Source organism: Pollicipes pollicipes, unplaced genomic scaffold, assembly GCF_011947565.3.
Source record: "Pollicipes pollicipes isolate AB1234 unplaced genomic scaffold, Ppol_2.1 Scaffold_6686;HRSCAF=7923_pilon_pilon_pilon, whole genome shotgun sequence".
NCBI classification, from domain to species: Eukaryota; Metazoa; Arthropoda; class Thecostraca; order Pollicipedomorpha; family Pollicipedidae; genus Pollicipes; species Pollicipes pollicipes.
The window spans coordinates 25807321-25949700 of record NW_023596921.1 but is presented as its reverse complement, the minus strand read 5'-3'; the positions used below and the strand labels follow the sequence as shown (position 1 = coordinate 25949700).

Here is a 142380-nt window from a genome sequence, read left to right as displayed (position 1 = left end):
CGAAGGGCTTTCCACCCATTTCGCACGTGTTCCACACTTATTGGTGGTCACATGATGGTTACAGGCTACACTTGGGTTGCGCCAATGACGTCTGCTTGATAAAAAGTGATGTATTGGCGAGCGTCAAAATGCTAAACGTGTCTTCTAAGAAGCTGTCCATAAAGTTGATTAAGCATAGAGGGGATGAGGAAGTTTTGATAGAGCACAATTAAAGAGTAACTGGGGAATGTGGGAACGGGGGGAGGGGGGGAAACAGGGAAAATGGGAGCAGGTACAGCGTAAAGTTGGGCTCGGGTGCGGTTGCAAATCATGAAAGGTTTTTCTAACATTTAACAATATTAACATGTGTTCGGGTGGGGATCAGTTCCCTCCCCGCCCCCTCCCCCCAAAGATTTTTGAGAAAAAAAAAACATTTTCGACTGTGTCAAACTTTGCACAGCTGCAGGAAATTGAAAAGTGTTGTTTTCAGTATAAAGAACGGCTGTTCCTTGTAAGATCACTGAAATATGGAGGGTCAGAGTCAGGCCATGGCTGTCAGGGAAGCCAATTTCGAGGAAATTGTCCAATCAGATGCGACATTATGACTCGGATCAGAATATTGTTTTAGAAATATATTTCCTAGCGTAGTCTTTGCTGCTTATCTAAATGCAACAATAAAACATCTCCTAGGATTCAAAAGGTCAAAAAAGGCCACTGAACATGAACGAATACTAGGAGTGACCTTTTGCTTAGGACAGGTATCTAGGTTCAAGGCGTTTACATGAGGAAGTTTGAGGATTTTGAACACAAATCTGGAGTTTGGCCTTGTTTGACCTTATTTGACAAGAAAGTCATGACCTTGAAACCTCAAATTTTGGCACAAGTGAGTTCACATACAGGCCAACGAACTCTATGATGGTTGAATTGGTGGTTCAAGCTCTCCTAGTCTTTTAGACCTAAAGGCGGCCAAATTGATCCTCTCCCACCCCAGCAAGGGGTGCTTAACACGCGCTCGGGTGGGTGTCAATTTGACCCACCTGAAGTCTGGAATGGTTTCCGAACGAATTTACGCAGCCGCACCAAATTTTTATTAACTGTAGACAATTGAAAAGTGCATCTTTTGGTTTCAAATATTAAGATGCAACTTTTGAGATCACTGACCTACGTTAACATCTCGGAGGTAGTTTCTTAGACAACACAGCAATGGAATTAACAAACAATACTGACCTGGGGTCACGCAGAAGGTCAGACCAAGATCAAAACCAACCTGACGTTTTACTTTAGTGTTTGCTGCGTGGGGCAGTGTCTGGTGTTCGTTTTGAATTTATTGATGATAGGATCCGCATGATACACCCTCTGTGGACGGTCTGAAGGTCAGAATCGGTTACCGACATAAAATGACGCAGGTCAACATTTGTTTTTGGAGCATCCGTCTATCCCAGTTTAGTGCATTTCAGATTGGTCACCGAATTTGGTCCCTATCTAGCAATGAAAACGGCTACTATGAGGCCCTTGTGTTGCACATGTGGCATTGAACAATATTTTTCAATCAAAGTGCGGTTAACGTCTATTGCAATCTTAGCAGCAACAGCATAATTGAAAAAACAGCATTGGAACTTGCGTGAAAATGTTGTTTTTGGTCAGTAACAGGCCCATGAAGCAATGTCCATGCGGAAACTGTTATCAAGGCACTGACCGCAAACGCCTCAGAGCTCGCGTACCGCGATCGCCGCGAGAAAAGCGGTCAATTGGCTCGCGATTTGGATCATTGCCACCCTCCGGGCGATTGGATGTGCTGCCAACTTCGGCGACGGCACTGGCAGCAACGACCTCGTGAAGGTCCTCTCGCGATGATGACTGGGAACTATGCCAACCATTGGGACAACGGTCATTATCTTTCACAGGAGGTTGTTCGAGTAAAGCGCGCCGTGTTCTGAAGCAAAATTGATTGGACTACGTGATTAAGTCCATGAGTGTAGCCTCGTTCCTGATATTGTGGAGGGGAGGGACGTATCAGGACCACGTGGTTGTTTCCATGAGTGTAACCTCGTCCCTGAGATTGTGGAGGGAAGGGACGTATCAGGATTCTAGTGGGCAAACTGGAACCTGCGAGTTGGGTTGATGGACGATCGTATCTTAACATAACACTTTCACTGGGAAAACGTAACAATGTGCACTATTGTCGGCGGGATGTACACCCCTCCCCTAACATGTGCAGTGGTTACACCCATGCCCGTATCAGCGGTAAGGGGTCGATAGGCTAAATGTAGGGACAGGACAAATGATCTGGTCGCGGTTTTAGGAATAAGTGCAATACTCATGTTGACGATGTCGAAGAGAAGCATGTCAACTTGCATATCTTAATGCTCGTTAGTGAATTCATCACTGATGTTCAGAAACACCAATGATCCACTGTATGCGAACTATGGCTATATGTACGTAACGTTCGTATCCGCATGCTTACGTGCTTGCATGGGTGCGCGCGTGCGTGCGACCGCACATGGTTGCGTGCGTGCGTGCGTGCCAGCGTGCGCAAGTACGCCCGTTGGTCTGCTGTATTGTATGCCCCTTCGTCTATTCGCCCATCCATCCGCCGGTCCGTCTACCTGTTCGTCCGTCCATCCATTCACCGGTCCGTCTGCCTGTTCGTCCGTCCATCCATCCGACGGTCCGCCTACCTGTTCGTCCTTCCATCCATTCGCCGGTTCGTCTGCCTGTTCGTCCGTCCTTCCATCCGACGGTCCGCCTACCTGTTCGTTCGTCCATCCATCCGTTTGATTACCTGTTCGCCCGTGCAGAGCTGTCCGAGGGTGTGCGGCTTAAGCGCTATGTAAGTGTAAGTGCGTGGTCACGGCAACCCGGGCGACAAGGAGTCTATGCCGTGGACTTCATTTATGAAACCACGCACCATAGATTTGGCACCATTTGGTGCTCGCAGCGGCGCGGTCGACAGAGATACTCGCGACCTCATGCGGAATCTTTGCCGGATTTGTTTTTCTCTACTTGATCGAAGTGAGACAGCCGATAACCCCTTCCCACGGGGTTATCGGCTCACTCGTAGCTGACACATGCAGCCTGCCCCGAACAAGCGGGGTGTCGCGAGGATGCAGGGTGAAGTAAGATAGGGGTTAAGAGGGTCGGATGACAGACAAAGCGCTGTTGAGTTGCATGGTAGTGGTCCTAACCTTGGCATCGCCTATTTTACAAGTTATACTAATATATCAAATATCCACCAAAGTGGCAAGAAATGACAGCACCGTCAAATGTAAGCCCAGTACACCTAAGCTCGGTATAGCAATATGTTCCATATTTTACAGCTTTCAAGGTAACCTTCCAACGTTTTTGACCATTTTTAAATGCGAGGTATTGGGCGTCGCGCTCAACCCAACGACCTTAACAAGACCCCAAAGTGGCAGATATTCGGATCTCCATTGATTTCACCATAAAACGGGTACGCAACACTGGGCGGACCTTTTCCAAATGAGGCTCGTGGAATCAGACTGGGCATTGACTAGTTTTAGGTACAGACGTTAAGCACTGTGCGATGAATGTCATACATTACAACTATCCACGGCCCAATGAGTCATAAAAAAGAAGGAAGACAACTCAGTATGAGCACCGGTGGCAAAGTAACGTCACGATGAATCGAATAAGGGTACTTTTGTGATGGGAAGTGACGTTGTTGTGTTATATATTGTAGACAAAATGCATTGCTCCCTAGTATCTCACAACGTCGTTCCCTCCGTATTGAAGCTTGTTTGGTGGATATTCGGATCTCCATCGATTCCACTAAAAGATGTTCACAGCTACATGCCGATCTTCCTCAAATTTAACTCACGAGATTACGAGGAGCATTAGCTAGTTTGATCTCCAGAGGACATGGAAGGCGGAACTGTTATCGACCGTGACAACTGTCTATGGTCGCATGAGCCGTCAAGGGGCACGAAGTTTAATCAAGTAAGTTAACGTCCCAGCGATAGCGTCAAGTTCATATGTCATCAAAGTTATAAAACTCCAAAGTTCATGCGGCAAAATAGAGCGTCTAAGGATAGAGGAAGCCGAGGGCTCACTCCGATCACGACTGTGCAAGATGACCATTCATAAAAAGCTGACTTCACGATGAATGGGACGGCGTCAGTGTTTTCTTTTTATGACTTAGATTGAACATCATCTACGGTCGAACATTTAAGAAATGCAAAACCCACCCAAGAAAGCCTGTACCACATGTCGGCAAGCTGTTTAATGCCCAAACCGGCTACTTGGGTGCATAGGCCGAACAAGCTCGCAGGAACCCATACTAGAATAACCCATACTAACCTTAAAATACACGGATTGGATGCATTTTTCGGAAAACGGGTACGAGCTTGGGCATCGGTAAAAGTGACAACAAACATGGCTATGAGCAGGGCAACCAGCGATAAAAATGCTCTGAATGTCTTGAATGCAGAATGCGTCGCAGTCTGACCATATAGAGCAAGTTGTATTCACAAGTGCTTATTGTAGTGCTTCAACCAGCAGGGTGTAGAACAGAAGAAGACCAAGTTCACACAACCATGTCACTTTCTATATCTATTAAGACAATACGCAGTGCGAATGTCTAGTTATATAGACGACATTAAAAATAGCGGTCATCAAAATAGAAATGAAACCACCGATACGGCAACGCGCATTACAAGAGGGATCAGACATTCATCGTCAGCATTGTCATGTTGGTCAAATGCTGGCATGCTATAAATTAAGGTTAAGCAATGTGCATCAACCTCCAAAGCTGCTACGGCACGTAGATCAGGGAACCAAATGTTAAATACGAGTGGTTAAATTTTGTCATTTGGCCTCTAATTACTCAGCAATCGTTGATTGCAGAAAACAGAAAACTTACCTTTTCTGAATTAGCGTGGATAGAGGAACGTTTGTACCACATTTCGATCTAGATCGGCATCACCCTGCGTGGTGCGGCGCAAGCAAACCTGCCCCAAGGGATAAGCATCGATGACGGTCGGCTCTGTGCCATTTGAAGCGTGCCAGAGCAGCAAAGAAAATGGGCTGCCGCCAGCCAATCGATTGCATTCCCCAGTTACGAGGGCGCGGATAGAGTGTAGAGTAAAACATCCAGTAGAAACCACAAGCACAGCTTGAGTGGTGGCCCCAAAAGAGATTCCTTGGGGACTATTTGTTCTTGGCATCACATAAATGGCTGCGCGATGGGTAGTAGGGGACGAACAGGCTTTAGCAAGCGTCTCACCACCACCGTGTGTGTTGTACTTAAACGGCTAGAAAGCACCACAGCCTGTCAAACAACCCCTACAAGTATGCAATGGCCAGATCCAAGAGCAAGATAGCCAAGTCAAGTACACCCCGGCGAAAACGTGGCATTTGTCGGCGGCCTGTTGAGCAAGGTCTTCTGGACCTGGAAGTGCGGAACCAAGACACAGTCTGGCTCCGCCAGCAAGCCATCCTGGTGCCGACAAACTCGGCTCTTGATGGTATGAACTCAAAGCTTCTGGACAACCAGCGTGGGCACACAAGGACTTGCAAGCTGGTGGACAGCGCCCCAAACCCAAGGAGGGCTCGGAACTGCCGATTGACGCTTCTCAGTAGCCTGGAGGCTTCAGGACTGCCATCACGCAATGTGGTGTTTATGAAAGACGCGCCATCGTGCTCTTACGATACCAACCCGCATGCTCTGCAATGGTGGCCATCATGGCAGGCATCGCCGGGGGGCGAACGTCCTCAGTCCAACAATCACGCCCATTCTATTTGGCATGCTCTTCGAGCTCAAGCGGATACAGTTTCCTAGCAAGCAAAGCTATACTGTGACTACGGACAAGAGCTAAGGCAAGTCTCTGAAGGCGGTGGGTCTTGACGTATTTGAGCCAGTGATCTCCCACGGTCCATTTGAATTTGGCTGCTCCAGGGTTAGAAGTCTACCTGGTCATCCTGTCACAGGAAGGCAAGACCAAGCATGTGCTGTACAGGAAAACACTGCGATCGGAAGATGCGTTGACACGGGAATACAGCTGTGGCAGGATCGCATCGCACACCAGTGTTCGGCCTACTATTGCCCAGCTTCGTACTGTCATGTGTACCCTCGGTTACTCAGCGTTAGCTCCGCCCGCTGCCGGAGTGCCCGGGCCGGGCGGCTGACCGCAATGCTGCACCTCAGAGTGCTATGCCCCCCCCCCCCCTTAATGGTAGGCAGGTCCGACAACGACTCAGTGGGCCGTTAAGTGTCCGCGGGACGTAAAAGGGAAATAATGTTTGAGAGGCACGACAAGAAAGAAAGCAGCAAAGGATTCAAACAAAATTGCTGTTCTTACAAGTGTTTGGATCAGTGATTGAAGAATGACATTATACATAAATCATAAGCGCGAAATGATAAAAGTTTAATATAAATTGTGTGGAAATGACTTGAAGTAGTCTTGTTCGCGGCCAAAAATCCTATAATGCTTTAAAATAATGGGTTTGGGTCTGCCTCTGGTTTAAAAGAAATCGAAAGATAACATCAAGCGGCAGTGTATTTTTGACGTGATTGTGTCGCATTTGATACAAAACGTGTGTATCAGACATTATCATACGTCTGTGTGTGCGAAGCGTAAGGGAATGGCGCAGTATGAGTGCGGATTAAGCTTCTGCCTGGAATAAGTGCTTGTACAGATATGTCCTGTCATAAGGGCTGTGAAATAAAAGCGATATAAGCAGGCAAAGGTGGGAGGGGGCCTTTGTGCGTTAAAGTTGCAGGTTTCCTTATGCTGGCGCTGCATGTAAAAAAGTTTTTGGGATTGCGATGTCAAACGGGTGGTTAACGGGTCAATTGGGATTGCGATGTCAAACGGGTGGTTAACGGGCTAGTAAGGCTTTGATCCCACGGAAAGTGGTTGGGTATGAGCCTGACCATGCGGTTACAGGATGGATGTGTGCATGAAAATCTTATCCGTGAAGGTCTTTGCTGGCTGCCATGCAAGACATCCCCTCTGATAGATCTGGCGATATTCCATGTATAACGATGGAGATATTTCACACAACGAAGCAATCACCTTCGGCAGTCATTAATGACTATTCCTGACGGATTGGATAAAAGCGTGACGACCAGCCGATTCCTATTCATACACGTCAGCAGAAATGCTTCGACCACATTCCGGAGCAGACGCGCCTGGCACAATTGGCAGTGACTCGGCCCCGCCGCCGTTGCGTCAGCATCTGGGGCGCAGTGAGTGTGAAGTTTTCAAGTCGGCCGTGTTCGTGTGCCTCCTCGTGACCATCCGAAGTCGCAAGGCCACCCGGACAGCCAGCACCAGAGGGGGGGGGGGGGGCTCCTCTCGGACGAGCGGTCACGGCGTCCCCTCCCCTCCCCCTCCGCCGGTAGAAGACACCAGCGTTTCTCCGACGTTGAAGCAGACGGCATACTACCCATTCAGATGTTGTTTACAAATCGCGGCTATGTGGAACGTGCGCACCTCGGCTGGGCATTCATAAGCACATCTGTGCAGACTGTGGGACTGGGAGTGTACAATCGTTTGACGAGTTGGTGTGACAGTGCCGTAGCTGTTGGTGGCTTCGAGGGGATAGAGCTCTCCCCATCTGTAGGATCGTTGGGTGAGCCTAGCCCATCTTTACATGATCTGTTCGTTAAGGCTCGTTTATCCCTGGATATTTGGTGACTATGTCATGCCCATGGATTGTTTACGTCAATTGTTTATGGCAGGTAGCTGATCGCTCTCTACTGGGACCTTGTTTGTTATTAAATCACAGCGACGGGCGCTAATGCAGCAGCGGTGGTGGCGGTTGTCCACGTTTGTCACCTCTTCCAGGCTTCTGGTATTTACTAGACTGACAATCCCCAGTTGAAAAAGGGCAAGGTCTTTTCAAGACTTGATCATTTTTATTCCATCGACTGGGATACCCTTTAGTTATCAGCGTGGTGATCCGAGACTTTTTTCAATTTTGCACTTAAAAAGTGTGGTCTGGTGCTGCAACGAATACACGTGGTTAAGCCAGAAGATTGCATTGGCCTGTATCTAGAAAAAGTTTCAAAACGGCTTAGTGCGAATGTCAGACAAAGGAAACATTGCTCTAACATCACCAACACCCCAGTTAGTTAGTTTCTCAGGTCCCAACACCTAACACGCGGTGTTGTATAAAAGTCGTATAACAGGTGTGGGGCCTCCGCGCGATTTTAGCGTCTCATTCGCCCAAGTTTAGCATGACGTCACTGGAGCCCTCACTCCGCCAGCACTGCGTGTATACGCGCGCGGTGAGAAACATTCCGAACGGGACACTCGCCTTTCTGTCGGTTACAGTCATCTTGTATGACAAATTAGGCGCGCGAAGGTATTCTTTCTTCTATTTACCTCAACAAAATGTGTTGTGGCATCAAAAATAGGCTTGTTGTGGATTAGTGAAACTGGACCAAATCTGCATCGTCCGCACCAACCGGGATCGGTTAGCGTTGGTATCAATGTAGCATGTCAGGCTCATGCAGCCAGGCTTCCTTTTCTTACACTGGCCGTCAGAGGTTTCTGTGTCGCCCCTACACACATGCGAACAGGCCGTGAGCCGGGCCAGCTTGGATGTCAGGCGGTCGATATGAAGGTCCCGGCTGAGTTTGGTCGGACAGCTTGTGATGCACCAGCTGCGACCCGTGGCGGTTGGCATGCTACTTCCCGAGCAGGTCTCATGTGAACGGTGACTGCCGCCTTGACCTCAGCAGGCTCCACACGGAGCCCTGACCACACGTCCCAAGGCGGACGCAGTGGCCTCATCAGGATCCACACAGAGCCCTGACCACAAGTCCCAAGGCGGACGCAGAGACCTTAGCAGGCTCCACACAGAGCTCCGACGCGTCCTAAGGCGGACGCAGTGACCCCAGCAGGCCCCACATACAGTTCGGTTCATTCATTCCAAGGCGGTCTCATTTCCCGAGAACGGCAAACACACTGTCTAGTTCACGCTTTTGCAGGTAGTCGCTGGGACCCCAGCGTGTCACACTCACGTAGATCGGTGCATGCGTCCTAAAAAAAGTCGCCGGGCGCCCCTCTGCTTCTGGCCAAGAGCAGCGAGAACAGACGCTGCTGCGTCGCGCTCCTCCCCAGTTCCATCCCGATGTAATGCTCAAACAGCTTCATTAACATCTTTGACATGCAGCTTCTTCAGCGTCTTTGAAAGGCGAACGCCCACAGTATTCAATATCTAGAGTCCGGGGTTAACAATTTCGATTAACCCACAAAGAATGTGCCACCTAAACTTAAAGCGTATGAAAACTGTGTTTACACGTGCTACTTAAGCAGGTTATCAGAGCGACATAGACGTTAACGTCGTCAATGTCTTAAACCGAGGAGCTCTCATTCTTTAGATTGTTGTTAGGGTATGAGCCGTAGCAATTTAGGTTATGGCTAGCTTTTCCGCAAAACAGGGTCTGTTGGATACATTGTAGTAACAGCAAATTCACGGGTTTTGGGGCCATATCTGTGCGATATGCCCACAACGGGAAGATATTCAGTTGTCAGCATTTCAATTGGAGGTTGTACCTGACGGTCAAGCGTCTCAAAATGTTCTGCTGCTTATCATCTTCTGCATCTAAAATAAAAAAATATATTGGCTCTGCCTGCGGAAAGTTCAGTGGTTTATTTGTCCAGGCTGCTGTTCGGAACTGCAGATTTTGCAGCCAATTTATATCACAAAATGAATTTGACAAGATCTTATATGGTTTACTTATTCTGTGCCCAATGGTTACGCATGTGAGCTATCTGGCAGATGATAGTTAAAAACTAAGAAAGATAGTGGGAGGTAGGAAGATGACCTCCATAGATGCAGGCATATTAATTTAGTTTAGTAACATTACATTTGCTTCGCAAGGCAAGCTAAAAATCAGGCACACTTGTACTGCTAAAACTGGCCCTGCCGTACTTCTGTTTGTAAGGAACTTAATGGTCTTATTCACCAACGATGAATTTAGCAAATGGACAACTTGAAACGCTAGAAGCAGAGTTTAAAAAGTTTCATTTTCTTATTGTACAAACAAGTCATAAAATTATGGAAGACAGCAGATGATTAGCTGTTATCCGGTGTGATTAAGTGTATTTCGACTGTATTTCTAACGTCATCGTTGTTGAACACTCGGCTTTTGAAATGCGTTGTCTACGCTATCTACCAAATGCGCGCGTGCAGCCTGCCCGAACTCCCACAACCTCGTGGTTGGCAGAGACATGCGCTTTAAATAGAAAGAGAATGCTGAATCATGAGACTGAAGAAATCAAACAACTGGAAAGTACCGTGCGTATGATGCTTTTATGTGTCAGCATTTCTCTTGAGCTGAGCATTTTATCGTCTAGTTTCTTTCATTTCGTGAAAGTCGGTTCATGATTTTCCGTGATGTGAGTAAAGAGGTTTAGCCTTTTAACGGGGATTTTGCGCTGATTTCAGGACGTGTTACGTCCTTGGTCGCCGATGCCATGTAGGACAACTGAATGTGCCAGATTACCTCGAGACAGTCGGGGGCTCCAGGGGCAGAATTGACGGGCTTCGAGAAAACCCCGCAATCCTCCAGATGGTCAAGGGAATGACACAGTCGGATCGGTCCATGGCTGTTAAGAGATCCCAAAATGGTTAGGGACAAGGCACGATGCACACACGAGTCACGCACGGAGATCTCTATACCTGTAACTAAAAAAAGACTTGCGGCTCTTCTTGTCTTTTCGCTAGGTGACCTCCGATCAGGATTTCCTGGAGTTGTGGTGCTAAAATTACGGTCAAATGCACCCAGTTATTGCACCCACCAATTATTCTTATGCACCCACCACCCACCACCACCAAATGCACCAGCCAACTATATCGCATTCCCTAGTTAGGATTTTCACCCACAAGTCCCTTATGGCTTATGAATAATGTTAACTTTCATCATTGGCTTAGCACAAGAGGCTGGTGTGTCTGTGCCGAACCAATTTTTTAGTTCGTATGACAACTCTCGTACTTGCCATACCACATTCTCCAACCACGGGTGGAACTCGAGGTCTGAGCGCATCAAACCCTATCAAACTCCTCAAATCGCTGTCATGCTTCACGCCGCACTGGTGTCAACACTGAATTACGGCGCGTGGGCAAGGTCAGACATTCCTGGACACGGATGGCGGCATGTGTCGCGTTCGACGCTGACACGGTGAGACCACATAGCAGCCCGACGTTTGGTCAGAACTCGGGTGGGCCACTCCTCGGCTTTTACTTTCTCCTGACGCGTCGCCGCCCTCGGTCAACCCCTTGGAAGAGCCAGACGCGTCGCTGGTACGGGCCCAGCTCAAAGTGGTCCTCTCAGGTCCCCGACTGGCTGCTGGGTGATGGCGGTAGGCCGGGGTGGTCCTCTCAGGTCCTCGACTGGCTGCGGGGGGCTGGCGGCAGGCCGGGCAAGGGCTCAACGGCTCCCATTGGACGAGACGGTTGGAGTGGGTTTTAGAGAGGTGGCGAGGTGAGGTGAGATAAATGGGGCACGAGGCCCAAGGCACGTTGCACGAGACATCTCTCGCGCAACTGCTGATTCCGGCTTGCACGGCGCAAAGGTCAAGGCTGACGTCAGTAGACGTGGACACAGTAAATGGCCTCCCACGAGAATTTGACAAACATTACACATCATGAAAAATGCAGTGGAAGGCGTTGTATGACCAGCAGTCTGTACCACCCGCAGGTATTTCGACACTTCGACGCCAATGGAGGACTATCAGCTCCAGCGAGAGACGCCGGCTAGCCAGCCGGCGGCTCCCACCACGCCGAAGTAGTGACGTGCCCCCGCAGGGGCCTCCTCCTGGCAGCGGGCACGGTCAACACCAGCGTCCTGTCCTGGAGCGGACCGCCAGACGGACCCGTCTATTTGCCCCGCTCATCCGCCTTGCTCTTCGGTGCATGCTAACCGGACGGCGACGGTTGCGCAACGCTGACCGCCAGCCGCCAGCCCGACGCTGCCCAGGGCCTGACCACGCCGGTAACTCCTGGGCCCGTCGGCAGCCACCGGCGGCGGAGCGCTGCCCAGGGCCTGACCACCCAGCAGCCAGTCGGGTAACTCCAGGGTCCGTCGGCAGCCACCGGCGGCGGAGCGCTGCCCAGGGCCTGACCGCGCCGGTAACTCCAGGGTCCGTCGGCAGCCACCGGCGGCGGAGCGCTGCCCAGGGCCTGACCACGCCGGCAGCCACCGGCGGCGGAGCGCTGCCCAGGGCCTGACCGCGCCGGCAACTCCAGGGCCCGCCGGCCGGAGGCACGTCCGACCTTGACGGTCAGCCGAGTGCCGCCTAACCAGAGCGGAATGGCCCTGGAGTGCGTGATTAGAGTGAATTTTGGACTGGATAGCATTGACTGATCTAAGGCCACTAGCAGAGCATAAGATGACTTCATGGTTCTGAATGTTGTGGCCGCTCTGACGACCTATCGGAACGGAGCGTGTCTGTCAATGCGATTCCGTGTGTGGGAATAGCCATTTTACCCCGAGGGCTGTACAGTGCGAAAAGAAGGCCACGCTGTCCGAGCCGTGAACATCGCGCTTCACAATTCCAATGATCGTCTGAGAGCATGCCGTCGACATTTTGCCACTGAATTCTGGGGGCTACCTTTGAGCCTGAAACGAGTTGTAGAACTTAGTGCGAGCGTGCCAGTAGCGTTGCGTTCGTGTTATTACACGCGTGTAATGGATGCCAAATTCAATCTGTATTGTTTATTTTCGTGCCCGACGCAGTGAAATATTTTTGAGATAACTGCATATGATTTTCAAGATGAAAGCAGTAAGTGTGGGTAGATTGTAGGCTCTGCTCACATTTCAGTCCAACACGGCTGATTGATATGTGTCACGGCTCGTGAGCCTGAGCAGCCCCTTTACCGGTGAAGCTGCGTAGAGCGTCGGGCCTCATCACCACAGTTTCAATGTTATCATCACTCGGTCGCGTACCGGGCAGTGCACATTACAAAACGGTGAATCTTTTTACAGAACTATGGCTAGCCGTAGGCTCCCAAAACGGAGGAAACCACGGCTCTGCTTCGGTAAAAACAGTGGCATAGTGGCAAAGTCTACTGGAAGCTGCGGAACGGTTGAGGCCGTTGTCACACTGTCCTGGCGTGTTGTTCTGTCTGCTGAGGCCCAACGGATGCATGAGTAGCTGTACTACACCAGTATTGCTTAGTCCTACCTGCTGGACCCGTTCCTATAACGGCAGTAGCTAGGCCAGAGTGCGCGTCGGGCATGGTTTCGTAGCCGAGGATCGCAGGACGGGCCGCAGCCTTCACGCCCCAGTGGACCGACCGCAGCTGCTAATTACCCGTGAACTGGGCTGTCATAATAGTCAAACGCAACGAGACCCACCGCTTCACGGCCGCTGTAGAGTTGAAATAACGCCGGCCTCGGTACACCACCCGGCACGGCCTCAGACAGCCCCAGCGCACGCGCTAGACACCTCTGCCGACGGCCGCAGTACACACACCAGGCACGGCCTCATACGGCCCCAGTGCACCACATGACACGTCTACATACGGCCGCAGTGCACCACCTGACACGGCCCCATATGGCCCCAGCACACCACCTGACACGTCTACATACGGCCGCAGTGCACCGCCTGACACGGCCTCATACGACACCAGTACGCCACCTGACACGTCGGCAGACGACCTCAGTGAACCACCTGACACGGCCTCATACGGCCCCAGCACACCACCCGACACGTCTACATACGGCCAAAGTGCACCACCTGACACGGCCTCATACGGCACCAGTATGCCACCTGACATGTCGGCAGACGACCCCAGTATACCACCAGACACGTCTGCAAACGGCCCCAGCGCACACACCTGTCACGCTCTCAGACGGCCCCAGTACACGTGCCTGACCTCTATAGCGGCGTCATTGGAGCCCAGATTAGATGTACACCAGCGCACAGGGATGCAGTTCTTGTTAGGATATAACGGAGGTCAGGATCACGCCCTGAAAGGCCAGCCATTGACAGGAACTGTCTATGGCTGGCCTTTCCCCATAGACCCTTTGGTCTATGGGTCGTACTAGACATTTCCTAGGCCCTCAGATGAGTTGCCAGAACGACAGTGGTCAAAGAGGCAGTATGAGGGATCGATAACTGGAGCGGATATATTACATCCCAGATGCTTGCAAGTATCAGTATTGAGCTTCTCACATTGCAGGGTAAGAACTGTGTGGCCTGAACCACCAGAAATCCTGTTGATGACGGTAAGTCCATGATGCGCTGGAATGAAATATAATGTGTGACGATGTGAGCCTGTATTACAGTAGATTTCTTGAGCACATCTACTAGAAAAGGTTGCCAGATCTCTTCCACATTGGAATCACACAAGAGAGAAAACGAGGGCACAAGGATGCGTTTATTAAGGACAATCTAGACAGAAATGCGCTGTACGTTGGCACGTGATTGTAACGCACCTCACAGTATAAGTCTCGTTAACCCAATCTGTGCCAGTGTAGCAGATTGCCCTCGCACGGAAATGTAGCGCGGTAGATTTAAAGCGCGAAATGAAGAACTTGTCCATGGCGAGTCCAGTTCCTAGTGTTTTGGTAAATTCCGCGGCAGCGGGAAGGGAAAAGCTGTCAACCTCAAATGGTGCTCCTGACGCTGCGCTGACTCATCACTCGTGCTCACACCGGCCTCGATGGTGTAAATCGCCGTCGCAAACCAGCGGATCAGTAATCTGGGATAGGTAACCTGGGATAGGTAACCTGCGTTGGCGAACCAGCGGGATAGGTAACCTGGGATAGGTATCCTGGGATAGGTAACCTGGGATAGGTAACTTGCGTTGGCGAACCAGTGGGATAGGTAACCTGGGATAGGTAACTTGCGTTGGCGAACCGGCGGGACAGGTAACCTGCGTTGGCGCAAAGCAATACGTCATGACGTGTATTTCAAACATCACCACTGTAAAACACACCGGCCGCGCGCCGTCTAAGGCGCCAGACCACGCGCACAGCGTCCGTCGATCGATCGTTCGACACATCGCTTCTACAAAGTATGGCAACACAGAGATGAATATGATCGTCGGTACGCGCATATGACGTCACAATCCTGTCCAGAGGCCACATCCGTCACATACTAACGGCTCCGGTAGCGTCGCCGCGAGCCCGCGCGGCGCGCCGCCAGTCGCAGCACACCCGTAACATTCACCGGCGAGTCGGACCACCCCCCCCCCCCCCCCCCTCCGGTGGCAGAGTCTTTCAAGCCGTCACATAGCGGCATTCGAGTGAACTTCAGCTTCCCCGGAAGGTCCAGTGATGAGGCCGATCAGGTCAATCGCTGGCATGATGATGCACATTTGAAGACCTGTCTTCCTGAGGTTGGACAGGCATACATATCTCATGACAAACCATGCAAGTAAACGAGCTCCTCGAGTCTAGCAATCGCACCAGACGTGGACATCTGTGCCGTTGTAGTTGCATCCACCATGTAAAGAGGGCAGCACCTGCCCGAGATTAGCGGTTGCGTCATTGTCGTAACAACCATAGTATAACAGGGTACAAATAGGGAGTAAATCTCACAAAGGCTCGTCATCGCAGGCGACAGTCCACACTTACGTCAACCCACACTAAATACGGCTTTGTTCTGCAAAAACAATGTCACTCAGGCACCCCACGGCGGTCGTTTCGACGGGGCAGGCCATCTACAATTAAAGCACCAGAATCAGACTCAAAGTAACAATAATGCCAACAAATCCGAGCGCAACCTGACAGCTCGGTGGTTTACACTTCCACATGCACGAGGCAACACATCGGGTCGTTCCCACGACACTACAAATCACAACGTCAAACACTGAGGCCAAGTGCCAGCTGCACCACAGGCCGGCCAGAGCACCACCGCACGCACCGCCACGGTAGTCCAGCGGACGTCTGTCACACTCCTGCGCGCGCGAACGCAGCCTGCGGCGGCCGTCACCCGAGCAGGCGCCGCCGCCGCCGCCCGGCCAGCGTCCTCCCCGTTCGCCGCCGCGCCGTCCCTCAGTCGGGCATGTCGATGACCATGGCCGGCGCCACTGGCTTCTCCTTCTTCTTGGCGGCCGGCGCGGCCGGCGCGGCAGGCGTCCGCTCGGCGGCTGGCGACGAGGTGCGCCGCTCGGGCGCGTGGTACGAGATGTTGCAGTACTCGCGCAGGCACGGACAGACGTCGAACAGAAACGTGCAGAAGTCGCGCCGCAGTCCGAACCACCCTGCGGGCCGGCGGGACGCTGTCAGCGGCGCAGCACGCGCACGGGGCAGGCGGGAGGGCCGCTGGGAGGATTTTGTCCGGTGATGAAGCAGCCCTGGATGTCCTGGGTACATCATATCAAACTGGACGAGGTAGTGCGCCAAAGTATCATGTTGACTGTGCTTCAGCTTGGCCATGGGATGAGCAGCGATTTAAACTGCTCCGACGTTGCCAGAACGCGGCTCGCGATCCACGTTGCATTAATGTGGAGGCTGTTCATTTAATAGCAATTACAAATTGGTAGCAGCTCATGAATGAAAGCTCTGAGGGAAGAAAGAACAACTGTATGGTGATACTCACAATGATTGTTTGGCTTAGAACTGAAGGACATCAACATCAGCGTGAAGAACGTGATGAAAAGTGGTGAGACAGTGGCAAAGTAGCTTAAGTTACTTAGATCATCCAGCTTGTTTGCCAACAGCACCTGGAATATATACATAATTAAATAAAACACATCCTGAAAAAACCAATTGCGGTGCAACCAGGCTGAAAGTATCCCGAATACCATCAAAACATCCACAACTTTGAGTAGTTTGGTGCGGAATGGCGGTCTAGGGCTACTTCAGCATGTATACTCTCTGTCAAAACTCAGCAATGGTAGCTACCTGTACGAATGTTGAAAACGGAACCGCCAGCAAATCAAAGAACTGCTAAAAAGTCTACAATATTTATAAATAGTCTACAACATTTAACTCTGTGAAGAGACCACGACGGAGATGAAAATAAGTTTTGCACGATTTGCATGACGACTTGCACGCACGCTTCCATGGACGCGAGATGACCTCCGACACCGGAGCGTCCTAAGTCTCTAACCACCACCATCATCCCGGCCGCTCACCAGGAAGCCGAGTATGGGCAGGATGAGGAAGCTGTAGCCGAGCGCCGTGTGCGCCGACGTCCGCCGCTGCTCGGCGCTGGCGTTCGGCGTGCGCAGCAGGATGCCGGCGAAGATGATGGCGTACAGCAGGCCGACCACCGAGAGGCAGAGCACGATCCAGAGCGGCACGAATACCACCTCCCAGGACCAGTGCACGAAGCCGTCCAGTCGCAGCGCCAGGAAAATGAACTGCAGTATGTTGACTGAGCACACTAGCTCCAGCTGGCGGGCGCGAGGTGGCGGGTCAGGACGGGCGGCTCTCGGGGCGCACGCAGGGCTCGTCTCTCTCTAACACTGTGGGAGACACGGTGAGCCGAACACGGCCCACAGCGGTGACCTCGTGTCGGTCGCTGGTAGGGTCATGTTAATGGCTGCCAAACGGCTGGCAATCTGACATAAAACAAAGGTTATTAGAAGACTGCTAGAATGATGATCAGTATGCACGTTTGTACGTACTTAGACAACTACTGTAAAATATATATATATATATATATATATATATATATATATATTGCCCAGTACAACGTAGCCACGACGAGCAGCATCCTAAGTCAACGTGAGCCAACAACCAAGTCGACAGGTGCTCTGACCGGAAGGTGTTCTGCAGCTCTCAACCAGCGGCGGTCGTCCCTCACCTCGCACGAACGGTCGTGTTTCACCGCCCACACGCAGACGACGATGCTCAGGATGGAGATGAAGATGAGCGGCACGAACACCAGGATCCACATGTGACGGCCCGACTCCAGCCGGTCGCAGACGAGCAGCTCGAACATGAGGAGCACCAGGTGCACCGCCAGACTGATCAACATGGCTTTGAAGTGCACGTACGCGTCGCCCTCCATCCTGTCGGTAGTCGCAGCTGGTCAGCGCTCCAGGGACAGCGCCCATCCACCGGCGGCACGGCACGCCCCGGGCTTCCCATTTCTCGCCGGTTTTCAGTTAGCGGTAGACGTGATGTCATATCGGAAGAGCAGCTGACCAGATTGCTTCTACAACTGCATGCACAAAATCCGCCAAGGACAAACGCGCTCAGAAGGCGACATAAATCTTAGGCGAGACCAAATTCAGAACCATATACACACAACTTTCCATATGACAAATGACATTCTACAGTATATTGGATGCACATTAGGTTAAATGACATTCCAATCAACATTTCGCTGTAAAAAACAATGCATGCACAAGTATTATCTGAAATGTCAGGAAAACGCCGCTAACACCGACTAAAATAACATGAATCATATATTTACAATCACATCTAATTAGGTGTTAGATGACCGGCAGGCCCTGCCGCCATCTGCCGCGCCCGACTGGCTGCATGGGCCGAGAGATCAGGGTTGAGACCAGCGGACGGACCTGAAGTGGGGGTAGCGCAGCCAGACGGCGATGCCCACAGCCGCGCCCAGCACCACCAGGCCCTTCCAGACCCAGATGGGACTGAACACGGCCCAATAGTTCCACGTCAGCTCGCCGTCCAGGCGCAGCGTCAGCAGCGCCGTGAACGTCAGCAGGCAGCAGTGCACGACGAACTTGCTGTCAGGGTGTGGAAACATCATCCGGTGTTGTGAAAGTTGATGGCAGTTGGATGGGATGGCTAACTCACTTTCCAGGCAATGCAGTGCAGCATTCTGCTTGATATGAATCAAGATGCATTGTACAAATTGTATTCTACAGTGCTTGAATTGTCATAGTTGGGAAATCTACACACTTGACCAGCAACCCAAAACCCTTTTCCACAAATTAATCAACAAAACTAATTTCATAGGAGTTAAAGAATTATACAGTGGGTCATTCAAAATGAAGGGAAGTGGAATCAAAATAAATAGAGTGCAACATATTTTTTAGCTGTATTGTGTATTATTTAGATGATAAAGTGCATAAAGAGATAAAGATTAATTTGCAGTTCTTCCACCCATACTGATGATGCACAGATGTGAACACGATGGCATGCACTGATTGCATTACACCAGTTACAACAGCATTGCTGACCTTGTTGCAGAAGGAATTTACCTCCAAAATGGGCGCAGTCAGCTCCCTGATTCTGATGACGAGCTTACAATGCCACCAGCATTATGGGGGCCCCCAGCGTCCAGTACGATCAACATTTGGGCACCTATGGCTGCATGATAGCTGTATCATAGTCATAATTTAAGTCAAAATTTTCCAGCACGACCCTAAAAAGTTAGTTACAGGATACTTATACAAGCTGCAACATATCTAATAGTTATCAATTGTTTATCAGAATCTGGATGAAATAATACAAAACACACACTTACCATGGATTGAAATCCTGGAAAAACCTGTGGACATCCATTTCTATGCCTGAAAACAAGATTGGGACACATAACCATTAAGTTTCATTGGGAAAAACTGTGGTAATATGCTTCACTCTTTTCAATGTGACATGTGCAATATTAGCTTGTTAACCATAGGTTAACACTGCAGTTCCCTTTTGGGAACATGTTTTTTTGTGCATCACCTAGCAACTAGCATACCTACCAACTGTTTGCTTTGGTGGATATTTTACAGCAAGTAGAATTCCAGATAGCTTCATAGCATTGCTTCCATCTGTTCTTGTAGTTAATAAACAGACCACAGGTCCATGTAAGGCTGTGGTATGCCCACCATAACTGCACTGGTTTATTATTTTATATCCTGATGCATTTACTAGTAAATTCCCTTCATTTAAGAGGAATTAGTAGCAAAGACATCACCATCAAATACATGATTAAGTGCATCAGTGCCCATACCATATTATGGTCTGGAGCCAGGCAGATTGAAAACCAAGGTCTTCTTGTATCATGCAAGTTGCTTGTTACAACTTCCTAGTAAACAACTTGATAAAAAAAACAATTTAATAAAAGAAAACCTGGAAATGCTGCCATCACCATCAACTGTACCAAAATTATTAAGTTACGCCTAAAGACTCCTGAAAGGAAGACATCTGTGGCACCATAAAGCCTGATAAGCCAAACACCATATGATTGTTATCTTCATATTGCTTTGAGAAATTAATGAACAAGAATTCTGGTTGTATTTCTAGCAGTCATGTCATTTCAATAGTTGCTTCAATTGCTCCAACTGGGCCTTACCTCATACTTTATTGGTTAACCACCAATTGACATTTGACTACCAGGTCATGGTAGACATTGGTACATAATGATAAAAAAGAGCACTATATATTAACTGCCATTATTAAGGCAGAACATATCATAAATAATTGTAAAACAGGCCATCGTAACTCTTACCTTGGAACTTAAATAACTATGATAGTGAACATCTGAGTGCTGCAAACACACAGCAACCGCAGCCCCGGCGCCATTCCTAAGCAGTCACAAAATTACGCACATCAAGAAACATAAAAATGTACCCAGCCAAGGTCACAAGATTCCAATGAAATATGCTTCTTGTGTATCCAAGCAGTCTTCTGTATTGGTTGCAGATTGGTCACAATGAGGGGCAAATATGACATATTTGGGTGAGGAATGAAAAGCAAAGAGAATGTGGCATTTTAACAAAACCTTTTGATATGGTGCATATATATGGCCTGGAACGTGGATGCCAATGGGACACTGGGTTGATGGGGGGGGGTCAGTTAGGTTAGGTTAGGTTTGGTTATGTTTGGTTAGGTTAGATTAGGTTAGGTTAGGTTAGGTTAGGTTAGGTTAGGTTAGGTTAGGTTTGGTTAGGCTAGCTTAGGCTAGGTTAGGTTAGGCTAAGTTAGTTTAGGCTGGGCTGGGGGAGTTGAGGTTGTCACGTGTGTGCGGTGCTCGGGAGCTCGATATCATAATTATTAAAATTTGGAGGTAGGAGCATGAATCTACCTGATTTATGATTATTTCTGATACATCCCACCTTAAACATGATGAGTGATGTACAATGCATATACAATAAATATATATATATATATATATATATATATATATATATATATATATATATATATATATATATATGTATACAATGCAAATACAACGCATTTGGCATACAAGACCCAGGAGCCTAGAGCTCCTTACGGCAAGGCTCATGATTTCTTACCTTGTTTAAACAGTTCATGTACTATTTTTCATATGCATGCATTTGCGCTCGGCATACCAACGGTTAAAGCACCCGCAACCCCCGAAAACCAGAGCACATTTCCATGTCGTGGCTAATGACACATCAGCGTAAATACGCTCGCTGACCACACAGCAAAAGTGCATTGGGGTTTACTGTCTCTTATGCGCTTGAACTGTAGGCATGTTGTCGATTTGGTAGGATTGGGAAAGTTTTTTCGTGATCTAATAAAACACTTCACGGTATGGAATGAGCCGTCGATAACAGTGCGCGGCTGAACGCGGATTTGTTGAGATCCGGAGTCGGAATCAGGGCTGTAGTGGCACAGGGGGTACGTTTCCCTTTAGATCCCGAGATCAATGGCCCAAAGCGCTCGAATGGCTGGATGTAGGCGATATTAAGAACCTGGGGGCCCATATCTGGTCGTGTAGGCCAGGCCCCAAAATATCAGTCCGCGGTCTGCATCTAAATTGCCGCTTTATTGGTCTTTTGGGTCATCGGTTGCGTTTTAATTGACGTTTATGTGGCGCATCGGTGATTTCTCATTTCTGTCGCAGAGTCCCAGATTTGGGCAACGAGGCCGCCAACAGGAGTGTCACGGTTCTGCACTGCGCGAATTGTAGAGAGTCTGCCGAATGCATTACACAAATGTATGGAGGTAAAAGCTGTGAAACGTGCGACAGCATTTGAAAAACGTTTTTAATCACGCGTAGAGATGGCGACCGTCTGTTTTCAAAACACTGTTATAGGGCTACGTGGTGGCACCGTGACATGTCTGTCGGCAGGAGGCAGCCATTCTGCAGCGTTGACCCTTAGAGCGCACATGCATGGTGGCGGGACGGCTAATCAATCATCTGCAAAGAAGGCGCATTCATTTGCAAAAAGCTTACTGTCGTGCATAATATGGGGACTTCTGTACATGCTGTAGAGCCGAAATTGGTTGGGTTTTCCTCTGCCTCCGTAAATTTGCTGCGGAACGATGGAGCAGTGCCTATGAGTCCTTGGCAGCGCATTACTTAATGCGGCCGGCCGTCCGGCAACGTGGTGGGAACCAACATCAGCTTTTCAAAAGCACTTATAACCGCAGGCGGAGTGTGGCAAGTGGTTCATTAAAGACACTGATGTAGGGCTACCTGCTGCCACCGACAACAGTTAATGTCATCTGCCATATGTCATCATTTTATATGTCATCATGGCATTTCATCTCTCAATGCAGCCGGCTGGCCGCCGGCAACCGTGTAGCGAGCATACAGCAGACTTTCAGAAATACTTATAATCAAATGCAGTGTGTGCAAACGTGAGCATTTGATAGTGCTTGTATATAGCTCTCAACTAGGATCGTAGCATGCTTGCCCTCTGAAAGAATTTATTTATTTGAGTTGGCGTCATTACAGCCCGTAACTCAACGCTGGCGGGCCGACCGGATCGCGTAGCTGCAGAGTTACGGCAGTCGATTACAAATAGTTGTCGTGCGCGGCTAGGTCTATCTGGTTTGTCATCATATGACCGTCCGATAGGGAATTTCTGAATGTGGCTGGCCGGCTGAGAGCCTGATGGCGAGCATATGGGACATCACCAGTGCGTGTGGGCAAGGTTTAGGGTGGATTTTATGAGTAACGGCAGTCAGTTGCAAACGCTTCTTTTTCAATGCGGTGGGTGTTCCTGCATGCATAAAGGGTCTGTTTTCGATGTTCCTCAAAAAGTTGGGATTGGGGAGGTCAGAGGAACCGCTGAATCTGCACAAAACCTGCTGCCACCGGATCCTTTTTTGGCGTTATCAGCTATCTGCGCGCAACTTAAACGGGTTTTCCGCACTTGCGGTGGATAACAATAAGCGTTGGGGTCACTGGGAGAGATATGTTAAGAATTGCAGAAAAACATAAAACAAAATATTCCCATAATAAATAAATGGAAATGAAAATAGACGACTGATTATGATAACCCATATAATGGATATCAACATGTTAGCATGCAAAATTAAATGACTGGACAAAAATATTTAGAAACGAATTAAATCAAATTTACCAGCAGCAGTTTACACACTTGTACATTGCTTCTGTTATGCAACAACAAACTGGGCCTAAAATATACTTGAACAAACTACGCTACTAATGTCTACCACAGCCTCCCCAAAACTCATCTGAAAACCACATTTCATTTCGGAGGAGAATGGAGGAGGCTGGATGCGAGTTTGAGGAGCTTAGAGGAGGTGGGCTGAGCCACGGGACTGAACAGATGAGTTTGATGAAGCTTTGAGGAGGTAAGAAGAGCGGCGTTAACAGACCCAACATATCACTGTACTCTTGGCTGTGAACGAAAGTGGTCGGTGACCATCACCTATTTTGTTCACATGACCCCCTGACAGTGCATTACTGAATGTGCCCCCAGCCGGCAGTGAGGTGTCCTTAGAAAAATGCTGTGATCACGCGCGGGAAGTGCAACCGTGTGCCCTTCATAGCATTGCCGTAGGTCTCATCACCTGGCACCGTGGCGGCCTTGTCAGCCGATGACACCCGTTTTGTTTTTTTTAGCTCACACCCTGGTAGACCATTACTCATAGATGGCGATTGTAGAGGCGCACTCAGAGCCTTGGCCAGAGCCTTGGCCTAGGGTTGACAAAGGGCCCCTGGCATCAAAAGCCTCCCCCCACCAAAAAGAATCGCCGGATATATGCCATTTATTATTGAGCAATATATGAAATATAAGCCGGGCACTACCGCAAGATCAATTCTGTCTTAAGTTGACAGTAAATAAACTGACAAGATCATGCGTAAAAATGACTATGGAACTATTTGCCGGAGCTCTTCATTTTACAATCGTCCAGTAGACTCTTATGAACCGACATAACTCAGAAGTTTTGTCAGAATTTCATCTGGGCTGTACAGGAACAGTAGCAAGGATTCCGCAAATGTACATTAAAGATCAAAATGGGTCAGCAACTTGTATTAACATGGCCAAGCATGTTGGTCTGAATATGTTCAATATTCAGTTAAAATTTTTTGGTGTTGTAAATTAACTGACGTAGTTTTGAGCATGCACGCCCGCATATCTTAGCAACAAAAAACTTGATGCCAGGCGTTGCAGTCTCCCTGCGCCGCGCGGTATTGGACCTGCGGCTTATATTAGGCCGTGATTGGCAAGTGGACCAAAATGGTGACGCATCTGAAAGAATCACCTTTGAACGCTTTTGGACACAAAATTGTACCTCTAGAGATATTCTGGGCGTATATTTCACCTGTTCGGTTCTTAGGTTGATGACAATAACGTACTGGTCTTTACAGCACCCCGAAGAAGTGCTAAAATCTGGTGGTGGAATTGGAAGGGTAAGATATAGTATCCATTTTCCGTATTACTGTAATCGTTAATGCGGCCAGAGGAAAGCCTTACAGCCTTAAAAGTTGTAAAAGATACTCGCCCAGTGTAATATTTGAACCGCACGAATTGATTTTGAAAGGCCTTCGGAAACATTAATGTACAATGGTCATTGTTGCGCGCTCGGCGCCCGCCCCTGGCGTCACTTGCAGTGGCCAACGCCGTTCGGTTTTGCGAAAACTGCGACCCAACCCATCGCTATTTTTGCTCCCCGAGATAACGGGCGTATCACTGGGGCTTTATGATGCACTCAGCTGCTGGGACTATGTGGAGCCGTCAGCCTCTCACCCTAGCCGGAAGGGCGAGCACTCTGTGGAATCAATCTCCACACCTGTGGCTTCCCAGATACACAGTGGTTAACGCAGGCGCATTAACCACTACACTATCGACAACCGGCGAGTAGACTCAAATCGTTTGATGGTATTTGTTTCACCAGTCAGTTCTGCAAAATAATGAACGTTCTCAGGGAAACATGGAATGACCTTGTGCGTTTTAAACTCATTCTGATCCATTCCATTCAGCACCAATAAGGCCCCTTATTTCTGGTAAAGGGGCCCTCTTGAGCACGACACAACGGGACTCATCGCTGTTCCCGGTCAACGCCAAAGGGCTATTCTGTCTCATCGCGGTGCATTTTCCAGCCATCATTCTGGCGACAAGAGGCGGCATCCCCTGGCCGATCCGACAACCTTAAGAGGGATACATCATATCTTAGTCCTCACACGGGAGGCATTCTGACCCGCGCAGTTGACACCGGATCGACACATGAACCGTCATTAACGCAACAACATCCCTGCTCGCTGCAGGTGGTCAAATAATTCACACATAGACTCCAGTTGCGCTTAACGGGCCCAGGCTGGATAAGGTTCGGATGACCCAGCGTTTGGAACGGGGGTTCTAACTGGCACAGGACTCCTTTATTCCCTTTTTGTGAGCACCCTTCATAAATTTGTACGTTCCCTTCAGTTGTCAGAGGGCTCCGACCAACGCAAGAGACCCTCTGTCATTCGGGCTCCTGTCCCCGTCCCTGTTGAGCAAATCTTCCCCTGAACGAATCGAGGTTCCTTGTTGACACGTAATGCCCTTGTAGGTACTGTGGGTCCCTGAATGGTACAGGAGCCCGACCAATGTGGACTGCGGGCCCGGCCTCGTTCCTGCTTGGGAATTGGGCCCCAGAGCTCCCACTAACACGGAGCCGACTGCTTGTTGTTCGTGATCTCTGTTCGAAATAGAGGAACGCTCTGTCTCAGGGGTCCCTATCTGGGTAAAAAATATTTAACTGACATTTGAGATCACGGCCACATAGGCGGGGGTCCTAAATGTAACCTACAGCATCCCTTTGAACCCTTCAGGCCTTTAATCTTCGGCCTCGGGAGACCCTTCAGCCCCTCTTCGTGCCACCTCAAACACTGCCCCGACTCGGGGCCGCTTGCCGCCAAAAGAGCCCAGTTAGGTACCAGTGTGGTTTCTAACCGACACAGGAGCCCCTCGTTGTGCCAGGGATCCCGAACATTGCAAATGGCGGACCCCAGCCTCGTTTCTGCTTGGGTAGTAGGCCTCAAGTGATTCAGGCGACACGGGGCGGCATCCCCTGGACGATCCGACGACCTTTAGAGGGATACATGATACATTAGTGATCCGCTCCCTCACGCGGGACCTTCAAATCAGCCAACTGTTCGGTGTTCGTGGTCTCTGGCTAACTTAGACACCCTCATTGTCTCAGGGGTTCCTAAAACGATGCAAGAGAACCTCTGGCTGAAATTGTAGGCGCAACCCTAGGGACCGCGACTCCTTATGTGACCTACAGTCAGTTCTGTGGGCTCCTTTGTCCTCCAACCGGGCCTTTGATCGTCGGTTCCGGTGGGCCGGCCCGGTCCCTCTTCGCGCCTCATCAAACACTTCCTTTGCGAGCACAGGGTCCTCTGTTAGGTGTTGTGGGCCCCTGACAGATGCAAGGGCCCCGACCAGTGTAAATCACTGGCCACGGCTTTATGGCTGATTGGGACGTGGGTCCTCAGTTCCATGCCGACACAGAGCCGATTGTGCGGTGCGGTGGTACCTGACTGACGTATAGCCCCGTATCGACTCAGGGAGTCCCCGATCAGCGCAAAGGGTCCTCTGACCATTATTTGAGGATCTGTCTTCGCAGCTCTGGGCCCCTGAATAAGACTCCGACCAGCTCTTCCTGCCCTTAGACTCTCCACCGGGTCCTTGATCGTCGGACTGGGTGGGCCCTCTAAGCTCTTCCGGCCTCCTCGAACACTACCTCTGGTCGACTCGGCGCACTTTGACAGCACAGGGTCCCTATTAGACCCTGTGGGGCCCCGAGAAATATAAATCACCGGCTCCGGCTCTGTCCCTGCTTGGGAAATGGGCCCTTGGGCCCATGCCGCCACGGAGCCGACTGTGCGTTACTGTTCGTGTCTGGCTGAAACACAGGCCTTTTTCAGCTCAGGGGGCCCCTGACCAACGCGCATGGCCCTCTGGTTGACATTCGAGTGCCCGGCCCTGCGGACCAGGGCTCCTGAATTAGACCTCTGGCTGGATTTTCGGGCTCTTCGACCCTTAATTGTAGGTCTCGACGGGCCATTCAGCCCTCGGAACCTAAGGAAGGAGGGGGGGGGGGGGGGCACATGCCCCCTGTGCCCTCTCCCCGCCTGCGCTACTGCTTTCAGAACAGGGAACTGCAGATTCGTGAATAACTCATCGCGTTTGATTTAATGAGACTCATTTTGGAAATCTGAACTCGACATTAAATTCGACTATGAATATAAGGCTAACTTGACCGACATCCTTTCCCCGACCCTCTTGACTGCAATGCGATACCCATGCAATTTCGCAGAAAGATATGTCGTTGCGCAGTCCGACTCCGATCAGCCCTTTATACCCTTGGACCCTCCACTTGGGCCCTTGATCGTCGAATCCGTGGGCCCCCTGGGCTCTTCGGACCCCCTCGAACGCTGTCCTTGGCCGAATCGGGGTCCCTTGACAACTCAGGACCCCTGTTAGGCGCTTTGGGGCCCTGAGCAATGCAAATCGTTGGCTCCGGCTTGTTCCGGCTCAGGAAATGGGCCCTTATGTCCATGTCACCATGGAGCCGACTGTGCGTTACTGGTGGTGTCTGACCGAAATACAGGCTCTTATCCACTCAGTGGGCTCCTGATCATCGCGCAGGGCCCTCTGGCTGACATTGGAGTGCACGGCGCCCTGCGGGCCAGGGCCCCTGAATGGGACCTCCGGCTGGCTTTTCGGGCCCCTGATCCCAGGTTCCGAGGGGCCCTTTGGGCCCCTCGGAACCTGGGATTTAATTCCGAGGGATATTTAATTCCGAGGAACCTGGGATAAGATTCCGAGGGGCCCTTTGGGCCCCTCGGAATCTTAGGGAGGGCACGTGGCCCCTGTGCCCACTGCCCGCGCCACAAGGTGATTGGATTGGGGGTTTGCAAAAATATGACCGTCAATTACAAAAACTGTTTCGCACATAGCGGCTCCGTTCGGGTGCATATGATGGAGCTGGGGAACACCCATTGGACGCCAACGACAGTTCGTTAAAACACAACATGTATCTTGGACATATGTGCCCTTGACAGCGCACTCCTGATATAGTGTCCCATTGGGTGAGCTAGCGACGGCCGGGCGGGAGCAAGGGAGCTCCCTTTCTTGTTGGAAAAAGGTCGCAAGGGTTTTCCAGGGATGCGGAGGACGCCTGTGACATTTTCATGCAAGTTCCGTGCTTCAAACTGTTTCCTTCATTCCCTATGGATTGTTCACTCTTGGGTGCATATCAAACATGTTGGGGCGATTGGTGAATTAATCCAAGTTATGTATGAAATGTATGGAAGTTTGCAGTTCGAACATGTTGCCGAGATATTGGTGAACACTTCAAGCGATAGATAGTGTCTTCAAAGGCGGTTGGAAAGGAAGAAAAAATGAAGTTGTATCACACTCGTATGGGACCAAGAAAAACAGAAGTAATGAAATAAATATAGGCGCTTACAGCTGTTTGGTCATATTTTGAAATCACCTAACGTGACTAAAAGTCGGTGAAAATGTGCTCAAATTATGATGTTTAGCTTTTAGGTTTCATTTAGAAGGTATTACTTGAATTTTTCACTCCTAAATTTTGGAGTGGTGCAATTCATTGATCAAGTTTCTAAGGATAAAAAATATGTGGGGTAAAGTTCCCTGCCAGGCTTTGCTGGTGTTTGCATCACGTTTTGCTTTGCTGTGGCGCTTACGTGGTGTGACCCAAAAATTTGTGGATGCGTGAAAACCTTGCATTTGGAACACAGCTAAAGATTGTGATGCACTTTGAAAACAAACCAAACTTGGTGCATGCAAGCGCCTGGAGTCGCCGAGGCTCTCGGACTTGAACATACCTGGCGTCCTTGCTCTGCGCGTACATAGGAATGATGCAGATGTAGGTGAGGCGGGATATACCCAAGGGTGTCCAGGTTCTGTGTAGCCTTGCTTATGCTTGTTAATTCCAAGTGAGCTCGGTTTTGGATGACACCTTGAAACCTCGAAGTGAAATCTGGGTTTGGTATGTGTGGTTAGACAATATCATGTAGGAGTGAAAAATTTACATCAAATATAGGGGAAAGGAGCGAAAAGTTCCTCCTCATAGGGTGTCCCTTTACAACCAAAGTCGGCAACTCTAGGGCACTAATAAAAGGTCTTTAGCAATGACCGACTCGATATTTACTGTCATCGTTTGTTTTTTTTGGGCGATATCCCCCCCACTTCGACTTATATTCTGCCTGAGGGCACGCTTTTGAGAAACCTCTCCTGCGGACGCCAAATTACTTTTGCGCAAAGGACGAAGCGGGCTTTGAAGCGAAGTCTGAGGCGCCTTCGTGTTGCATCGCCGGATCTCGTTGACTTATGTCTGCAAATCAGCGACTTTGCCTTTCCTCCGCGCTGAGAGGCTTCTGGGTGCCAAATGGATCTGGGTCACACAAAATAAAGTCCAGGGCGTGTGAAATCGAGCGAAACGAAACACCAAGCGTTTGTGTGGTATGAACGCCTATTACAAACATATAATGCAAGACATGTCCACCTTTCTATTTCGATGGTGGAAAGAGCGTGTCAACAGGAGACAAACAAGACACCCAAGTAACTGCCTATCGCGTATCACGTGTGACAGTCGTCAGTTTTCTCTAGTGGAACAGGCCGAGCGTCGACATTATTGCAAATCGAGCGTTGCCTGCGTCATCTCAGCGTCTTCCGGCCCCAGTGGTCCGACAAAACTGGAAGAAACCCAGTCTTCCATACCCCAGATCCAGTTTCAAAACGAAAATGACAGGCGGCCCGATATGTCCGCAGAAGGCACATAATAAAAACCTCACGTAGAATGGAAAGACGTTTATTCTGGTCGCAACACCACATTTGGCAACACTTGAATGTGACCGCGTAGAGACGCAAATGTGTGCATAAGTCTCAGTGCCGCTAGCAAATGCCCTTACTCGGAAAGCACAACTTCGCATGGTCAGCCTTTATCTCAAATATCACTTGCAGCCCTGCATCTAGTTCACCTATAAGGCACATACCAAAAGCTCGCACGCCACGGCCGTGTAACGGGTGCATTTATAACAGGGTGCACCAGTCCGCTGCCACACTGGTAATGATCGATAATGGAGACTGGCCCTTGGTCAAGGTTATGTGAATGTGATAAGCGATCATCAGCCATCAGATCAGATCATCAGTCCGCAGCCACGCTGGTAATGATCGATAAGGGAAACTGGCCCGTGGTCAAGGCTGCGTGAATGTGATGAGTGATTGACCCGAGATCCGATTGATAAGTGACTGATGATCCGATCGTATGACCAAACACTTGGCCCCCGAGTTGGGTGTCCAATGGTGCGTCGACACCGAGACCATTTCGCTAATCACTACGCTGGCATCAAGGTTACTTCACCTGCACAACCTCCTTGTACGAATCACCCGCTTCTACAAAAACTACATGCATATCACGTTGAGACGCCGGCACAATGCGAACATTGATGAAGTCCCCGCATCACACCCACCTCCAGCAACAGCCCCAATATTTCACAGCATCCTACCACGTAATCACAATAGGCACTGATCTGAACATGGCAAGCGAGTATCCACAGTCGGTCCCAGCCGAGAACAGACGACAACTACGTCCCGGCCACAGTATTGGAATCACCGAGAAGGGCGACGCCTGTGTGGTGAGCGTCGCCTCAATCCGCGCGAACCGCAGCGCTAGCACTGCAAGCGGAGCGAGTGCGCCGGCCACGCTCAGTGACAGTTATTACAGTTGGGGTGACACAGCTTGCCACCGACGCGGCACCGACAGCCGCCCGAGATGTCACCGCGGCCGCGCCGGCCCCAGCGCGCCTTGCCCGTCACCCAGCAGACCTCGTTGCGGCAGGCCGAGCACACGACCCAATCGCAGCCGTCCTTCTTCATCAGGATGACAGCGCATACTGGGCAGTGAATGGCCTCGCGGCGTGCCACCATCTGCTTCAGGTACTCCTGCGTCTTGCGCGCCTCCTCGTTGTGTAGCGCGTCCTCGGCCAGACGAGCCTGATACTGGCGGCAGTCGGAGCCCTCGTGGATCGCACGGCACGTGATGCAATTGACGCACGAACAGACGGGACAGCAAAAGGCGTTGACGGTGTCTTCCAGCTCGCACCAGCCGGCGCAGCTGGGCGTCCGGCAGTGGAAGGAGTTGGCCGTGTTGCCCTCCGCCTGGTTCAGCGAGCGCGCCAGGTGCCGCTCATACACGTCCGCGCTGACCAGCGCCCGGATCTCCTTCTCGGTCAGCGTACTCTGGCAGCTGTACTCGGCACTGACGAACGGGCATTTCACTTCGGGCGCCTCGCAGTGCTTGACCAGGTCAGCCAGGCACTCACGACAGAAACTGTGCAGGCACTCCTTGAGCACGACGCCGGCGTCCGCCGGCACCTCGCAAAAGCAGATGGAGCAGTCGAAGGCGTCGGCGTTGGGAGCCAAGTCCTGCTGGCCCGCAGCCTGCAGCTTCGGCCACATCTGTCGGTCCGAGCGGCGCTTGGTGGACTGCGCCAGCGCGCGGTCCAGGTAGCGCGCGAATCCCGCCGCGCCGAGCAGCTCCCGGACCTCCTCCTGCAGCAGCCAGCCCTCACACGCGTAATCGGAACTCGTGCACGGGCAGGGCACCGGCTCCGTGTCACTGTTGTCCAACACGCTGGTCAGACACGAGCGACAGTAAGCGTGCAGACATTGCTTGAGCACCACCCCCGCGTTTGGCGGCACGGCTGTGAAGCAGATGGGACAGTCGAAGCGCACGCTGTTGAGCACCAGGTGCCGTTTGACCGTCTCCGCCAAACTCGGCCACATCTCCCCAGTGGCCAGGTCCAGCCCGGCATGCCGCAGAGACAGCGTAGCGCGGCGAGCCAAGACCTCATCACTGGCCAAAGCCCTGATTTCTCCATCCAGAAGCTTGCCATGGCAGGCACATTCTAAACTCGAATACGGACACCTCACTTCCACCTCGTCGCAGTGTTTGACCATATCGGTCAAACAATCAACACAGAAGGAATGAAGACACTCCTGTAAGACAACGCCTTTACCTTGGGGCACATCCGTAAAACAGATACAACATTCAAATACATCAGTGTTCGAAAGCAAGCCTGACCTTGCAGACATTTCCACCAGAGAGTCCAACAAGCGGGGGGGATCCAACAAGATGCTGGATCCGTCCCCAGAGCCTCTGGGGACGGATCCAGCACCCGAATTCCCTTCCGAACCGCTTCCCTCCGGGCCCTGGGGGACAACACCCAGACAGTCGCCACAAACAGTCACATCAACCTCATCATCGTCACTGACTGTGATGATCTCCGCAATACTGTTCGGTGAGCTTCCGCTGCACACTGTATTATCTTCTTCCATCATTGCCATGATGATCTTATAGGGGCCGTTCGGTCAATTTGCGGCTCCTATGAAACACGGAATGTTGTTGCGCTTTCAGAAAGACATTTTCCCCGGAAGCTCCTGTGATCTTGAGTTCCTGATTTTGCCTGCTTGCAATAAAACGGCAAAATTAAAGGCTTGGCAACTTGATTATTTCGATTACAGCCTATTCCACCAGTAATGACAATTAATTTCCCCGGAAACTCCTGTGATCTTGAGTTTCTGATTTTGTCTGCCTGTAATAAAAGAACAAAATTAAAGGCTTGGCAATTCGATTATTTCGATTACAGCCCACTCCACCAGTAATTATAATTTCAGGGCTACAGAACCAAAAATCATGGATAACAAATCCTGGAAATACGTCATCTACCGATGGCGGTGGGGCCGGACCACGTGCTCCTGGAGGGCTACCGCCGAGCTTTAGCACGTGCAGCGGGGTATGCGCTGGGCGCCCGGTAGGGTATCCCTCCAAGGGGTCTCTCGGCCCACTCGTGGCCGGCGAATGCAGCCTGCTCCAGACAAACCGGGCGTCGAGAGGATGCGGGAAAAGCTAGAAAGAGGATAAGAGGGTCGGATTAAATTAAAGGAAATGCTCCGCATGTGAAGATATTAAAGCAAACATCAGATATGATGGAATAAGGTAACGTAGAACCCTTGCTATACTTTTAAGTCGAAAAGACTGCTCTAGAAGATACAATTTGCCTGTTTAGTACACATTCTCTTCAATACGTCATTGTTTGGTTACATCATCGCACCTTGCACGACATTGGATGAGGGCCAGTTCACGGTCGTTATATGTGGAAATCGTGCTCACGAAAGCCAGGTATGAATAACTCGACAGTTAGTTTGGACTGGCCTTGATCGCCGCACGGCCCATGGAATGACAGGATTTGAGTGGGACTATTATGGCGTCGTGGACTCCTGCGTAACCTCGAAATAGTTTGCACATTTTTGCGGTCGTACGGCTCAGAAACTACATGGGCAGTTCTTGAGAAGGGCGGGGCTGTGAACCGCACTAATGATTTTCAAGATAGCTATTTCAGGTTAAAACCCGAGACAAAGGTGGCACACTGCCTTCAAATGTACAAAACGGGGTACAAATGTACAAAACAAACCGACCAGTTTTTAACCTGTCCCCAGCACAACAATGACGCCAGCGCCAAATGCGTTCAACACATTAGTACACCATTGATGGACATTCTCGGCGACTGCGGGCGCTAATCAAAGATGGTCCATGTGGAAGGAGGCAAGGCGAATGCGCCAAAATGTTCTATGTCTGCAGCAGCCGGGTCCGTCATCCAGGTGATGATATCAAAGGTGAGTGGCAGCAATAGCCATGTGGCCACAGCATTCTATTGTTATATTCCAAGATATGCCGAAAGAATAAAGCAAGCCTTTGGCTTGCGTCATCAAGATGTTCTATTTCAATAATCAATTATTTCCCCAAACACCAAACCAGTAAAAACGCCATTGCAGAGAAGCAATAGACGTCCAGCACGGATCAAACAACGTTAAAAGCACCAAGCAGAGTGTATGTGCCCGACACTGCAAGCCTCCTTACGTGCGTCTGGCACATACCAACGCATGATTAGCAAAATGGGTCCACAAAACCTCGCGGACCAACGAACAATATACCCAGACGTGAACCACCGGAGTCACACCACACAAGACGAAACAGTAATTCTGGCGGCGCGATGCATGGATGCATAATCGAAACGCTTGCAACGCTTACCAATAAAAAGGCAGCCCTGCTGCCATAACTCACGTTATAAAGGCATGTCACAGGGTTCCGGAAAATATTATTGACGAGGGGACTAGTGTTCTTGCGGGCTTCCTAGCGCAACACTATGCCGACGGGCGTCATTGTTCCCACTTAAGGGTGGGCTTGTTTGCTCATGTCCAGTGGGCGCTGGTCTAGAGACCCCGAAACGTTTTTTGTGCGTTCATCTTGTTGCCGCTTCGTTGACGTGACAGAGGCACGTGAATAAGGCTTTGGTTCAAGCGCGTGTTCTTCGAGCTTTTACTTCGTGCACACATTGCACAATGCTTGAGTCGTACTTAATTAGTGCAAATTATGTAATTTGTGCACGAGATTACATTGCCTCATAACGAACCGAAATATTTTGGAAACATTGTATCCAGAATGCACTGTCAAGTCGTTCCACACTGCTAAGACCTGCACTTTAGAATTAACATATTTCTGGCGGTTTAATGACGTTTTGTTTGCTTTATCTGTGCTGTTGACCATTCTCTAAACTGTAAGGTCGAGTAAAGTTAGGTGAGGTCGACAGACACCGGTCAAACCAAGTCACACAGGTGCGATCTGAGCGCCTGATTGAGTACCGTGTGGGCTGGCTTTCCTGACAGCCTGAGGTTTATACGCAACACGATATTCCAAAATGTTACTGACATCAAGAAACTATCTTAGCGCCATTAGATCAGCAGCTCTCAGTAATACTGCGCCAAAGCGCCAAATGAATCCAGAGGTACGGGGTTCGATTCCCCGCAGTGCCCGCCCCTCCTGCCAGGGTGAGAGGCAGGCGACGCCATATAGCCTCTGCAACTGAGTGCGTCGTAAAGCCCCAATGACACACACACACACACACATGGCAAATGTTCTTATACTGGCAAACAAACCAACGACTGGAGAAATAATGCAAACACATGACGTGACAAATGCAATTTTAGGTTCAGTAGGATTAACCGACGACGCTGATTTACTGACCGAGCCCACCGGGGCAGAACCACCGCCGCTGCGGCCGGCCAGCGGCCGATTGGACCAGCATTGAGACTCCGTCACGCTCATACTAAAAAGTGACCGACTAATACGTCTGGGCTTTGGTTTTTTTCGATGTCTCGTCCTCTTGTCAGTAAATACACTACAGACTATTTGCTTTGAGCATGTATTTGATCTGATGTTTATTTGTATTCGCTTTGCATCCACGACTGACGACAATATATGAGACATAAATCACCACACGGACGCTGTCGCGCCGGGCACACTCGGAATAATACGAAAGGGCAGGCACATTGCTTTGACAACCAAGACCATTACCCACGCGTCATGTGGAATAACCGAATCCAGAAATCTTTGACTTTTTGCCAGCCCGTGTAGTTCTTGTTAAAGCAGTGTGCCATCTTTGCCCCGCCACCGATCCCGGTCCCCCGATCCCGTGTCACACAGACCATTTTAAGGGGAGCGGGGGGGGGGGGGGCGTTTGCTGTACCTCTCTATAAGACACGACCAGTTATGGTTATCTATGCAAGATTTTGGTGACACCGGCTGCATATCACTGAACGATTATGTATCTGAGCGAGTGTTAAAAGGAGTGAGTTTTAAAAGTTCCACGTTTATATGGGATTTTGAACTAAAATAGCCACCCTGAAGACTCTTCGGCGCCGTTACACAATTCTGCCTCTCTAAAAAAATAAGCCTCTCTAGTCTCTGAACTACACGTTCGTGGGCAAGAAGAACAGTATATCGGAGAGTATTTCAAAGTCCCCTTGGCATTCATGACGTCATAATGACGCCAATCAGATCCTGCCATTTTATAAGCCGTGCAGTGATCAAAGCACAGACAAATATAATTGTCGAGGCGCTCATATGTAGCGTTTGCGAGAGCAATTTCCAGATATAACGGCCGTCGATTGGCTCTTAATCGGCGTTGTGCACTGTACGATGACGTAATCAAGCCATGGCACATTGAAAAGCATAAAAACTAAGCAGAGAATTGTGCTGTCCAGAGCAGTCTTTTCCACTTCAACAGCATACCAATAGTTATGAGTAAACTTGTTTCATATCGCACACGCACGCGCACGCGCACGCGCACGCGCACGCGCACGCGCACGCACACGCACACGCACACGCACACGCACACGCACACGCACACGCACACGCACACGCACGCACACACACACACACACACACACACACACACACACACACACACACACACACACACAATACCGCGCCAAATACTCATGAGACCTCGCAGCATGCAATATGTCTCGCCTTTACCCCTTGGTAGGCACAGAGACGTACCGTAGCAATGATCAGGCAGTTTGTGTCGTTGAAAATGTGAACGTTCACCTTAAAGATCATCTCGATGTCACTGTGTTCCGAACAATGTCATCTTACGTTACAAAACCTTAGGCAACACCACAGCGTACAAACGCATGTGCATAATTATTCATAATTAAGACATAATTCATAATTGATAACTAAGACATAGACATGAACATAAACAAGACATAAACAATAACTAAGACATAATTCGCAGCAATTGCCCCCTCGAAGTATTCACGTCGTTAAGTATGGACAGTTTCGGAAAAAATCTTCGGACCAAATGATAGTTGAAAGATTCGAATCAGATGACCATTAGCTTACATATAATCTTGACATTTCAATGGGATTGATTGGCAGTTCGAGCGTTAACCGAAGTGTTCCACATTTGTATGGGGTTCTGAACTGAGATAACCATTTTGAAGATTATTCATTACAGTTCACAGTCATGACTATTTTAAAACCTAAAACCATCTTGCTTCTGAGCTCGACGCCTACAAACTTGTTAACCTATTTCGGGGCGATTATTTCAGGGTCACCCAGGCATGGCTGACGCCATAGAAACGTTACAGGAAGACCGCCACCCCAATGACCACATAGCGCTAAAGCTCCAGAAAAAATGTGACCAAATAAGTCGCGTCCGACCTACGCTACCACGATAAACGGCACCAACGAGCACCCGTTAGCCTTCAACCAATTCAAAGCACTGTGTGCAAGTTTTGAACACGAATCACGCTTTGTGCTACATGCTGCAGATTTGAACAGCGGTAGGAATTATGACGGAAATACGACCGGGAACCGAGTAACTGAAGAACAGCGCCACAGCCGAGCGTGAGAATGAAGTCAAAAATACAAAATCACAACTATGGAAGAACACCACCGAGAGAAACAGCGGTAGGAATTATGACGGAAATACGACCGGGAACCGAGTAACTGAAGAACAGCGCCACAGCCGAGCGTGAGAATGAAGTCAAAAATACAAAATCACAACTATGGAAGAACACCACCGAGAGAAACAGCCAAAACACGAGCACATAACGATAATCGAGTTCAGCAAACATGCACCTGCCAACACCACCATCTCTCGGCAAGTTGGAAGCACTACAAGTGAGTCGACCGATCCGCTTCAGAGGCAGCTGTGACGTGACCAGTCAGGTAGTGACTGTGATGTCATAAAGACGTTCCATAATGCTATCGGACGCGATGATGATTATTTCGGCTTTAGGACACCCCGAATACCGTGGTCATAAGGCGCCCATAACACTACCAGACGATGATGAATTAAAAAGCATGCTTACCACGTAGCAATAGTGCTGTTGAGAACAGTCTTTTACACCTTAAAGCGAACAATGGTTACGAGTGATATTAATTTATCGTATCTGATGATTACCTCAGTTACTTCAATGGAGAGCATTCTCAGTAAACGAGACCCGAATCCCCACTCTGGCTTCCACCCGTGTCTCTCGAACGATGCTTTTGCTCCCCATGTACTGCACATTTCCAGCTGGTGAGAATGGTGTTTCTCTTCAAGAGACTGGACATTCGACATCGGCCACTGGATTTATCGCCCTTCCCCAGCGGTGTAGTTTTTTAATGAGTTAGCGGGAGGGGCGGGGCTCCAGCCCCCAACTTGGACTTCAGCCAACCAAACTATGGAAAGGAAGTGGGCAAAATCCGAGAAGCCCGTTTGTTGGAGCATTGTGGGGTTCAGTTAGGTTGTTTTTCGCTCTTCAGTCCCTTTCCCCCTCCCCCAATTTATTTTGCTAAACTATGCCTCTGCTTTTCACTCTTCGTCACTTGGCCGACCGATACAACGAATGGAAAATAAAGAAGCGCCGCTTCTGAGCGCGACTGAGCCCTCGACATCCTACAAAACCGCAATTTAGTTATGTGAGAAGATGCCACAGTGACTGTGCCCATGAGCATGTCCAGTCAGTAGGCGCACGACAAAGCCCTGCAGCATGATTCCAGAGTGCGTCATGATCACACACACGAGGTCTGTCACCGGAACAAGACCTGCCATACCCTGATACGCTCCAGGTTATGTTCTGTCAACTCACTCATGGACCCCCTCGCACGCCTGAATGAGACTGAGCAACCCACACCGAGAATCCGCGTATCAATCACATTGGCGCCAAACAAAGATAAACAGCTTAGATAAGATAAAGGGTGGTGCCCATACCACACAAGACATATGTTTCGTGACAGGCGAACCAATATCTTGTGTATACTCTGTGAGCATCGGATGTCATCTAAGGAAATTGCATTTGGCAAGGATAGCTAACACAAACTCATGCGACTGGTTGGTTGGCTTCAGTTCAAAATGAATAAGTTTGGGGATTGCAGAAGGGCTAAACATTTGCCTGCACAAGCATTTGGTTTTATTGGATTTGCCCATGTTCCAAAGCATGTTGCTTGGACATGTATGGCAGTAGGCTAGTAATGTCCTGATTCTAACAGAGGCATTAAAATGAAACTACCTTTTGTGTCATCAGTGGATATGCAAAAGAGATGCTAGGGTTCCATGCCCAGGCCACACTTAACACAATGAGCTATTCCCCCTTACTGTCCCCACAGTTGGCACAGACCAACTTCATCTTTCACACACAAAAAAAACACCTTGACCTCATGGTGCAATATGCTTTAATGTGGCGAATTGCAGTGATAAATCAAACTGCACCATAAACCAGTGCATTACAGGATCCAGTGTGCCAGCACATATATACCAGAGGATCCAGGATTGCATCATGCGGAGCATTTGTTAGGGAGTCAGTTTAAAATTTGCAATGCACCTAGGGTTAAGCAAACACTGTGCAAATACACATATCCAACCATGTTGGAACAGAAAATCTGAGTTCCCCTTTCAGGACCTTAGGGTGGTGAATAAGTAAAAACACCAATAGGGAAATATAAGTTTTCCTTATATGCGACAAAAGACATGTTACAAACATCAATCGCTTGAGCACTAAGTGTCCCAAACCCAACACAATATCAGCAGGGCATTTTGGACCCAGGGGATACCAATCCACACAGAACAGCACCCTCCCACACCAAATTAAATCCCACCTAATAATTATCTGGAGTGCCCATTTCAGAACCTATATGTTTAAGCTCAAGGCTTTAATAACTTCATACTGATATTCAATAACAATGAGCAAATGAATCAATGAGTGGACTGCTAACTATTCAGGCCTTCTCAAAACAAAACAAATTACATTTATATCCTGAAACTTGCATGCATCAACCACATGGGCAACAACCTGTTTTCAGGGGTCTTAGGACAAATTTATCAATATTTTCAAGTATGAATCTTTCAAAATCAGCTTCAAACTTTGAAAGTTGCCCCAAGCTTGACCAGAATTTTTATCAGTAGAAGAAGGGCATATGTCAAATCTGAGCTCCTGTAAGCACAAGGAATGATAGTTTACTTTTATTTGCCTTGAATTTGAACCAAATCACCACAAAACCACAGTGCCCTACATAAACTGATTGGCTCATAAAGACAGGGTGGGGGGCATCATCCCCACAGCCCCTCAGCTATGTATGCCCTGGAGGTACCCATAATTCTGATCTTGGGAAGGGGTTATTGCCCCACTGAACCTCCCCTGGTTTGCAAAAAAAAAAAATATAATGCACTAGACATTCAATCACATCAGTGCACTGCACCTGGAGCATGCACATGCCAATTTCAGGTCAGCCAAACTTGCGTTGAATTTTCAAATCACTTTTAATGGCTAGTTTATTAGTGTTCCACATTTTATGGTTTTGAACAGAAATAATCATGTTGAAGATCATTGGAGGCAGTCCAAAGCCCTGTCCTTAAGATCCAACCACTCCCACCCCAACCACATTTTGAGCTACATTTTAGCACAGATGTGCAGCCATTTTGGGCATGAATATTTTAAGGTCACCCAGACATGTACAACACCACAATAATGCCCTTTGTGTCCTGTCATGCATTGGCCATACAACCATCCAAGCCAAGCAAAATATAACTGGGTTATCAATAAATGTTATGCAGGGTGAAATGATGTAATCAAACAACCACAAATTGGTGAGTATGTTAATTAAAGAGGGGCATTGTGCGGCCTTGGAGCAGCTTCTCCACTTAAAAGAATACCAATAATTATAAGTATGCTGATTTCATCATCTCTGGCACTTGCTTCCATGTCTTCAAGTGTGAAACATTGCATTTCAGCAGATTTTATGCTGAGTTATAATGTGGGGATATAAAACCTAGCTGTGGATGCAGAAAATGACATAGCTGGTGCAGGAAAAATTGGACACTGAACAAACTTTAACCGAACAATCATTGGTTATATATCAGAACAATTCATAGCAACATACAGCATTTCATGAATGCTCTCAGCACTTTTCAACTCAAAAAGGCAGACAAGTCAATAGTGCTTTTTATGAAAAAAGGTCTTGGCAGGGAGGCAGGTTAAGCACAGTGTTGGAAACTTAATGTTTCATGGTATAATGTATACCAGGAGATTTTGTACTCCAGGACTGTGACTAGGTAGAATGGAACATGTTGTGCTCCATCATGCTGCAATAAGAGCAGCTTTTGGAAAAACTCATTTTACCAAAATAAACTGACAAAATAAAACCCATATGTGCAACAGGTTGAGACCCACTGTTTCCCTCAGTAGCCATGCATTGATATCGGCAAGTCGGCAAGAGCACAAATCTTGCACATGCCAGACTAAGATGCCCAATGGCAGGCAGCCTGTATTGCCATCTAGGTAGATGATAAACCATGTATGAAAATGTGAAAAATAAGGCATGTGAATGCTGAATGGAACCACCTTTGAAGAATACCAGGACATGAGAAACAAGTACCAGAATCGCACCAGTCTATTACACAGTGTCTGGAACTTGGATGTTTCTTGTCTTTTTTCCCCCAAGACATTTTGTTTTCCACAAAAATACACTGGAAAGAATGTAAAAAATTGTTCTCTGTGAGCGACCTCAGATGGAGGCGGGCTGTTCCCGCAACATCGACAGCATCGCGCGCCACACTCACGACTGAACGAGGGACACTGCTTGCTGGTTACAGCCGAATCACTACCGTGTCACACGATCTTTCAGTGCAGGTATACACTGGTACCTAATGTTAAAAGAGCATAGTGCATCATTCGCCGTGTTTAAGGCGGAACATATCGTAAATAATCATAAAACAGGTAGGTTTATGCCCCCACCTTCAAATTGTAATAATCACGATAGCGAGCTTCCGAGCGCCGCGCGCACCCCACCGCCTTGACCCCCAGCGACGTTGCTGCGTTATCATCGTGTGGACACGATATTTCTGCTCAAGAACCATAAAAAATGTACGCGGCCAAGGTAGAAATAAAAATGCAATGAGATACGATTCTTACCGCATATAGGCACGTTCATGAAACAGGCAGGCCAGAATAGCCCAGAACCTAACCTAACCTAACCTAACCTAACCTAACCTAACCTAACCTAACCTAACCTAACCTAACCTAACCTAACCTAACCTAACCTAACCTAACCTAACCTAACTCAACCTAACCTAACCTAACCTAACGCAACCTAACCTAACCCAACCTAACCTAACTTGTTAAATTGCCATATTCCCATTTTGCTTTTCATTCCCCACCCAAAGACGTCATATTTGCCCCCCCCCCCCCCATGCCGACCAATCTACAAACAGTAGGGAAGACTGCTTGGATGCGCAATAACATTTCATTGGATTCTTGGTACTTTGCCCCCGTACATTTTTATGGTTCTTGACGTGCAGTGTGTGTGTCTGTATGTGTGTGGCATTGGGACTTTACGACGCAACCAGCTGCCGAGGCTATATGGCGTCGCCTGCCTCTCACCCTGGCAGGAAGGGTGGGCACCGCGGGGAATCAAACCCCGTACCTCTGGTTGCCCAGATGCGCAGTGGTTTGATGTCCAGTAATATTGTGCTCACGCGTAGCAATGACGCCGGGTTCGCAGTTGCTGCGCTTTGCAGCGCTCGGATGTTTGCTATCGACGTTATCGCAATCAACCCTAGCAACCAACAACGTTAGATGCCCTTGCTATCAACACATCGTCGAGAATATTTAGTGCGTATTGTTGTTAAGAAGGGACGCGATGTTTAGTACCGATGCGTACTAAAACCGGCGGCGTTTAGTACGTATACATACTAAACAGAGCAGCCCGGTAACCCAAGGCTGACCAGAGGAAATGAGGCTGTGTAGAGGTGTACGTCGTGAATTTCTTTTCTTTCGATGGAAGTAGAAAACCTTTACCGTTTTGGGATCTCAATTCCCATTTGAATGCGAGTTGCCCCTGATGCGCGGCGAGGTCGGCCGGTTGGTGGTCAATGGGGGGATGGTGGAAGTGATAGGGAGGCGTGCCTAGAGAAACTCCCACGCGTAATTTACAGAAGAGTGTTATCTCCCGGCTGAGCATGATAATGATATATGCTGGGTTTGGGTCATACTTCAATCACATTTGCCAAACATTTCATGAGCTGAATCATGAGCTAATTATTTCACACAACGTTGTATCAGTGATTCATAGGGCTGAAGTCAAATTGGCAGCACAAGGAAATATGGTGCATCCTAAGCAAATTCACATATTTCAGTGTCAAAATTAGCAAAGTGCAGCATAAGTTTTAAGACTTTGCAACATCAGCACCTAATCATTATCACCATTTCTAAACAGAAAAGCCTACGTTGTTCATCCTGAAGTTTGCCAAGTCTCAGCCAGAAGAAGAAGAAAGGAATATAATATAGATATAATATATATAATAGAGATACTAATATAGAAAGATAGTAATAGAATAGAGAGTACATAGCGCGAGATCGGCCTCTCTTCATCGCGCTTCTCCTAAGCGCCTCCTTCTCTATCACACTTTCTCCTCTTCTAAACTCGCTCTTCTCTCCTCTTCTCTCTCCTACGCTCGCCTCTCTCTGCCTTATCTCTCTTTCTCTCTCTCTCCTCTCTCTCTCTCTCTCTCTCTCTCGCTTCTCTTCTCTCTCTCTCTCTCTCTCTCTCTCTCTCGCTCCTCTCTCCTCTCGTCTCCTTCCTCTCTCTGCTCTTATCTCTCTGCTCTCTCTTCGCTCTTCTCTCTCTCTCTCTTCCTCTCTCTCTCTCTCTCCCTCTCTCTCTCTCTCTGCTCTCTCTCTCTACTTCTCTGTCTCTCTCTCTCTCTTCTCTTCTCTCTCTCTCTCTCTCTCTCTCTCTTCTCTCTCTCTCTCTCTCTCTCTCTCTTCTCTCTCTCCTCTCTCTCTCTCTCTCTCTCTCTCTCTCTCTCTCTCTCTCTCTCCTCTCTCTCGTCTCTCTCTCTCTCTCTCTCTCTCCTCTCTCTCTCGCTTCCATCTCTCTTCTCCTGCTCTCTCTCTCTTCTCCTCTGCTCTCTCTCTCTCTTGTCACTCCTCTCTTCTCTCTTCTCCTCTCTCACTCTCTCTCTCTTCTCTCTCTCCTCTCTATCTTTCTCTCCCTCTCTCTCCTCTCTCTATATATATATATTTATTTATTTATTTATTTATTTATATGTATATATATAACGCACACATATGCATACATTCCTAAGCCAGATGCTTGATATTTGATTTTGCAATGTCATGAGTCAAGCACTTCAATATAAGCATAGTTTAAACTTGGTTAAATCAGAAATGGTAATGGTAAATGGAGGGGAGGGGAGGGAGAGAGGAAACAGCCGCCAAAACCTGTTAACAATCCCATCCCCCGAACCTATGGCGCCGGTCAATACGAAACCTTCACAATTTGATGCCGCTTGGTCGATAGCCTGTCCTTTTCAGGACATAGTGACCCTGGGATAGTCAAAAGGTCACCAAAATTCCAAAAAGTGGAAAAAATTACCTGAAACATCCATATCTCGAAGCGTATTAAACAGATCAATCCAACACTTTCACTTATTGATGCACCGTTGTTGAAATCCTCTCCTTTTCTAAACATGGTATCAGTTGGTCAGGTCAAACTTCATCAAAAAACGTCCGACATCTCCAATGCTGTCTGTAGACGCCCCTGGGTTCCCAGCGTATGTGACCGATCGGCACGAAGCCTGTACCGATCGATGCGCCATGGTCGATAGCCATTCTGTCCAGAAGGTAATGTCCTTTTACCAGGTCGGAGGTCACCATAAGTGCCTCAACTTACAAAAAGTTTGTTTGCAGATAAGTTTCAACGATGGTCTATCCTTTCCAGACGATGGTGACCTTGGCTCAGTGCAGAGGCCGGAAAAATGTCTTAAACCAAAATCAAAGTTTGCGGGCAACTGAATGCTCCGAGCCTGTGAGACTGATAGGCACAAAACATTTACTAACAAATATTTACCACTCCATGCCGCTTGGTGGATAATCTGGCGAGGTCCATCTTTCGACATATTCATCCGGCCACGATCTCCGCACAAACTCTGACGCTCTCTAGCTATCATCTGCACAGTAGCTGCACCACTGCGACCATCTGTCTCAAAAACGCACTGTATCCACACAATGGCACCTCGATTTGAAATCTCCAGGTTAAAACTACCGGCTTTCAAACAGACGTAGGCTGGGTTTTGCTTATGTTAACGCAATTGAACGGTTCCTGGTCAGATTATCCTTCCAGTCTTAATTGGTAGCACCTTCGGCCACCCATGTAAACGGTACTTTTTGAGGGGATGAAAGCCAACGAACCAGATGGCAGTGTTTATGTCCTGGGGGGATGTCGAGCTAGTGACAGTGGCGATGACTTTTGACCCTTGAATCGCATATCAATATCACCGTTGTGCATTGATATCGTTCTGGTTTCTTTTGTGACGTGTGTTCACCCAAGGTCAAGCTAAGTCGAACTATGATTTGTGTGAAAAAAGCTTTTTGAAGATGTTCCTATGTGACATTTAATAGTCTCAAAGCTATGAAAGTTTCCTAATATCGCTGGGTGGGTCAATGCAACAACAGCCCTCCCGCTTTGATCTGGCATACCACATCGCATGGGTGCCAATAGTGTAGGGCTGCGCGTCTAGCAAACCAGAGGTACGGGGTTGGATTCTTCGCGGTGCCCACTCTTCCTGCCAGGATGGGAGGCAGGCAATGTCACATAGCCTCAGCATCTGGGTGCGCTGCAAAAGCCAAGTGACGAAAACGACATCACAGGTCACACCTAGCGATGTTCACTATTTTTAATCCTCTGGCAAAACTTTCCGAACCCATATGACGCCATCCTCTGCATTGTCCTTTACGGGATCCTCAATATCTCTGTAGGGTGTGGACTCCCCCCCCCCCCCCCCCACCCCTGGAGGGACGGAGTCCTCCTCATCTTTAGTCCTCCCTCTGACATTAGAAGCTACGCTGCTGTCCTGTATGAAAGGCCCAAATCAGAATTAATTCCGCTTAGAAGTGAAGCGAATTGGCATCATCACGCCACACCGATAGGCCATGAAGCCACCTACTTAACAGCGGCCGTCGTCGAAATTCGAACCCGGGCTTACCGCGTGCGAGACCAGCATGCTAACCATCCATACACCGGAGACGCGGGCCCGGCGGCGGAAATTTGTGATCAGAATAGGACCGGTTCAGAGTGAGTTGATGGATTTCGTGATCGTTTGATGCCTATCACGCATACAGCCGACTGAGACAGCACGAGATCCTGCATATTTGCACTCGCTCCCTCTGAGGCTGGCAGTCCGCGCATACTTGACACGCACAACCATCTGAATGATTTTTGGAGGGTGTATAAACGCGGCGCGTAGCCACCTTCCATTCTGGAGGGTGTATAAGCCCGGTGCGTAACCGCCCTCCGTTTTGGAGGGTGTATACGCGCAGCCTAAAATGTTATGTGCCAAATGCTACCACATGTGGATGAGATCTGACATGCACTAGGCAATCAAGCGATGGAATTGTGATGCTGCATGTTGCCCAAAGTAATCCCAGTAACTGGGTGTACACAAAGTGTTGTCTTTGTGGATGTGGGGTCTCCAAGCTTTTCAGTCTATGTTCCTTCCAAAGACACCCTCTGCTGCTCCTTAACTGTCCGTTTCCCAAAGTGTGCTTGTGCTGATTTGAATGTACTGAACTGGTTGTTCTTTCCGATCTACTTTTATCTTTCTCAATCGTCACATTACAACATTGAACTGGAGCAAGCTGCATGCATCATCTTTGCCATGAGGTGGTCAGCCATGTGCTGTCTCTTTGTGATGCCCATGCACTGCACTTGCAAGTTCTGTATGCTAGAAAGCAACAGCGCACCCATGTTGATCTGTTCCACAGGATCTGCCGCATGGGGCTCTGCAGGCGCTATGTCATCCCCTGCCCCATGCTCATGATGCACAATGTAATGATTGATGCATGGTGCAATGATCAATGCAATGATGTGTGCAATGATCAATGCAATGATAAATGCAATGCAATGAACCTTAGCCACATTGCCCGTGTTTTTTCACTTCTACATGTTTTGGCTGCTGCAGTTTGTTTTCCAGCATGCTGAAAGCACGTTCAATTTTTACACGTGTTTTTTTGTATGATCTGTAGAAGTGGTGCCGAGTAGCGTTGGGGTGATCGTTGTCTCGGGAACGAGTAATGAACTCCACGGAAAGGGAAAGCTCCTGTCCTCGATGAGGTGTGCGTTAGATGGGAGAAGCTGCCGCCGATACTCCCTGAGGTCGCAGCAGAGGGGGCCTTCTCTGAAAACCGAGAATCGTGGGCGGATCGCGGAACCCTGCAAGTACATCAGTGAGTACGCCGCGGTGATCACAAGCAGCCAGTAGATGTACTGTTTTGGCGATGCTGGTGGGTATTATGAGCAGCTGCGACCTCCTTGCTGGGAGCACCCATGAAGAGAAAGGACCCGTCGATGGCTGCAACCACACCCGGGGAGCCGGCGCACGCTGCAAGGCCTGCGATGGTTTCATGTAGCCGCGCTTCTATTGGCCACTCGATGGCGTCCCCGCGCGCGGCAGCAACATACTTGCAAAATGTCAGATACTAGCGTAACCCAGATTTTGAAGTTCCAGACTTGTCGCCAACAGAGTGTTGGGGTACTGGCTCGGAAAGATATTGCAGCGCAAGCATCACATCTTCCAACGGACGCTTCTGGTTGCCCATGCTCTCGCCATGATTGTCAAAATAAATTTTTGTTTTGTTTACGCGACGTTGGCGCTTTGGCAGGGCCAGAACCGCTACGTCGGCGAGTGCACCAATGTGTTCGTCACTTTCTGGATCCTGCAACATAGTTTGTCTGGACAGCATGATTGTGGGAAAGTTTATCCATGCCTTGGATGCTTGGGAGTGTAAATATACTGCGTAACCTGGCGTCACACGTTTCCATGGATATGGTTCGTCTGTGTGTCTATATGTAGAACTCTCCTTCATGCGACTTGTCACGTGAGATTTCTCCCTGCACACGTGATCCGAACAAAGCTGCACCCGTTTGCAACCACACGCGCCAAAACTCGTCCATGCGCGCCAAAAAATATGGACCTCAATATACATGCACGATTATCTTAGCTGACATAAGGTGCTATAAGGTGATAAGTTACCAGTGCCTGCTGAACTTCGTGTCCGTGGTATGATCGATTGCATGTCGTTACGCTCGCGCAACGCTTGAAATAATTGAATGTCCTTCTGAGTCGAGGGCGACGATCTGCCTTTCCCTGCCTCTAATATTTTTGTTTAGGTGAGTCGTTATGGTATAGACAGCTGTTGTGAGAGATACACCTGAAGTACTTGTACATTTGTACATTGAAGTACATTTGACTGTCCCGACCCACCAACCTCATTTCTGCAACAACAAATGTCTTTGTTGGGAAACAGCTGATTTAACCAGCCACCATGTACAGGAGTCACTTAAAGCGTCCGCCATGACGCAAGATGACGTAGCTGTGGAACGTCACAGCTTGTTACCTGAAGGGGCGGAGCATCTGGCAGCATTTCCCCATCAAGAACGGGGCCCTGGTGTTGTCTTTCAACCTCCGGACCGGAGACCAGCTCGCCAACCAACGGCTGACGACCCCGCTTACGACGCCGGCTGGGCGAAGACACGCACTGACCAGGTCCGAAAAACAAGTGCGACAGAGAGGGACCTGTATAAAGTCGCCAGGAAATCTTCAACAGTCGCGCGTTGCGGTTCTTGCCACGATATCAGCTACGCTCCGGAATCAACGAAACAATTCAAAAAACTTTTGTATTCAAATATTCCTGGCGAAACCGTAATTCATTATGCCGAGACCAGTCAGACCAAAAATCAAACAAAAACAACATAACTCAAGAAACTTTTTGTATTCAAATGAGCTTGGCAAAACTATGATTCATGATGCCCTACAAGTACATGCCAGTGATGACAGCGATGCACAATGATGAGGAAACTACCAGGACAAACCTACCCACGACCGGGCCATGGCTCGAAAACAAACAAAGCGATGAACGTCACTCACAGTAAAATAAATACCCCTACGGCGCGAGAGGTCAGGAACGGGTCATCCCGAGCCAGGCCCGGCAACCCACGACGGCCAGTCACCACGGTATATTTACAAGATCGCGCAAGACGCGTCCACAAGCATCATGTCTTCAGACGCGACATACGTCCTCACATTTGTACAACCATGCACACGAGCGCGCGCTTTACTCGTCGTCATCCTCGTCTTCCTCTTCGTCGTCAAAGTCCTCGGCAGCCGGAGCGGCCCTGCCCCCGTTCTTGTAGATTGCCATCTCCTGCAATAGGAGAAGCGATTCGTGACATAAAGACAGAGAAAACCCAACAAGCACATCGACTTAAACACGCGGTGGAGAGGAATGTGAGTGAAAACTTCACAGCACTAGAGCCCGAATTCGCTTCCAGCGGCCGCTGACGCGCCGCATCACATCATAACTAAACGTCTCCCAGACATGGCTGTGCAGACGGTACAAACAACACTCGTACCAGGCGACAGGCGCGTGCCTCACCCGTGCGTAGCGCTCCTTATCCTTCTCCGCCAGGGCGACGTACTTCTTCTTGCCAGCCTCGTCGCACTCTCCCCACATCCGGCCGAGTTCCTTGGCCACGTCGCCGACAGTGTAGTCTGGGTGAGCCGCACGGATCGCCGGCCTCTCGTCGTTGCAGAAACAGAAGAAGGCGGACAACGCCCGTTTGGGTGCGTTCGGGTCCTTCTTCCGTCTGCCACTCTTGCCTGTCTTGGCGCCGCCCAGCGGGGGAACGTACGTCCTCATCTCGTCATCGAACCGGTGCTTGTCCTTGTCCGCCATGTCGACGAATCTCTTCTTTTCCTTCTCACTCATGACCTGATGGTAGTGGATTACAGTGCACTGTAAAAGCTATACGGCATATATCGGGACATGTGGGATCTGAGTGAAATGTAGTCCGCGCAATAACGTTTCATAACGACCATCAGGAACAATGACCCCAAGCAGTGAGCTTATGTGGGGGTTTGCGTTCTTTAATCTAAACACCATAAACCAGAGTAAAACCAGTAAAACCATGCTTTGAAGGGAATTTTCTACAATGAAAGATATTGAGGTAGCATCAAATACGACGACGTAAGCTCACTTGTAGCTATTGGCAAAAGTGCAAAAGACTGCTCTAGACAAGATTCAACCATTCGTCAAGTACGTGCCTCCACACGTCATCGTTTGATCACATCACGGAACACCTGTATGATGTCAGAGCCGCTGTCAGACTGTCTGTGTCAAAACTGTCATGTAGCGGACGGGCCGCCTCGCTTGCAACACTTAAGCTTTCCGGGAGGCGGCGGCGTTTGCTGGGGCCTGTGTGCTGGACATAACCACCCTGAAGCAGGTTGCGCTCGTGTGTTGGCCATTTCTTGTGGTATTCTTGTATATGTCTCCACTATTTTATCTTGTTCACGCGCATTGGTATACTGCCCTGTTCGGTCCTGGTCTAGCCAAATTATTTAGTTATTCCATTCCCGTATTTCATTCGTATTTCTGTCACAACCCGTACCGCTTCCCAAATTCCTACAACATGCAGCAGCATTAGATAAGTTGAAGGCAAATTAGGGGGGGGGGGAGGTAGGGCGGTCGTAAGCACTACATTGTGCATCATTCATTACATCCTCCCATCATTGGGCACATAACTGAAGCGGCGATTTTGGCATGGCGTTTTTAGAGTCATGCACGCCTGGGTGACCTTGAAATAGTTTGCGGGGAACAGTCCTGATAGCTTTGCGAGCGTCAAGCTCAGAAGCAATAACCGGGCTTTGAGTCTTAAAAGGAGCGTTCCACATTTGCATGGGGTTTTGAAATTAAATAGCCATCTTGAAGATCATTCGGTGCACTTCACAAGGCGTCAGTTTGAACCCCTGAGATGTCAAAAAGTGATAGAGCTACACACCAAATGCACAGGGTATGTTGGCCTGTACATAAACTTGCGTCAAAATTGGATGTTCCTTGGTCATGACCTTCAGACCAAATACAGTAAAACAAGGTCAACCTACAGACTGGTGTCCAAGGCGTCCCCATCCTTTTCAGGCAACCACCATGAGCCTAAATACCACTTCCAAGCAAAAGGCTACCGGTGCTTACACGTCAGTGACCTTTGATATTTCGAAGGTAATGGTGACCAAAATAATTCAAAACTACTCTAATCTTGCATTTGATTAAGCGTCAAGGACTACGCCACGCAGTATCTTCCTAAAAAAGAATGCTGGCCTGGGTCATCTTAGGCCGTTGACCTATTCTGACATTTAAGACGACCATAGAACATGCATGTGATCCCTGCTATCAAAAAATAAAAATGGGCACCAGAAACTACCAATCAGCAAACTCCAGAATAACAAAACAAGTTGGTATTGACCTTGGTCTGACCTTCATACCCGACCCTAAACAAATGGAATGCTAGTTCAACAGTTGCGCTGCCTAAGAAACTATCTAAAGGATGTATAACTTCGGCTAACACTCCGCTGCTGGATCACATTGAACGATTCCCTACAAATTGTCTTCGCTGAATCCATGGCCCAACTTTGGCCTACCGTAGGTCAGCGACCTTACAAGGTATCTCTAGCTTTCTGATACAAAAAATCCGCTATTTAGTTATCTACAGCTACACAAAATTTGGCGCAGATACGCCACACCGTTCAAAAATAATCCCGGAAAAACCTTCGGTGGGGGGGGGGGGGGCAAACTGACCCCCTCCGAGCGCATGTTAAGACCCAAATCCCTCTAGTTTATGAACTACACATCCGCAAGCATGCGCGTTAGGGAAAATGTCAAACTATTTCGCGGAGAATATTTCAAGGTCGCCCAGACATCCATGCCGCAATAACTACATCATTCAAATCCTGGCGTGCCATTAAGGTCAAGAAAAACCTCCTTGTCAGGTCGTTTATATCTGACCTTGGTAAACACGATTTCCGGATAAAACGGTCACTATGTTCTCAAAGTTTTCCAGTGTGCGATGACGGTGATCATACAATGATGTACCAGGAGCATATTAACTAAATAGGTAATTGGTTGTCTAGGGCAGTCTTTTACGCTAAAAAAGTATGCCCAAAGTTAGAGGCAAGCTCCTTTAAACTTCTGATGCTTGCTCCAATGTCTTCAAATGTGGAACATTCCCTTTGACCATTTATGGGTCTGGGATGATTCATATCACAGCAAAACCTTTGGCCTCACCTTCCACCTGTCTGAGCATTTCTTGGAGAAAGCCGCGAAGGCGATGGCTTCGTCCGGGTGCTTCTTCCTATGTTCCTCCCTGCAGGTCTGCACGAAGTACGCGTATGAGGACATGCGTCCACGTGGCTTGTCGGCTTTGGCACGAGGCATCTCTGCGACCTGTCTGACACGGCAAATCGTGGCAAATTAGGTGGGGTACGACGATGACCTCGCCACTGGGGGTTTACACAGCCGCGGCCGTCAGCTGGCGTCAGTGGCGTGCTCTGGAGGCGTCAGGCGGTGGCAGGGGCGTTGCCGGTGAGCGGGATTGAGAGGAACACAACACAACGAACAGAGCGGGTAATGTGCAGTATGTCTTTTTCAGCCCCGGTCACAGGGTCCGTTTGTATTCCTTACTTCATAAACCCTCGCCTTGACAGCGGGGGTTGATGCTACTCTAAAGTTTTTAGACACCTCTCTGGCATGTCGTGCGGTCGCGTCTAAATTTTCAGTAGCCTATGGGGCATTCATAGCGCGTGCTTTGATACCGAAAACGTCTCCATAGCTTTTCTACTTTTAAAGCAGCAGTTCTTTTAGGAATACTGCACGGAATGAGGTCTGCGCGGGCGATGGGCGGCAACTGACGATCCCGCGAACAGCCCGCGGCGGGCGGACACTTGCTTCAGTATTCAAAATGTAAGAATGAACACTCTGGCTTGAAGCAATGTCCCGCTCTTGTGAATGGTTTCGAACTGAAATAGCCGTCTTGAGCATCATGCCGTGCATTTCACAACCCTGCACTTCTTCTAGTGTTTACGCTAAACGTCCACGAAGATGTACACTTTTTCGGGGAATTTTCCAGATCAACCAGACATACATGACGCCATACTTACGTCATTCAAATCCTGTCATCCCATTGGCCACGCGGCGATCAAGGCCGATCAAAACATGATTGTCGAGTCATTCTTGTCTGGCATTCGTGAGCACGAATTCCAGATATAACGAGGGTTAGCTGACTAGCAATCGATGTTGTGCAAGATACCATAGCGATGTGCAAGATACGACGCAGTTAAGAGTATATTTACTAAACAAGGATAGTGTTGTCTAGAGCAGCCTCCTCCACTAAAAGTATACTTTAGTTCCATAGTAATAAATGAGCTTAATTTATCGTATTTTACCCCTGCTTCACTACCTTCAAATGTGGAATACTCCCTCTACCTTTGTGTCACTACAAGGCACAGTCCCACCCATAGCATGCAAAGCTAAAAAAGTGCAATGCTCAGGAAAGTTTGACTTTCACCCTGGCATAATGGGGCAAATTTTAGCCTAACAATACATAACTTGTTGCCAATATCGCGACATCGCGTTGAGAACAATCCTTTGTTGTGTCCCGCGAGCAATATCGCTCTTAGTTTGAAAACATCCGGGGTCGCATTACCCCCCTCCCCCTCCATCCTCTGTCAGCCCGCGGTATGAAAAACGGCTGATCGGGGCGAGGGTTACCCACAAAAGGTTCTTTTCAAGGCCAACGCAGGCAAGGAGTTGGGCGTCATGCACTGGCGATAACCAACTTCTTGAATCCGAGCGCACGGACTAACTTCACATCTTTATGTCATGAAAAGTTAGACTAGTTAACACACTTAACCTGACTTAACTAACCGTCACTGTCCACCACCACACCCTACCTCGTCGCCAATCGACGGGTTGTGGTTGCCCCGCAATGACCATTCATCGGAGGCCCGGCACCAGGTATAAACATCTGCATGCGAAATTGCGATAGATACCAGCATACGTACTCTCGTCAAACGGGCTTTGTCCCTGACGGAAATATGCGTACAAACAACTAGGCATAAACTTTCCCATACAAAGTTTTGCGTTACGGTTTGTGTCAACAATTTTTCCAGACAACACTTTCCCTATATATTTCTTACACTTTGAACCTTATGTTCTACGTTCTTTATGCTAACGAAGTGCAGGCATTCGAACTCTATCCTTTGAGCAACAACCATACGAAAAATCACTTCGCTAACAAATCTCAAGCTCGCTCCGTCCAACAAACTGGAGTTTGAGGCTCCACGACCGCATACCTTTTTTTGGCAAACGCCCTTCTTGAACACTATAAACAATTATCTTACTCAATAAATCACTTCTTTAAATGCTGATCCATCCCGCAGCAGTTTATTTTACCGTCTGTTTCATCGTACCGTTGAGTATTTTCTTTTCATCAATCAGAACCAGGTCGCAATTTCACTTTTTACCCTTCACAAAATATGCTTGTGACACTACTATAACGGGGCCGTCTGGGTAGCGGTGATGGTTGTGTGGTAGACTAAGGGCATTTTCTCGATTGGAGCAACCTTGCAGCACTCAAAATCACACAAAGTTAGACCAAGTTCAACGTGGGTGGCAAACGACTATCATGTGCAACCAGTGTCCTAGAATTGCCAACTTTGGATGTACAGCAACACCCTATGAGGAGGAATTGTTCACTCCTCTTCCCCATATTTTACGTCAATTGTTCACTTCTGCCTGATCTTGTCTACTCACACATGTCAAAACCATATTTCCCTTTCCAAGACTTTCAGATGCCATTCAAAACCGAGCTCACTTGAAATCACCAAGCATAAACAAGGCTCCACAGAACCGGGATACATTTGGCTATGCCCTGCCTCACCTACATCTGAATCATGTTAATGTATGCACAGAGCAAGGGCGCCAGGTACCTTCAAGCCCACGAGCCCCAGCGACTACATCCGGTTGCATGTTTCAAGTTTGGTTTCTTTACAAAATGCATCACAATCGGCAGCTGTATGCCAAATGCAAGGTTTTCACGCACCCCCATTTTTTTTTCACCACCACACCACGAAAGCAGAGCCTGGTGCAAACACCAGCAAAGTCTGGTAGGGAATGTTACTCCACGTACTTCTCTTACCCGAAGAAACCTGACCCCTAAATTGCATCACTCGCGAAACGCAGGAGTGAAAAATTCAAGAAATGTCTTCTAAATGAAATTTAGTACTCATGCTAACAGATTTTTAAGTCAAATCGGCTGATTGCAAAATTTTGCCACAGACGTATCAGTCTGTATTTATTTCATTGCTTTTGTTTTTGTTCGGTATCATACGAGTGTGATACAACTTTCTTCTTCCTTCCTTTCCAGCTGCCTTTAAAGGCATCATCTGTTGGTTAAAATGTTGACCAATTTCTCTGCAAAATGCTCGGAATGAAAATTTGCACGCATTTTATACATAACTTGGAATTATTTGCCAGCCGCCCAAAAACGTCCGATATGCACCCACGAGTTAACAATTCGCAGGGAATGAAAGAGACCATTTGAAGCACGGAAGTTATTTTTACCGCCATGTTTGCCCTGTTAAACACTCAGTTAGTCGTTTTTCGGTTCATAGCAGTGCTCGATGATGATAAATCTAAGCCTTTCCAGTGTCTGTCTGACCAGGCTACCTTATGCTGCCATAAATCGCTTTCGGACCGACATGACGCAGCTAATACAGAAATGTTTCATGGCGAAATTCTGTGCCCTGGCCTGTTCATCATGCACACCTCTTGCTCGTTTCGCATTTCAATTTTGTAGGCTGGTGGACATGACTCATGTTTATATTTGGGGGTCGAGTAGGATCACCCGTCTGTCAGCAAACCATACGAAAGTCACCGACTTTTTGTTTGGGGGGAGCAGGAAGAAGTGTGCCCATAAAAGCCAGTAAGTCTCCTGTGCAGCAAGTCATTGCTTACCTTACCTGCCTCCAACACATGATTTGTAACTAGGGTTAGCCATTTTCAGTTGTAATCCACCTATTTTTGTCATAGGGCAAATTATGATGCCACCAGACATGTAACTGACTTATTTTGTTCCAAATTCCGAGTATTCGCCTGAAGTCTCTTGAAGTGGTCCCCGTGGCTGATTTAACCAGATAATGTCCATAATCATAGTCATGGTTTGCTGACTGGTACACGACTTTGCCGTATATATGCACTTTATTTGTCATTGGGGCTTTACGGCGCAATCAGCTGCTGAGGCTATATGGCGTCGCCTGCCTCTCACCCTGGCAGGAAGGGCGGGCATCACGGGGAATCGAACCCCATACCTCTGGTTTCCCAGACGCGCAGCGGTTAACGCAGACGCGTTAACCACTACACTACCGGCACCCCCTATTCACTTTACTTGTGACACAGGGATGCTCTAAGCTAAATAGCAATTTTAATGACGTAAATAACATTATGTAGCAAATAATCAGGCCATCCTATTCAAAGTGTGAAGCCAACATCCCAAACTTTGTCAGTAAATATGAATAAATAAATAAAAATAAATTCCTTTGCTGCAACTGAAAAGGCAAGCAAAAACTGGTGTGGCCACCTAAAACTTTGTTACTTTTTGAAAAGAGAGATTGTTCTGTGGAACATATATGTTATTCCCTTGACAGAGTTTAAAATGGAAATCGGAAAAAGCTGTTCAAAGTGATTTGAAGTGTTTTGATTGGTGTGTTGTCAACTCCAGCTGGTGTCACCAGGCTGACAGTATAAACTGAATAAAAGTAAGAGTTGACACCAGCCAAAAATGAGCTTGATCGCGTTTTTATCACAATTGCTGCTGTCAACAGATAAGTGAGGTGATTTGAGATAATGTTCAACGTATGGGCTACCCTGTTAGGCCAAGTTGGTTAATTGCATGGCAAGCAGCAGTAGGAATTGTGCAAGAATCAGTGACTCACAAATGCTACTGTGATACAAACAGGTCAGACAGGATCAGATGAGCTAAGGCCTCTTTAGGTTAGGAGTAGTTAGGCTACTTTCATGGAAACAAGTATTGGCATTTTGAAAGAAATAGTGACATAATATTTGTTTTCCCTGATCCCATCTTAACAGAATCCAGAGGCATGTCTATTGTGTTTGACTTGGTGATGGGCTGATGTGTGGGAGTCCAAGGTTGTTTTTTTGTGTTTGAGTGTGTTATGCTTGCTGAATTGTCTGTTGTTTTGTTGTTGAATTCCTTTGCTTTGTTTTGTGTTAAAAAAAAATGCTGTGGAAGGGAAATGCAAAGTGCAGCATAAAATCATTGGTGTTCAGTTTTTATGCTCATTACCCCTGTTATCAAATTTCTATGCTGTAATATGTTCTGTGTAACTTAATGGCCTGAGATGTTAAAAAACAAAACAGTTTTGACAGGTTTATATTACATCTGTGACAGCTTGAAATATATATGTCTTGTTTGCTCAAGCATCTCCCACTAGTCCATAGGTTCCATCTTTTATTAATTTAACTTTTCACTTTTGTACGGTCTTTTTGCAATCGAATCATTCAATCCCACCCTAGTTCAAAAACGATTCTAGCTCACTGTGTGCAACCTTACAACTAAATGAGTAGCTCATCATAAACCCACGCACAGTTGAAGAAATGTACCGAGGTTGTCCTGGCCCAAACATAACCTGCGACCAAAACTTCGAATTCTTCCCGGATTACAAGCACGCCATTTTCAGATCATTGCGAAGATTGGTAATGATTTGGGCTTTATGGCGCGCCGACTGCTCTGGCCGTACGGCGCCTACCTCACATCCCTGTCCTACCCCGCATCATTAGCATTAAAATAATGCCTGAAAGTCCAAACTGGGACGGTAACGCGCCACCAAACCCTTATCGAACATTCTGAGATATATTTTCTTACTTGACATGGCTCCCGAGTCACGGACTCCATTAAAGTGTTCAGAAATACCAAACTGACTGGGCCGTCGACGCGCATGGCCACCGAAGATCCGCCTGTCACCACCGAACTTAATCTATTTCGCTTCGGGTTTATTTAGCGTGAAGTCATCAACACGAGTGTACGACAGCAAATGCAGCCCCCCACACAGTTATCCTGCGGCCACGGACACCGACAACAGCAAGTCACTGATTGATGGATTGCAAGTGATGACAGTCATGGGTCGGGACATTGACACGGGACTCTGCGATTGGCGATTACAAGTGTGACTTCATTAACTCTATTAGATAGGGTAAGCCACATGATGTAATGCGACCAGAAATATTCTATAACGTTGTTGCTCCCATCAAAAGTTCCAACTTCCAACATACGTACCCCTCCCCTACCTTGGCCGAAATGCTTTTACGACCGATATCTAGCATGGCTTCGGTTTTTCAAAATTGAGTTTTTTGTCATCAGGCATTACATAGCCGAGTAGCACAGCTTAGCGGTCCTGCATCTACCTGCGCTGTCCGTAAGGCGCAACAACCACACCTGTTTAACTCATTCCAACGGGCCCCTCGCTCCGCTCCCCTGCTCCCTCCGGCCCGGCGGCGCTATTCGACCGCGCGCATCGTCCCGGCGCCAGCCAACCAGGCAGGCGGCAGCTGGGCGCCGGCCGCCGCCCGACCACAACAGGCAACGCCATGTTGGGCCCCAAAGGAAAAATACCGTTGTACTGGCGGAACACGAACGTCCAACGCACTCTGACCATTGTAGAACAACTAAGTTCCATTTCAGACCCAACAGACTTAGCGAAACGCCCAATACAACCTGAGCTCACTGTGGTTTGCGAGTGTCCACAAGCTTAAATGCCAGTTCTTTCCATATTCGAAGAAAATGGAGGCCATCCTTACGTAACAATGCGCCGCAATATCCGCGTTTTACGCGAAAACTAAGTTAGTCATCTGCCGCTCGCTACTTCACGCATGGGCACACAATGCCGATGATGACGCTCAGCCAGCGCCAGGGAATGCATTGGCCGCTATGGCAATAGAGAAGGCATGGGCACGCCGGGCAAGATACCCGCTGCCAACCCACGCAGATCCGGCCCGTCGGCGCCCCTCCATACGATTCAGGAAAATACCACAAACCGACAGTCTACCAAGAAGAATGAGGCGATGCTCCAGATTAACCAATGCTTAATGTATTACTCTAAAATATTGGACAACGCACACCACCAGCACACAGACAGAAAAATCCATCTGAAAAATGGTTGCCGACGTCCCGTACTTTCACAATGGCAGCCATGCTAAGTCAATGGCAGCTGCCCGACCCAGAAACCCCACAAAGCAAAGGCGAAATAAACACGCATTACGCGCTACATTTCGATACAAAGGACACCAAAAAGGTGAGAAATAGCTGAATTGTCCTGTGCTTTAAAAAACAGACTAATTCAAGATACAGAACGTACTCACCAAGGCTTTAACTCCAGGGCAGTTCTCAACGCGGCACCCACCGACTCCTCCACGTCAGGCGGCAGAGAGCGAGGGCCCGCTGCTCACAGAGGCAATGGGAAAATACGCGGCCTCTGATTGGCTGGTCGTCGAAACAACCGCCGTTGAAGGCCAATCACCGAATGGAACTACTTCTACAGAGAGATATAGTACCAGTGCACTAGCATTCCTCAACTATTCACCAGATCTGAGATTTATGATATATAAGACACCTATATGCAGAAAAAAATGGAACGTTATAGTAGCATCAATAGTCATGCCTATGTCATAGCTTTCATCGTTGCCTGACGGCTGAGGCCAGGCAGTGCAAAGTTATATATGATTAGGCTTACCGCTAAACAGTGACATTATGCAAAAATAAAAAATATAGCTAGAACATTATAGCTACACATGAACTAAGTCACATAGCGAGCACAAATACCTTAATAAAACGTCGTAATGTCACTGATATCCAAAATTGTCTGAGAGAATTGCTCCCAAACTGCCAAAATTACGTTCGACGCCGTAGGTTACCAGCACAAATGCTAATCTTAAAAGCCAAAGCAGCGGGTAGATTAGCATTAAAAGTTAGTATAAATTGTTTTGTCACAAACATTTTCCCCGGTCTTGCCTAGATGTACTGGTGAGATTTTGTCTTTTGATTTCAGATCTCGTGGATTTTGTGATATGGCAGGAGCGCCATTATTTTTGTACTTCTTGCCCTCGACTCGAGTAACGGCGCAGGCCACCGATTATTGCGCGCGTCTTGGGTCGTTAATCCAGGGTAGGGTAATACCCTTATCAACTGGCGTGGACGATAGGTGGTGCGATCACTCTGAAGCGATCAGGATATATTTCGTCGTGGCTTCAAATGTCAAAGTGCCATGGATCCAAAGGTAGGTTCTGTTTCGCTGATGGGTACCACGGCATTCCGTCATATTGGACAATTTAAACATGTTCAATCGCGTGCTCGATACACACTTCAAAGAGTTCTTTTAGGCTTTGTGAGAGCTGATCGATTCGAGGTAGCACGCATGTACACGCTACGTAGCTATTGAAAGAATGCAAAGCTTGTATGTTGTTATACAAAGCTGCTATGTTGAGGAAACAGATTTACAACACTTGCAATCCATTCAAGTTTGTTTTTCCATGGTATCTCATAATAAGTAGCCATATGGACACATGTGTGCAAGCCAATGTATATTTAAGTGAGATATTTTGGGGGCTGGCCTGGTGCACCATGTTTGTTCTGGGTAGCTATCAAAACATTAAAGCTGAAGTTTTTTAATTGGACTAGTTGAAGGTATCAAAATGTGTTTATGATATTCAAAATTGGTTAAATCACAGAGAATGATAAAGCTGATGGTAGTTATGTTTTCAGGGGTTATTAAGATTGAACAAACATTTCCCAAATAGGGTTAGTCAGCCATACTATTTGAGGCAGGATTCTGTCTGCCTAAAGTATCTTGTTGGCATATGAATTGGAAATTGGCATGAGTGTAAGGCGTGATCAGTTCTGAGAATGTGTCTAGATGCCAATGACAAAGATAATTTAAATTTGCATCTAGACTGGCAGTACTGGAATTATTTCTGTCACTTGACTTTATGATAATGGTTTTGCAAAATGGGTTTGGTGGCTAACAGAAAAGATTGCATGACTTTGCCCTAAAATAAGCCAACAAGAGGGCCTTGCCCCAGATTTGCCCCAATTTTGTCTCAAAGTGGGGAAAAAGCTGGAGCTCCAACTGAGTAGGAAACTACATCTCTGCTAAAGCTTCAACCCAATACACATAGCATAACTCCTGAAGCTGTGCTGTTTGCTGTTGGGAACTGCAAGCAGTGGCTGCAAAGATATAACTGTTAAGGAAATGTGAGCCCTAGGTTGGACGGGATATGCTATCCAGTGAAGTTTTGTATGCATGTTGAAATTTGACTGGGTCTTTGGTCTCACTTTCAGTAATTTGTATCTGGTTTATGTGATTATGTGATTATATGATTGTCATAACCAAGATATGCTATTCTTTGTGCAGGCATCTTAATTATATCATCTGGCTTTCCCAGGACGAAAAAACATTGAATGCTGAAGCAGCTATCACTGCCCAGGAGTTTGTCAAGAGGTACTATGAGGTTCTTGACAATAGAAGACATGTGAGTTATCTGTGGTAGTCATAGTTGCACTACACTGTGTATGCTTTTGCTCTGTCTTGCATAGGATTTTTGGTTTTCTTGATTAATAAGATGTTGGAAATAAACAAACCCTTGCATATTGTCACACAATTGACTTAATCTTATTTTTGGCTTAGAGTGCTTCAACATCTTATCATGATTCACACCGTTTAGATGGTATGTGACCAGGGTTTGCAGTCAAACCCTGATATGATGTGCCATATTTGCCATCTTTTGAGTATGCTATAAATGGATGTGTTGGGCACTGTACATGCAGGATTTCAACTAGTTCATGTCAGCTGTGTGGATACCTATTTTCCATCATGTGTGGTGGGCGTGATCACTGGTGGCATGTACTGGCCTTTGACAGACACTGGCCAAGCTGTACCTGGACACAGGCATGCTTGTGTGGAATGGCAACAGCGTGGCAGGCAGTGAAGCCATCCAGACGTTCCTGGAAAAATTGCCCACTTCTGAGCACAACATCAGTTGCATGGATGCACATCCCATTTCAGGTAAGTGGTAAGGACTAAAATGGATGCTAGTCAAATTGGCAGCCTCATGCATGTGTTGGAATTGCCAACATGGCTCAACTCCATACTGCTTGTGTGTGTGTGTTTTTTTTTTTGCCTTGCCTGAGATGCAGCTACAATCACACTTCAGTTTGTGACTGTTTTGTCCATCACAACACAGAAATATTTGAGGACATGACACAAAGCAGCTCATGTGGTGCAAAACATAGTCTGGGCTCAGTATGCAACCATAGTATTTCCCTGAGGTGTGTCATCCAGTCCTGCTTGCCTATTTTCTTCTCACCCTTTGCAGATGTGGCAGTGGGGGCGCAGACGACGATCCTGATGACGGTGGCCGGCCAGGTACGCCTGAGGAACTCGACGCGTCTCTTTCAGCAGCACTTCATGCTGACCGCCCAGGACCGCAAGTGGAAGGTGGTCACCGACTGTTTCCGGTTTCAGGAGATTGTGAATTGAGTGCTTGCTAACGCCAGTGTCGTGACAGGCGGGACTAAGGGGCACACTGATCTGCCCCGGAATGTGGAGTAACAGTCACCACTCATCGACAGATGAACCCAGCCATGTGGTTGCCCATTGAGCCAGTGGTCTGGCGCCAGCCGTGACGTAGGCCGTGACGTAGTCCGACTGCATTGCGTCTGTTGTGCTGCCCTGGCCGTGATCGTGCGATGCGCCGCTCTTCGCCGGGCGTCATGCTATTCGCTTGTGTGTGGCGCCATCTGGGCCGCCTGTGGCGTCATCTGGTCAGCCATTGGCGCCAAGTGGGCAGAGTTATGCCACATCGATGGATGGTGCGGTGGCGTGCCATTCGCGTTTGTGCGCGTCAATGTCAACGTCCGCTCAGAGCCCGTAGCTCTGTAATGAGAGTCATGTGGTTAGATGTCGAGTGGCCCTTACCTTGTCGAGGTGGAATTCCATGCCCCAGGTTTTGTTCATTTTGTAATAAAATAATTTGTTCAGAGCATGATTAATGTGTTGGTGGGGGAAGGCATGTTAAAATAGCTGCCACAGAGACATGTATAGGCGTATTCATGATGGTAGACTGGAGGTTTGACATGTTCTTGTGGTACTCCTCGAAGTGTCTGGGATCGTTTTGACATTAAGGATGCTTGGGTACAATGTTTTGCTTTGTTCCCATTGTCGACCTATATTTTGCCGTTCAAAGTAAGTTCACCATAATGATTTGACTTCATGATTTACTCACCGGTCGTGACAGTGTCCACCATGCGGCATCTTATCGCTGCCCCCCCCCCCCCCCTTCATCCGAATTGCCGCGCAAACGACTACTCCAGGTGCTCTGACGTGTCTGTTCGTTGCACGTGCGTTACCAGGAGTGCTTGGCATAGCATGCCATCGGAAGAAAGACAGTATGCTCGCTCCGCCCTGTTTATCGAGCGGGGTCCAGGCGAAGTGGCCCAACTTTGCGTATTTCCCGACGCATCGGTTCCGAAGCCCCAAGAAGCACCGATGTAGGAACACTGATGTCCGTCGTTGCAGTTCTGCCGAACTGAAGGGCGCGAAACGGTGCAGCTTGCGCCACGCGACGGGCGCCGAGCATGCGAGCGCAGTCATGGCTAGTGCAGTAATGCTTTTGAAAACCTTGTAAAATTGGTCAGTACCGTCCAAGGGTTGCCTAGGGTGTCTGTTCACTTGTAGAATATTAACGTTTGTCCCCCTCTGGGTGGATTAGCAGTTGAGCCAACGCAACAAATATGAATTGGACCATTAGGCACGTCAAGAATTCGTGGCGCTGTAAATATTCCCATTTTCGATACATGAAAACTACACAGGTTGAGACGTTCGGTCCGGAATATCTTCTACATATTCGGCTTGATTTCATGAAACGCTCAAGGGTATAACCTCCCAATGCGTGGTCGTATTTGTCTGCCCGTCGCCGACGGTCGGCGATACCGTGGGTGAAGTAGGGACGCGTCTCCCATATTTTTCAGAACGTAGGGAATTATCGACCACAATCTCAGAAAGATTCATGGTTGTCAAAACGGAGTCCACGTGGTGGTTGGCTAGTTCAGGTCATATGTCCAGTGCGGCTGCGAAATGAGAAGTGCTACAGAAGACAAAAGTTATGCTGGAACGGATTTTGAATCAGATTCCGTGGTGAACAAAATGTGTTACTCTGCCTGTCTTGCATTGTTTGGTTTATTGCTTTGCACTCTTGCACTTGCTTTGAGCCCACCACCCCATTATTGTATGATGCCCCGTGAGCCCATTTTCCATCAAGCTCTTATCCCAAAAGCGCGAAAGGACCTCTGTCGTGGCATACACGTACGCGATAGTCGGCCACCCTGTAACCTGACTGGAGCTTTTAGACAGTGGCCGCATGGCCCTGTTTAAACAGGGTCGTCAAATGGACGCCACTTGCAAGCACTTATCTTGAAAGGCTAACCCATCACTGCACGTTTTGCCACATCGTATGTGTAGTGAACGTGACCTAAGCTTTCTACCGAAGGATGGTCTCGCCTGCTGTAGCTGGTGTGTCTGCGCAGCGACATATCTTTCTGCGAAATCGCATGGATATCGCATTGCAGTCAAAAGGGTCGGAGAAGGATGTCCGCCAAGTTAGTGTTATATTCATATCCGAATTCAATGTCGAGTTCGAATTTCCAAAACGGGTCTCCTTAAGTCAAACCCAAGGAGTTATTCGCGGAATCTGCAATCCCCTGTCCAGTAAGCAGTAGCGCAGGCGGGGAGAGGACACAGGGGGCACGCGCCCCTCCCCCTTCCCTAGGTTCCGAGAGGCCGAATGGCCGCTCGAAGCCTACGATTAAGGGCCCGAAGAGCCTGAAAAGCCAACCAGAGCGCTAATTCAGGAGCCCTGGTCCGCAGGGCCGGGCACTCGAATGTCAACCAGAGGGCCATGCGCGTTGGTCAGGGGCCCCCTGAGCTGAAAAAGGCCTGTGCTTCGGCCAGACACGAACAGTAACGCACAGTCGACTCCGTGGCGGCATGGGCCCAAGGGCCCATTTCCCAAGCGGGGACAAAGCTGGAGCCGGTGACTTATATTTTTCGGGGCCCCACAGCGTCTAATAGGGATCCTGTGCTGTCAAGGGGCGCCGGGTCGGCCAGAGGTAGCGTTCGAGGAGGCCCTAAGAGCCTAGAGGGCCTAACCGGTCCGGCGACCAAGGGCCCGGTTGGAGGGTCTAAGGGCATAAAGAGCTGGTCGGAGTCTTATTCAGGGGCCAGAGCTGAGAAGCCAGACACTCAATTAATGGTCAGAGAGCCCTTTGCGCCGATCGGGGACTCCCTGAGTTGATACGGGCCTATATGTCAGTCAGGTACCACCGCACCACGCAGTCGGCTTTGTGTCGGCATGGTCCTGAAGACCCACTTCCCAATCAGCTTTAAAGCCGTAGCCAGTGATTTACTCTGGTCGGGGCCCCGTCGGGTCGGGTCGGGATAGTTTATTAAATAGGTGTCATCAAATGGGTAATGTTTCGTGTCGGTTAGTTTCATGGCCTTGGAGTGTGGATCTGCGAACAGGTTTTGTCGGTCGTTTGGTCCCTCCCCGCCCTCCATTTAACACTGCTCTGCAACCTTTTGTGCATCGTCCTTGACTTCAGGAACCACACATATGATGTCAAATAAATCTTAGGTTTTGGCTCAGAGCTTGCATTTTCATCTGCTGTTGGGAACTTACGTACCTTCTATGCTACTTAATTATGTTGAATAGCGTAAATTATCTTTCTTTCCGCATGCATATTGGCAGCACTTTAGCGTTTATTGGCCACACAAGGCAAGGACGAATGAGGCTGATAAATTTTGCGCAGGACTGAGGTCGGAGATACTTTCCTTTGTTGTCATTGTCCTAGGATGGTCTGGGGGTGGTGCGGACAGTGTCATTCCTGTCAGAAATGTGGGATTTTGCCGAGGAGTGTTACGTGGTGATTGCAAGAGGAATGCACGAATCGATATTGCCCCAGGGCGCGTGATCTTCTGTCGTGTTGCGTGCAGTGCTGTCGTGATCGAGGCATCAGGAACGCGACCTACCTATACAAACCTGGAGACCTACCCACTTTCACGGATGGCTAGTGTCTGTGTATGTGTCTACTCTTGCTTCCTTTGATAAAAATATTAGCCAACTAAGATGGCAGACTTTGATGAGATCTATGAAGCCTCGGATGAACAGGTAGATGGATCATCTGATCTTGCAAGCACAAGCCTACTTCCAGAACCAGTAATAATCCGTGGTTCAGGGAACATAACAGTGTAAGTACTTCATGTTTTCAAATGAGTGTGTAGGAAGCATGTGCATTGATTTACATGGTTGGTGTTCAGGACATGATCCTGGATAGATTGCAGATTTGTATTGCCACCTGTATGAAATCCTTAATGCAGCTTTAGGTAGGAAGTAGTGGGGTCTAGGAAGTAGTAGATATTGTTTTAAACTAGCATTAGCAACTATCTAGTCTAAAAAGCATGCTAGAACTATCATATGGTGTTTTAGAAGCCAATGAGCAAACCATGGGTTGACAGAAAAATGTCCCAAGATGCAGTCTGACCCTTTGAGTACAACTAAATTTTTCTCCATCATGTATGGATGACTGGATTGTACTTTAAACTAAGCATGTCATAGGTGACACCAGTTTATTTGTCTCTTTTTCACATTTCATTTTCATGTTTTGTATATTTTTATGGCCTCAGTAAGTAGCTAGGCTCACAGCATTTCTCATTGAGTGGGCTACACACAAAGTGAATATGCACCTATTTTTATTTGTCATTTTTCAGAAAGCTTTCATTCATCCTTTAACCAGACAGGATGGTAGGGAGATTTAGTTTGTTAGGATTGAGTCCAAACTCTTCTAATCATATGGATTTCTGGGATCTGGGCGTAAACTACGCACTGCATGTGTGAGCCCTGACCCGCCATCCAATTATGAAAGTCCAGGCTAGCAATCAGTCCCAGGCTAATGGCAGAATTTTGTGACCAAATATGGAGGTGCTCTAAGCAGGCCATCCCAGCTAAGGGCAAGTAAGTGTTTCTTGAGTTTGAAGCAACTTGAACCTTACCTGCCATGGTGGACAAAAATCTGAAAATCTGAACTTCTAGCCAACTGAGCCACCTGGATGAAGAAATGCAATGTCATGACACAACTACTCTGGGCTGGGTTGACTGGAATTGGTCAGTTGTAAGCTGACATTGATGTTATTCAGACTAAACTTGTGTGTGTTCTGGGATTTAAGCCCAATATGCCAGGGGCATGTGTCTGAAATCTGTGCTGTAGAGCAGAGTCTGAGATCTTCCCTTCAAAGCAATCTCAACTGATTTTTGTTGGTAATATTACCAGTGTTCATGTGGGATATACATTTTTCCACATGAAGGATAAATTTATCTCAGTTGTTACTTGTGTGGATGCTAAAAAAGAAGTAATGATTTATGTGAACTGAGAGAAACCAATACAAATATCATCTGTGATGCCCTTCCATATTATATAATGTTTCAGATCAATGGTACTATTATATAATGGCAGTACAGAGGCAAAGCTCACCCTGAAAAAGAACTGTGAAAGTGGCTGGTTAAAGTATCTGAGTAATAACATATAATGCTTTTCTAATATGAAGTCAGCTTACGAATCACACCCCACCGCAATGGGAAATGTGAGGTGCACCTATAAAGTTGTAAGATGACATGTCAATTTTTATCTAGTGTCAGTTTGGAAAGGAAAATCAGGGATTAAGGCATGGTGACTAATGGAGAGATCAAGATGGGGGCTGAGAGACAATGCAGCCAAGGAAAACATTTGTGATAAGATCTTAGAAGCATGGCGTGGATTGGCAGTGATCAAAAGCATGGCCAGTGTGTTATGCTTCAACCCCTAACCATTCTGAATAGAGAGGGATGTTGGAAGCCTCCCTCATTGCATTATTGATCAGCAGGCACAGATCAAGTACACATTGTAGGATATGCATTTTTACAAACTTCCTGCAGTGATATGCTAAAACCAACAATGTGGAAGCTTGCCCAGGGTGGGGTGGGAGGGGGGGAGGAAGGGGGCGGCTCAGAGGGATTCTGATCTCTGTTTTTCCCTGGCACCAGAGGCTTGCTGCTGAATTTTGTTAATTTAAATAAAATTAATAATATAACATAAAATCAAAAAATATAGAATATAAAACAATTGCTGCTAAATAAAAAACAAATCAAAAGATGGAGCTGGAACCTCTAGCATTCAGCCAATAGATGCATCATTCCACCTTACCCCCTGTTGCACAGCACATTGAGGCGAAGATAGAAAAGTCTAAATTCATTAACTTCACCAAGCTTACTTGATTTGGTCCATTGAAGGCCACATACACTGATGTTCAACCATATTAATCAAACACTGCAGGCTTCATGAGGTAATCCATGTCATTTTCCTGATGGTAGTCATTTGCGGCCCCCCAGTTCCCATCTGGCATGACAGTCTTGTGTCTGCACTGCCTATTCAGGCACATTTCTTATCTGAGATCCCCTGTGGGGGGAAAGGGGGGCATGAAGTCCTTTTGTCTGGTGAAGGTTAGAACTGAGTCACTGCTGTGGAGGCTTGGTCTTGACTTTTAGAGGCAACTTACTGGGATTCTTCACATCTCTGCCATAGTGTGGAATAGAGCTGAATGTTAATAGTCTGAAGTTTTGAATGCTCTCGTGAAAATGAAGATTCAGGGAATCTTCAAATGGTCACATCCACAGGCCTTCTGTGGAGTGTTTATGCCATTTTGTCCAAGGTCACCCATCTAGGATTGCTTTCTCAGAAAATGAATACTTTTATTATGAATGGTTTTACGAGTTGGGCTGCAGGCCTAGTGTGTCATGTTTGATTAGGCGTGTCTTTCGTATAACGTTGCAGCAACACCACCATTCCACCACCCCTATTTGATTAGCTCATGTCCTACAGGGGTTTTTCACCTTCACTGTATGGGGGTAGGCCCCAGAACCCCATCTTAGATCTCAAATGCTAAAGATGCTAGAGCCAGGCGTGAAACGTCGTTGCAAAGGTCTCGTCAAGCTGCATCAGGAGTGTTATTTTAATAACGATTAGTCTCGCCTTTGACAGGTCAAAACAGGCCGAGGGAATTTAACTCTTTCTTATGAGATTTTTAATGGTTTAGATTTTTTGCTGACACAATTATGGATCATAAGGTGCCAAGAGATTCTGGCTAAATGATGTGATCAAGTAAGCATTTGTGGCATGGTCAGTACGTGACATTTCAGCCTGTGCTTATGATCACAAATGGATTTCGTCAAGGTTTGTAGCGATTGCCCCGCCCGGCGATGGACAACCGCTGTGCACCATTTTCAGCTAAAGCATTTGTGCACTGGCTTGAGTCACTTTTTTAGATTAATGTGATCTAACACCAACATTGTACTTGTGTTTCATCAATGAGATTATTGGTATCTGGATCAATGGGCTTAACGCGCTGCCATATTTTTGGCAAAGTCTATAACCACCATCCCAGCATTTCTTCTACTCTGTAACACACCGCACAAAACTTGACGTGTTCATTCCTGGACACCGTGCTGGTGGTGGAACCAGACGGAAGCTAGACCACACGACCGCCCTCAGCACGCTTCATTACAGTTCGGTACATATCATCGTTACTGAGTGCACGGTGCTTATGTTACAGACACGGAGAGAGATTGCTTGCATGCTCTGAGCCCGAGTGGTGTTAGCTCAATCTGACTGAAGCGGCTCCTCTTTTCCGTGAAAATGGCACCCAGAACACCGGAATCCGGAGGGGAAGCTCGGCGTACCGCTTGGGCTGCATGTTTTCGATGTAACGCCACATCATCATCGCGGAGAAGGAGAAAAATGAAATAGGCAAATTATGTATATGCGAACATCCTATGTCACAGATGAGTGACGCCGTACGATAGAGCCGGGTGCACGGCCTTAGAGTAGCGGAGACCGGTGATCCTAGTTTAAATTCCATGCCGGTGCGATCAGTCCTGGAGACTGCAGCATCTCTAGTGGGGAACAGGATTTGTGACACGTGTTAATGAGCTGAACGGAAAATGCACATGGAAGAACGCAGTACGTAGCACGTAAGACCTCTTTTAGCTCATGCCCTGCGATATTGTTCTAGGAGAAACAAAACGTGGCCTTTGTGACCGGTTTAATAAATACCTGGAAGGCGCACGTTTACGAGGAGCGTACACACCACTGGGGAGCTGTATGGTAGACCGACACAGCAGTGAAGAGTTGCTCACTAGATGCCAACGTTAAAGAAGGAATTTCAGCAACTAGTAAGGACATCACATGACGTTCGATATGTTAAATCGCTGTGACTTGCAATCTAGGTCCGAGGCTGAACACACAAACGTCATCTAGAACGTGGGCCTCGTTAGATAAAGCGATACTGCGAACTAGCCTTTTTATGAATTGTAATATTGCGCCATGGAGTACGGTCAGCAATTATGCAATACTACCGGTACTGTTACGGCGCGATAGGTTGGCACAATGGTACTGTGTTGATTGGTGTCGTAATGTATCGCCAGATACATCGATAGCTCTGCTGAACAATTTGGAACGGGACGAGGAATGAGACGGTGGGAAGTGTAGATTTTAGATGTCTCGGGCACAGTAAGGAACCCTATTATTTTCTGTTGACGATCGTTACGAATCGTCGGTCGACTTTGCAACACCCTTAAACATCTTGCGGACATGGCTATGTTTACTAACTACGATAAAAACATTGGTCATTGCTAACGGAGGTGTGGTCTCTTATTCAGTTTGGGTCCTCGTCCCCAGCTTTGAGAAGAAAGTGGGTGAAATTCGAGGAGAAACCAGTTTTCCGTGAATTGGAGTTGAGTTTGGCTGGTTACCCTGCCCAGACCCCCCCCCCCCCCCCTCCAAACTTTCGTGGTGAATAGACGTTCCTGAATGTGATGGTGCTCGGATAACATTAGTTACGACATCCTGACTCAGTTTAGGGATAAAAACTGCAAGTCGTGCGAACACCACACTGCCTTCTACTCAAGGTCACTGACATACATTTCGGCATTCGCCATTTCGGCATTACGGCCGCGCTCCGCTCATCATGTCCCTGCGCGGTGACATAGTTTGGCGCATCTGTAGCGATCTCATAGCAGAACCGCCCCGACGACTGGCCGGTCAGGCTGGTAACCTCGTCTAACCAGTCCGTCATCGTATATTGAAGGTCGATCGCAGGTCATCATAAGAGCTCCCCCTGCTTGGTAGGGCGAGGGCTGACATTCGAAAGGTCGTATCTTCAGAGTGAGAGAAAGCGGAGGAGCGAACGCTGGTCCAGATCTCGACTCCCCGACGTCAGAGCGGCACACCTGTGACTGATACCAGCCGAGGAGAACACGGACAATCGCTCTGGCAAAAGCGTGTGTGGACCTGCGGAATGCTACGCTTGTGGACTTTCGTACCATAGAGTCTGATAAAAGTCACTTTTCAACACATTGATCGCTTCCGTGGGTCTGAAATCGACTGTTGCTTCGGGGTGGCAGATGAGCGGTGCGTGCAGTCACGAGCCCGACGCGCGCTTGCCGGCAGATTCGGCCTGAACAACCGCTTCTCGACCGAGTTTCCGTCGGCGCTGGCGGCCAAGGTGGCGCCGGAGGAGTACCGCGCCACTGTCCAGCGCATCAACGGTGTGCTCAAGAAGACGATGCCGGTCAGCGCCAAGTGGCTGTTCTGCGGCTGCCTGTGCTGCTGCTGCACTCTCGGCTGCTCGCTCTGGCCGGTCATCTGCCTGAACAAGCGGGTGCGTCGCCGCCGCCGCCGCCGCCGCCGCTGTCGGCGCGCCAGTGGTGCTCGCCGGGGTGCGAGCCACGTGCGCGCGGTGGCTGCCGGCAGCAGAGCATCGGAGTGGCGTTGGGGCGTTGGGGCGGATTTCGTGTTTGATGCTCATGCTCGAGTTGGATAAGTTTTGTGCGCAGTGTCGCACTGCAGTGCAGAAGTGGGTTTATCGCCTGCAACGTAATAAGGTTGTGTCAAAATTCGTGCTTGACTAACAGGATATCTCGAATGCCTGGTTCCAGCGAAGCACTGACTCATTTCCAACATAATATCATTATTGACTATCATTTTTAAGTGTCGTTATGCAAGCTACTTCAAGCATCCTGTGCACCCGCGTAGTTCTGACCGCGGCTGCCATGCTCTTGCAGACGAAGCACTCCCTGGAGAAGGCGCTAGAATGGGAGAACACAAACTTGTATCACAAGCTGGGCCTCCATTGGAAGCTCGCTCGGCACCACTGTGATAACTCGACCATGCTAGAATACGTAAGTTGATTACTCGATCATGTTAGAATATGTAAGTGGAGGACCGTTTGGGTTACTCGATGCTCTTTGTCATCCATTCACGCACCTCATCGCTGGAGGGCTTAATCAGATTGACGTTTGGCATGCAGTGGTGCTGGAGGCCTGCAGGTACTTTCAATCCTGCTCATACAGTGTAGCATTCATCTAGTGCTGAATTTAAATTGTTTGTTTATGCGAGCAGCTATGATAGTGGGTCGCGACTGCTTTTCCATGTGATTCCTTCTCTCTCTTTTTTAAACGTGGCAGTTCTGTTCGACAATTTTCCTTTAATAAGGACCATATATAGTGATAAACAAGGACCCTATGTAGTGTTTAATCAGGATTTTATGCCTATCGTGTCTGCTAAGGATCCTACGTGGTGTTAAATATGGACGCTACGTGGTGTTCAAAGGGAGTGTTCCACATTTGAAGATATGAAGCAAGCATCGGCTGTGATGAAATGAACTCACTTATAACTATTGGTATACTTTTAAATGGCAAGAGCTGATCTGGACAAAAAATTATCTGTTTAGTAAATACGGTTCTCAATACGTCATTGTTTGATCACGTAGTCTTACCTTGCGCAACATTGATGTAGAGCCCGATGGCGGTCGTTGTTATGTCTGGAAATCGTGCTCACGAACGTCAGATATGAACGACTTGACAATTCTATTTTTGTCTTGATCGCCGCATAGCCAATGAGAAAATTTTAGGAGCGTTATTATGTCATGGATGTCTGGGTGACCGTGAAAGTCTCCCCGAAAAAATCTGTACATCTTCGCGGTTGCGCAGCTCAGAAACTAGAGGGTTGGGGTCTTAAGAAGGGCAGGACTGTGAACTGCACTGAATATTCTTCAAGATGATCATTTCAGTTCAAAACCCCCATACAAATGTGGAACACTCCCTTAAGTCAAGACCGCATGCAGTGTTCAGTAGGATCCTTGCGCGGTATTTATTAAGGACCCTATGTAGTCTAATGTTAACCCCATGCAGTGGAATGCCAGCAGCCCGTGTTGTGGAGGGAAATCATGGCTCACACAGTTCTTAATCGCTTCGTCTTCAGCATGTAGGCCGGACGCATCCGTAATCGCTAATATTCGAATTTTAAACCACGAGGAGTGGATCGAAACCATGCGAATAAGAAACCTCCGACGTGGATGTACGATATCTATATGTGGGGTTTAATTGTAGTTGCGGTGTTTTGCAGGCGTAGGCCGTGGCCCTGGTGGGGGTCTTTCAGGGGGAAAAACAAACTCGTGCCACAAGCTGGGCATCCAGTGAAAGCTTGACTGACTATGTCATGCTGCCTAACCATTCGCTTGTGCTCAACACTTCATCTCCGCTCACCTCTCCGCCTGTGATGCCCTTCATCCTCATGCTCCTCCGCTCCGTCTTGACCTGACCCGACATAACGCTGCCCCGGCAGGTGCTGTTGATTGAGTTCATTCCTAAGCTGCCGCTGAACCGGCCCGACTAGCAGGCGGCCGGCGGCCAGCCCGGCACCGCGGCGTGGCCGGCGCACGGCAGGCGAAACTGCGACGCAGCCAGAGACCGTGTTACTGGTGACCGTGTGCCAGCGTCATGGCGTGACTGATGACCGTGTGTCAGCGTCATGGCGTGACTGGTGATCGTGTGTCAGTCATGGCGTGACTGATACCGTGTACCAGCATCATGGCGTGACTGGTGATAGTGTGCCAGCGTCATGGCGTGACTGATACCGTGTACCAGCATCATGGCGTGACTGATGACCGTTTGCCAGCGCCACAGCATGACTGGTGGCCGTGTGCCTGCGTCATGGCGTGATTGGCGCCTGGGTGGCCGAGCCGCGGTGTGGGCGGTGCACGCATGTGGGCGTAGCTGGCCGGCGAGTGCGCCAACCGAGCTTTAAACACATGTCGGGCGCGGGCGACCGCGCGCGAGGCCTCGTGCGGCACCGGTGATCGGACTACGGTGCCGTGCTGTGCCGGCCGCCGGCTTACCGGAAATTCCGCGGAGGGTCGCCGCCGCACGCGCCTTGGAGTTGTATGTGCTTGCAGTTACCTGGAAGCACACCCGTTGACCTCATTTCGATATGTTTTTTGGGAGCATACGAGCCAGTTGCCATGTGAAAACGGGCCGGAGTGTTTTTGTCGGGGGGGGGGGGGGGGGGGAGGGACTAATATTGCGCCAGCCTATTGCGTCGTAGCAGTATCCGTAGTATTGCGCAGTGGCCGACCGGCACTCGAGGATTTCGTTAAACACCATGATAATCTATGCAGTATACAATGTGTGCGAACAGTATAGTTGCAGTTGTTAACTTCGCGAAGGGGAGTTCCCCATGCGTAGAACAGGGAACCCAGATACAAAGGTTTAGTCATCAACCCTCCCCACCAAAGGCCGCCCCACAGACAGTAGGAGGCGACTAGGCTCGGCGCAGTGTTTGTCAGTGCGTGCTGTTGTGTGAAGTGTTGCGCAGCGCGCGGCCAGTGCCACGAGGTGTGCGAGACAGCAGCGGATGGTTCCGATCACGGGTCACGCGGGCCGCAGCTCTCCCGACGGAGCTCGATTCTCTGACTGTGCCGCCTGCGGTCCCGCCGCGCTTCGTTAGCGGTTTTGCGGCGGCGGCGGTGTGTGGAGGCGGGCGCTGTTGGCCGCCCCCGGCGAGGTTCCGTGCGTCGGACGGCGTCGTGACGCGTCGGGCGGTCGGCCGTCCGGACGGCGTCGTGACGCGCCGGGCGGTCGGCCGTCCGGACGGCGTCGTGACGCGTCGGGCGGTCGGCCGTCCGGACGGCGTCGTGACGCGTCGGGCGGTCGGCCGTCCGGACGGCGTCGTGACGCGCCGGGCGGTCGGCCGTCCGGACGGCGTCGTGACGCGTCGGGCGGTCGGCCGTCCCGACGGCGTCGTGACGCGCCGGGCGGCCGGCCGTCCGGAGGGCACCTGGCTTGTTGGTGTGTTGTGTGCGTGTGACGGCTGTGGCCGGACTGCGAGCAGGCGCTCTCACCGGCCGCGCGGGAGGCGACGACACTCGAGCGGCACACTTCCGGGCGGCCACGTACCTCTGCCCCGGCTCGGGCGCCGCGTGACGTCGGCACGCCCTGTTCACGTGTGACTCGCGCGGCGTCTTCCAGAGGCGGCGGCGCGGCCGGCCGCGGTCAGGGTTCGATCTCGCCACAGCGGCGGCCGTCGCCGTGCGCCCCGCCCGGCGGCCCCGCTTTCTAGCAATATACTCCACGCAGCAGTGTGTCCCGTCACGGGAAATATACCACCAGGTAAAAACATAGCTCTTTATATTCACGCGGTAACGACACTGGCATCAGGTACGAAACATGGCGGGGAAGGAGGGGTCCGGCCGGCGGCCGGCGGCGGTCACGCGGTCACCTCCCAGCGGTACATCTTGACCTGTCGCTCAGTGAGCAGCGCCAGGAAGTGGCGGTCGTGTACGGTGAAAGGGCAGGCGTCCAGCACGGGCTCAGAGGCGGCCAGCGTGTGCGCGCACTCGCCGCTGGCCAGATCCCACAGCTGCGTCACCTGAGCCGTCTCCTGGCTGGCGCAGACCAGGGGCGCGTTCGGCCGTAGCGGGTGCGGCACCAGTGCCGAGCGCGACAGCACACGCTGGCTGGTGCCGCCGCGGAACACCTGCACCACCTCGGCTGATACGAGCGATGGCGCATCATCCAGCGGCAGGCGCCGCAGCCGGCACACCGTGTGCTGTGCGTGCGGCTGCCGGCTGGACGGCCGGCTCGACACGAGCAGGTGGCGCGTGCGCTCGTCCACGGCGGCCGAGACGAACGGGCCGTCGAGCGGCAGGTCGTGGCGGCGCCGCTCACCGCGCACCTCCTGCAGCGAGCAGAGAGCCAGCCGGCAGGCGAGCAGGCCGCCGGCACCGTCCGGACCCCCGCGCGACACGTGCCGCAGCGACACCACCGGCGAGGCGTGGCCGGCGGCGGCCAGCTCATCCAGCGGCGCGGCGCCGGCGCGCGTGTCGAACGCCAGCACGGCGCCGCTCTGGAGGCCCACGTAGAAGAGGTGCGGCGCGTCGCGGTCCCACGCGCAGCTCCAACACGGCGACTCGCAGTCGTACGTCTGCACCAGAGTGTTGCCGCACACGTTGGTTAGCTTGGCGCGCCGGTCCAGTGACACGGACAGCAGCAGGTCGCGCTGCTCCGGGCTGAAGCGCACGTCTCGGATCTGCCGGGTCAGGGTCAGGGTCAGCGTCAGCTATACGGACAGCAAGTGCTTGGACTTAACGCGGGGCATAACGACGCTCGCACACATCGTCTTGTCGGTTGCTGACGAAGAGCCCCGTAAAACCTGGACGTCGATCTTTTTAAGTGGATGTTAACAATTGGGATGGATGGCTTTGAATTCACCATGATTTCATGCGAATACAATGAGCCAATAACCATGGCACGGACGACGGGTTATGAGAGGACAGCTGCTCCCCCCCCCCCCCCTCCCCCACACACACACAGACATCAGCTCCGAGCGACAATGAACATTAACCCCACGACGGTACATGGATAGAAACGTGGTATAAATCAAACTTGCTCCCCCTCTTCCCCCGTCTTCGTAGACATTCCGCTGTCACTGCACCATAGAAGCGCGCAGACATGTGACGAGAGACGCGTAAGTAAAAGTAGCATTTCGTTTTCCTCAGCATCCGCCCAGTCGGACGCGCGTGCAGAGGTATCGCGGCCTCCCGCGCGACCCACCTGTTTCTGGTGAAGCGAGACGAACTGCTGCGGCCGCATGTCGAGGGTGTTGATCTTGCGCACGCCGTGCCCGGGGAAGAGCGTGTTCTGGCTGGGCTGCGAGGCCACCAGCAGGCCCATCCAGCTGTTGTACTCCATCACCCGGCAGCCGCCGCCGCGGCTAACCTGCCGGCCGCCGACGCCGGTGAAGAACGGCACCGGCCACGAACGCCGGTGGAGAACGGCATCAGCCACGGACGCCGGTGGAGAACGGTATCAGTCACGGACGCCGGTGGAGAACGGCACCGGCCACGGACGCCGGCGGAGAGCGGCACCGGCCACGGACACCGGTGGAGAACGGCACCAGCCACGGACGCCGGTGGAGAACGGCACCGGCCACGAACGCCGGTGGAGAACGGCATCAGCCACGGACGCCGGTGGAGAACGGCATCAGCCGCGGACGCCGGTGGAGAACGGCACCGGCCACGGACGCCGGTGGAAAACGGCACCGGCCACGGACGCCGGTGGAGAACGGCACCAGCCACGGACGCCGGTGGAGAACGGTATCAGTCACGGACGCCGGCTGCCGACACCGGTGGAGAGCGGCACCGGCCACGGACACCAACGGAGAACGGCACCGGCCACGGACGCCGGTGGAGAAAGGCACCAGCCACGGACGCCGGTGGAGAACGGCACCGACCACGGACACCGACAGAGAGAGAGAGCGGCACCGGCCACAGACACCGACAGAGAGAGCGGCACCGGCCACGGACACCGGTGGAGAGAGTGGCACCGGCCACGGACACCGCTGGAGAACGGCGCGAGCACGGACGCCGGTGGAGAACGGCACCGGCTACGGACACCGGTGGAGAACGGCACCGGCCACGGATTCCGCAGCGGCACGCGCCGAGCTTGCACACACGGCGGTTGGACAGCCGTCGTCCCTCGCCCCCCCCCCCCCCCCTCCCCTAGTGTTTGGCAGTAGCAATGTCCATTTATGTTTGATCAAAATGCACGCTAGAAAACAGGCATAGAAACAAATCGATGCTGCAAGACTTTTTCACATGAAACTGTCAGACGCCTTGGTAACGGACGCGGACTACTTGGTTCGCCGCGAGCACCACCACACCTTCGACCTTGCCCACCCGCCTGTGAGCGGACCTGTGCGGAGCTGGAGCCCTCCACCCGCCTGTGCGTGGACCTGTGCACTGCTGGAGTCCTCCACCCGCCTGTGCGCGGACCTGTGCACTGCTGGAGCCCTCCACCCGCCTGTGCGCGGACCTGTGCACTGCTAGAGCTCTCCACCCGCCTGTGAGCGGACCTGTACAGTGTACGGGCCCTCCACCCGCCCGTGAGTGGACCTGTGCAGTGCTGGAGCCCTCCATCCGCCTGTGGGCGGACCTGTACAATGAAGGGACTCTCCACCCGCATGTGCACGGACCCGTGCAGTGCTGGAGGTCTCCACCCACCTGTGAGTGAACCTGTGCAGTGATGAAGCCCTCCACCCGCCTATGAGTGGACCTGTACAATGGACGGACTCTCCACCCGCCTGTAAGTGGGCCTGTGCAGTGTAGGGGCCCTCCACCCGCCTGTGAGTGGACCTATACGATGAAGGGACCCTACACCCGCCTGTGAGCGGACCTGTGCAGTGTTGGAGCCCTCTACCCGCCTGTGAGCGGACCTGTACAATAAAGGGACTCTCCACCTGCCTGTGAGGGGACCTGTGCAATGCTGGAGCCCTCCACCCGCCTGTAAGTGGACCTGTGCAGTGTAGGGGCCCTCCACCCGCCTGTGAGTGGACCTGTGCAGTGTAGGGGCCCTCCATCCGCCTGTGAGCGGACCTGTGCAGTGCTGGAGCCCTCCATACGCCGGCTGGGAGGCGGCGCCTGTCTGGTACGCGGCTCACCTCCAGACTGCAGTGGAGACTGAGCGAGGCGCCAGCGCCGCCGCCGCTGGCGGCGGCGGCGGCGGCCGGCGCTGGGCCGGAGGGCTGCTGCCCGCCGCCGCCGCCGCCGCCGCCGCCCACCTTCTGACGCAGCGCGCGCAGCTCGCCCTGCAGACGCTCGATCATGTTCTCCTTCATCTGACATTTGACCTGCCAGGGCACGGGCCTGTCAGGCTGGGTTGGATATATTCGAGCGACAGCGACGACGCCACGCAGACCAGCGTGGCCTACCAGGCTCTGCACACATGCAGCACATCACACAAATCGAGCCGGCAAAAAAGTCGAGGTTTGGAAAGAGGCATCTCTGGACTATTGTAATGGCATGGCCACAACGACCTCTTCTGTTCCACTTTGGCCCCACGACCCTTAACAACCACTCCTCGAAGTATGATGGCGTCTGATGCTGCCGATTCCCTGAAGCGAGTGTGTGACATTCGCCGGCCGCACAGCGCCCTGCCACAGAGCGCCTCCAGCCAGCCGGGACCCAGCAGGCGGCGGTCTCTGCGGCGGCGACGCTACAGCACCTGCACCACGGCGAAGTCCAGCTCCAGCTTCCGCTTGGCCTCGCGCTCCCGGCTGAGCTCGTCCAGCGCCCGGTCACGGTCAGTCGTGTCCAGCACGCGCAGACTCTTGGCGAATATGACGCGGATGTCGCGCCGATGGGCCTGCCGACAGACGCGGACGGAATAGGGGCGGGCAGAAACGAACGGAGCGGGATGAACACACGGACAGAGAGGAGAAGAGCTACCAATGACAGAGTGACGACAAACAGAGAGGCCGGCTTAGTGAGGAGCGATAGAACAGAATGGCAGAATGTAGACGCCTGGGATACTCATGGCCGAGGCACACCAGTGGCAAAACCTGACAACGTCACGCCACAAACTACACGAATGGATGGAAATTAACGCTAAACACTGGCTCGTTACGTGGCTCGCCTCTCAAAGTAAAGACCTGTAGTGCATCGGAGTAAGAGCGTCTCACCAGCAATCGGGGTTACTGCATGGATTGACGAGCACCTGACGCTAATAACGCTCACTTTCTCAGCAGCACCCATTGCTACATTTGCGACCAATACCCTGCGAGACCTAGACCACTTCGGGGGCGAAGTTTCCAACCCCACATCCTGCAAACCACGGCAAATCTCCGCAAGACACCTGTCCCCCTCCCCCGCACCTTATCGTTGCACTGTGGACAGCGCGGGTCGCGGCCACGCAGCCAGCGCTCGATGCACGACCGTCCGAACAGGTGTCCACAGCGGAGGGAGGCGATCCGGTGCTCGCCCGAGTTGGACCATGGCTCGAAGCAGATAGTGCAGCACTGGCCGTCCTCCGACTGTGGGGAGCGCGCCTCCAACGCCGGCATGAACCCTGCCCGTCGGACGGAGTGCGCGTCAGAGCTGCCTTAGACCGGCGAGGGTGAACCGGCGTGAGATGGCTGAGTCCTGGCTTTGCGAGGCTGCCAACTCGGCACAGCTGAGCCCTGTCGGCGCGCATGGGTCGGCGTGGGACTAAGCGCCTCCGGAACCCTAGGTCCGAGTCCACGTCAGAACTGAGTCCTGCAGGTCAGGGCGAGTCGATGTCAGCACTGAACCTCATCGGTCGGTCCGAGTCAGCAGCGGGACTAACGTTCACTGATGCGTCGGAGTCAGCGGGAGGAGGGAGGGCTTGCTACCCAGAAATGCGGTGGGAAATTGAGCGATACCTAATTTAGATGGAGGGTGAACCGAGCATGGGCGATAATACGCGATGACACGGATGATCGCTGAGGTAGTCATGATGATATGCAGTGCTGACATGTGACGAGCAAGGTGAAGTTTGGGCGTAGTGTGTAGTGCGGCATGACAATCAAACATACAATTTACCGCACTGTAACGCCCGGTAAATATGGTTGCTGAAGTTTTCAGATACCTCGAGATATACTGCTTAGTTCGCTAAAAATACACGCTAAGCACTTTGGAGGGGAGAGGCAGTCAAACAGAGCATGGACGACATCGCGCTCCGAGCCGACGGTGCCGAGGGCGGCCTCCTCGAGCCGTACCTCCGTCCATCTTGGGAGGCGTCTTCTGGCCGGGCTGGGGTCCGGCGGCGGCGGCGCCATCGTCAGCCGTCGGTGACGCGGGTGCCGAGCGCAGGGCCGGACCGGGCCCCGCCGGCGCGTCCGCCGAGCCGCTGCCGCCGTCCCTCGCCGGCTCGCGGAAGTCTGTATCCCTCCACAGGCCGCTGGCGCCGAGGCTGCTCCTGCCGGAGAAGCCCGCCGCACCGCCGCCGACAACCGCCACCACCTGGACATCGGGCGGTGGGTGGAGCCCCACGGCACCGCTGCCCGGCTCATCCGCTGGCGAGGCGGGTTCGCGCCCGGCGCCCACATCCATGGTGCTGATCGGGCCGGGGTCATCCCGTGCCAGTGGCACTCGACTGTCGAGGCCTGAAACCTCCGGTTCGCCTTCCGGGCAGGGACTTCGCCGTACGCCAGCTGCGAGGGGGTCAAGGCCCCAGCCTGGCCCACTCCCAGGTGGTGAGTCTCTTCCTCTGCCTCCACCTGGTGCCAGCTCCGGAGGCAGTCTAGTCCGCACCTCATGCTGCATTGTGGCAGAACTGGGCTCTGGCTCCAGCCCCGCTCCTGACACAGCGTTCGGCTCCGGCGCGATTGGCGACGAGGACCTCCGCTCCGGCTCCGGCACAGTCGCTGACACCAAGCTCGGCTCCGCCCCCGGTACGGCCGCTGACGCAGAGTCGAGCTGTGGTGCGGCCGTTGGGCTGGGGCTCAGCTGGCGGAGGCGGCCGGTGCCGTCAGGTGGCGCTGACTGACTGGCGGCGCGGCCGGCCGGCCGCAGCCCCACCACCGGGCTGCCCGACCACGGGGGCGACGTGTCCATGACAGAACCGCCGTCCGAGCCGACCTCAGAGTCAGAGGAATCATCTATGACTATGTCTTCCTCAAGCAGGCTCATCGTCTCCTGTAAGGATGGCACAGAGGGGTTATCAGGGCTGCCTTGGAGAGGAGATGTAACTAGCATTGTAGTCCAGTTGCAGAGCTGCCTCTGATGCAGTAGAATGCATATCAGATGAAGTGAGATACAAATGTTGACTGGGGGATGGCACAGCTCAAGGGGTAGATGAGTCAACCATTACTATATTCCAAGGTATTATTACAAACCTAACCACTGGAGCTGCTTTCCACTGCCTCATGCAATTGACATGAAACATTGCAATGATCACAAACATAATATTTGTGCAGCTTCAGAATGAGAAAACTGAATATTGTTGCAATCAAGCTATGGCCAGAAGAGCACTGGAGATGAATGCACAAAAGTCCTCTAAAAATGAAATATATTGGCTGCCACAAATGAAAGCAAACTGCCCCATGAAATACATATGTGATGGTTGAATGAAGCATAAAGAATTAAAGTGAACTAAGTGAACTCTGACAAACTTTAAAAACTCTGACAATGGGCACAGCATGGCCATGCACAGTTAACACACTCAAACTCCAAATAATTGTCAACTCTGATTAAATGGTATACAGCAATTACTCCTGCTGAAACTACATGGTCACAGTTGTGGTGTACCATGCCTATAATGAGTCTTCCAAGGTTAGAATGGCCAGATGATCTAGATGGTTACAGACCTGGGGTATTGTAGGCAAGGTAATTTACTGATAATATTCACATTTAGATTATAAGATGTAATGCTCACTAAGCTTGATTTGAGCAGAATGTAATAAACATGACAAACAAGTTTTATGGATGAATCTTTGCATTTTTAATAAATATTTAACCTGAATTTTCAAATGGCTAGATCTTTCAGCTCAGAGTGTACTCTTAGCAGTGCTTGCTGCATGAGCCCTGACAGCTGAGCCTTGCCACATGATCATGCAACTGCAGATTGACAACAGAATTTGGTGATGAAAGGTGAATGAGCTCCAATGCTTGGCACAGTCCATTGGTCCATGCACTCTGATGTTATCATATTTTTTAGCCACCCCCACCACCCACTGCAGGTCTGCCTATGGCAAATAACCAGCACCTCAATGATTCAAATCCACCAAACCCTGCTACAGATGGGTGGATCAGAAGGCAGATGCTCTAACCACTTGAGCTATTGGAAAAAAACAAATTATTTTAGCTATCAGCATGGATAATTGCATACACAAATGCATTACACTGTGCAAGAATACATATTGTCACCTGCCATGTTACTGTGTGGCAGAAAACTTCCCTTTCACATTTCTTTAAATTAGATCAGTTGTCATTAGCTGCTGTTAGTTAACTTGTCATCTGTTTGAAAAAAGGCATGCTAGCAAGGAGGTAGTAACAATAATTGCAAAAAAATATGCACCTTGTGATTACTACTGGACAAAAGTGCAAAAAGCTGAAGGAAATAAACCTAAAAGGGCTACTGCCTGTGTGTAGTACCTGACATCTGGCATAAAAACTCTGGGACAACATAAGAGATAGAGATAAAACAGTAATTTGGCACAGCAGTCAGGGTTAAGATGTCTGGCTTGCCAGGCCAGTTGTGAACATCATGGACCAGTGAAGGAAAGGCTGACAGCATTAACACAGTTATATGGGATATTAATCTTCATAATGCTAAATGGTAATTGGAAGAGAAGAATTGCAACTGAAACCAATTAGCTGCTGTCAGCCACAATTAACAGGAATAAGGATAACATAAACATGCATCAAGGGTACTGATTTTAAGTCATTCATGCCACTGGGACATCAAGAAATTGAATCGCCTCGGTGCTGTAGCCTAACCTCATGTCCCGTCACCTAAGGTAAGGCCATAAGGGTGGGGACACAGCCCACAGATAAGCCCATGACCAATCATGATTTTATGTCATTTATGCAGGCATCATTTTTAGCTGCCTGGTCAACAAATGAACAATTAGCACCCAAACAACAAACCTTGCAAACATAAACACAGAAAGACTTATTGTTTTCACACCCACACAACATATCTGTTCTGCTTTCCAGTGATACGAATTATTTGAGGCACAACATTCCATGTAAATTCCCACACTGCAGTCATTGCATGATCAGAATTACTATATTTAATGCACAATGATACAATGTCCCCATGCCAGTGTCTTTTGCTCAAGAACACAACTAATATGGAAAACAGTCTCGTTAGAAGTGGGATTCAACCATACCCAAGTTGGAATAGACCCGGAGCCTCAAAGCATCTCATACCTGATTATCGGCTATCAAAATCAACTAGGTTTGTCATATTCATTACTCCAGGAGCACAGATAACACAGGGATTTTTAAACAGCACGCCAGAAAAAACGAGGCGCCGCTTTTAACTGGGTATGTGAACACGCCGTTTGAAACACGAATTCAATGTCACCTTAGATACGAACGCAAGTTGGTTGCGCTGCCAATAAACGCGGGTACAACAAAATATTTTGCACCAGGAGCGCCAAATACGCTCTTACCTGGCGGCGACCTGGTCAAGTTCGTGCACTGAACATTACACTTGTTGCAAAATAATTCACATATTTTTTAACAAATGTGCATATAATTCTGGCTTTTTCCCTGACACATGCATGTTCCAACCACATGGGCTCATCTCATCATCTTAAAACCGATTTTAGCTTGTCCAGATCAGGGGATAACTATGTGGCTAGCAACAGTAATACCAGAAATCCTACCAGTTACAGCGGAAACAATATGGAAACTATGGACTATCAACACATCTTCGAGATCGGACGTGCGTAAATAGACTCATTACATCTGCACGGAACAGCTCCTTTGCTTAAATCTACTACGAAGTGGATTTACACAGAATGTCACTCCTGCGTAAATCGACTCAGATCTGAGTTGATCCACACATAAACGCGTTGTTGTGTAAATCCACTTGTGAGTAGATCTACACAAGCGTGGCTTCAGGAGTAAATCGACTCAGATATGAGTGGATTTACACATGAGCGCCTTTCTGTGTATATACACTCCGGAGTGGATCTAACAGAAGGAAGCGCCATTCTATGTAATTCCGCTCTCGAGCGGATTTGAGCAGAGAAGGTGCTCTGTGTGGATGCACTCATGATGGATACACACAGCTGTGAATTACATCGTGATGTGATTTGCGCAGGAGACAGAGCGCACTCAACGCAGCGAACTGGCGAACTGATCTGTGACTTGCCGAATGAGGGAAAGATGTGATTTCAGCAATCAAACGAACGCATAAAAGCTGAAAATATGCATTTGCCCATGCATAGTTCATTTCAGCATCACCGAAGCTATACATCTGCTTACTTTATCGAGAACGTACTGTTCAGTGATACGAATATATACATACATATATATATATATATATATATATATATATATATATATATATATAGTATGCGTGCGTTTGTGCATGTATGTGTGTATGTACCAGGAAAGGTAGGTGCCGAACTTGTCATATTGCTTACAAGGCACGCCAAGGCAGCATCGCATGCTTGTCACACGGTGGTTTGCGGTGTGCGGCTTTTATCCAGTCTTGGTAACGGGTGAGAGGTGCGGAGGGCTCCCGGAGGGACTCCTTGATGGTGAAACGCCCCCCCCCCCCCTCACACGCACAAATTCGTCAGCTTTGGTCGATGGATTTTCACCGGCATGGTTTTGTGCGTGTTTCACATATTTCTAACTTTCTTCACTGGGGCAAGAAGCCATGAAGGTACTGGAAAGCAATTTGCCGTCTGTATTTTATCGCAGGCAATGATCAACAGAAGGGAGGAGATGCTAGATCGCATACAAAATAACGCACCGGTGTTATTCCTTTCAGATTGTTAAGCTGGTTCTATCCAAAGGGATAGACCTCAGAGCTTGGCCAAGTTTTTGTTCTAAGCTCTGCAGAGATATTCATGGTCCCGTGCACGTTGAGTGTGGATGGAAATGGGGGCAGCATTTTTTTCACCTTGGCTAACCCATGTTCGTCTGGGTATGTTAAACGTTTTGTCAGAATTTATTAGTGATGCAACTTATGTAACAGTGTTTAGGATACGCACTTCAAGTCTTAGAAGCCTAACCCAGTGCTGTGGTTACATCTTCTCATGCAGTAATGCATCCTCGCTCAGAGTTTCTATGCGGCAAGTGTATCCTCGATTTCAGAGGTCAAGTTAAGTCACTTCCGGCGAACCTAGAGTCTTGTAATTAGCATCTGTAATAGTACCGAACATTCAAAACGCAATGGCGAGAAATGCCCGACCCTAGCCCCCATATTTTCGAATGAGATTATCTGAAGTCGTCTTTGGAAAAGCAGACTAACTATAAGAAGCGTTCCCCTGGGCCAAAAAATCGCAATGATTGAACGTTGGATAACGCGATAGGGAACATGGAGAAATGCATGGAAGACTTTGCTAAGTCCTCACTCAAAAAGGAAAAATTGGAACCGAAATCGGCAAACCCAAGCGTGGGTTGTACCTACGTTCATGCCTATGCAACTTACATTCTGAATACAGTTCGGTACCTTAACTGAACCTAGTACTGTGAAGTAACCCAACTGAAGCTACCCAACTGATTCACACGCGGTGCCACCAATATGGGTGTGTTTGGCATCCAGACCGGTCTTTCGTCTGTAAATTTGAAGTCGCTCAACTTGGGGCTAACTTAAAACCAAGAACTTCACTTTTGCGTAACGCTATGGGAAACGCTTTTTAGGTTAAGGACACTTGCAGACGTCTGTGCCGAAAGAACCTCACGGTCAAAGACAAACATTGGCGGTACCTAATGAGGGTACCACCAATAATGAAATGCGGCAGTTATTCTCTTCGCTCTTCTATTTTCTACATTCGGCTCTTCACAAATATGTCTTTCGTGAAATCGCTAGCATTTTCGTACGCACATCAGCTTGCCTGTTTTTTCAAAGACACGAAAAAGTTGTGTGCATGCAGCTGTCGTCCAACCTAGGAACCCATGATCTTTTAGCTACATCACAGTACGCGTGCAGATCTTGTCACTCAACCGAAAACGCCCTGGACGATTCCGTTGAGTGAGCTGTACTCGGATTGGGGTTAAGCTCATCGTGGCCGTCACTTTCGTAAATTTCAACCGTGCCTTTAATTTTATCGACCACGGCGTCGTTCTGATAAAGCTGCAGTGATATTGCATTGATCCGAAATGGTTTGAGAGCTACCTTGCTGGTCGAAGGTAGACGGTGAGAAGCAGAATCTTTCTCTTCTGTCGATTCACGGTGTCCCTCAGTGATCCTTGGTTGACCCTATCCTCTTTAGTATCTTTGAGAACGAATCTCTATCTTGCCTCCTTCACGAATATCTAGTATCCTGTACGGACCACACCCAACTGCTAGACTCTACTCATCCAGACCAACCATCCGTTTTGAAATCTCGACAGGAGGAAACCACTCAAGTGATTAATTCCTACTTCACATTTAACTCCCTTAAAATGAAGCCAACCAAAAGAGCTCTTCTTCCCGGCACTCCACGATACTGAAGTGAAACCTTATCTTTTCACCTGGATAGTGCGGGACACCAATTAGGCCCTTCGTCGCCCATTGCTAGGGGGGGGGGGGGGGTCCTATTGCAGGTACCTTTTCTTGGGAGATGCTCATATCCTATGTTAAAATGCGCAGCCCCATCCTTTTCCGCTTGCATAAAATCCGCCACAACCAACAATATTGGCTGCTTGTGACGAATCACAATGCAAAAATTCCACCACAGTCAAAACCACAACCAACAAATTCGTCGCCCGAGGTTCGTAAATCTATCATCCAGTCCCATGCCCTCATCTTCTGTACTGCCTCTCGGTATGGGGTGTGGCTGCAGCGCGTCACCTAATTAGAGTGCAAGGGGTGATTAACCGTGGGGCCAAGATCGTCACCGATGCTCTTCAGCAAGATCCAATGGCGGCGACTGTTCAAGCGCTGGGCTGGCGCGGTGACCTAGTCATCCCCCGTGGCAGCCTCGCTGTGTTCAGGGCCCTTAATGACTCGTGGGTTTCTTTGGAGATCCGGGCCCTGTTCACGACACGCACAGGTTGACGCCAGCGTGTCACCCGCGCGGCAGCGATGGGCGCCCTGGGTCTGCCAGCCCTCACCTATCGACAGCACGCAGGTCTTTTCGCATTTACGCGGCATCATCCCGCTACCGCCGACCACCACAACCTCTTACACCTACAATGTGCTTTGCGCCGGTCTGGTCGATGTAGACTGCCCTGTTATGTAATCATTGCATGTTTGCCGCTTCGTAACATATTCTGACGGCTTAAAGTTTGATACATAATTTATTGTTAGCCAAGTTGTGAGAGCGAAGGGACGATTGACAACGTGCGAATTTAGTCGCGCCGTTGTTTTAATATTGCACCCACACTAATGTTGTAATTGTACGGAGTACAACCCAGCTGTCGGAATAATTTGTGATTAAAATGAGCGTGAACATGACCCAGCCACGCATCCGCAATGAGAGGCGTCACTGGAGCTGCTAGTGGTCTTACGCATACCGATGAAACTCACAAGACATTTGTTGGACTTCGTCAGACGTATTTGCGGATACGTGGGATTTTCGCAGTGCGCAATAGTCACTTCAGCAGAGTTGGTCAGCTTTAAATATGTTAAAGTATTGAGGTCAATGAGCTCTCAGGGATAACCACAGCCTTGGAAGGTACACGACATACAGTTCTGGGCATGCAGCCGTACGAGCTTACCACAGATGCATGCCATGAAAAGAAGCAACCATGTCAACAGCGCAGGTCTATTACCGCATTGGAGCGGCCAGGCATGCCTCACTATGTCAGGAAGACTTTCTCACACGCCAATAAATCCCGTACGCTAACAAAGGCACACCATGAGTGCTGAGATGCATGGAAATCTACCACAAGGCACAATCGTCAACGTTCTTCTTGACTAGATTGAAAGCGTGTGAGCACGACCAGTGTCAAAAAACATCAATAAGAACCATGGCTGAAAAGTGTTGACCGCACTAAGCAATTCTATAACAGTGGCACGACATACTGAACAAGTAGCCAAAGCAATGGTCTCAAGTTGATGTTTTTTAAAGCACATCCGCCTTAGGGGTCGCTGGTTTAACTAGCACAAAACAAAAATATATAATTACCCAGTCAGTTCTCGCACATGTAGAACTGTCGACTATGAACGCATCAAAGACATTTGACGAGGCTTCTTAGTTCACGTCAGCCTCTTAGTTCAGGTACACGACAGATCTAAGCTCGCTCAACGTTCTTCTCAATCAGTGGGGCGATAATGCAAGCACATCCAGGGACGCAGCAGGTTGGACGTAAGCAGCCGCTGCTTGGTGAGCGGTGCTATTTTACAGCGCATATCCAGTCTGGAACCAATCAACACAGTTACTCGGAAACGCTTTCAGTCTTCCAGAGTCTGTGGATGGGCTTGCAATACTCATATATGTACATGAAGGTGTGTCTTGGCAAACTAGCTATTCACATCATGACATGCAAACGACTATAGATATCGAGCATGTTCTCTGCAATAGATCAAGCCTAAAAACTCTACAGGTATCCGGGAGAGGTCAAGGCATTTCCGATGAACGAAGTTATGTCCAATACATGGAACGTCGTGATCACGCGGTGCATGATGATGACGGGTTTAAAGCTGAGTACGTGGAGGGTGTAATCCAGCGCTTCCACCATCCACCACTGCTGTTCAGTACTCTGAAGAAAAAAGGAATAAGTTAATAAAAACACACATCAAGACATGGCACCAACTGAAAAGAAACATTATGAACTAGTTTTACGTCGTCCTATGTGTTATTGATCGATACACGTTAGTCATGACCGGAAACGCACCGCATATGAGCGTGTCATATTTGCCGACTCACTTCTGTTCGAGATGTGGTTTTACTAACAATTGTCAATGGAAGGTAGTATCAATTCACAAGCAAACTTACCTTATTTCTGTGCTGATCCCACGACTGTGTTGACGCTGCCTTTAGCACGACCGCGGTTTTTCTTTACTCGCGGAGGCATCATAAGATGGTGCAGAGGAGCGCCTACATCTCGCCGGATCAACTGGGGAGCACCACTGGTAGATGAACCTGCAAAAGGAGCACGCCCGACGATCAGACCATCAGGGGTGCCAGGTCAGATCATCAGGGGTACCGGGTCAGATCATCAGGAGTACCAGGTCAACTATCAGGCATTTTACATCAGATCTGGTGCCCACCTCCTGGTGGCCTGACCTGGTAATTCTGACCCCAGTAGTCTGATCTGGTGACCCCACACACTGATGGTCTGATGATCAGGAGCACCAGGTCAGACCACCAGGCACAAGCCACCATGCCAAACAGGCAGGGGGCATGGGTACCAGGTCAGACCAGCTGGTATCAATTCACTGGTATCAATTCACACTATCAAGTGGCGGTACCAGGTAAGGCCACCAGGAGGAAGTAGTACAAGGCAGACCATCAGGGGCAGGAGTGCTAGGTCTGGCCACCAGGGGCCAGAGTACCAGGAGGTAAGAGTACCTCACCAGACTCGCAAGGGCAGTAATATCAGGTCAGGAACCCCTGACCTGGAACTGCTGTCATCTCATGCATCAAAGGGGCCTCTTGAATAGAGAGTGCCTGCTAACCCAGTACAGGGCTTCCTAGCTTGTAACACAACCTCCCAAGCCAGCAAAGGGCTCACCATAACACAACATTGGGCCTTCTAATCTAGAACACCAGGGGCCAGGGTGCCAGATGGCAGGAGTACTACATTAGACTATCAGGGGCAGAGATCAGAGCCAGACCATCAGTGATATATGAAAAAATTATCGAGGCTGTGCACCACATGCAATCTTTGTAGCCTAGCTTGGCTCAACAACTGATGTATACTGCAGGGATCGCTTAGCACACTGTCAGCTTTTTTGATCAAGCCATTAAGCAATAATATTAGACAAACAAGGGCATTGAGGGGAGTCAATCCAATTTGTAACCTTGATAGGTTATGAAAACAAACTGAAGAAGTCAGCATGTTTGCTAGCATATGTTCTTATATATATATATATATATATATATATATATATATATATATATACATATAGGAACAAAGGAACTTCAAAGAAACTTCGAGAAAAAGACGGAAAAAGCAAAGGAACTTCGAGAAAAAGACATCATTATTCGGCGAGCAGACAAATCATCACTACGTAATATATATATATATATATATATATATATATATATATATATATATATATATATATATATATATATATATATATATGATCCAAACCCTGCTTTTAAGTAAGTTTACATACATGCGAAGAGTATTTGAACTCTCTCTCTCTCTCTCTCTCTCTCCTCTCTCTCTCTCTCTCTCTCTCCTCTCTCCTTCTCTCTCTCTCTCTCTCTACTCTCCTCTCTCTCTCTATCTCTCTCTCTCTCTCTCTCTCTCTCTCTCTCTCTCTCTCTCTCTCTCTCTCTCTCTCTCTCTCTCTCTCTCTCTCTCTCCTCTATCTCTCTCGCTCGTCTCTATCTCTCTATCTCTCTCAGCCATTCTTGTTTGCGGTCAGTGCAACAAATGTGTTTGCATAAGTCTCCAAGAACGGGAGAAAGGAAACAGCAGCCAAAACCTGTTTACAATCCCATCCTCCGAATCTATGGCACCAGTCAATACGAAACCTTCACAATTTGATGCCGCTTGGTCGATAGCTTGTCCTTTCCAGGGCATGATGACCCTGGGATAGGGCAAAGGTCGCCAGTCACAACGAAGGTATTAGTGCCTACAAATTATCTTCCCTCACTTAGGCCGGGTCCACAATGTTGCGGAAGTTTGCTGCAAAAAGAAACCCCTTGCACGATCATATGCCTATGGGTTGGAAAAATGTAACTCGGGGTTAGGGTGTATTTTAATTCCGGGACTCCTGACATACTGATGTCAGGATTAGCTTGCATATTCTAGCCTCCACCCTTTTTCCTTCAGCCCGTGGAGATGTTTTAAGGTTGAGTGTGGTGTCGGAGTATGTTGTAGAGTACGAGTATTACTATCAGAGCACAAGTATCACTATCGGAGTATGAGTAGCACTATCAGAGTATGTGTGTCACTATCAGAGTATGAGTATCACTATCGCACATGGTGAAACACCATCATGTGAAGTATATCGGGCACGATATAATACACCCATGTCTACTGTATAGTGGCGATGCAAACGAAGGAATGAACTGCAAACATCAGATTGAAGGGTGTGTTTTACGATGGCAACGCCTTATGTTCTTGAGTTTGTATCCACTGTTGTGATCATTCGTTCTCATACCCTGTCACCTTCGTTCATCCATTGCGAAATTGGTTTACAGTTGCGCTCTCGGTGGTGCTTGTATTTAGTTGCCTACGGCTCGGCTACGGCTGCGGCTCTACGGCCCACTCAGGTGTCGAAGGCATGTGACGTCGCTTGCTTCTTACCCTGGGAGGGAGGGTGAACACTGCGAGGAATCGAGTCGAATCCCGTATCCTTGATTTTTTTACGTGTTCGGCTTATCCATTCCACTGTCGGTACTCCTGTGCATTCAGTTGTGATGAAAGTCTGCATACGTTTTGTTATGACAGGCGCTGGACGGAACTACTGAGCAACACAGACGTTAGGATTTAGTGGTCCTCACTGTTCGAGCTGAAAGAAATGGAGTTTCCGGGAAAGGAGACCAACCAACAGCGAGTTATCTTTCACCAGTCCGGCCAGCAATTCACTGTTATCCATGTAATACGTTCCTCGCCAGCCCAGCTCCCTCCAGAGACGCCCATCCGTTCCCGCCAGCCCAGCTCCGTGATTACGCCCATTGGCTTCCCCGTCAGCCAAGCTCCCTGAAAGACCACACATCTGCTTTCTGCGAACCCAGTTTCCGCCGCAAACACTCACCTGGCCTTCGCCAACCTAGCTTCCCCGTACGAACCCCACCCGTTCTCTGTCAGCCTTGCTCCCCCATAAAACACCCTAGGTCAGCCTTCAGCCCCCCTCCGTCGTACCGCACCCGCCGGATCCTCGCCAGCCCAGTTCCCTTGATCCCAAACCACCTGTTCCCGTGAAGCCGAGGTCCCTCGAGCTCAGCCACCGCCGCGATGAGGACTTGTGGAGATTGACCTGTGTGCGTCCCAACGCTGCATGAGGCATGCGTGTTTTCGGCCAATTTCGTGTACCATACATTTGCCGCTGATTCGGGTTATGCCCAGAAGCGGATACAAGTATTACAACATGGGGCTGCGTGGAGAAAGCCACAGCTTACATCGCAACTTTGCTTGGTATGAAAAATGAGTGCATCGTATATTATCAAGATCCGGCTTTCGCCACGAATTTGAGGTGCCTTGCTGCGGTGCTTTTCTGGTCGCCGGATATGTGATATGAAAACGTTAAAATGCAGTCAGCGTAAATAGTCCACGAAGGTTAAGGAAAAAAGGTGAAGTTTGTCCCACTCTTGGGCCTTTGAAGAACGCCAATGAAGTTGTATGATCACTTGTAGAGGCTGTTGGGACCCTCAATTTTAGATGGAGACCTGACCCGTCAAAATCGGTACCCATATGGCCCGATTTGTCTGGAAAATAGTTAAAACTGAGCGTGGAAATGGCATTGCTGTTAGAGCGATCATCGTTGTTTTTTCATTTCTTTTTACGCTCCGTCACTTACGTTGCTGTAAAATGAGACATATTCCACAAACCCAGTTCGCTCAAAAGTACATGATGGATACTTCTTGGTTTGGGTGAACAGCTGCACTGATGTACAGTGCCCGACGTGATTCGACCGCCGACATCCTCAGCGCGACATCATGGCTGACCGCGAAACGCGCTCGTGTTCACTCTCTGACGCACATGTTAGAGTGCCTGACATTCTGTGGAGTTTTTGAACTGAAATGGCAATCTTAATGATCAGTCTGTGCAGTTCACAACCCCGCCCATCTTAAGACCTAAACCCCTCTAGTTTCTGAAGTACATACCCGCAAATATAAGGAGCCTTTTTCGGGGAGAGAATTTCAAGATTACCTTGGCATTCGTGGCGTCATAACAGTCACTCAAACCCTGCCACTCCATAAGCCGTGAGGTGATCATGTCAGGCGTCATATCAGGTGATCATATCAGGCGGGCCGTTCATATCAGGCGTTCGTGACCATGATTCCCAGATATAACGGCCGTCGAATGGCTCTCAATCAATGTTGTGCAAGGTGCGATGACGTATCATCATGATGTTCCAGCAGTGACGTATCTAAGAGTATATTTAAGGTGTTAAGTGCATTTGCGAGAAATATTATTCATATAGATAAGCCAGTGGTAATATTCCAGCGGCAGTAGTAGTAATTCAGTGGCTTATTTCAAACATTTCATCGGCTGTGTTATGAGCTAATTATTTCTTACAAAATTGCATCAGTCAGTCATATGGCTGAAGTCAAATTGGCAGCACAAGGAAATGTAGTGCCGCTTAGGCAAAATCACATGTCATTTCAGTGTCAATATTAACTCAGTGCGGCATAAGTTATAAAACTTTCGCAGCATCAGCACAGATTATTATCGCCATTTCTAAACAGAAAAGTGCATGTTTTTCATCCTAAAGTTTGCCAAATCTCAGCCAGAAAACAAAGAATAGATGTATATATATATATATATATATATATATATATATATATATATATATATATATATATATATATATATGCATGTATATACATGACACATACCTATACATATATAAATGAGCCAGACGCTTGATATATGATCTCGCAATCTGCATAAGTCATGAGTCAAGTGATTCAATGTAAATATAGTCTGAACTTAGTCAAATGAAAATGGAACAGTTGAGTCACGAGCTGAATCAGATTCAGATCAGTCAGGCAGACAGATGGGTTCTAGAGTGATATATATATATATATATATATATATATTGATATGTACATACATATATCTATATATATATATATATATATATATATGTATGTACATATCTTTCTATATATATATATATATATATATATATATATATATATATATATAGCTCATTCTTTTTGCGGTCATTGCAACAAATTTGTTTGCGTTAGTCTTGAAGAACGGGAGAGAGGAAACAGCAGCCAAAGCCTGTTGGCAATCCCCCATCCTCCGAACCTATGGCATTGGTCAATACGAAACCTTCACAATTTGATGCCGCTTGATCGATATCTTGTCCTTCTCAGGACATGGTGACTTTGGGCTAGGTCAAAAGTCACCAAAAATTCCAAAAAGTGGAAAAATTGACCTGAGAACATCCCTATCTCCAAGCGTATCAAACAGATCACTACAAAACGTTCACTTATTGATAAGCCATTGTTGGAATCCTCTCCTTTTCGAGACATGGTGACAGTTGGTCAGATTAAACGTCATCAAAAAACATCCGACGTCTCCAATATTGGCTGTAGACGCGCCCATGTTCCGAGCGTATGCGGCCGATGGGCAAGAAGCCTGTACCAATCGGTGTGCCATGGTCGATAGCCATTCTATCCAGAAGGTAATGTCCTTGTGTCAGGTCAGAGATCACCAAAAAAGCCCCGACATGCAAAAAGCTTGGTTGCAGACAAGCTTCACCGATAGTCTATCGTTCCAGAAGATGGTGAACTTGGGTCAGAGCAGAGGTCGGAAAATGCCCAAAACCCCTCAAGCTAGTTTGCAGGCAACTGCATGCTCCGGCTGATAGGCACAAAACGTCTAGCTACAGAAATATTTACCATTCGATACCGCTTGGGGATAATCTGGCAAGGTCCATCTGTTCACATATTCATCCTGCCACGATTTCCGCACAAGCCCTGACTCTCTCCACCTACCATCTGCACAGTTACTGCGCCACTGCGACCGTCTCTCTCAAAAACGCACTTCATCCACATAACTGCACCTCGATTTGAAATCTCCAAGCTTGGACCACCGGCTTTCAAGCAGACTTAAGGCCAATTTGCCTATGTTAGCGCAGATGAGAGGTCCTTGGTCAGATTATCCTTCCAGTCTAAACTGGTAGCGCCTTCGGCCACCCATGTAAACGGTGCTTTTTAACGGGATGAATAGCCAACGAACCAGATGGCAGTGTTTATGTCCTGGTGCGGATGTCGAGCTAATGACAATGACGATGATCTTTGAGCCTTGAATCGCATATCAATATTACTGTTGTGCATGGATATCGTTCTGGTTTCTTTTGTCACGTGTGTTCACCCTAGGTCAAGCTAGATCGGATTTTTGTGAACAGATTTGTCTTTTTGAAAGTGTTCCTGTGTGACTTTTTATCATGGTAAATATATGAAAGTTTCCTAATATCGCTGGGTGGGTCGATGCAACAACAGCCTTCCCCGCTTTGATCTGGCATGCCATATCGCATGGGTGCCAATAGTGTAGGGATGTGCGTCTAGGAAACCAGAGGCACGGGGTTGGATTCTTCGCGGTGGCCACTCTTCCTGCCAGGATGGGAAGCAGATGCCACATAGCCTCAGCATCTGTGAAGCCAAGTGACGGAAACGACATCACAGGTCACACCTGGCGATGATCACTATTTTTAATCCTCTGGTAAATTTTTCCGCCATCCTCTGCATCGTCTTAGCAATTCTGGTTCTTTACATAAGAGGAGGCAGCTAGGCTTTCTAATTAGATCCATATGACCTGATTGATCTGCCCAATATTACGTTTACCCATATTCAATCATACCCATTTAATGTAACTTGACTAAAACTTTCCAACGCTGTGTCTGCCGTATCTGCCTGCTAGTTTCCAACATCTTTCGGAGAGGCCCCGAGGCCTCATCATTGGGCAAAGGTGAAAAACTCCCATAAGGCTGAGCCTGCCATGGCCTGGTCTGTCCTTATAAGCGTGCGCTGGCCGGGGCGGGCGGGTTTTTGTTTATCTGTTTTCTGTTTTACATTCTGGCCGTCTAGTCCCCTATCTTCCACTTTCTGCCCCCTGTACTCAATCCTTGGATTTTTGCCCCCCGCCCAAGTCCTCTGTCTTCTGTCCTACCTTTCCATCCGTCGTCCACTACCATGTGCCCTGCTGTTTCGTTTGTCCCATCCTCTCCCGTCGCTTCCAGTATCCAGCTTTTGCGCCAGAACGTCCTTGCTATGTATCTGACGTCAGAACATACATCGTGGTGGCCTTTACCTACAATCGATTTTGCGGCCTTGCTACTAGCATAATGAGTGAAAAAAAAACGCTGCATTAAGCTGCGTCTTATGCTAAGAAATTTTACTTTAAAAAAAAATGCCACATGGTCTAAAACGCACACTAGGAAAAGTGCACTCATACCAGGTGGTTCGTTCGAAATTGATCTCCGAAATACGGAGCCCCAACGTTCCGGCGCCAACAGTACGTTGCGTCCATGGTAGCTAAGAATAAAATCGTCTGATCAAAAAATTCAAACAGTGGTTATCCCGGGCAACTTCACCTAGGCATTGATGTGACATATGAAGTGCTTCACGATGTTACAGGCAGTGCAGATTACCTTAGAAATCATCGAAATCTTCAGTGACCTCAGATCCACTGAAAGCATCATTTTCAAACCAATACCACCAAGTATACCAGCAATATTGGCCGTAGAGCTGCGTAACTATGTAAAACGAACGAACGTATCTTTGTCCATTAGGATCATACCATACAACTAGAATTTTGAAGTCATGTCAGTTCAGGCTAAGTTCATGTTAGATCAGGCTAAGGTCATAGCAGTTCAGGCTAAGATCATGTCAAATTAGGTCAGTTCATCTAATGCAATTGTTCGGCTTCTCCGGTCACGTGTCATGGATTTGAACGAGTATGTATGATGTATTTATTACTTCTATTTTTCGCCCTATTTGTGTAAAACGGGTGTACCAAGCTGTTTTATCTCAACACGAATTTCGCCTCATGTGACGTCTAATGGTTACCTAAGGTAGGGAGTCGTATGTGGTGTGAACGGCCCTGGCAGTAGGACAAGACAGACCATCGTCGAGAATCTTGTATTTGTCACGACGGTACAAGCTGCAACATTTTGTTTCATGCCAGTATTGTCACGGCTCGCAAAGTGAGAAAAAATATGGGTTTTCAAGACCTTTTCCATCGTATGTCATGGGCGGGCTAAGCCATTCATTTAGAAATCATTTTGAGGTGTGAAAGGATTTGTGGTGGATACAGTGGAGTGAATTTCCCAGGTTCAACTAAAAGTGAACTCAAGTTTCCATGGCTTTGTTTGCCGAGCGTGCAGTTCTGTTACGGCTTCCTGTTCTCACTCTTAAAATTGCATATGCATTTGAATGTTTTTCAGGTGCACGGGCTCCTCCGTTCAAGGGCTCCGTCGTGGTCGGCTCTCTCGTCGTGCCTACAGATCCGGCGCGGTGTCGTTAGTAACAGCACCATGTCACCAACTCCGCTTCGGCGCGTTATCGTCAACTTCGTGGTATCGCGATTAACGGCTGTGTAAACCCTGCCATATCACTCCTTGACAAATCTTAGATTCTTACGGTCTGCAAATTCCAAGGTATGATTCGGGCAGCCCACACGCACAGCGGGACGAGATGTAGCAGGTGCCGCCTCTTTCGAAAAACTGACTGATCTTAAACTGGGGCACATCACTGGGTATCCAGCGTTGATGTTCTGCAGCCAAGTCATTGTGACGGCACTGGCTCCAATGCTATGCATCAAAAACCGCCTCAGAGCATCAGATGTGCTATGTAACTGCTTGTTCGTCTCAGGTGCGATGCTGGGAGCTTTAGCATGGCATAACGATCTCCTCCGCCAGGTTAAGTTTGTTGGCATGTTTCCTGTTCAGAGAAATGTGGTGGACCGTGTACAGTCAGCTCAGAGATGCAACTTGTGTGTGGTCGTTTAAGTGTACTTTGTTGCCTTCACGGGCTGTGCGACATTCTATTTGAACCATTGAATTACTTATAAATGCTGTGACGCATGGTGCATTGTGCTTTGACGTGCATCTACGTTGTTTCTGAAAGAAGGTGACATCGGAAACTACACAATGGAAGCAGATGTGGAGTTTTCGGGAACTTTTAGAGAGCACAACGAAGTTTGGGGCTGTGTGGAACTACAAAGAAGAAAGAATGTTTTTTTTGGAAAGAGTCTAGGAGAACAAGCTAAGCGTTGGAGAATAAGGTGGTGGTATATAGGAGAGTCTGGGTAAGTCGAAAAGGGAAGACACAGCGCAATACAGGCTCCTAATGAAAATCCTCAAAGGTTTACCGGAATTTACCTAATTTCCTTCATCTTATAATCCGGTTCTGCCGGCGCTCGCGCTGCTAGAGGACATTAATGGACTTTATAAACTTAAGAAACCCTGGGATATGCGGGACGGAGGAGTACGTGGGTAGTACACTAGGATGGCAGATATACTGGTGCAGAGCACACTGCACTACACTAGTAGGTAGTAGCACACCAGAGGGAGCGGGAGATTACATTTTCCTGTCAGTGGCTTAAGAACCTTTCTATCCCAGCACAAGGTATTCACCAGATGCTATCTCGCGACATGGGAATTGGGGCCCTTGATCCATTCCGAGGCCCTCAGGGAATGTATTGTATACCGGTCCCTTCCCCGACGCAGGCTGTCTCACCGGAGCAGCTGCTGCCGGATCGACGCAGTAACCCTCACTGGTGCAGAAAGATTACTTACGGGCACAGAGGGCCAAATAATTTGCACAGGGGGCCCAGTTCCACTCCACGAGCCACTGAACAAAGTGGGGTAGAAGGCTCCCGGTTGTTACTGAGGCCTCCTGTGAGAATCGGAGCCCTTAAACTGTCTCACTGACTCATTATGCACCCTTTCACTGTTATCAATGTTCTGTCGTTCTCAGAGGGCCCGAACCAACGGAGAAGACCTGTGGTGGGCTGTGATGGGTACCAAATGGACCTATGGCCGGCTCGAGCAGCACATAATTTTCTTTTATGTATGTACTGTGATCAGAGAACATCCTGTCCGACAAGAAAACCTCGACCAATGCAACTTGTGAGGTCTTTTGGATGTCATTCGTGGGCCCAGACCCTGTCCATGCGTGGAAAATGGGCCTTAGTCCGACAAAGGGCCGATTATTGGTGACCTCGACCGAAGGGGAAGTCTTTTCTCAGATGGGACCCTTTCACCGCCAGAGGCCCTTTGATTGACATCAGAGGGCTCCGGTCCTTCGGACTGGAGATCTCCGGCCAGCCTTTCGGCCCTTCGAGCCCTGTAATCGGGCCGTTGATTGTCAATCCTGAGGGAACTTCTGCATCCCGAGGGACCGAAGCGGCCACGTGCCCCTAATGCCTGCTTCCACCCCTCCCTGTCTGCGCCCGTATTTGGACCTATAAAATTCCTTATGTTCAAAACAAGCCAACTTTAATACGCTGCGGGGTTCCAGCTTCACGAAATTAGATCACAGTGCATGTCTGGCGCTTGTAATTGTCTAGGGTCGGTCACCCGTCTCCAATATGATGATATCAACATGAAACACCGCTCTCGTTACACTGGACCGAGTACATAGCAATTAATAATGTGCATATCGGAGCACCGGTTATAAGACTCCAGGCTTTGACACTTATGTGAAACATGAAGGAAAAGTTTTTCAATGGCGCTACACAAAAGTCAGCTTTTGACTGTAGCTCGATCCAAAATCGACTTATTTCAAGAGTTTAAAATTTTCAGACCCCTTTTGACGTTCCGACACTTAAGTCACCGTAAAATGAGGCATATTCCATAAACCCAGTTGGCTCAAAGTACATGAGGGCTACTTTTGGGTTTGGGAGGACATAAAAATCAGTCTGTGTAGTTCACAGCTCCCATTCACCTCTCGGCCCTCACTTCTTAGTCACGCAGCCAGCCGCATGTTTCGTGGCCGGCCGGGGCATCGTGGCCCGCGAGACGGACGCTGGCCGCTGAGTGCTACGGCAGGGAGGTCGTGCCAGTGGGAGGTCGATGATGATTTGAAATACAGTTTGATTTGCGTCACCCGGCCGATGCGTTTGTCGTGAGTGGATGTGAAGGGAACTGAAATGAAGGAGAACGTGCGTTGAAAAGACCAAAGCTCCCGTCGCCCGGCACACGAGTGCTTTGTGTTAAACCGTGGGTCTGTTTGGCGGATTGGGTAGAACCGTGATGACGACGCGCTGCATGACATGCAGAGTGAGAGCTGTGTACATGCAGAGTGAGAGCTGTGTACACCAAAAGCTAACTACTTTCCAGACAAATCGGACCATATGGATACCGATTCTGACGGGCCAGGTCTCAATCTAAAACTGAGGGTCCGAGCAGCCTCTACAAGTGATCAGACACCTTCAGTGGTGCTCTTGCGATGGTCCGAGAGTGGGACAAGCTTCCCCTTTTTCTTAAACTCCATTGACTATTTAAGCTGACTGCATTTTTAGCATTTCCATATTACACATCTGACGACCAGAAAAGCACCGCTGCCAGGCACTTCAAATTCGTGGCGAATGCAGGATCTTGAGGATACACGATGCACTCATTTTTCATACCAAGCAGAGTTGCGACGTAAATTGCAGCTTTCCCACTCAGCCCCACGTTGTAATACTTGTATCCGCCTCTGGGTATAACCCGGATCAGCGGCAAATGTATGATACACGAAATTGTCGAAGAAAACGCACGCTTGATGCAGCATTGGGATGCACACAGGTCAACCGGCACAAGTCCTCATCGCAGACGTGGGTGCGGTGGAGGGACCTCGGCTTCCAGGGAACAGGTGGCTTCCGAACAAGGGAGCTGCGCTGGAGAGGATCCGGGGGGCGCGGTACGAAGGAGGTGGGCTAAAGACCGACCTTGGGTGTTTCATGGGGAGCAAGGTTGACGGGGAGCGCATGGGTTTCGCATGGGGAGGCTGGTTTGGCGACGGCCAGGTGAGTGTTTGTGGCGGAAGCTGGGTTCACAGGGAGCTGATGGGTGGTTCTGCGGGGAGCTCGGCTGAGGGGGAAGCCAATGGGCGTTATGACGGAGCTGGGCTGGCGGGGAACGAATGGGCTTCTCTGGAGGGCTGAGCTGGCGCGGAGCTTTTCACATGGATAAAAGTGAATTGCTGGCCGGGCTGGTGAAATATGACTCTTTGTGGGCTAGTCCTCTTTCCCGGAAACTCTGCTTCTTGCAGCTCGAACAGTGAGGACCCCCAAATCCTTCCAGCGTTTGTGTTGCTCAGTAGCTCAGTCCAGCACATGTGAAAACCTAACATATGTTGTCGTTCATCCCAACCGAATGCATAGGAGTGCCGACAGTGGAGTGGATAAGCCGAAAGCGTCTAAAAAATTCAAGGATCCGGTATTCGACTCAGTTCCTCGCAGTGTCCACACTTCCTCCCGGGGTAAGAAGCAAGCGACGTCACACGCCTTCGACACCTGAGTGGGCCGTGGAGCCGCAGCCGTAGCCGAGCCGTATACAACTAAATACAAGCACCACCGAGAGCACAACCGCAAACCAATTTCGCAATGAACGAGCGAAGATATGATATGAACATGATTGAACCTGATATGACCTCGTATGATTCCGGTCACCATGACCTTCAAAAGGTCAAACAAAGTAACTGGCATTAGATGAGCATGTGACCTTTTGCTTAGAACAGTTATTTAGGCTCCAGGGGCCCTTTGGAGATCAACCTGGAGCGTGTGTTAAAAATAGTCTTTAAGTCGTGAAGGGATGGATCCAGGAAGCAGGTACTCTGGGCTGGACTTGCGCGTCTCTCTTGATCGGCAAGTAAAGGCGCCGCTTTAAAGGCCACCCTAGGATGCCGACGGCGCTCTTCTATGGCGGTCATGGGAGGCGGGGGAGGACGGGGATATATGGTTAGCCATTAAGGACTTATGTCATCCCCATATTCCAGAGCTTTCCGCTTTAACCTCACAAACAATTGCGTGTTGGTGAGAACAGCCATGACTTTTTGTGCGAGAGGAGAGAGGGTTCTGTTGTTGGTAGGTGCATAGCTGTGAATAAGAAACAGACTTATCATGGAGAGGCGAATGCTCGGCTGCGTGAACGAGAGAGGGTTCTATCGTTGGTAGGTGCATAGCTGTGCATATGAAACAGACTTATCATGGAGAGGCGAATGCTCGGCTGCGTGAACGAATTTGGCTACCGGGTTCGGGGGTCAAGTCATCGGGCAAAATTACACACTCCAGTCTAATGCTAGTTTGCGGAATTTGGGCTAAAAGCAAACTGCTTTCATTAGGTACCTGAGGAAATGAGCTGCAAAAACAACGGTGAGGATGAGTTTAATGTAACTGTGGTGTGGAAAATGCATATGCTATTAACTGGACTTCCACGTGCCTAGCTTTTCTTAGCACACGGTCGGGTCGAGGACCCATCTGACTCCTTTTCCCTTCCGAAGGTTTTCCAAACTAATTTCTGACCGGTGCGGCGCAGCCGCTCTTACATTGGTAGATGCACAGCTATATACGATAATCATACGTTTCTATGGGGAGGTTAACATCCGGCTACATTGAAGACGAAGTTTTCGTGCCGCTACGCCAAGGCAAACTTTGCATATCTGTAGAAAATTGAATAACGTGTCTTTAAATAAAGAAAGCAAGATGCACATGATCAAGTCCCTGACCTAGGGCCGGTCGAAGTTAGACCATGACCAAGACAATTCCTGTGGAATCGCCTAAGCTGATACAATAGCGCAATGTTGAAGGGAGTATCGCACCTTTTATATTTTTCACTAGCGGTATCAGATGTGTTTGGTTTTATCGGTAATACCAATTCTCTCGAAGCCCCTCTGAACAGGTCAGTACTTGATACGAAGTAACCGCTCCTGCGAGAAAAATCTGATATGACTCCATGCTCACCACTATGAGAGTAATGCATTTCATTTTCTGTGTATTTTCCAACGTATGTGTTTTTGCAACGTTTGTAACACATAAATGTTTCAAAATGTCCGTGTAATAAATGCTACGAAAGCTTGGAACACTGTCTAGACAAAATATGCGAGCATGAACGTACCATACTGCGCCCAACTTTGACAGAGCTGAGGTCAGCTGAAGTTATGCTGACCACATTCGTGATGTGACAAAATGCGTGGTGGAGGGTTCGTCTCCCAAGTACAAGTGTTCGTATATGGCTCGTCGAAGATGGCCATTTGGTCGCTGGTTGAACAGCGTCAGTCTGATCACAGAACTCCGAGGGTCGTGTGATTACGTGACACGGTAAAGGTCGAGCCGCGCTATTTTGTTAATGCACGAGGCGGAATTGGTCCATTTAACCATCATTACAAGAATGGGATGGTAGTTCGGAACACAAGCAATAACTGTTTTCGGGCACAGAATCCGATTCAAAATTTGCCCAGAAAATTTTGTTTTTTGTTATGTATACGGCATATCTCATTTCATAGCAGAACCTATATTTTGAGTTAACGATGTCCCACCAAACCTCGGATTCTGTTGCCGATTTTATGCTCTCATCAGACCATACAGTAAGGAAAATCGTGTTTTAAGCAAAGCAATGTAAGGCTTGTAACCTTCCATGGGTAGTAGATAAAGTGGCGCATGACATCACAGTCTTACCGAGGCCAGTGAATCAGTGGCGTCAATATCGTGCTTAGGTTGCGGAAATAAGCATCTGGGTCATATTTGCGGGCAAAAAAGCACGTTATATAAAAAATTGCGTAAGTTGTTCAGTGCACTACGAAGAACATTATTCATATAAATAAGACACTACTATTAGCCTCATTTCTCGGATAAAAACCAGGAGAACTGAGATATAGCTGGGTGGATATTTCCGCAACATGCCTTTATCCAAGCGATAGCAGAAGTGTTTGCAATGTTTGTTGCAAGAAATGCCGCGACAGGAAGTCACACATTTTTGAACTGATTCGGAGACTCAGCTGGCATTGGGGGCCCCAGAAATGTTTGTTGAATGGCAGAAGTTCCCAGACTTCTGCTATTGTTTTCGAAAAAGGCCTGCTGCCGAAATATCAACCCAACCATATCTATAAAATAGGTTTAACCCCATTATCTTAAGTCACCAATCATTTGAAAAAATAATGTTGAGGTTGCGGCGATCAAGTTCCCCCGGCTACATCCTCTATGGCGACGCCACTACACAAAAAGATCAAAGAAGATGGCCTCTGTGTGACGGTCATCTTTTCCCATACTTTTTGTAATGTTCCAGCAAAAATATGGGGGCTTAGGCCAACACTGGGGTGCCCAACTCAACTTGGGGGGGGGGGGGGCAGAGCCCTTACAAAAAAATACAAGTCGACACCCGTGAATCAAACGGTTTGGTTTTTATCTTTAACTGAACTAAATTTATGATCCAAGGACAATGACATTAATTGTAATAGGAAATGGATCATATTATTGTCTAAGAAACAATCTCATGATTGGATACCTTCGTCTAACACTCCCTTGTCGCATCAACTTGAACGATTTCCTAGGTACTGCCATCGCTGGCAGCAATGACCTGGCTTTGGCCTGCTTTAGATCAGCGACCTTATGATGTCTATCTAATTTTGTATATCAAAAGATCGGCTGCTCAGTTGCGGACATATATCAATGTTCGGCGCGGCTATATCTTGTGATAAATGTTTGTTTGTGTATGACTCCCCGTCGCAGCATTTCTTGTCGGTTAGCGCTGCCAGTGGCACGTTAGTCGGGATGATCGACAGCCGGGTCTCCGAATCAGTTGAAAGATGAGTTCGAGAACGAGAGAAAGGCGTTCTCAGTACGAAACATATTGATAGAAATGAAGTCAAACGATACAGGTACAATTAATAGCAATTTCCACGCGCAACAAAAGGGCCAATAGTCCAAGCAATTTATACAGGCGAAATGGGCCAATGGTTCAAACGGCGGTGATGCAATCCATAACGGCGAACGTTAGCGAAATACAAAACACGTGGTCGGTGTGGGTAAATAATTTTCATCGCCAGGAGTGACTTCGGGGAGATTGAATCACTTGACAAAGCCATAACATGAATTGGTAAATATCGTGGCTGACTTTGAAATGCCTTAAACTATGAATAAGCATATCTCCAACAGGTGCGCGGGCCAAAACACTACAACGCTTAACTGATTAATGCACACACCACGTGAAACACGGCTGACGCACTACCTTAATTTATCAACAAACATGTACATCATGAGAGGCACGAGCTAATGCACTATAATAACATATCGATATACAAACCAGTCACGAGATACACAGCTACCGCGTCGTCCGAATGCACCAATCTATCGTCACGTACTAACGCATATCCGAAACCGTCTGTCCGCACTGGGACGATGTTAACGTGCAGTACTAACTCTTCTTGGACTCATTTGTATGTACGCATACTGTAAGAATTCCTTTCAGCAGTCATATTATAATTTGGCTCGATTCTATAGGCATTGACAACACCGACTATTCTACTACGCACGGAAAGGAATTAAATGGATTTGTTAAATGAAACGCGCAAAGACCACCAATAACAAAAATTGATCATCTAGAAGAACAACAGGCATAGAAACCGCCTCGTAACACTAGTGAACAGAGACAGATCGTTTAGTAAAATACAAGCACCGATGTAGTCCGCATGATGAAATGCGCAGAGAGACCGCCTTATAAACCAACACAGGCAGAGACAGTATAGTAAAACCAACGCACGGGGGCTGCCTAGCAACTAAATGCGTATACATCGCCCGGCCATTCTGGCCCGCTGCAATAAACGCAGCATAACTCGACCATCTAGAATAAGGGCACAGTGCACATGAGTCGCTCCAATATACACGCGTCTCCAAGGTAGCCCTCACGTATGCGTGTACGGCAACGACCATCGCAACCAGCGCACCATATTAACGGGCTGAAACAGGCTTGTTCAAAGAATGAGAACGGCTGAGTTCAAACGACCAAACCGCAAGCTAATAAGGGTGAAACAATCTTAGTTCAGAGGGCGAAACCGGCCAGCTCAAAAAGAGTTGGTTCAATGAATAAGAAACGGACGTTTCAAATGGTAAAACCGGCATGTTCAAAGATCAAATACCCCGCCCAGCCAGCACAAGCTCGACTGAGCGTGGACTCACATGTACCGATGACCACGAACCTTTCCAACACGACTGGCGGTGACTTGTTCTGAATGACGACTGGTAGTCGGTTTGGGTTGGTGCATTTTCGCATGGAAAGTCACGATGAGCGCGAGTCTTGATTATAATGTGCAGTTTTAATGAAATGGGTCGAGTCTCAGCGCGACTCTCTCGGCCCGACTTCGGCGCGAGGATCTCGCCCTCCGCGCGACGATCTCGCCCTCTCGGCAGGGGTCCCAGATCGATGCCAATCGGCAACACTTGAGGTAGTAAGGTGGCCTCTGTCCTAGTTTGCTGGGCTGATTCACCGGCATTGGCATCGGCATTTGTTGATAGGATTTTATAGGTTTCACAACTCGCAAATATATTGTGTAATATAATTTTGTGGATTTTTATTGACGATTGGTCGCCAAATGCAAATCAATGTTACATCAAGCCCTATGGCTGGCCTTGGGTTACACGTATTGTGACCAATAGATCTGACAGAGCTCGAAATTTGCGATGTGGATTGAACGCACTAAATAAGCCCATTCGTCCAAGTACCAATTTGCAACGCAATCTAAGCAATTATCAATGCATTAGAGCTGCATTGCTGTTGGCAACGAAGCATGCTATGTTGGTGACGTCCGACCGGCACAATAAGTGAAAGGGCCGTGCTTTGAGCCATGTGGAACCTATTTGTGCTTACTGTATCTATTTAGACACGTACGTACCATCGGATATTGCTTTTGTTTCGGAATGAGGTACCAAAGGTGGTATCTGATGAATGAAACTTAGCGGTCATGGTGCTTTGATGAAACGATTACGTTTGACCTAGGTTACGTGCTACGGCACCAAGAACACGCCAATGTGAACTCTAGATCTGAAAACCCCATGAGTCACGTGTACCTGACATTGTATCATGCGGATTCTACATGTCAGATAATCATCATATTTTCGAGTCTGAGGTGTGTTCGTGTTAAATCCCCTGCTGGGACTGCGCTTGGTGGCAGACCACACCAGTTTCCCTGGCTAACCTACGGCCGCGTTTTGGAGTTCCCCGCCTGGTTTGCTTGCCTGCGGGGAGAGAACGGTGGCCGTTTTCAGCTTCGGGCCGTGGAACCAAGCCTGAAGCATGGGTGCTTCGGCTCCTACGAGCCCTCGCACGAGAGAAAGTAATTTAATCAGCTTGCTGCCGTCCCCCCTGCGCCGATGGAGCCCCGGCGCCGCCGTCCAGTTTACACCCGCGGCGACCGTACGGTGCTCTCTGCAACGGGGCGCGTCCGGCGCCGTGACCGTGATGTCCGCGCGCCGACTGGCAAGGCCGTTCATGGCCGGCTGTCGACCGCATTTGCCCGGCACTGGATCAGGAGGCCTCGACTGCAGCCTCGGTCCGGTTCGCAGTTCGCGTGCACGCCGTAGTGACGTCCCACGGCGCCCCGCCTGGCGACGCCGGTGGTTCTCAAACCTGGGCGCCGCGTCGGCGCTGCTCTCTGGTGCCGGGCGCCAGACGCCCAAGCGCTGCGTTGGTGGGTGGAGACCCCGCCGCGCGCCGCCACCAGTCGTAGGTCGGTGGGCGCGTGAAGAGGGCGACCGAGGGCGCAAATCGGAGAGGAGCCTGCTGGTGTCGGACCGGCGAGCAGCGCGGGGATCGGCAGCCTCTGCCCAACCGTGTGAGGCCGTGTGAGGACACGTGTGCTGGGAGACGGAACAGCGGAGACAAGCGGCAGCCCCCGGAGACAGCGGGTGCTGGGAGACGGAGCAGCGGAGACAGCGGCGGCTCGGGAGCCGTCCCCGAACTGGGCTCGACGCCCCTGGCTCGGGAGGACCATGACTGTGGACCAGCGCGACGGGGATGGGTACGCGTCGGGACAGGGCGTCGCCAGTGTCTCGCAGCCGGGCAAGGTGCAGGGCTGCCGGGCCAGGACGCGCCAGGCTCGCCTGGAAGCCAGCAGACGCCCGTTGGTAAGTGCCGTATGGATCATCTCAAGCAATTTATCAAATAATTATCGGTCAACGCCTGCACTAGTCGCAAATTCCGGTACGATGTTAGTCTACCGAGTGGTGGAAAAAAGTGGAATACGATAATAGAGTCGTTTGGTTGGGTTCAATCTGCGTAATTGTTAGTTTTGTAGCTACGTCATCTTCTAACATAAACGATCTTATCACGCCATGCTTTCGAACATGGAGACAAGTATCTGTCTCTGACAAACGTCTATGTCGGTGCCCGAGCATACCCCGACATCAGTCTCCACATTTGACCATTCCACCGGCCGCACGATTCAGCCTCGTTTCTCCCGCACGGCGGGGTGGCCGCCGCCGCCGCCAGTGTGAACGCTCCCCCGGGGGCGGGGCGGGGCGCCGGCGGTGGCGGCCGCCCTCCCCTCCCGGACGCCGCTCCACAGCCGGCGTCGCCGGCCCAGTCTGGAGTCCGTCACCGGGCCGTGTTTAGGCGACGGATTTGTCCCGAGGCGGGGACGCGTTGTCAGCGCCGCTGATGAAGTGGCGCGTGTGGTGACTGGCAAAATTCGGCCGGGCTTCCGTGTGGTGAGAGGAGACGCGATGTTGTATCCTAGCGTGATGCCGGTGTCGTATCACAGCTAATGGCTGCGAGAGTGCTCGAGAGCTGCCGTGATTTGGCTACGAATGCGCTGGGAACGACAGTATCCATATATTTGTTGCAAGCCCACATTATAAGAGGTAATGTATACTAATCCATGGTCAATTATTTTTTAGCACTGGATGAGTTATATTATTGTTAACGTAGACGTTACGTGTAGTTTACCTCAGTCAGGCTCATACTACCCGGATGGGTGTAAAAAGGTGTACCAAACGTGTACAGCTGTTAAAGGTTTTAAAGTGTATGAAAGTGTCAGGTGAAAAGGTGTGCACTACAGACCGTGTACGTTTAGCGTAGCAAGTCCAGTAGAACTGCAGCCCAGTAATGATTATTTCGCTGGCGCCGTGGCTGTCGCTGCAGCTTATGCATACCCTTAGTTTATGCATGGTCGTGTTTTCTTAAACTTAGAAGCAGTCCTGTGATACACACGCCGCTTTATTGATTGCGTTGTATCAACACATAAAGTCAACGTTCGCTTTGCTCTTGTGTAACTTTCATTAACCCAGAATTTGCATTCTAAAGGAGTTCCAACTCGGGCGATCGTTAGATGCATAATCTCCCGTCCTTCATTTAGTGTAATCTATAATGTAATTGTCTCTGATGTTTGGCCAGTGAAGATGCCTCGCCATCTGAACCCCTCGCGGCTGCCGGTTTATGAAAAGAAGCCTGCAAATTTGTTAAGCGTCGATGGCTGTGACTACTTCGCACTGCCTGCAGAACAATTTTCAGTCAATTGATGGAGTAATTGATCAGCTATTCAGCTATTTGGACAGTGAAATCGGTCGATATAAAACAGATGACCAATAGAGACCCAATTTTGCGTAGCTTCTTTGAGGTGTGTGCAGCCCAGAGCCCGTGGACGATTTACAGCTCACAGGTATCCGTCCTCAAACCTCCAACAAAACATGAATCTTATTTTCGTATTTCCATCCGGTTATTTACATCGTGCGCTAACGATCGTTTGCCGCAACATACACACATATATGAGCAAACGAATATGTTTCACTGTAAATCGCATGACAACACCTACGGCACATCACATAAGGTAAGCGATGGTCTGCTCGGCACACCGGCCCTCGCCTTTTAACGTAACATCTAATAATTTTTGAGATCAATGGAAAATAACGTCATGAGAAGTTAAACACACGTCTTTTCACTAACGTGCATGTCAGGTGGGACCGACGTTGTTTCTCTTGGATTCGTTTCATAGAATTTCCAAACCTCTGGGTTCTGACCGCAAGCGTACGCATTCACTCTCACATCTCGGCAGTGTATCTCTTTTGTCCCAAACTCGCTAGTTTCACATGAAAAGGAAGAATCAAAATCAAGGAAGCAGCCACGCAAAAAGAAGAAAAAACAACGACTGCTTAAAACGTCTCTGACCGCTTAAAAGTTCGGGCCCGTTTCGGGTCAGCAGGGACGGTGGCTCGAGCCCCGTCAGTTCGGGCCCGTTTCGGGTCAGCAGGGACGGTGGCTCGAGCCCCGTCAGTTCGGGCCCGTTTCGGGTCAGCAGGGACGGTGGCTCGAGCCCCGTCAGTTCGGGCCCGTTTCGGGTCAGCAGGGACGGTGGCTCGAGGCCCGTCAGTTCGGGCCCGTTTCGGGTCAGCAGGGACGGTGGCTCGAGCCCCGTCAGTTCGGGCCCGTTTCGGGGTCAGCAGGGACGGTGGCTCGAGCCCCGTCAGTTCGGGCCCGTTTCGGGTCAGCAGGGACGGTGGCTCGAGGCCCGTCAGTTCGGGCCCGTTTCGGGTCAGCAGGGACGGTGGCTCGAGCCCCGTCAGTTCGGGCCCGTTTCGGGTCAGCAGGGACGGTGGCTCGAGCCCCGTCAGGAGCCGCGCCTCTCTCTGGAGACAGCAGTACAGCGTCGGTGCCAGCCGGCCACTCCCTTGGCCCACTTGCATGATGTCTGTAGCCGCGCCCCGCCCTGTGGGTGGCATGGGTGGAGATTTACCGCTGCCAGAGGGCCAGGCCCGGAAGCCGTTATAAGGCGCAGGACGCGACTGTTGCCTCTCCCTGTTCCTTCAACTGTTCCCAAGATGGCGGATGGTTATCATACCACCCAGTTTAAGACGCGGTTCGGAGTACAAAAGCTTGTGCGAGAATGGCGCGGCGTGCACTGTACAGGCACTCGGACAGCAAATGTTCGGCTCGATTGGCAATATTGTTCTTGAGACCAGAGGGCCTAATTTGACCTACGCCTCCATGACACGTCTTGTCGCGCGAATCACGTGCGCGTTTAGCATTAAATCACACCGTCACCCCGTGACATTTAAATTGATGCTGGCCAATCACAGCCGGCGGGCAGGGCCTGACTCTCCATTCAAGGGGTCTGAATCGCGCTGTAGCCTTCCCTGAGCTCGTCACACGAACCTGCGCTGCCTGATCGCCGTCGTAACGCCCAACGCCATGACCGGCCTCCCGCGTGAACGAATTCCTTCCTCGTCCGGCAAGCGCCATTCGAGCTATTGGAGATCCAGGCCCCCCCAGAGGCCGCCCCGTGCTGGCCGCGTGTGGGCGTGGCCGGCTGCTCGGGCCCCGTCCGCCTGGCGCTGTTTACCGGAGTGCCGGGAGCGGCGCGTCAGCCGCCGGCGCCGGCCGCCGCCCGGCTTGATCGCGATTCCGGTCAATATTGTCCTTGGAGTGGAGTGGCGCCGCCGCCCTGGAACGTGTCAGTGGCGCCGGGACTGCCTGTTTACTGCCCCTCCCTCCGCGGCCCGAACCCCGCCGCACGTCGCGATCAGGACAGGCCGCTGCCGACGGGCGGCCGCTGCCGGGCCTGTGGACAAGGCCTGTGGGCGGGGACTGTCGTGCTTACGTGAGGACTTGTTCCGAGTTGGTATTCACTTTGAGCCCAACGCCATTGCTGGGGCCACACCGACGAATGATCATGTAAGCATACGTGGCAGGCAATTGGCGTTGTCGGCCGCGTTCTGACAGCCGTTGTGGTATGTCCGCGACGGCGCCACCGTCACGACCGTCCCCCATGAGTGACATAGGGTAGAAAACGGGCATGTAGGATTCCCCAGCGTCACTCAGCTCGGCAAATATAAACGCAGAACAGCGCACTCGGCTCTCGGCGGTCATTGTCATCCTCGCTACTGCCAGCCGGCATTGCTCCCACTAGCCGCAGCTTCTGGCCACGGGCACCACCAATCGGACAGTCCGCGTCCCCCGTCCATCGGCGCTGCGCATGTGGTCCCCGGCTAGTTGTGGGGTGGCCAGGCATCGTCCTCTCCCTAGGCGCACCACCTCAGTTACGGGGCTTGTCGCCGGTCGCACGTCCCAAGCGGTCGCGGGTCGCCTGGTGCTCCTGCTCGCGGATCGCCCGGTGTCCCTGCTCGCGGATCGCCCGGTGTGAGTGGTCGCGGGTCGTGTGGTGTCCCTGCTCGCAGGTCGCCCGGTGTCCCTGGTCGCGGGTCGCCTGGTGTCCGTGGTCGCGGGTCGCCTGGTGTCCCTGGTCACGGGTCGCCTGGTGACTTAGAGGAGGGCTGACCGTCCGATCCAACGTGTCAGGTGGTGATCTATAGAGCCCCCTGCAGACATGTCCTAAGAGTGGAGCTGGTTTCTGGTAAGGCAAGGCTCTATTTGCTTCCAAGGGGCACCACATGGCTGGTTATCTACTGATTTATTATTGTCTTGACCTTCCAGTTCTTGGGAGACCGTGACCAAGTGCTTAGTGATCGCAGAATGTACAGTCTTGTCGCCATTGAGCTCAATGTGAGAGTTCGGTTACAAATCGAAAGTAATAGTCACCTGTTTTGCATTGGACAACTGCGTTTTTTTTCTGGGATGCGGAGTGCCCCTTTGCTCTCCCCCCGCCAGCAATTAATGGAAAAGGAGTTGAATTGGGTTGATTTTCAACACTCAACCTCGTGCCGTGTGCACCACAAGTTTATGCTCAATTGTTTCTGGTATGATAGGGTTGAGATCGCAAAGTGCAAAGGGCACTAATAGAGAACCGTTCCCTATTCGCTGGTCAGATCATGGTAGTGGCGATACCTCGTTCCTTGGTATAAAATATGCAGACGCGCGGTAGCGGCTTAGCTGGACCGGCGCTGCAAGTTTGCGTGTGCTGGCATTGTGCTGCAACGCGACTATGAATAAGCGATCGTCGCAGGACTCGTCCGACTGTTGCCGTCCGACTGTTGCCGTTGCTGTTGCCGCGTCGCCGTGGTCCGTTACCATCACCTGAACGTCCAATTTATTGCGTTCTCATTCACTCATCCTATTTGCTCTACATTGTTACATCCGGTATTCACTGCTCATTCGGGTTTGGCTCAAAATGTCAAGATGTCAAACCGACGCAAGCGCCCCTAAAAAATCCCCCCCCCCCCCCGATGTGCATGACCCCTCTCTAGGTGTGCTTCCGAAGGTCCCCACCCGTCACGTGACCGCTGACCCCTGCCCTCAGCAGCATGCGGCGCAGACTCTGCTGGCGGCGCTGCGGAGTCCGGCGCAAGAGTCGGCCGGACGCGCCGCCGGACCGGGCGGCGCGGCGGCCGGTCCGGCAGCGAGGCTGCTCCGTCTCCCCAGCGACAGGCGTCGCCCCGCCGGTGAGTCCTCTCGGGGAAGGGCGCGCGCGCACCTCGCGGCGCACTCCCAGCGGCCCATTTGCCTGGCGGATGAGCGGCCCCGTACAGCGGAGGCCGACGGCCCTTACGTCAGCCCGAGCCTAACCAGCTGGACCACGTCCGGACGGGACTGGTCTTCCATGTGAGGCTCAGCCTATATTTGACCGTGCCATTTAACTGCCAAATAAACGCTATCTAGAGAGTTGGATGCGGCTAAAAACCGCTAAGAATTATGCGATGAAGGTATGCTGACTTGTCTGCGGCTCATCATGCGCTCTCGCGTGGGGCGACGTCTTAAATCATGCGGCGGTTTGTTTGACGTGCCGTCTGGTGAACCGCAGAGCCGCGCCGCGCCGCTGCGGGTGGCAAGGCGGCCTGGCCTGGCCTGTTCGCGGGGCGGCCGCGGCTCTGACATGTCTGGCGCCGCGAGCTGACGCCTTATCTGGCTCCGTATTTGTGCAGCGCCGCTGATTAGGGTGGGGTGTGCGGCCCTAACCCGCCCGGGCCACCAGGCGTCGGTCCGAGGCACGCTCCGGCCGCCTCGACTCCCGTGCCAGACCACGTGCGTCGCACGCTAGCACTGTCAGGAAGGGTTCGTTGTTTCAGCCCACCGGTGGGACGTCACGAGCAGGCGTCGGGCGAGGCTGCACCTTGTGCCGCCGCGCTCCTGATCTCAGGGAACGTGTGCAATGGGGCCGTATGGGCGCGTCCAGATCTGTGAAACATTATATAACGTGCGGCCAGCTGGCGCCAGATTCTTGTTCACCAGGATAAGCCTCTGTGCAGTGTTGAAAACAGATGTGCACAGCACAGATCGTGCAAGATGTGTTATATGTATTTGGAATGATATCGTAGGTATACCGCGTAGGAACAAAGGGGAGAAAAGGGAAGGAATGGGCTCCAAAATAGGGTCTGCTGCACCCTACTTTCGTTGCTCCTGTACTTCTACACGAAATTCTGAACAGTCCGAGCTCTTCAGGGAGATTTTTACCGACGTTGGCTTTAGGTCGTTGATTGATTCGCCCCCGCGGCTCAATCTGCTCATCGCCTGTCTTTCGACCCGGCCGAGGGGGCAGGTGGGTGGGCTGCAGCCGCTTCGGTTCGCCCTTTGGTTCACCTGTCTTTCGACCCGGCCGAGGGGGCGGGTGGGTGGGCTGCAGCCGCTTTGGTTCGCCCTTCGGTTCGCCTGTCTTTCGACCCGCCCGAGGGAGCGGGTGGGTGGGCTGTAGCCGCTTTGGTTCGCCCGCTGTTTGCTACTGACTGGGATAGCTTGCGGCAGGCGAGAACGACCGGTCCATGTCAGGTGAGGTCAGACGACGGAGTGGACCGTGTCGAACATTTCGGCGTGTGAAAATTTCGCGACATTACTCTGCCGTTGAACTGGGTCGGTCGGATGGGAGGAACAGGGTTCACAAACCAAGCACTGCTTAGTGTGAGCTTTGATACCTGAATTCTATGTTTTGTTTCGGGCCGAATTGATAAAAAAGTGAAGTGTGAGAGGTCACCATGGCCCAAAACCTGACGGCCACACATCCTTGGTGGCGGGGTTCTCGGACCTCGAGGCCCGGGGGCCTCTTCTAGCGGGAGCCCTCATGGGCCTTTTTGGAGAACGGCGGCTGAAAGCGTGCCTTGCTTTCCGAGGGATCTGCTATCGTCCCCGTGTGGTGTACCGTAATGAGGTGAGGTACCGTGAAATCAGGCAGCCTTGATGCTCTCATTTTACTAGGGAGGTTTGAGGGGGAAGGAAATCACCAAGCGACGGTATTGAACCCACGAACATGCCATCCACTGTGTGCGTTTGTGTCCTCAGCCGCCTAGTTTTGAGTATGTGGATGTTGTACGCAGTTTTGATTCGGATCGCTACGATAAACTGTTGTCCCTGCCGCTTCAGAGCTGGTAACGTTGGTCCCACAGCGAGCGGATATCATGTGGAGACGCGTAGTTTCCATACATGGCGTCGTTGCCGGTAGGGACCCGGTTACTGGCCGCACGCCCCCTGCCGCGGTGTTAGCGTATCGCACCTGTTTTGACACACGAGAGGAATGTTGCCAGCCACCTACGTCATATCAGTGTCACATAGGTGCACGGGAATGCTCGCGGAAGCCGCAGGAGCATTATCGCAAGTCCTGCATGCTTCGGTGATGTCACCAGTGCCGTTCGGGGCCGAGCCTCAGCCGAGCCTGAGGTGGACGTGACCTGTGACCGGACCGACCCCGAGTCATCGAAAGGGTCGTGCTGCGGACAGACTCTCGACTTGACTCACTCTAACCATGAGTTTCAGTCCCAGGCGGACTATGAGACAGACATACTGTGACTGCGAGACTTACTCGGGCTGTTTCAGTCCCAGGCGGACTATGAGACAGACATACTGTGACTGCGAGACTTACTCGGGCTGTTTGAGTCCCCGGCGGACTATGAGGCAGACATACTGTGACTACGAGACTTACTCGGGCTGTTTCAGTCCCAGGCGGACTATGAGACAGACATGCTGTGACTGCGAGACTTACTCGGGCTGTTTCAGTCCCAGGCGGACTATGAGACAAACATACTGTGACTGCGAGACTTACTCGGGCTGTTTTTGGGTCTCAAAGACGTCGTGCGCCGCGCATCAGTAGCAACCACCATGTAAGTAAAATGTGACGAGAGTGGCCTAAGTACCCGACGCACTTTATGATACCAGTCGTCACCATCATCAGGCCCTGTGCGCCGTCGTGCGCCTCCTGGCTGTGACCGTGACCCTCCCGGCGGCGGGGCCTCACCTGCGCCGCTCGTTGTTGCAGCCGGAGTCCAGCTCTGGGCGGGGGCCGGCCGACAGACTACAGCAGCGGTTGGCCCGCCTACAAACGAGCCGGTTCTACCTGCTGGGTCAGCCGGCGGCGCACAGCTTCCACGTGGCCACCGACGCTCCCGGCCAGACGTTCCGGGTCACGCTCGGGCCGCAGGTCAGTCAGACACCCTTACCAGGTCACACGGGGTCGACAAGCTTGTCTGCAGATCGCGTCGGGTCTCACCGTGGCCGCCTTGACAAAGCTAGATCAGCCTCCCGTGGTCATATGTCCTGGCCCGCACGGGGTCGGCGGGTCTGCCGCGTCCTGCGTCCTCTTGCAGACGGATCTGCCGCGTCCTGCCGTCCTTTTGCAGACGGATCTGCCGCGTCCTGTCGTCGTCTTGAAGATGGATCTGCCGCGTCCCGCCGTCCTCTTGCAGACGCGGCTCCTCAGCGTTGCGTTCCCCGTAGCGTCCCGCTGCTCCTCTCGTGGCCGGTGGACATGCTGCCGCAGTGCGGTCCGTCATCGGCGCTCGCGAAGTGGGTCCCCCCCCCTCCGCCCCCCGGGCCCGGTCGGAAATAGATCGGCCCGTCGCTCCTCGTCCGTCATCCGGTCTGTTTTGTCGCTCAGCGGCCTCGTCGGTTCCGATCGGCCGATGACAGCTCCCGACTCAAACGCGCTTAAATGATCGGGGAGAGCGAGGGAACGAGGTCGGCCGGGGGGTCAGTGATCGGCAGAGGAGGGGGACGCGCCGACTTGACCCACTTAAGCGTGATTACTGAGCCGTTTACCGGTTGCATTGATTTTCAACGACCCACCGGATCGTTTCTTTCGAAGATGCGCCGGCTCCGTTGTTGGGCCCTATTGAATGCGTTGGCAAATCACTGGGTTGTTCGGTGTCTCCTCTGCAATGGGGCGCGTTAACGCGTGATCACCTTGAAGTCCTCGTCGTGTTTGGTAGCAACGCGACCAACGACCTGTTCCTGTCGTCCTGTTAGAACGGTCAACTGTGATGTCTGCAGTAAAAGCGATCAATCGATTACCTTCTGGGTGCAAAACGCCCATAGAAGTCGACGCGCCCTAAACCGCCATCAACAACAATGCGTGGCCTTTGTTGTATACAAGTCGCGAAACTCATTTGGTCGCCCGCATTTGGATGTGTAGCAATAACACTACGAATAATACCATCTGTAGAAATTAACGTCGTTTATCTCCCTTTCATACCCCTCTCCTAATCATTACCCATGTATTGGTTCCTGAATGTCTGGAAACATCTCCCTGTCTCGTCCCGGGTCTTCCTCCACGCACTTTCTCGCACCCTTCCATTTGGGGTCTCCGCTCTACTTGTGCTGACTCACCGCGCCCATGCGCTGCTGAGCGGCCTTGTCCGGACCGCTACCGGTCGTTGGCTCTTCGACCGGCGCCGTGCACTTGCCGCGCGTGCTGGCGGCGGGTTTCTGCGAGGCCTGCCTGAGTTCTGAAGTGTCTGGCATCTGCCCTTAGAACCGGACACCGAAGCTGCGATCCGAATGGCGTAGACCAAACATCAGTGGCCGATGCTGTATTTACGAGGCCCATTGTTGGTGAGTTTATGAACTGTGTTTGGTAAAGTATCACGGCGGCTGACGCCCGGAGGAGAACGGATCCGCTCCATCGGGTTACAGCCAAAACAATGGCCGCGGCGTACCCACCGCGGCTGCGGGCATCCGATGCCTCGCCCGGCGAGACGGCTACGTTGGCAGTGATAGCTGGGGCAGCACCGTGCTGGTGGTGCGATCGTCCACCCAGCATTCGATCATGGACCCCTGGTCTCTGCCCCTCCGCACTTACCGGCATCACCGCCCTGCACGCCACCCTCCCACCGCCGCCCTGCGCACCATCCTCTCATCACTTAGCCGTGCGCCAGCGGTACATGTCCACCGATTAGCCGGTAAATTATCCGCATTCGACCGATTACGCTCGAATCCCAGCTGTAATAGCCAATCAGAGCGACGGAACTCAGCACACGTGACATCTGCGGCCGATATGTCGACTGTAGCGATCAGTGCGGCCTCTCCGCTCCGCAGGAACACAAACAGTGGCGTAACGAATCACCTGGCGGGCGCCCAGCGCGGCGGCGGCGGCGCCGCACGTGTGCGGCGCGTGGGGCCGTCACACGCGACGGCTCGGCCCCGAGCACGCCGCGCCGTGCCGCGCCGCCTCTGAAAATAAACGGCCACGGGCGCGGCGGCACCGGCGGAACTGTCCCCTGTCGCAGGCGGAAGCGATGCGGGCCGGCGTCGCGACCACCCGGCCGGCGACGGCCTCCGCTCGGCGGCTGGTGGCCACCGCGGCCCGCGCTCGGGAACGGCTGGCAGCACGGCACGGCGTTGACCGTGACTGGCGAGTGGTTTCTGCTGGCTGTGTTGGGTAGCGCTGCCCATGCGGATGTCGTTGACAGATGCGTCGGGTTATCGGGATTTATTAGCCAACCAGAGAGCCGGAACTCATCACACATGACGTATTAGCAGCATGGCTGGTCGGCGCCAGTTTCGCTGACCGTGACTCGCGCTCGCACCGCATCGTGTTCGTCATTAGATTTGGGTTGCATCAGAAAACGGTACACGCGCCGAGAAAAAAAAACGGACTGTTTACGTCATTACGAGGCATGTGTCTTCGCTATCGTCGAATGCACCGTTAAATCTAAGCATTGAAGCGTTTCGTGACCATATTGAACACACTTGCTTTGGAACGCCATCGGCGGGTCCGAGGTTGGTGGACCGGGGTGTGTTTCAGACTCTCACGGTCACGGGGTCATTTCTGACGCGCTGGAGTCCTCCTGGCTCTGACCTACCAGCTTTGCCACGCTGGTGTGGGCGTGGAGACGGGGGTACGGACAAAGGGACCGTCCAGGGTCGAGACGGTGTCCTACCACGGCAGGACCCTAGCTTGGTTACCTTGGTTACCAGGCTTCGATATACGGATGTAAATATGGACGGAAAGTCCAGGTGTCGTACTGCAGAATTACACCGTGCGGGTACTTGCAAATTATTAGGTCGCACCTGGCGCGATCCACTGGAACCGTGAAATTTCGGCTGGAACTTCACTGTTCTGACTGTAAAACAAAACTGTTATGCCATCAGGACCTATTGTGGGACAAGCAGTGCGACAAGCGTTCCGCCATTTTGAGCTATCGCAGGACAAATAGTGAGACCACGTTCCGCAGATATCAGTTATCGCGGAACAATCAAGACACCACCGACCACCCTTGATGCCGCGGCTCGGTCAGGCTATTGATCTCTAAGGTGATCTATGAACCTACTTGTGTATCCTGCACAATTCCGCCGCATTCTAGGCACGAGAGCACTCTGGGAATCTGTAACCTGGTGCAATCCGCTCTCGACCTTACGGAGCAGGGGCGTAGCCAGGGGCGAGGGCACGGGGCCATGCGGATGCCCCTCAACAAAGCCAACAGGTGATGAAACCAACACTTCATACCCGAGCCAATACTGGGTGATTTCGCAGGAATTTGGTGTAAATTTGCAACAGGGCGTTATCCCCCCTCCGCTGAAAAATTTATAGCATGTGCCTGTAGCGGGCCATAGGTCAGTATGTGACGTGCAGCTGCAGCAGGCAAGCGGCCCGTTTCTCACCAGATGTCAGTGTCGGGCTGGCACGCCTGGCCGGTATCAGCTGGGCGCATCGCTCGCCGTCGGCTGACGCGAGCAGACGCCTCACGACGACCGAAGGCCGGCCGCCTCGCCTGTGTCGGGACCGGGGGAGCGTCCGCCCCGCCTGCGCCGCTGGCCGGCGGCGGCGGTCCCGGCCCGGCAGCCTGACGTCCCTGACACCCTCCCCCCCCCCCCCCAGCGCTGGCTCCCGACCGGGGAGGATGCGGAGCCCCCTCCCCCCCCCCCCATCCCCAGTGAGCTCGCTCGACCTGGACAAAGCGTGCGAGCGGCGCCCACGCGCCCGAGAGCGGGCCTCGCGTCAGCGGCCAAATGCGGCGCAGAAGCGGACGAGATTGTGATCGATCGTCTCAGCTTAGGGCAGGTCGCCGTCGCTTCGCGGAAGAGGCTTTACATCAACCAGGGAGCACGGAAGCGTAGGTCCGTGACGTACGTGGCCCCGCGATTAATGATGGGCGTTATTCATACCGCTCCTGTTTGTATGGCGCTAAGGGCGAAAAGCTGGTTTACTTTTAGCATTTGTGGCTTTTTGGGGGCGTTTACTGCGCGGTAAATTACTCACATCTGTTACGCATGGCTGTGGCAGGCGTGGTTTTTCTGTCACGGACAGCTATCCACGTTTTCGGCTAGGAGGAGAACAAGCTCGGCAGGGAATGATGCGTTCATAATCGGAAATGTTACATCCTGACCAAGAGAGACAGATCCGAGAGATGGACCTGAGGGATAGAGTGAAGCGAGATATACCCCGGCCAGGAGTGGTTCACCTAGACCAGGCATGGCACGTCCCGACCAGGAGTGGTTCACTTACACCCAGCCAGACATGTCACGGAGTGAGAGTGCTGCCCCGTCCCCGTCACCACCCACTCCGCCTCGGGCGGGTGTCTCTCCGGACAGAGCAGAGACCTTCTCGGCCTTCCCCGGCTTCGACCAGTTCGATGTCGGTCAGCTGATGTCACGAGACCGTCAGCTGTCGCCGGTCCGTCGGCGCCAGCTCCCATCAGCTGACCGTCAGCTGACGTCACCAGACCGTCAGCTGTCGCCGGTCCGTCGGCGCCAGCTCCCATCAGCTGACGGTCAGCTGTCGCCGGTCCGTCGGCGCCAGCTCCCATCAGCTGACCGTCAGCTGACGTCACCAGACCGTCAGCTGTCGCCGATCCGTCGGCGCCAGCTCCCATCAGCTGACCGTCAGCTGACGTCACCAGACCGTCAGCTGTCGCCGATCCGTCGGCGCCAGCTCCCATCAGCTGACCGTCAGCTGACGTCACCAGACCGTCAGCTGTCGCCGGTCCGTCGGCGCCAGCTCCCATCAGCTGACCGTCAGCTGACGTCACCAGACCGTCAGCTGTCGCCGGTCCGTCGGCGCCAGCTCCCATCAGCTGACCGTCAGCTGTCGCCGGTCCGTCGGCGCCTCTCCCATCAGCGGCAGCGCCGGGCCAACCCCAACAGCGTCGCGGCGTCTGGTGGCCGCGCTCGGGTCGCGCCAGCACGCAGACTCCCCCTCCCGCCAGGCTTGCCCGCCGGGCTGCCGCGGCCAGAGGTTCGGACTTGTAGGCCTGCCGCGCGTGTCCTGCGGGGCACGTCTCCGAGGGCAGCGACGTCTCACGAGGACTGTTTGCCAAACTCCCGCCGGCGTTTAAACTGGGCGAGCCGGCGACCGCGTGGTGCGGGTTTTGCGCGCGGACGGGGGTCATCGCCCCTGGACGTGTCCGCCACGCGGCCGCGTGCGGAGTGGCGAGGCAAAGTCCAGGTCCGGCGAGGGAGCGGCGACAGGCTCGCTGCGCAGGCGCCAGGAGCGGAACCGGCCGCTCCGGACCGAGCTGCGCATGCGCTCAGGGTCTGTCGGCCGACTGCAGACCGCCCTGGTCGGAGGGACGGTCACAGTCTCGCGCTCGTCGAGCGTGGCACCTGGACCCTTTAGTAGGTATCTTTGTCTGGTGATGTTTTACGTGTATTGGGATCATGGATGAAACCTTTTGTATGCCAGTTTTACACAAATTTTTATTGATATGTTTATTTTATCATTTTCCCATTGAAAGATGCCAGTTCTGCTGCTGCAGCAAATGCTGTCAACTATTCTCAGCATTTGCTACCATGTTAAGGACTACGTAGCATGGTCACTATCGGTCAACTTCGTGGTATTCATACCCTTACCTTACCTTACCCACATGCATCTTTTTAAGCAGTCGCTAGCTACCTATCTTGCGCTGCTTGGCTGTATCTAGCAGTGCCGGAGGGTAGCTGGTGGTGACGGGCGGCATCGGGATGTGCCGGGAGGTACCTGTTGGTGCCTGCAGGTATCTGTCGCCGTCGGACTGCAACTGGTGGTGCCGGGCCGTATCTCGCAGTGCCAGCCTGTATCTGACGTCGCTGACAGTGGCCTCTCATGATGCCAGCCGGCATCGGAACCGGCTCGGCCCGGCTTGGCTCGGCGCGGCTCGCCATTCAGGCCGGCTCGGGCCGGCTTGGCTCGGCTCGGCTCGCCACTCAGGCCGGCTCGGCCCGGCTTGGCTCGGCTCGGCTCGCCACTCAGGCCGGTTCGGCCCGGCTTGGCTCGGCGCGGCTCGCTTCTCAGGCCGGCTCGGGCGGCGTTAGGTATCGCGGGCTTCCGCCCGCCCCAGTGTCCTATTGCCACCGTGTCCGTTCTCAACGGCCGATCCCGTGTCCGATCTCCGCCGCCCCGGTGTCTGATCCCCGCCGCTCGCCCCCATGTCCGATCTTCGCCCTCCGTCCCGTGTCTGATTTACGCTGCCCGCCCGGTCGAGACTCGAGGCCGGCCCCGGGCGGCGGCTCGGGGTGCCGGCTGGACGCCACTGGCAGACGGCGGTGGCGCCGCCCCGCGCCCGGCACCTGTCCCAGGAGAATAATTAGCGGCATCACCGAGGCGCCGGGCACATCCGAGATGCCAGGCGCCGCCCCCTCCCGCATAATGACCCACTAGGGCCGGCGCGTGGCCGGCACGTGTGGCCGGCCGCGACCCGTGAGACACATTACAAACGCGTGACGCTTTATAGGCGGCGGCTGGACGCTCTCTGATGAGGTCATAATGTGTCGTGAATGCCGTTATCCTGTGTTTCTGTACTCGGAAAGTCACATGCGTAGAGTGTGGCCCACGGTAACGCGTTACAATGCTGAATATCAATTCAGTTAGACTTCGAGATTCATAGTCACCTCTGCATCACTACCGAAGCGAGCAGGGCGGCAGTCTCCCGTGGCGGCTCCGTTTTTTCTTGAATGAGTGTTCACTGAAATGGAAAGTGTCCTGAAATTACAACTGTACAAGCAGAGCTCCCACGCTCCACTAAAGTCCCTGACCGGTCATTCAGCTCAATCACCAACAACGTGCGGTGGGGCGATGGCGCCGTCGACGACGATCCGCGCATGAGGGGACGATTTCCGGTGTCTCGCTCACATCTGGTGTCTGGGATGGCGGTCTGGACTGGCGGCGCTGGGCGGCGTCGGGTCCCCCGACCCCCGCCACCCGGTACGGAACGCCGACAGCCGGCCGACGCGGCGGCCCGGCGGAAGGCGCCGCCGGTCCAGCTGCGCAAACACTCTTCCGTCTCCTTCTCCTCCGTAAAGGCGGCGCTCCCGCAATGTGTCTATGAGCGGAAATGTGATGTGCTCGCGTCGTCATTTCCAGCTGGTTGAGCCGAAGTTATGGAGTTGGACGCGGTAGCGGCGGAATCACTGAAGCTCTCGTCATTTCGTACCCGGAGTTGTTTGGCACGTTTCGCTGAACAAGAGCGGTGACGAGATCGCCGAAAATGCGCTCCGTGCCAGCTGGCATGCCGATGCCCCGTCCTCGCGCCACTCCGGATCCCCATCGCGGAGGTCGTCGGGCTCGGGTCACGACTCCCAATAAATGTGGAGGGCTGAGCGCCCCGCGTGGTGGTCACGCGCCGCCAGGATCGGCCGGTCCCCGCTGAAGGGGCAGGAGGATCACGTTTTGGCCTCCTGCCAGCACAGAACCGCTGACGACAGCGGCGACGGTCAGCGGCCGGTCCCCGCTGTCCTCGGGCTCTTTGTGCCGGCTGGTCGTCAGCCTGCGGACTCTGCTGAAGCAGGCTAGGCTGAGAGGAGAGGATCGACGCACAGACTGGGCGCCGCAACGACATGTGAAGATAAGATATCAGTAAAACTGGGACAACTCTACGGCTATTTTGGTCAGCGATTACCGGACGCCCTACCGCGCCGACTGCCTCTGAAAGGGAAGTAATCTCGCAAACGGCTACACGACCCTCTCTGTGGAATTTAGGACAAACACTTTGAGGCGCGCGTGGAGTTAATGACCGGCACAGAGCCCGCTCCGGAGAGTAACGGCACCATCAGGGTCGCCGAATGGCTGCGGTCTCCGCCGGCAGCGTCGCTGCTCCCACCCGGTCGCCGCCGACCACCGACTCGTGACGCGCCGCAGGCCGCAGCCAGCCGACGCCTCCCCGTCGGTGGTACTCGCGGCTCCGATGGCGGCCACCGTGGTCGCTGACGGTCTGTTGCGTCGGAGGGATCAGCGGTGGCCGGGTCGGGAGCGGTGGGCGGCAGCCGTGTGGCGCTCACGGTCTGTTGCGTCGGAGGGATCAGCGGTGGCCGGGTCGGGAGCGGTGGGCGGCAGCCGTGTGGCGCTCACGGTCTGTTGCGTCGGAGGGATCAGCGGTGGCCGGGTCGGGAGCGGTGGGCGGGAGTGTGGCGCTCACGGTCTGTTGCGTCGGAGGGATCAGCGGTGGCCGGGTCGGGAGCGGTGGGCGGCAGCCGTGTGACGCTGCCGGCGCTTGTGATTTGTTTGGCGGTGCGCATAGATAGCCGCCGATGTCTGACCCCCGGCGTGCGATCACTGTTGCTCTTGGAGCTGAGAATGATGCGAGGCGTTCGCGAGCGGCGCTAGAGCCGTGCATCTGTGGGAGAGGGATTATGGATTGCTTATAACCCTGGTGTGATGATGAGGCGTGTTAACACCATTATTTGTCGTCACCATTCGTTTTTAACAGTAAACTGCCGGTGTATTACATACGCCACGAAGACAATCCGCAATGTACACGCCATCAGACGACGATTGTGCTTTTGGGCTTCCAGGCTTGGTTGCTTTATTGACGCGAATACAGAGCTAATGGCTCGCCAACCCGCGTCTAAGAACCGCCTTCTGTTGACCAGGTGTGAAGCATGCTAGTACGGTATTTCAACATCTACGGCCGCATGGACGCATCTTTCATCAGCTCATTATTGAATCTGCTGAGTTATGAGACTGCGTCTTGTTCTACCCGCATGATGATGTGCATGATCGGCATTGCTTCACCAAATGTGCTCATCTTGCACCTGAGCAATGGTTACGTCCCATTTCGCGTGCATCGAAGGCGCTCTAAAATAAATACAGGGACCTCGGCATGTGAAGTTCGAACTAACGATGCGGTTAAGGAAAAAAAAACTAATCAAAGCAAAAGAGAGGCTAGTAATATGCGTACTTCAAATCGGACTTGGTGTGCGAGCAACCTGAAATAAGCCAGAAAGCCTTCTACCTTTGGTTTAGACTCACAACAGAGGCAGCGTATGTACGCGCTCGGGCCGATGTGTCCCTGGCTGGCTGTTAGAGAACACCACCCAGTATGTGCACTACATACGATTGTCACTGGATGTGTTGTGGAGTTATGGCCCCGGCCAGGGGCCCCACACTTTCTCTCCTACGCCGGACCCCCGCCATAGCTTACCACCCACGCGCGGGCGGTATGTGACTGTCACTGTCCGAGCGCCCCCCCCCCCGACTCTCGTTTCTCCCCCCCCCCCTCCCCTCCCCAGCACCGGTCTGACCCAGTGGAGAGGGAACGGGGCACGGGATAGCAGCAGAGGCTTGCTTCCTCCCACCGTCGCTTCAACTTCATGACATCGGGTCTGGCGTGGTGGCTTCATTTGACCGTGACTTCACGGGGCTGGCGTGGTGACTTTATCCGACCGTGACTTCACGGGGTTGGCGTGGTGGCTTTATTTGACCGTGACCTCACGGGGCTGGCGTGGTGACTTTATCTGACCGTGACTTCACGGGGCTGGCGTGGTGACTTAATCTGACCGTGACTTCACGAGGCTGGCGTGGTGGCTTTATCTGACCGTGACTTCACGGGACTGGCGTGGTGGCTTTATCTGACCGTGACTTCACGGGGCTGGCGTGGTGACTTTATCCGACCGTGACTTCACGGGGCTGGCGCGGTGGCTTTATTTGACCGTGACCTCACGGGGCTGGCGTGGTGGCTTTACCTGACCGTGACTTCACGGGGTTGAATCAGGGCTTCGCGGCCGTAATGGCTGGTAAATCGGACTGAGTGTGGCGACCCCAGTGCTGCTGATAGCCGGCACCCATGCGGGACGTGATGCAGGTGAAACTTAAAAGATAATATGGGACAATAAATAACTCACCACGATTGCTCTGGCGACGTTCGGTCATAATTCAGATTGTCTGAGCAATCATAGCTTACTGTTCTGTGGCGAAAAGAAACGACGACCGATGAATGGTGTTTCTTGTTGAAGCACTGTAATGTCACTTCCCTCTCTATTAGCCCCCGGCTTAGTTGCTAGACAAACGATGATGCATCGTATGTTTTTTTCTGCGATCTCGTTATTTCTTTGGCAAAATATATAAATCATTTGTAAGGCGCATAGCCCGACAGCTTGACTGCGATTCGCAGTCAAACCCTTCATCTGTGGATGGACGTCTGATGTAATATCCTACGCTGGACATTCCCTGCACAGGCTCCGTCTGGTAACAGTCAGATGCAACGCAAGGATTGCGATGCTTTTGAAACGACCCCGTGTGCCAGCCTGCAGCCGGCACCGAGTCTGATGCGCCAGCCGCGCGCCTGCCGTTTGTTACCCACTGCCCGGCGCGGGCTCATGCCTGCGCTACCACGGATGGTGCATCTTCGGGCGCGGCATAAGTCCGAACAGCTGGATGGCCTGGCGGTCGTGGCCGACTGATTCGTCCCCACCGCCAGTCCCCACATGGTGCCAGCGCTGAGTTTCGAGGGTCAGGTGCGCTTCACAGGACGCACGAGGCGCTCGAGGGAGCACGAGACGCTCGAGAAAGCACGAGACGCTCGCGTTCGAGAGAGCAAGAGACGCTCGAGAGAGCATGACACATACTGATAGCGATGGACCCTACCGATTCCCACCGTGATTTTTAAAATCCTGGTCCTAATATGGAAGGTGCGCTCACATGCCTGTTTGAACTGAATCTGGCAGCTGCAGTATTCCATCACCAGACGATCCTGAGTATTTTGCCTTCGGGCACCCTTCATTATCGACTAAGAAGTTGGCGTGCCCGCGAGCCTGGGTCGCCATAATGCGCTACGCCTCCAGTTCTCCAGTACTTCCAGTCTCCATCCGGCCTGCTCTACCTAGGCGGCCTTCAGTTCAGTCCGAGGGGGAGGGATATTTAGGCGGACCTCCACGCGCACCGCCGCCCGAGAGAGGAGGCCGTCTGGGCTCGGCGAGAGTGGCACCGTTCCGCGCGACCCGGCGGCGCCCGCCGGTGACGACAGAGCTCTGCCAGGTGGCCATCTGTCCGGCGGCGGCGGTGCAGCCCACTGATCGCTAGATGTCCTGCTCTCGGGCCTCGGCTCTGCCGGCCGGGGTCTTCTCCGGGTCCTGTGAGTCGGCCGAGCGGACTCACGCCACGTCGGCCCCCGCCTCGGGCGCGGTGCAGACTGCGGATGAAGCGCGATCGTGTCGCAGCGCCCGTGCTGCTCGTGTCCGCCTTGGCAACCGAGTCCGCTCCCTACAGGCCGAAGACCAACGGCATAGCTCGCGTCGTTCACACGTGATTTAGTAATAAATCGCGTTAGTTAGCAAAGCGTTTGTATCCTTGTGTTGCCCCTGGCATGTACTGCGTCCAAGAGTTGCTAACACCAAACACGTCGTAGTCAGGACGCTTTCCAAATATGGTGGCCATGGGCTTGTAAATGGGTCGTAAAATGTGCTCGTTTCCTCTTCGTCAGCGATAGGATCTCAGCTCTTGGAGCCGATATGACATGACCGGTTTTGAGGGTCAGACGTCAATCAAAATCCGCAGTGCTTTCATACATTTTTCCCTCTGAAATATATTGCTACCAGCGTCAGTCAAGGTTTCGGTGTGATACGTGTTCTGCGCACTGGAAATCAGACGGGAGTTTTCACACGGTCCCTGGTCCACTTGGTGCTGGACGATTGGTGATTCGATTACTCACTGGCCACCTATCGGTGATCTTAACCCAGGCTGCATCCCGTTGGCCGCAATGTGTTGCTTACCGAGTGTCGCACATATTAACATGTGTCCTTTACTCCAACTGTTCCAGTCAGCTTTGATCGGAAAGCAGAGGCTCCGTCACGGTCAACAGTTGGGTCGACATCCATATTTTAGTGACGTCTTTCACTCACCAACTTCGCTGCAATTTAAATATATTTAAAGTCAGAAGGGCCACGCCCCCCCCCCTCCGGGGTCAAGCTCAACAGCACACCGGTCACACTCAATTTTATCCGTTATTTGCTTACCCCTCCCCTCCCTGTGCGGCCAAGCCCAACGGCATACCGGTCGCACTACCACTTCTTTATGCGATTGGCTTAACGGATGGTTACATGAGTGGCCATCTTTTGATTGGTGTTAAATGTAGCCTCAACTGATTGATGTCGCGGATACCAATGAGTGAGAGATAACACTGCGCTCCAGCACGACAGTGCCTTCGGTCGCAATGTTGACATAGTCTACGAGCGTAGACGCGGCGTTATCTGTTCTTTATCGTCACTGCCGAATGGATCACTTATCTTAAGGCGCCAGCCGTCCATCTGATATGGTCTGAACACACACACACAAGGCGCTGTATCGGGGGTCCTGCTTTCATAGATAACCTGCCGATGCGCTCACCCCCGATTGCAGAGTGTGCCTATGCTGCTCGTATCGCTTGGCGCTCCGTCGGCGGGGGCTCCCGGCCCTCTGACCGAGGTCTGCCGAAGCAGCGGCCAGCGCTGGACTGCACATACACACCTGGCAGTGTACCCCTGGCACATCGAGCGATCGCTGGGACTGGACTGGGCGGGGCGATATACCTGACCACGGCTGATTTGATAGGGTGTGAACACGAAGTATATTTAATTTGTTGTGGAACTTTTGTGATAAGCATGCCATGCCAATACAATAGAAATGCTCGCACGAGATGGTAGTGTGGTGCAGATATATTTCGCCTAGATTCCCAGCGTAGCACACCCTGGGTGACGTGCTGGCAAGAACAAATTGTCGTACGCTGGCACGATGTCGATGAGCTCGGGGCCCAACATTGGCGTTTGATGCAATAACGCGGCACACTGCTTACTCAAGAGCTGTCAGCTCCTGAAGACAAATTAACTGCATGAAAAACTCTTGCAGTGCCCATGCTTTTCTTAGCAACAGCAAAATACATGCTTGCCTTCCGAGACTGCTTAGTATGGCCGTGGTATGATGACCTGACTCAGAACGTCGCGTCCTGAGTCCTCTAAATGTGTGGCCGGATCATATTGTCCTATTTCATCCTCTTCAGACCGTCGTCGCTCGTCCTACGCCCTGGCCTCATTGTCACTGTTTTGTCCCCTACTGCACTCCATCAGCTACCTTATACTAAGGCTCATGCAGGACCTTTCCTGTCCTGTCCTATTTCCTCTCTTGTCCGGTCCTCTCCCCTGTATCGCCCCCTGCCTGAGTCGGAACCTACCCGTGCCGGACACCACCGGCCGGCCCCGCCGCCGAGGGAGCCTCGCCCGTCACTCCTCGCAGCCATCTGGACGTGACGTGACGCCCGTGACGTCACACCGGCCCAGATCGTCGGATAACGTCCTGGCCCTGCAGAGGCTGGCCGGGCGCGGCGACGCGGCGGACCGCCTGCCCTCGTTAGTGCTCGGGCTGGTGCTGGTCGCAGCGGAGTCAGCCGCGTGACCAGGAGCGACCCGAGTGCGTAACTGGCCTCGGTAGCACGCTCTCGGTCCGATTCCGTTCCCGGCCCCAGGACTGACTTTGCCGTGGAATCGCGCACATTCCGCTGAAAGATTCCGCACCCAACGACATCACAGATCCAAGGCTACACGCCAGGAGTGAGCGCCTTCCTCGCCACACATGCCAGGCGTCAGGGATGACCAGGGCTGCGCGGCGGAGCCTGCGACGCTGTAGTTGCCGGCGGGCCGGGCCGTGGCTCCGGGCCGGCCTGCAGCGCCAGGCTGGACCGACCTCGACCCGTGCCTCTTGCATCAGCCTGTAAAGCCGTGCAGGCCAGGCGCCGTGTGTGTGTCTGTTCGCCCGGCAGCCGGCGCTGAGATTCGCCGGCATGCTCCGAAGGACGGGCCGGCCGAGAAGCGGGGCCAGGCGGCGCTGGCGCCTGCCTGCTGCTGTTCTGCCATACACTACTACGCTGCATTTGCTGCATCGGTTGGCAGTAGTTCCCAAGTGATGGCGACGTTTCCGAACCTGACGCTTTTGTGATCTGAAAATGCGACTTCACGGCACTTCACTTCAACAGAGGCTGGCGAGCGAATGCTGTTGTTCTCACAGCTGCCTATATTGGGTATATGGGGTCCCTGGGGCGCTTCATATATGTCCACAATTCAGTAAGCGCTGGAAGAGCCGATCAGTTGGTAGCGCATCGAGATACCGCAGCTCCCGCTCCGTCCGTTCATGCTCTGGCGATCCGTTGCTGATTTTGGCTACCGCTGCTGGCTTCGGCAGCGGACACGTGACACGTGACACGTGACATCGAAACACGTGCACTCTGGGCTGACGTGACTGCACGAGGACGGCCGTGTCCGCTCTATGGTAACACAATGGATTGCTAATGGATCCAGAGCGGCACGCTGCTCAGGCCCGTACGCCGCGGACGTGACGCGAATAGAATTATCAGCGGATTGCGCAACGCTCGGCGCTCTTTACTTACGGCCACGCCCTATGTGTTCAGATGATTCGTCACATCGCAGAGGCCTTTTCAGCAGTCATCGCGCCGGGCCAGAACTTTCGATGGGAATGCAGGGCACACACGTCGTGGCCAGCCATGGCACCACTTCGGCTTATCAGCTTCCGCGTTGTAACGCCGAGTCACTTGGCATGCTTGGCGTGTCACTAGTTTATGACGCTGCCGGGTCGTTTGAGCTAAGCCATTTCTCCGCTCCCAAGGACCCCACGTACCCCATATAGGCAGCTGCACCAGCTTCAGCCGACCATGACCCGCACTGCCCAGACATGTCCACAATCAAGTGACCTGCAGCTCCGCACCATCGGTGCGGAGTGTCCCCGGTGGTGATTAATCGGTGCGCACGCACCACCAGGACCTCGACAGTTTTGTTTCTGTGGTTTCATGCGCGTTTGCGAGCCGACGTAGGTTTGTTCGTCCGCGCGCCATGTGCAACGGCACCCGTTGATAAGTCTCGGTGCGCTCCGGTTGAAACGTGTACGTCCTGTGGCCCCTCTCCCTTTGCCTGCATCGGCTGATCTGGCTAGGTGTATCTGAGATTCCGATGTGTTCATGCAACCGACAATTAAGTATCGGTTTTTCGTCTAGTCGCTCCTCCCCACGTGAACCCCAGTTAGTCTGACTGTACGCCCTTTCCCTCTCATCTATATCCGACATGCTAGTTCAGCCGCCCCACCCCGCGTGCCCTCGTGTTGACCGGGCTGGCTGCACCGCCGTTCCAGACATGCTCCTGCGGCCGCGCCTCCTCTCAGTGCCTGCACCTGCTGTTCATCATGGTACGCGTGCTACGCGTGCCGGTCAACGACTACCGACTGACCTGCGGCATCCTCAAGACACACGAGGTGAGGTCGGTGGAGCGCTGGCTGACCCTTGCTGGCTCAGTGACAGTCTTTAAGGTGACGTCAGCAGAGCGCTGACTGACCCCTGCTGGCTCAGTGATAGCCTTTAAGGTATGGCCGACAGAGCGCTGAATGACCCCTGCTGGCTCAGTGGCAGTCTTTAAGGTAAGGTCGACAGAGCGCTGGCTGACCCTGCTGGCTCAGTGACAGTCTGTAAGGTATGGCCAACAGAGCGCTGGCTGATCCCTGCTGGCTCAGTGACAGTCTTTAAGGTAAGGTCGACAGAGCGCTGGCTGACCCCTGCTGGCTCAGTGACAGTCTTTAAGGTATAGCCGACAGAGCGCTGAATGACCCCTGCTGGCTCAGTGGCGGTCTTTAAGGTAAGGCCGACAGAGCGCTGGCTGATCCCTGCTGGCTCAGTGACAGTCTTTAAGGTATGGCCGACAGAGCGCTGGCTGATCCCTGCTGGCTCAGTGGCAGTCTTTAAGGTATGGCCGACAGAGCGCTGAATGACCCCTGCTGGCTCAGTGGCAGTCTTTAAGGTAAGGTCGACAGAGCGCTGGCTGACCCCTGCTGGCTCAGTGACAGTCTTCAAGGTATGGCCGATAGAGCGCTGGCTGACCCCTGCTGGCTCAGTGACAGTCTTTAAGGTAAGGCCGACAGAGCGCTGGGTGACCCCTGCTGGCTCAGTGGCGGTCCTTACTGACACCGTCAAAACTCGGCAGCAGTTTACAATTATGCTGAACGCTGTCGCAGTGTCTGTTACGGCTATGCCGACTGCGTTCGTCCAAACGTGCAAGAAGTCCATACTTGGGGCCCGACAGCAAACTGCGCTCGTTTCGCTTCTGCGGAGTGAGAGGCGCTCACTGAGTTCTCATCAAGCATGCAATATCGATATGTTACTGGGTGCTGTATCGATATGTTACTAGGTGCTGTTTCTACCTGTGTTGCACCAGTGGTATGCAACGTATGCATGCCGCACATAGCAACCAGACACATGAGGTGTGCCAGAGGGGCGGTTCCGTGACGGCGTGATTCCAGATGCGGTGTCCGTCACGTCACGTGTGTTTTGCTCGGTCACCCGTTCTGTTGTCATCTCTCCGACCAATGCTCGGTTCAGATACGCCATCGTATTTTTATTCCCGGTCGATTCGGTCACATACCATATGACGGACTGGTGATCAGTTCAGTCTCCCGTCAGATGTCATGTGCTATGATCTGTAGCCTATTCGGTCATCCGCATTTCTTGTCCCCGCGTTTTGTATGTGACTTTCCTGTGTTTTTGTCAATGCAGTGGTGGATTCCTCGTGTGAATGATCCTTCAGCTTCTCCTGCAGGTGCTTATCAGTCCTTTATCTGACTTGACCAGAGAACATCTGCCATGATTTTGTCCCTCCTGGCTGGCGATCGCTTCAGTCAGTCAGTAGTGGTCGTGCCCTATCTGCGTGCTCATGTCAGCAGCTGTGCTCCGTCTCTGACGTCAACTCGGTGTTCAAGCTGTATGGATGGCGTCATGACCGCGTTTTTTTATTTTTTATTATTATTTCATTAGTCAGTTTGGCTTGTAACGGCCATTTCAGGGCTGTGGGACGAGGGAGAGTGGCTAATGGTGGGCAAAACTACATGTGTCTGGGGATCCTACGCTGCCAAGTCTAACGCCGCACAGGGGCCCCTCTGGGGCCGTGCCGGCCCTCGGGTGGGGCTCCTGCCAGGGGTGCTTAAGCCCGCTCATGGTGGTGCATGCAACTTACCTCAGATTAGCGGGTCGTTGCAAGGATTCAGGATGAAGCAGGGACTAAGGAAAGCAGCCACGTTGTGACGTCACGCCCGCGCCGATAGGTGGACGCAATGCTGCAGACGTACAGACGTCGCCGCATATCTCAGGTGGCCAGCCCGTCGCCGGGCGACGCTCTGACGTCAGACGCCAACGGGTGGGTATGATGTCACTGAGGACATTAGCTTTGGATCACAGGCCCGCTGTATATCGCGTCTGTCGTGCGTTGGTGAACTTGTGGGCCAGTGCTGGATCGTGTTCGCTGCGAATGACAGCGATTCGCTAGAGTTGTGCTCCTGTTTTATTCGATATCAGTGAGATTTGTGACAAACCTGTCAGTTATAGCAGCACCATTTATACTGTCCTTTATATAAGCACCATCGATACGTTTTTTTTAGAATTCTGACAATGATCTGTATCCCTTTAGCGACGATCGCTGCTGTGCCATCTGTTTGCTGGAGCTGGCGGCCGGCGACAGTCTGGTACAGTGCGTGGAGGGCTGCCGCAGTTACTTCCACCACCGCTGCATGGCCGTGTGGGCGGCCTGTTCACCGGAGGCGCCGCTCTGCCCTCTCTGTCGCGTCGGCTGGCCGGCCCTCTGACGCCGTCAGCGACGCAGCCGGCCGGCGCCGTCACCGCCTCCCCGCCGTGTTCGCCTGGCGCCGGCGCCAGCTCCCCGTCGACGGTCCGCAAGCCCCGGCCGCGCCTGCGCGCCGTTCTCGCACCAGGCCCGCCGTGCTGCCGCCGTCACCTGCCGCCGCCGTGCCCGCCTCGCACACGGCCGGCGCCGCCTCGCCGACGGCCTCCCGCCAAGCCCGGCCGCGCCCTCCGCGCCCGACTCGCACCCGGCCGGCGCCCTGTCGCCGTCGCCCGCCGCCGCGCCCGCCTCGCACACGGCCGGCGCCGCCTCGCCGACCGTGGTCGGGGCGCGCGGCTCGGCGGCGGCGGCCGGAGAGCGGTCAGCGTCGGAGACGGAGCCGGGCCGCAGTCCGCAGCTGGGCCGGCGGGCGGCCGGGCGCGGCTCGCTGCGGCGAACGGCCGTCCGCCTGGAGCGGCTCGAAGACGTGGAGCGCCGTCAGGCCTGGACTCAGCTGCTGGGCCGCGAGCTGGTTGAGTTGGTCTTCAGCAGAGACTGGCAGATCAGAGACACAGGTGAGCTGCGCGACTTAATGCACCGTGCTAAGGGAGGAGGCCAGCTGGGTGAAAGGCGTATTATGCTGCCCAGCTGTTTTTTCCGGACATGATCTCACGCGGACAGAAAGTCTTTTTTTCGGAATTCACCTTTTCGAGTACGGCACACAAAGCCACCCAGATGTGTAAGCTTTTTAGGCGATTGAACACATGAGTCGGAACCCCACTCGCGACAGAGAAGTAAACGCAGTCATAGAAGAAAGCGTGATTCTCGACATGAAATATTGCTTCCCCGCACTCGAGCCAAGGCCATCACCAGTCGCATAGATCCTGTCTTCACTTATCCTTGCCTGCACGGGGCCGTGCTCGCTGCCACCAGGGATCTGCCGGCTGGCTGAGGAGCTGAGCCACATGGTAAGCAGTCCTGGTGGCCGCTCGGCGGTGGACCTGCTGCACCACTTGGCCGACCTGCTGGCGGTGCTCTGCGCCGACCCCGTCTACAAGGTCTTCGACGGCGCTATCGTGAGTGGGCTAAGGCGTCGGGGAAGTGGCTTACCTGATCCTGCACCTGTGCCGGGCAGACTCCGTCTGGCTGTTGAGGAAGAAGTGTGTGACCATTCGTCAGCGACGTGCTAGACTCGCTGGGCTTGTGCCAATGTCCTCGTAAATCGCCGATTCGATCTTGACATTACACCACCGCCCTAAAGACCTCACTAATTCTGCACCGCCGCCTGAGACCTCGCACCACTGCCGGACATCGGACGGCGGTCGGTCAGGCCAGCCTGACGGCGCCACTCCGTCCGGCAGAGGTGCCTGAGAGTGCTGCTGCAGCGCGTGCCATGCTGCTCGCCGGAGGAGGCGGCCCGGCTGCGCGGCGCCCTCACGCCGCAGGTGGACGCGCTGCTGCTGCGCTCGGCCGACGCCAGCGGCCGCTCGGCGCAGCTCAGCGTATGGACGCTTGCCGAGCTGGCGCGCGGCCCTGGCGGCACGCTGCTGGCCGTCGAGCTGGGCGGTCTGCAGCTGGTGCTGGACCGGCTGATGCAGGAGTGCCTCTCCGGCGCCGACTCGTGGCAGTGGTGCCTCGGCCGGCTGCGTGTCGCCGACGTGCTGGTGGGTCAGTTCCGCGCTGAGTTCAGCGGCGCCGGCGGCGACGCCGCCGACCGCGTCACGCGGCTCGCCGAGTTCGCGCACCACGCGCTCACCCACCCGCACGCCACCGTCGGCCGGCTGGCGCGGAGCGTGTTCGTGCAGATGGCGGTGGCGGCGCGAGCGACGCCGGCCGCGTACGCTCACGTCTGCACGTTGCTGGCCGCGCTGGACACGGACCTGCGGCTGTGGCTGACGCGGCGCATCCGCGGCGGAGGTATGGCGCGGCTCGAGCGGCGCGGCCGCCATCGGCTGGCGGCGCACGGCGCCGGGCCGCGGCCGGCGGCGGTGGCGGAGGAGGCGGCGACCGGCACGCGTCGTCCGCGGCCCAGCTACCTGCCGCTGGACGCAACTGCCGCCTTCAAGCGGCGCTGCCTACTGCCGAGCGAACTGGAGAGTTCCGACCGCGGCCACCCGTCTAGGTCCCCATGCGCCGCCTGAGACCGGCGAGACGCCTGTCAGTCACTTCGGCGACACGTCGTCCGTCCGCTCCGCGATGGACCTGGGCGGGGTGCAGGACGTGCCCGTGCCCCGGCCACCGCGCGGCCCCGTCACAACCTCCGTGAAGGACTGCATAGTGTGCCTTCATGACCCAGTGAGTTTAGAGCGAGTGGTTATGGGTTTGCGAGGGCAAGGACTGTCAGAAAGGAAATTAGGCAGCCTATTTGTCCTGATTATGATGTCATTTAGGCCAGTAGAATATACGTTTTCTTACTGTCACGACGTTAGCTACAAAGGAGAATGGACCGAATGTCGAACGCCTCATATTCGGTTGTTTTCTCATTGTTGTGACATCAATCCTCCAGAGCCCTTTTGCGGAGCCATTGGATGGCACCGCACTGTGATATCACTGACACTGTCCGTCTGCTATCGCCACTTGTCCGACATCGTGGTTAGTGGTAATGTGACCCTGACGAAGTCAGAGCTGTTCCTCGCATTTGCCGCTTGACGTCCCACTGGCGTGCTCTCCAGTACGCCTCCTCCGGCTAACGCTGCCCGTCGGCCCGCAGGATTTGGAGGGCGACACGAGCGCTACCTACACGGAGGGCGAGGACTGGGCGCGCGGCGCGCTTCTGGGCACCGGCGGCTTCGCCCGCTGCTACCAGGCGTGCGACCTGCGCTCCGGCCGGCTGGTAGCCGTCAAGCAAGTGGAGATGTCGCCTCAGACGGACAAGGCGGCGCTGCTGCGCGAGATGCGTCTCCTGGCGAACGTGCAGCACCCACACGTGCTGCGCCTGCTGTGTGCCACCCGGCGGCCGGGCGTGGTCAATCTCTTCACGGACTGGCAGGCGGGCGGCTCGGTCGCAGACCTGCTCAAGATGTACGGCCCGTTCGCCGATGACGTCACGCACCGCTACAGCCGTCACCTCGTGGACGGGCTGGCGTACCTGCACGACAACGGCATTCTGCACCGAGACCTGAAAGGTAATGACGCCGTGCGCCTGGGCTGGTGTAGTGATGAGGGTAGAGCGACTGCTTGCCCTTCTCGGGATCGGGATAACGAGAGAATCGACTTAAACGCCATGCGTAAGAGGCGAATACATCGAACCATTTTAACATCGGTTGTGGTGGAGGCATGCGGCGTGCTGGTGCCAAATATTCTATGACAAGCTGCGAGAAAAACGGTTCATCATCTTCAGCAGCCTGAACTTCGGAGCTGAGAGCTTGCCGTCTCCCGAGCCGCTCTGTCGTGCGCCGACGCCTCGAACCTGTCCGTCGTGTGACGTCCCTCCTCCTGTCGCTTCCAGGTGCAAACCTGCTGGTGGACTCGACAGGTGAGACGCTGAAGATCGGCGACTTGGGCACGGCGGCCGAGTTGGGCGCCGCGGCCACGTTGCGTGGCGAGTTCACCGGCCAGGTGCGCGGTACGCTGGCCTTCACGGCGCCGGAGGTGCTGCGCGGCGAGCACTACGGCCGCTCGTGCGACGTCTGGAGCGTCGGCTGCTGCGTCATCGAGATGGCGACCGGCCAGCCGCCCTGGCAGGCGTACACTCGCAGCAACCACCTGGCCATGCTGTTCATGGTGAGCGATATTTAGGGCCGTGCAGGGTGGTTCGGAGTCCTGGACTGTTGAGCAGGGCCCGAAGGAAGTGGAGTCTTCGCTCGGATGCTACAGTCCAGCTGGCTGAAAGTGTTTCAAGGGGAATGCTTCATATTTATATGGGGCTTTGAATTGAAAAATGCATCGTGAGGATCATCTGGTGTAGTTCACAGCCCTGCCCTTCTTAAGGCCCAAGTCCTCTAGTTTCTGAGCTACACACCCGCGAAATTGCACAGACTATTTCCTGCAGACTTTCAATGCCGCCCAGGCATCCATGGCGCTGTAATAACGTCATTTAAATCCTGTTATTGCGTTTGTCATGGGGCGATCAAGGCTAAGGAAAACATAATTGTCGTGTCTCTCATATCTGCCGTCCGTGAGGGATAGAGCGGCCGCCAGTTGGCTGTCAATCCATGTCTTTCAAGGTACGATGAGAATCAAACAATGACGTATTGATGAAGATTTTACTAATAGATAAATTGCGTTGTCTAGAGCAGTCTTTTCCACTCAGAAGTTTAATAATTTTAAGCGAGCTTATTTAATCAGATCTGAGACTAGCTTCAAAATCTTCAAATGTGGAACATTCCCATAAATCATCAACTAATTCGCCTCGTTATGTGGGCGGAAATATCGAAGACAATATAGTTTAGCATTCTTGTTTCAAATCGCATCGTATACTGAATACTCAACCTCACATGGCTCTTTCCAGATCGCGGGCAGTCCGACACCTCCCGAGATGCCGTGTCATCTACCGGATGACTTGCGAACTTTGATTTCGGACTGTCACCAGATGGATCCAGAAAAGCGTCCAGCTGCCAGACAGCTGCTGGACTACCCATGCTTTAAGGGTATAAGTACAAATGTGTAGTCCATTCCAAAGACGCATTCGGCTTGCCAGGTTCAGCTCTAGACCAGCGGTCACCGTGTGGTCGGACTGCCGCGTGTCAAATGGGAGTACATGTTAGTCGGGTGGAACGAGGTCACCGGGCACCTGTTTTGCCGAGGCGACCGGCCAGGTCGCACCAAGTATGCCTTGAATTGCGTGAGACATTAGTAACCTGGCCTGAAATATGGCCTTTAAGCTGTACCTTCGCGCAACATCACTGTTACGTTTTTTATTCTGGTCTGTTTTGTTGATCCTGAGCTGACGTAGCAAATAACTGTCCTCGGCTCGAGGTGCTGCATTCTCGCTGGTCTGATCCCGGCTGTCTGAATTTTTCCTCACTCGGGACGAGCTCAGTTCCACGTCATCATTCATCATGTCGCGCTACAGGGTCTATTCCTGACGAATGGTCTCCTCGAATGGTCTCGATTTAGGGCTGGCTGCAGCCCCCTAAGCTATATTAAATTGTGGTACTGTTTTGTATGTACTTAAGCTGTAAGGGGAGTGTGATGTGTGTACTTAAGTTAGATGGAAGTTTTTGCTAGCGAGCATTAGCAGTTTCGAGCGATTTTATGCGTAATTTATATTTTGTTTACATAACGATTTCACGCAAGGGACCATAGACGTCAATGGTGTCATGTATGCATCATAGCGGAATACATCGCAGAGAGGATAGTGTCTGTGCAGCAGTACGCTGCAAATGGCTGTGTCTGCGGGATACACGACAGTGGACATCTCGTCAGACAAAACGGTCACCTGCGGGTGGTTTTCCGCTTGCCGCCGGCACGAGACTCGGCCCAACTCGACGCTTATGCTTTTAGACCTCGCCTCCTTCTGTTATCCAGTCCGGTACTCCCTTCCTGAGGTCGGGGGTCGGGTGCACAGGGTGAAAGGCGCAAGTGACCGTACACTCAGGCTTGTGCCCATGCAAACGGTGTCTGCGGTGTTCGACGGGGTGAGACGGTAGCACGTTCATCATACGCTAGCCATTAGCGTGTACACTGGGTGACGCGGGCTGACACGGCAGATGTAAGTCTTTCAATAGTCTTCTGTTGTGGTCGCCAGCCACCGGTGGTTATATATTACGGAAGCAAATCTCAGCGCGATCTGGCCTAAAGGCAAGGGGCCGCGAAGTTGGTCGGGCGGTGTCCATCGACCATTGACCGGTGAAGACGGTCGGCCGGTGTCCATCGGCCATCGGCCGGTGAAGACGGTCGGCCGGTGTCTATCGGCCATCGGCCGGTGAAGACGGTCGGCCGGTGTCCATCGGCCATCGGCCGGTGAAGACGGTCAGCCGGGGTCTATCAGCCATCGGCCGGTGAAGACGGTCGACCGGTATCCATCGGCCGTTGAAGACGGTCGGCGGTATCCATCGGCCGTCGGCCGGTGAAGATGGTCGGCCGGGATCTATCAGCCATCGGCCGTTTAAGTCTCACCATCAATACTGACGGCCACTTTAGGCCAGGTCCTTGTTGTCTTAGGCCCTTGTGCTTTTGGTTGCGTGACGTACGTCACCATATTTCCTAATTGTGCCCAGAGTGATTTCCTGGAAAGTTCCATTGAGTGATGCTATCGAGTGAACGGTGCTTGTCTTTGGAATCTGAATTGTCTGCAGAGTCACGATACGACTCGATTCTGTCGTGTCCGCCGAAACCCCGGTACCTACGCCTGATGTCCGTTCTCGGGTATCCCAAAGCTGCAATTAGCAAAAAAAAGAAACATTCGTGTCGAGAAGGGCTGGATGAAAACAGCGGTTTCTGCCGAATTCTTGCTTTTGCTGACAATCCATACGTTTTGGTATCATTACCAACGTTGCCGACGCTGTGCATCGCGCTACGCAAACGATCGGGCATATAATGTATTCCAAAAAAAGCTGAATGCGTGTCAAACAACCAACACAGCTGATCGGAGCATAACTGCGCCACTAGATGACTATTTACAACACGCTTCACGTTGATCACTGAACGCATTCCGTTGTATGAACCGTTATTGGCACCGAACGGTTTAATTTGTTGCCTGCTTGTCCGCACGATATCATAAGCACGCATTGGCCGTGAAGCATCAGCCGTATTGAATAACAGCCATGTTGACGCATATCCATATGTGCGGTTTGAGCACAGCCCCCCCCCCCCCCCCCCCCACACACACACACACTCACACACGCACGCACGCGCGCACGCGCATACGCACACGAACACATCCACACATGCACTCCAGCAATTGCTGCGGGCCATCAATTGTACAGCGAAATTTAGCGAGCCGCCGGACGCACGCTAAATTTTGCCCGAAATGTGACAAAAGTGAACCACGTCATTGCTACGAAATATTGAACAATACGAAAACTACCATCGTACCGGCTTCAAGGCCGATTTATTGCCTAGTTGTAATGCAAATATAGCTGTCATTGCCACTACGCAGCCAGCCACCTAATGAACACACCATTACCTGGTCACAGCCTCCACAGACCGTTCAACCGAGGGTGCAGTGCTTGCCCTGGTGCTTGGGTGGGATTGAGGAACACTGGTACGCTTTCATAAAATCAGGATAATTGTAAACAAAATTGTTGATCATCTCCGGGTGCGGAAACTCCTTGAAGGCGCTGTTGAGTAGCACTCTCAGGTATCGGTTGGTGTGCCGACAGCGGCTCTGGGCGTACGCCAGGAAGAAGAGCTGCTCCGGAGTCTGGCCCTGAAACGACCGCGTAGGAGGAGCCATGACCGGATCCTGGACCACTGAGACATCGCTGACGTCGGCCTCCTCTGAATGTCAGCGACGGCCGAGGGATTAAGCTGGCAGGTGCAGTCTGCCTCAGCGTGTAATCTGACCCCGCGCTAGCAGTACCGCTGGTTACGGAGAGCACGGCGGCTTAACCGTAAACAGCCAGGCGGAGCTTGCCGACAGTCTGGCTGGCTGCGTGGACACGCTGCACCCATAGCTGGCTTCCTCACGTGGCCCAAACGCGCACAGCATCTCGAGAGAGAGGAAGGTAAGTGAGCGACAGCTGAGCCTGCGTACAGTGCCGTGTGAATCCGGAAGCGCTCAAGGGCCGCCTAAGGTGTGCCCGGACCCGACCCGCTCCCGGAGGTGACCATTCTGTGACGCACAATGCCAGTCACGCTATGGCCCTTTTCACGCAAGCGTTACAGGGACCACTTGTTAGGGTTACGCAGGGACCGCTTAACAAATTGGATAAGGACGAGCAGGACCGATGCTTGTCGTGAGAGACATCAAAACAGCCGCAACTTTTCACTTCGGAGACCCTTTTACTTCATCATCATACACTTATTTGTCATCTCACGTTTGCGGCACTATGGTCTGGTCTCAAAGAA

The 142380-nt window shown here is 51.4% G+C and overlaps 8 protein-coding genes across 9 annotated transcripts in view; 3 read left to right on the top strand and 5 right to left on the bottom strand.

Moving 5' to 3' along the window:
- Positions 1-15168: 15168 nt before the first annotated feature.
- LOC119107698 (transmembrane protein 185B) lies at positions 15169-21158 on the bottom strand. Its single transcript, XM_037231236.1, has 7 exons — positions 21118-21158; positions 19356-19401; positions 18436-18612; positions 17715-17922; positions 17041-17301; positions 16503-16626; positions 15169-16164 (listed from the first exon to the last, which is right to left on the bottom strand). Exons 2-7 carry the CDS (start codon positions 19391-19393, stop codon positions 15956-15958), a joined length of 1017 nt encoding a protein of 338 aa, XP_037087131.1. The 5' UTR covers positions 19394-19401; positions 21118-21158; the 3' UTR covers positions 15169-15955.
- Positions 21159-30768: 9610 nt separating this feature from the next.
- LOC119108111 (ranBP-type and C3HC4-type zinc finger-containing protein 1) lies at positions 30769-32022 on the bottom strand. The gene has a single exon (XM_037231689.1). The coding sequence runs from the start codon at positions 32020-32022 to the stop codon at positions 30769-30771; it is 1254 nt and encodes a 417-aa protein (XP_037087584.1).
- Positions 32023-48704: 16682 nt separating this feature from the next.
- LOC119107488 (high mobility group protein DSP1) lies at positions 48705-59312 on the bottom strand. Of its 2 annotated transcripts, none has more exons than XM_037230939.1 (4): positions 59218-59312; positions 52069-52231; positions 49384-49719; positions 48705-49152 (listed from the first exon to the last, which is right to left on the bottom strand). In XM_037230939.1, exons 2-4 carry the CDS (start codon positions 52216-52218, stop codon positions 49063-49065), a joined length of 576 nt encoding a protein of 191 aa, XP_037086834.1. In that variant the 5' UTR covers positions 52219-52231; positions 59218-59312; the 3' UTR covers positions 48705-49062. The 2 variants fall into 2 exon arrangements, with proteins under 2 accessions (XP_037086834.1, XP_037086835.1); XM_037230940.1 differs by having other exon boundaries at positions 52069-52227; positions 59218-59308.
- Positions 59313-59998: 686 nt separating this feature from the next.
- Positions 59999-62893, top strand: Nxt1 (NTF2-related export protein 1). Its single transcript, XM_037230941.1, has 4 exons — positions 59999-60131; positions 61297-61383; positions 61772-61916; positions 62227-62893. The coding sequence occupies exons 1-4, from the start codon at positions 60120-60122 to the stop codon at positions 62388-62390; spliced, it is 408 nt and encodes a 135-aa protein (XP_037086836.1). The 5' UTR covers positions 59999-60119; the 3' UTR covers positions 62391-62893.
- Positions 62894-65721: 2828 nt separating this feature from the next.
- LOC119107730 (cysteine-rich hydrophobic domain-containing protein 2) lies at positions 65722-74321 on the top strand. The gene is made up of 4 exons (XM_037231271.1): positions 65722-66155; positions 71444-71654; positions 72058-72174; positions 73619-74321. The coding sequence occupies exons 1-4, from the start codon at positions 66034-66036 to the stop codon at positions 73667-73669; spliced, it is 501 nt and encodes a 166-aa protein (XP_037087166.1). The 5' UTR covers positions 65722-66033; the 3' UTR covers positions 73670-74321.
- A 705-nt stretch (positions 74322-75026) lies between these two features.
- Positions 75027-84160, bottom strand: LOC119108110 (E3 ubiquitin-protein ligase RFWD3). The gene is made up of 8 exons (XM_037231688.1): positions 84003-84160; positions 80846-81764; positions 79982-80175; positions 79333-79473; positions 78875-78958; positions 78770-78832; positions 76885-77049; positions 75027-76360 (listed from the first exon to the last, which is right to left on the bottom strand). The coding sequence occupies exons 2-8, from the start codon at positions 81756-81758 to the stop codon at positions 75539-75541; spliced, it is 2382 nt and encodes a 793-aa protein (XP_037087583.1). The 5' UTR covers positions 81759-81764; positions 84003-84160; the 3' UTR covers positions 75027-75538.
- A 50707-nt stretch (positions 84161-134867) lies between these two features.
- Positions 134868-139597, top strand: LOC119108109 (mitogen-activated protein kinase kinase kinase 1). The gene is made up of 7 exons (XM_037231685.1): positions 134868-135002; positions 135361-135605; positions 136002-136238; positions 136570-136722; positions 137138-137552; positions 137876-138150; positions 138878-139597. Exons 2-7 carry the CDS (start codon positions 135393-135395, stop codon positions 139034-139036), a joined length of 1452 nt encoding a protein of 483 aa, XP_037087580.1. The 5' UTR covers positions 134868-135002; positions 135361-135392; the 3' UTR covers positions 139037-139597.
- Positions 139598-141520: 1923 nt separating this feature from the next.
- The window catches only part of LOC119108108 (uncharacterized), a 1713-nt gene continuing 853 nt past the window's right edge, over positions 141521-142380 (bottom strand). The window contains exon 3 of the mRNA XM_037231684.1: positions 141521-141739. Within this exon, the coding sequence (XP_037087579.1) occupies positions 141521-141739 (219 nt within the window). The remainder of the gene's footprint in view (positions 141740-142380) is intronic.

Excerpts from the sequence above, each read along its gene's own strand:
- LOC119108111 (XM_037231689.1), bottom strand. The coding sequence starts at position 32,022 with ATGGTCAAACACTGCGACGAGGTGGAAGTGAGGTGTCCGTATTCGAGT.
- LOC119108110 (XM_037231688.1), bottom strand. The coding sequence starts at position 81,758 with ATGAGCCTGCTTGAGGAAGACATAGTCATAGATGATTCCTCTGACTCT. Across the intron at positions 80,176-80,845 it reads GCCTCCCAAGATGGACGGAG|GGTTCATGCCGGCGTTGGAG; the intron begins GTACGGCTCGAG and ends TCCGACGGGCAG. Across the intron at positions 78,959-79,332 it reads TGGACTTCGCCGTGGTGCAG|GTCAAATGTCAGATGAAGGA; the intron begins GTGCTGTAGCGT and ends GTGCCCTGGCAG.
- LOC119108109 (XM_037231685.1), top strand. The coding sequence starts at position 135,393 with ATGGTAAGCAGTCCTGGTGGCCGCTCGGCGGTGGACCTGCTGCACCAC. Across the intron at positions 135,606-136,001 it reads AAGTGTGTGACCATTCGTCA|CTGGTGCTGGACCGGCTGAT; the intron begins GCGACGTGCTAG and ends GGCGGTCTGCAG. Across the intron at positions 138,151-138,877 it reads ACCTGGCCATGCTGTTCATG|ATCGCGGGCAGTCCGACACC; the intron begins GTGAGCGATATT and ends GGCTCTTTCCAG.
- Nxt1 (XM_037230941.1), top strand. Across the intron at positions 61,384-61,771 it reads TTCTTGACAATAGAAGACAT|ACACTGGCCAAGCTGTACCT; the intron begins GTGAGTTATCTG and ends GGCCTTTGACAG. Across the intron at positions 61,917-62,226 it reads GGATGCACATCCCATTTCAG|ATGTGGCAGTGGGGGCGCAG; the intron begins GTAAGTGGTAAG and ends CACCCTTTGCAG.
- LOC119107698 (XM_037231236.1), bottom strand. The coding sequence starts at position 19,393 with ATGGATGTCCACAGGTTTTTCCAGGATTTCAATCCATG. Across the intron at positions 17,923-18,435 it reads CTGCGCTACCCCCACTTCAG|GATGGAGGGCGACGCGTACG; the intron begins GTCCGTCCGCTG and ends GACTACCGACAG. Across the intron at positions 16,627-17,040 it reads TGCCCATACTCGGCTTCCTG|GTGCTGTTGGCAAACAAGCT; the intron begins GTGAGCGGCCGG and ends TATATATTCCAG.
- LOC119107488 (XM_037230939.1), bottom strand. The coding sequence starts at position 52,218 with ATGCCTCGTGCCAAAGCCGACAAGCCACGTGGACGCATGTCCTCATAC. Across the intron at positions 49,720-52,068 it reads AATGCTCAGACAGGTGGAAG|GTCATGAGTGAGAAGGAAAA; the intron begins GTGAGGCCAAAG and ends CACTACCATCAG. Across the intron at positions 49,153-49,383 it reads ATAAGGAGCGCTACGCACGG|GAGATGGCAATCTACAAGAA; the intron begins GTGAGGCACGCG and ends CTCCTATTGCAG.
- LOC119107730 (XM_037231271.1), top strand. The coding sequence starts at position 66,034 with ATGGCAGACTTTGATGAGATCTATGAAGCCTCGGATGAACAGGTAGAT. Across the intron at positions 71,655-72,057 it reads TCATCTGCCTGAACAAGCGG|ACGAAGCACTCCCTGGAGAA; the intron begins GTGCGTCGCCGC and ends ATGCTCTTGCAG. Across the intron at positions 72,175-73,618 it reads ACTCGACCATGCTAGAATAC|GTGCTGTTGATTGAGTTCAT; the intron begins GTAAGTTGATTA and ends CTGCCCCGGCAG.